At 50.8% G+C, this 121192-nt stretch overlaps 46 protein-coding genes across 46 annotated transcripts; 24 read left to right on the forward strand and 22 right to left on the reverse strand.

Moving 5' to 3' along the window:
• Nucleotides 1-1472: 1472 nt before the first annotated feature.
• Nucleotides 1473-2210, reverse strand: BJX68DRAFT_200622 (uncharacterized protein). The gene has a single exon (XM_071037552.1). The coding sequence runs from the start codon at nt 2060-2062 to the stop codon at nt 1505-1507; it is 558 nt and encodes a 185-aa protein (XP_070893360.1). The 5' UTR covers nt 2063-2210; the 3' UTR covers nt 1473-1504.
• A 2337-nt stretch (nt 2211-4547) lies between these two features.
• On the forward strand, nt 4548-7339 carry BJX68DRAFT_200648 (uncharacterized protein). Its single transcript, XM_071037554.1, has 4 exons — nt 4548-5689; nt 5740-6577; nt 6637-6992; nt 7048-7339. Exons 1-4 carry the CDS (start codon nt 4721-4723, stop codon nt 7093-7095), a joined length of 2211 nt encoding a protein of 736 aa, XP_070893361.1. The 5' UTR covers nt 4548-4720; the 3' UTR covers nt 7096-7339.
• A 1966-nt stretch (nt 7340-9305) lies between these two features.
• On the forward strand, nt 9306-11161 carry BJX68DRAFT_279463 (putative MFS transporter; the record flags this gene model as incomplete). Its single annotated transcript, XM_071048743.1, has 7 exons — nt 9306-9563; nt 9615-9717; nt 9767-9930; nt 9992-10152; nt 10209-10440; nt 10494-10941; nt 10995-11161. The coding sequence occupies 7 exons, from the start codon at nt 9306-9308 to the stop codon at nt 11159-11161; spliced, it is 1533 nt and encodes a 510-aa protein (XP_070893362.1).
• Nucleotides 11162-11377: 216 nt separating this feature from the next.
• BJX68DRAFT_272252 (glycoside hydrolase family 35 protein) lies at nt 11378-14738 on the reverse strand (the record flags this gene model as incomplete). The annotated part of the gene is made up of 6 exons (XM_071047159.1): nt 11378-12212; nt 12280-12367; nt 12418-12489; nt 12542-12835; nt 12892-13888; nt 13938-14738. The coding sequence occupies 6 exons, from the start codon at nt 14736-14738 to the stop codon at nt 11378-11380; spliced, it is 3087 nt and encodes a 1028-aa protein (XP_070893363.1).
• Nucleotides 14739-15491: 753 nt separating this feature from the next.
• Nucleotides 15492-17524, reverse strand: BJX68DRAFT_200850 (elongation of very long chain fatty acids protein). Its single transcript, XM_071037556.1, has 2 exons — nt 16555-17524; nt 15492-16502 (listed from the first exon to the last, which is right to left on the reverse strand). The coding sequence occupies exons 1-2, from the start codon at nt 17341-17343 to the stop codon at nt 15687-15689; spliced, it is 1605 nt and encodes a 534-aa protein (XP_070893364.1). The 5' UTR covers nt 17344-17524; the 3' UTR covers nt 15492-15686.
• Nucleotides 17525-18187: 663 nt separating this feature from the next.
• On the reverse strand, nt 18188-19670 carry BJX68DRAFT_248105 (uncharacterized protein). Its single transcript, XM_071041865.1, has 2 exons — nt 19527-19670; nt 18188-19469 (listed from the first exon to the last, which is right to left on the reverse strand). Exons 1-2 carry the CDS (start codon nt 19626-19628, stop codon nt 18357-18359), a joined length of 1215 nt encoding a protein of 404 aa, XP_070893365.1. The 5' UTR covers nt 19629-19670; the 3' UTR covers nt 18188-18356.
• A 2313-nt stretch (nt 19671-21983) lies between these two features.
• Nucleotides 21984-22874, forward strand: BJX68DRAFT_272255 (uncharacterized protein; the record flags this gene model as incomplete). The annotated part of the gene is made up of 1 exon (XM_071047160.1): nt 21984-22874. The coding sequence occupies one exon, from the start codon at nt 21984-21986 to the stop codon at nt 22872-22874; it is 891 nt and encodes a 296-aa protein (XP_070893366.1).
• An 82-nt stretch (nt 22875-22956) lies between these two features.
• BJX68DRAFT_200884 (pseudouridine synthase PUS7) lies at nt 22957-25351 on the reverse strand. The gene is made up of 2 exons (XM_071037557.1): nt 25115-25351; nt 22957-25062 (listed from the first exon to the last, which is right to left on the reverse strand). Exons 1-2 carry the CDS (start codon nt 25321-25323, stop codon nt 23040-23042), a joined length of 2232 nt encoding a protein of 743 aa, XP_070893367.1. The 5' UTR covers nt 25324-25351; the 3' UTR covers nt 22957-23039.
• Nucleotides 25352-25812: 461 nt separating this feature from the next.
• BJX68DRAFT_258959 (DUF2293 domain-containing protein) lies at nt 25813-26795 on the reverse strand (the record flags this gene model as incomplete). The annotated part of the gene is made up of 3 exons (XM_071043623.1): nt 25813-26262; nt 26316-26438; nt 26520-26795. The coding sequence occupies 3 exons, from the start codon at nt 26793-26795 to the stop codon at nt 25813-25815; spliced, it is 849 nt and encodes a 282-aa protein (XP_070893368.1).
• A 2825-nt stretch (nt 26796-29620) lies between these two features.
• Nucleotides 29621-31938, forward strand: BJX68DRAFT_272257 (PHD finger domain protein; the record flags this gene model as incomplete). The annotated part of the gene is made up of 2 exons (XM_071047161.1): nt 29621-31698; nt 31752-31938. The coding sequence occupies 2 exons, from the start codon at nt 29621-29623 to the stop codon at nt 31936-31938; spliced, it is 2265 nt and encodes a 754-aa protein (XP_070893369.1).
• A 379-nt stretch (nt 31939-32317) lies between these two features.
• Nucleotides 32318-33517, forward strand: BJX68DRAFT_200903 (GNAT family N-acetyltransferase). The gene has a single exon (XM_071037559.1). The coding sequence runs from the start codon at nt 32580-32582 to the stop codon at nt 33231-33233; it is 654 nt and encodes a 217-aa protein (XP_070893370.1). The 5' UTR covers nt 32318-32579; the 3' UTR covers nt 33234-33517.
• Nucleotides 33518-36271, reverse strand: BJX68DRAFT_200902 (putative protein kinase (Lkh1)). The gene is made up of 6 exons (XM_071037558.1): nt 35249-36271; nt 35115-35193; nt 34718-35065; nt 34189-34651; nt 34054-34141; nt 33518-33999 (listed from the first exon to the last, which is right to left on the reverse strand). The coding sequence occupies exons 1-6, from the start codon at nt 36083-36085 to the stop codon at nt 33802-33804; spliced, it is 2013 nt and encodes a 670-aa protein (XP_070893371.1). The 5' UTR covers nt 36086-36271; the 3' UTR covers nt 33518-33801.
• A 1504-nt stretch (nt 36272-37775) lies between these two features.
• On the reverse strand, nt 37776-40186 carry BJX68DRAFT_248118 (uncharacterized protein). The gene is made up of 2 exons (XM_071041866.1): nt 38855-40186; nt 37776-38795 (listed from the first exon to the last, which is right to left on the reverse strand). The coding sequence occupies exons 1-2, from the start codon at nt 39933-39935 to the stop codon at nt 38143-38145; spliced, it is 1734 nt and encodes a 577-aa protein (XP_070893372.1). The 5' UTR covers nt 39936-40186; the 3' UTR covers nt 37776-38142.
• Nucleotides 40187-40548: 362 nt separating this feature from the next.
• ysh1 (cleavage polyadenylation factor subunit YSH1) lies at nt 40549-43601 on the forward strand (the record flags this gene model as incomplete). Its single annotated transcript, XM_071047163.1, has 5 exons — nt 40549-40701; nt 40759-41021; nt 41167-42310; nt 42364-43012; nt 43066-43601. The coding sequence occupies 5 exons, from the start codon at nt 40549-40551 to the stop codon at nt 43599-43601; spliced, it is 2745 nt and encodes a 914-aa protein (XP_070893373.1).
• A 44-nt stretch (nt 43602-43645) lies between these two features.
• On the reverse strand, nt 43646-45467 carry BJX68DRAFT_200985 (aminotransferase, class III). The gene is made up of 5 exons (XM_071037560.1): nt 45311-45467; nt 44936-45241; nt 44526-44872; nt 44009-44461; nt 43646-43941 (listed from the first exon to the last, which is right to left on the reverse strand). The coding sequence occupies exons 1-5, from the start codon at nt 45336-45338 to the stop codon at nt 43690-43692; spliced, it is 1386 nt and encodes a 461-aa protein (XP_070893374.1). The 5' UTR covers nt 45339-45467; the 3' UTR covers nt 43646-43689.
• A 461-nt stretch (nt 45468-45928) lies between these two features.
• BJX68DRAFT_248124 (NmrA-like family protein) lies at nt 45929-47994 on the forward strand. Its single transcript, XM_071041867.1, has 2 exons — nt 45929-47446; nt 47508-47994. The coding sequence occupies exon 1, from the start codon at nt 46398-46400 to the stop codon at nt 47418-47420; it is 1023 nt and encodes a 340-aa protein (XP_070893375.1). The 5' UTR covers nt 45929-46397; the 3' UTR covers nt 47421-47446; nt 47508-47994.
• A 30-nt stretch (nt 47995-48024) lies between these two features.
• Nucleotides 48025-50539, forward strand: BJX68DRAFT_248126 (allantoate permease family MFS transporter). The gene is made up of 7 exons (XM_071041868.1): nt 48025-48681; nt 48740-48784; nt 48846-49037; nt 49148-49293; nt 49344-49403; nt 49457-49711; nt 49761-50539. Exons 1-7 carry the CDS (start codon nt 48486-48488, stop codon nt 50355-50357), a joined length of 1491 nt encoding a protein of 496 aa, XP_070893376.1. The 5' UTR covers nt 48025-48485; the 3' UTR covers nt 50358-50539.
• Nucleotides 50540-50691: 152 nt separating this feature from the next.
• Nucleotides 50692-51827, forward strand: BJX68DRAFT_248128 (dual specificity protein phosphatase family protein). Its single transcript, XM_071041869.1, has one exon. It carries the CDS (start codon nt 50753-50755, stop codon nt 51692-51694), a length of 942 nt encoding a protein of 313 aa, XP_070893377.1. The 5' UTR covers nt 50692-50752; the 3' UTR covers nt 51695-51827.
• A 362-nt stretch (nt 51828-52189) lies between these two features.
• On the forward strand, nt 52190-54098 carry BJX68DRAFT_272266 (uncharacterized protein; the record flags this gene model as incomplete). Its single annotated transcript, XM_071047164.1, has 2 exons — nt 52190-52651; nt 52713-54098. 2 exons carry the CDS (start codon nt 52190-52192, stop codon nt 54096-54098), a joined length of 1848 nt encoding a protein of 615 aa, XP_070893378.1.
• Nucleotides 54099-54172: 74 nt separating this feature from the next.
• Nucleotides 54173-59377, reverse strand: BJX68DRAFT_248130 (uncharacterized protein). The gene is made up of 7 exons (XM_071041870.1): nt 59025-59377; nt 58312-58931; nt 58142-58260; nt 57723-58090; nt 57570-57656; nt 56588-57518; nt 54173-56525 (listed from the first exon to the last, which is right to left on the reverse strand). Exons 2-7 carry the CDS (start codon nt 58765-58767, stop codon nt 54428-54430), a joined length of 4059 nt encoding a protein of 1352 aa, XP_070893379.1. The 5' UTR covers nt 58768-58931; nt 59025-59377; the 3' UTR covers nt 54173-54427.
• Nucleotides 59378-59807: 430 nt separating this feature from the next.
• Nucleotides 59808-61128, forward strand: BJX68DRAFT_248132 (basic secretory family protein). Its single transcript, XM_071041871.1, has one exon. It carries the CDS (start codon nt 59975-59977, stop codon nt 60875-60877), a length of 903 nt encoding a protein of 300 aa, XP_070893380.1. The 5' UTR covers nt 59808-59974; the 3' UTR covers nt 60878-61128.
• Nucleotides 61124-62872, reverse strand: BJX68DRAFT_248133 (mitochondrial 54S ribosomal protein mL44). The gene has a single exon (XM_071041872.1). It carries the CDS (start codon nt 62736-62738, stop codon nt 61515-61517), a length of 1224 nt encoding a protein of 407 aa, XP_070893381.1. The 5' UTR covers nt 62739-62872; the 3' UTR covers nt 61124-61514.
• Nucleotides 62873-63063: 191 nt separating this feature from the next.
• BJX68DRAFT_272270 (uncharacterized protein) lies at nt 63064-63331 on the forward strand (the record flags this gene model as incomplete). Its single annotated transcript, XM_071047165.1, has 2 exons — nt 63064-63086; nt 63148-63331. The coding sequence occupies 2 exons, from the start codon at nt 63064-63066 to the stop codon at nt 63329-63331; spliced, it is 207 nt and encodes a 68-aa protein (XP_070893382.1).
• Nucleotides 63332-63473: 142 nt separating this feature from the next.
• BJX68DRAFT_201096 (ribokinase family protein) lies at nt 63474-65064 on the reverse strand. Its single transcript, XM_071037561.1, has 3 exons — nt 64816-65064; nt 64487-64747; nt 63474-64424 (listed from the first exon to the last, which is right to left on the reverse strand). Exons 1-3 carry the CDS (start codon nt 64886-64888, stop codon nt 63574-63576), a joined length of 1185 nt encoding a protein of 394 aa, XP_070893383.1. The 5' UTR covers nt 64889-65064; the 3' UTR covers nt 63474-63573.
• A 127-nt stretch (nt 65065-65191) lies between these two features.
• On the forward strand, nt 65192-67367 carry capA (adenylate cyclase-binding protein). The gene is made up of 3 exons (XM_071041873.1): nt 65192-65426; nt 65529-66138; nt 66193-67367. Exons 2-3 carry the CDS (start codon nt 65912-65914, stop codon nt 67166-67168), a joined length of 1203 nt encoding a protein of 400 aa, XP_070893384.1. The 5' UTR covers nt 65192-65426; nt 65529-65911; the 3' UTR covers nt 67169-67367.
• A 562-nt stretch (nt 67368-67929) lies between these two features.
• Nucleotides 67930-70169, reverse strand: BJX68DRAFT_258973 (uncharacterized protein; the record flags this gene model as incomplete). Its single annotated transcript, XM_071043624.1, has 2 exons — nt 67930-69777; nt 69894-70169. 2 exons carry the CDS (start codon nt 70167-70169, stop codon nt 67930-67932), a joined length of 2124 nt encoding a protein of 707 aa, XP_070893385.1.
• A 1062-nt stretch (nt 70170-71231) lies between these two features.
• BJX68DRAFT_248147 (uncharacterized protein) lies at nt 71232-72349 on the forward strand. The gene is made up of 2 exons (XM_071041874.1): nt 71232-71660; nt 71726-72349. Exons 1-2 carry the CDS (start codon nt 71522-71524, stop codon nt 72211-72213), a joined length of 627 nt encoding a protein of 208 aa, XP_070893386.1. The 5' UTR covers nt 71232-71521; the 3' UTR covers nt 72214-72349.
• Nucleotides 72350-72367: 18 nt separating this feature from the next.
• Nucleotides 72368-75495, reverse strand: BJX68DRAFT_272275 (exocyst subunit SEC5; the record flags this gene model as incomplete). Its single annotated transcript, XM_071047166.1, has 2 exons — nt 72368-73093; nt 73144-75495. 2 exons carry the CDS (start codon nt 75493-75495, stop codon nt 72368-72370), a joined length of 3078 nt encoding a protein of 1025 aa, XP_070893387.1.
• A 240-nt stretch (nt 75496-75735) lies between these two features.
• Nucleotides 75736-77617, forward strand: BJX68DRAFT_201110 (isocitrate dehydrogenase (NAD(+)) IDH2). The gene is made up of 6 exons (XM_071037562.1): nt 75736-76005; nt 76070-76135; nt 76269-76355; nt 76416-76538; nt 76601-77320; nt 77378-77617. The coding sequence occupies exons 1-6, from the start codon at nt 75916-75918 to the stop codon at nt 77447-77449; spliced, it is 1158 nt and encodes a 385-aa protein (XP_070893388.1). The 5' UTR covers nt 75736-75915; the 3' UTR covers nt 77450-77617.
• A 202-nt stretch (nt 77618-77819) lies between these two features.
• Nucleotides 77820-78866, reverse strand: BJX68DRAFT_258976 (uncharacterized protein; the record flags this gene model as incomplete). The annotated part of the gene is made up of 4 exons (XM_071043625.1): nt 77820-78157; nt 78228-78417; nt 78479-78624; nt 78686-78866. The coding sequence occupies 4 exons, from the start codon at nt 78864-78866 to the stop codon at nt 77820-77822; spliced, it is 855 nt and encodes a 284-aa protein (XP_070893389.1).
• A 191-nt stretch (nt 78867-79057) lies between these two features.
• BJX68DRAFT_248154 (tubulin gamma complex associated family protein) lies at nt 79058-81983 on the forward strand (the record flags this gene model as incomplete). Its single annotated transcript, XM_071041875.1, has 2 exons — nt 79058-79242; nt 79291-81983. Exons 1-2 carry the CDS (start codon nt 79116-79118, stop codon nt 81978-81980), a joined length of 2817 nt encoding a protein of 938 aa, XP_070893390.1. The 5' UTR covers nt 79058-79115.
• Nucleotides 81984-82121: 138 nt separating this feature from the next.
• Nucleotides 82122-85058, reverse strand: niaD (nitrate reductase NiaD; the record flags this gene model as incomplete). The annotated part of the gene is made up of 7 exons (XM_071043626.1): nt 82122-83026; nt 83080-83703; nt 83752-83975; nt 84028-84263; nt 84319-84577; nt 84633-84732; nt 84782-85058. The coding sequence occupies 7 exons, from the start codon at nt 85056-85058 to the stop codon at nt 82122-82124; spliced, it is 2625 nt and encodes an 874-aa protein (XP_070893391.1).
• A 724-nt stretch (nt 85059-85782) lies between these two features.
• niiA (nitrite reductase niiA) lies at nt 85783-90004 on the forward strand. The gene is made up of 8 exons (XM_071041876.1): nt 85783-86378; nt 86428-86578; nt 86636-87175; nt 87224-87306; nt 87362-87886; nt 87941-88143; nt 88196-88668; nt 88727-90004. Exons 1-8 carry the CDS (start codon nt 86197-86199, stop codon nt 89882-89884), a joined length of 3315 nt encoding a protein of 1104 aa, XP_070893392.1. The 5' UTR covers nt 85783-86196; the 3' UTR covers nt 89885-90004.
• Nucleotides 90005-91222: 1218 nt separating this feature from the next.
• BJX68DRAFT_201434 (MFS transporter) lies at nt 91223-93306 on the forward strand. The gene is made up of 5 exons (XM_071037563.1): nt 91223-91533; nt 91592-91671; nt 91722-91997; nt 92053-92870; nt 92922-93306. Exons 1-5 carry the CDS (start codon nt 91366-91368, stop codon nt 93101-93103), a joined length of 1524 nt encoding a protein of 507 aa, XP_070893393.1. The 5' UTR covers nt 91223-91365; the 3' UTR covers nt 93104-93306.
• Nucleotides 93307-93587: 281 nt separating this feature from the next.
• On the forward strand, nt 93588-94146 carry BJX68DRAFT_272282 (L-rhamnose mutarotase; the record flags this gene model as incomplete). Its single annotated transcript, XM_071047167.1, has 3 exons — nt 93588-93708; nt 93833-93969; nt 94063-94146. The coding sequence occupies 3 exons, from the start codon at nt 93588-93590 to the stop codon at nt 94144-94146; spliced, it is 342 nt and encodes a 113-aa protein (XP_070893394.1).
• A 222-nt stretch (nt 94147-94368) lies between these two features.
• On the reverse strand, nt 94369-95966 carry BJX68DRAFT_279488 (uncharacterized protein; the record flags this gene model as incomplete). Its single annotated transcript, XM_071048744.1, has 3 exons — nt 94369-95003; nt 95056-95116; nt 95169-95966. The coding sequence occupies 3 exons, from the start codon at nt 95964-95966 to the stop codon at nt 94546-94548; spliced, it is 1317 nt and encodes a 438-aa protein (XP_070893395.1). The 3' UTR covers nt 94369-94545.
• A 259-nt stretch (nt 95967-96225) lies between these two features.
• Nucleotides 96226-97494, reverse strand: BJX68DRAFT_248191 (kinetochore subunit FTA4 family protein). Its single transcript, XM_071041877.1, has 4 exons — nt 97153-97494; nt 96862-97030; nt 96747-96809; nt 96226-96694 (listed from the first exon to the last, which is right to left on the reverse strand). The coding sequence occupies exons 1-4, from the start codon at nt 97316-97318 to the stop codon at nt 96391-96393; spliced, it is 702 nt and encodes a 233-aa protein (XP_070893396.1). The 5' UTR covers nt 97319-97494; the 3' UTR covers nt 96226-96390.
• A 283-nt stretch (nt 97495-97777) lies between these two features.
• Nucleotides 97778-100047, forward strand: BJX68DRAFT_272285 (60S ribosomal uL18 domain-containing protein; the record flags this gene model as incomplete). Its single annotated transcript, XM_071047168.1, has 4 exons — nt 97778-97831; nt 97890-98576; nt 99087-99127; nt 99186-100047. The coding sequence occupies 4 exons, from the start codon at nt 97778-97780 to the stop codon at nt 100045-100047; spliced, it is 1644 nt and encodes a 547-aa protein (XP_070893397.1).
• Nucleotides 100048-100514: 467 nt separating this feature from the next.
• Nucleotides 100515-101772, forward strand: BJX68DRAFT_248197 (uncharacterized protein). The gene is made up of 2 exons (XM_071041878.1): nt 100515-101633; nt 101716-101772. Exon 1 carries the CDS (start codon nt 100553-100555, stop codon nt 101120-101122), a length of 570 nt encoding a protein of 189 aa, XP_070893398.1. The 5' UTR covers nt 100515-100552; the 3' UTR covers nt 101123-101633; nt 101716-101772.
• Nucleotides 101773-101789: 17 nt separating this feature from the next.
• BJX68DRAFT_248198 (putative cell wall biogenesis protein Mhp1) lies at nt 101790-106611 on the forward strand. Its single transcript, XM_071041879.1, has 5 exons — nt 101790-102485; nt 102672-105304; nt 105338-105375; nt 105406-105477; nt 105527-106611. Exons 1-5 carry the CDS (start codon nt 102462-102464, stop codon nt 106198-106200), a joined length of 3441 nt encoding a protein of 1146 aa, XP_070893399.1. The 5' UTR covers nt 101790-102461; the 3' UTR covers nt 106201-106611.
• A 29-nt stretch (nt 106612-106640) lies between these two features.
• On the forward strand, nt 106641-109396 carry BJX68DRAFT_201701 (ATP-binding cassette long-chain fatty acid transporter PXA2). The gene is made up of 4 exons (XM_071037564.1): nt 106641-107273; nt 107348-107984; nt 108041-108938; nt 109009-109396. The coding sequence occupies exons 1-4, from the start codon at nt 106764-106766 to the stop codon at nt 109085-109087; spliced, it is 2124 nt and encodes a 707-aa protein (XP_070893400.1). The 5' UTR covers nt 106641-106763; the 3' UTR covers nt 109088-109396.
• A 10-nt stretch (nt 109397-109406) lies between these two features.
• On the reverse strand, nt 109407-112174 carry glpV (glycogen phosphorylase). Its single transcript, XM_071041880.1, has 5 exons — nt 112116-112174; nt 111963-112066; nt 111832-111909; nt 110016-111781; nt 109407-109962 (listed from the first exon to the last, which is right to left on the reverse strand). The coding sequence occupies exons 3-5, from the start codon at nt 111887-111889 to the stop codon at nt 109555-109557; spliced, it is 2232 nt and encodes a 743-aa protein (XP_070893401.1). The 5' UTR covers nt 111890-111909; nt 111963-112066; nt 112116-112174; the 3' UTR covers nt 109407-109554.
• BJX68DRAFT_201734 (uncharacterized protein) lies at nt 112144-112711 on the reverse strand. The gene is made up of 3 exons (XM_071037565.1): nt 112416-112711; nt 112230-112336; nt 112144-112177 (listed from the first exon to the last, which is right to left on the reverse strand). Exons 1-2 carry the CDS (start codon nt 112586-112588, stop codon nt 112276-112278), a joined length of 234 nt encoding a protein of 77 aa, XP_070893402.1. The 5' UTR covers nt 112589-112711; the 3' UTR covers nt 112144-112177; nt 112230-112275.
• Nucleotides 112712-114091: 1380 nt separating this feature from the next.
• Nucleotides 114092-115823, reverse strand: gpaB (guanine nucleotide-binding protein subunit alpha gpaB). Its single transcript, XM_071037566.1, has 6 exons — nt 115423-115823; nt 114987-115332; nt 114805-114933; nt 114623-114752; nt 114333-114571; nt 114092-114272 (listed from the first exon to the last, which is right to left on the reverse strand). The coding sequence occupies exons 1-6, from the start codon at nt 115547-115549 to the stop codon at nt 114173-114175; spliced, it is 1071 nt and encodes a 356-aa protein (XP_070893403.1). The 5' UTR covers nt 115550-115823; the 3' UTR covers nt 114092-114172.
• A 1280-nt stretch (nt 115824-117103) lies between these two features.
• On the reverse strand, nt 117104-118407 carry BJX68DRAFT_248223 (uncharacterized protein). Its single transcript, XM_071041881.1, has 3 exons — nt 118203-118407; nt 118085-118146; nt 117104-118020 (listed from the first exon to the last, which is right to left on the reverse strand). Exons 1-3 carry the CDS (start codon nt 118368-118370, stop codon nt 117843-117845), a joined length of 408 nt encoding a protein of 135 aa, XP_070893404.1. The 5' UTR covers nt 118371-118407; the 3' UTR covers nt 117104-117842.
• An 830-nt stretch (nt 118408-119237) lies between these two features.
• Nucleotides 119238-120859, forward strand: sakA (mitogen-activated protein kinase HOG1; the record flags this gene model as incomplete). The annotated part of the gene is made up of 9 exons (XM_071043627.1): nt 119238-119293; nt 119357-119404; nt 119525-119654; nt 119713-119756; nt 119813-119912; nt 119972-120328; nt 120391-120469; nt 120518-120701; nt 120760-120859. 9 exons carry the CDS (start codon nt 119238-119240, stop codon nt 120857-120859), a joined length of 1098 nt encoding a protein of 365 aa, XP_070893405.1.
• Nucleotides 120860-121192: the final 333 nt, after the last annotated feature.

The following is a 121192-nucleotide window of genomic DNA, read 5'->3' on the forward strand; positions in this document are numbered from 1 at the left end:
TGGGTGATCGGATGACCCGGGATGATCGGACGACCCGGGAATTACGTTAGCACAAATTCAAGCGCTATCGGCGGCCCGCAATATACGCTCGTAGATAGATGGATGAGCAACTGGCAACTCGATGTTGCTTATTGTCCTTTGGTTTGTGTCCGTGCCTTGCTGCGATGACCTAATATTCATGCATCTTGCGTCGAATCTGGGCGTCGCATGCACTGACCGGGGCTGAGGAGGCGTCGAGTGCCCTGATGGACAAGGGACGCGGTGCATAGTGCACACGACGCAGATGGCTGGCTGGGCGCTTAGAGTGGCTTTTCAGCTGGAGGGCACACAGATTCGATCAGCTGAATAATTTTTGCAAAAATTCGAGATTGCAGAATATTTGTATCATGCCGATTTTCCGAGAACTTGTCTGACGGCCGAGTCGAACCGGAGCATATATCCGTATGTTTCTGCACGTTGCATAACTTCGAGTTGATAATTTGTCTCCTTGGCGTTTCCCCGGACAATTTATACTCCAGTTGTTCTTGTCGGTCTAACTCGGAGTCACCATTGATTGAATCGCACCAAGTCCATGTCTCGAGCCCCTTGGCTGCTGCAAATACCCTGCCGTGGTGGAAATCTTCCAGGAGGGGTCAGATGCGTTATTGGTGGACTGGTCGATCACCATTGAGGTACAGCGTCGGTGAGTGGTCAATTGTTGTCGTCTGTCGCAGCCAGTGCAATCTTCGTCTAACGAGATGGGAGGAGCGGTCTCATTTTGTGGGGTAAGCAGTCCTTTGTCCCCCTTGAGGCTTGGTTGTGTTTTCAATCATGGTTCGAGGTCTGCACTGGATCCTGTCCAAGGTCTGATAGGAAGGTCGCCGATAAAACTGCGAAGCCAGGACAAGCTTTGAGCCACGGTTGGATACGTATTGATATCAGTCCATAGCCTAGTGCCTACACCGTATGATCAGTCCAGCTTCAAGAGCAAGGCAACATACGCGAAAGCCGACTCGATTACTATTCTCCCACAGTAGAATTCCGCCATTGCGACCGTGCGGGATATCCATGTCGTACTAGTAGTACTTCCGATCGATTACGGTCGACCTTTCCACAGGTAAATCCTGCAGCTGTCCAACAGAAGCACCTCGACTTTGTCGGCTCATGCCTCAAGGGTCCGGTAAAAACGATTCATGAGTGGGACCAGAGGCGATACCGAAAGCCACCATCATGGAAGCCCACTGCACGGTGACGCGGAAGATTTGAAAAATGCTGAAACGGCGACGTTGCTTTGTCGATCACGCGGGAACTCCTTACATAGATCTGCAGGCGCTAGTCTTGGAGTTCCGAGTCCTGGATAATCTATGGATCTTGAGAATTTTGACTCGATGCATTCATCTGATGCTCCCATGTCTGATCGTGCTAAATCGTGGCTATGGCTACTACTACTACTACTACTAGTATTACCTGGTAAAAGCATTGTCTTGCGGTCTTGCGTCTTAATAGCTTGGTCGATAGAAGTATATCATAAACTTTGTGGCTTTTCTGGTAGTGACTGGGCGCATATATATATATCTCGAACCCCCCACTTTGGTTCTATATATATTTGCGACAAACTGTAAGGTCTATTGCCATTATTAGGTAGGTAGTCAACGACGTACGAGGCGACAATCCAAATCGTAACTAGATGATTGCTTACCCTACAGCATAGTGGCTTATTCTGGCGGTCAAGCATGCAGGATCGTGATCCATCAAAGCAAAAGTCGGCTAGTTGAGTCAAGTGCCATGTTATTATCCCAGTGAGTGATGAATGCAGCTCATGAGCTACATTTTCTTGCTCTTTTGCATGGAAATTTCCTGCATAACAAAAAGTAAGAATTGTCGCGATTACCTGAAGGCAAGCCGTTTTGTCGTTGATTCCGAGGACCCCTCCGCGCTGCTTGCCCTTACTCTCATCAAGTGGTACGGCCACACAGCCGGGTGGACCTTGAGATGTAGCAGTTTGTAACAAGAGGTCCGTCCCCGCCGGGTTGGAACACAGATTGCGGGTGATCTGGTTGATGACTATGATTAGGTTACCCATCGTGGAACGGCCAGTCCCATGGAACCAGCTTGCGGGAATTTCCCAGGGGTGACAAGATCTTTGGAATACGCCATGACTTCAGAACCATAGTTGCGAGGACGCTCAACCAGGGCAGAGCATTCATTTCTTCCGACCACTCTCGGTGTCGCAGGAGTTCGCCCTTCTATCAAGCCGGAGAAGGAGATTAGATAGAGGAGACTGTAGGGTATCGTAGGAGTTCTCCCACAAGGATGCCCTACTGAAGCGAGTCATGAGATTTTGCAAAACTTATACGCTCTTTACTAAGATCTCAAACTCAAAAGTCTTGTTTGGTATTATATTGGTGATTGAGTTCTCTTGACCCGTTCAACAGCCTCGCCGTTTCCCTCGGTGAGGTTGCGAAGAGAGAATACAGCACTTGTTTAGTGTCCCAGTCTTTTAAGGTCTGGGCTTGAGCCTTTTGGCTACAAGGCGGCTGAGCAGCTAGTTCGAGACGCATATCCGGACGGTTCTTCCGTTCGAGAGCCTCTCGAAGCTCTTCAACAATCATCATACGAAATTTCGCAATCACTTGAGGAACTGACGTCTGATCTGGATCTACCATGACTCCGCGTTGAATACCCGCCAACCGAGATTGCTGGCAGGGATGGGGACCACGGGGCTGCCAACTTTTGCACCCTTCCAGAATCCAGGCGTCTTCTTCTTCCCGTGCAGCATTCTTGCCCTCCCCCCTCTTTTACCGTATTCAGGATGGAACCTTTGAAAAGCAAGAACGGAAGGGAAAAAATAGAAAAAGGAGGCGGTTTATGGCTGTACTATTGGCTGGCTTGATCGTCGTTATTACGGGTTACAGCCTTGATACCTCAAGTTCCCCACAGAGAATGGGACTGACAACCTCTTAGTGCCGGAGTGGCGATCCAGATGTTCGACTCCGGAGTACTCCTTGTACGAGTCATACACCGTTTACAGGTGAAGTAGTTCGTAGTCGTAGAACTTTTTCAGTGCGGTCAGCCTGCTCGATCTGTCAGCGGCCCTGAACCATTTTTTGACCAAAGTCAATTAGGGATGAACTCTGGAACCATGAATATGACGGGGAACCTCTGAGGGCAGAGGCTAAGAATAAGCCTACCAGTAACCAGCCATCGAGGACCCGAAGTTACCGTACAGCGCCCCAAGATCATGTCTTACCCCTTTCGAGCTTTGATAACGCTGGTTGGCTGCTGAGCAACAGGCAGATTCAGGAGAATTAATCTGGGTTTAATCTATGCTCAAGAAGAGCCATGAGCGGAATGAAGGAAGGAAGAATAGATACTATGAATGAAACCTTGCGGCCTCCTCATAATATCGTTAGAGATAGCTGCGATCTTTGCGGAAGAAACCCGGGGAAAGTCGTTGTTGACAAGATAATCTCCTGTTGGTAGGTGACGACTCTCAGCTGTTTCTGGTATGACTTGCAGCTGCACGAAGAGTCATCGCCATCTGGATCCCGCCGCTCTCTTATTTTTGCTGATTATGAGGAATTTCGCATGCTTTTCAAAGCCGCTAATCGATCTGCTTCCCCCTCGTGGGCGCTCGACCTGCACCAGGAAACCTTCCCTCCCTCCTTCTGGATTCCCTTCTCCTTTTCTTGAAAATCCGTTAAAGTTGTATAACTCGCACAATAACATAACAAGTTCCTGTAAATCGTCACCGATCGCAGAATCCAAACGAGGATAGGACCGTTGTGCTGGGCGTGGTCGTTCCCTTTGCGCGTTCAGAAACAGAGGAAAATCCCGCCCGTCAGTCGTCTCCGCCTGTCAGTCCCTCCCCTTAGTGAGAATAGCAGCGTCCCATCATTCCAGTCCTCCTCAATCCCACTGGCATTATCTCCTCCTCCTCTTCCCTTTCCTCCCACCCTCCACCTTTTTCTCGACTTCTTCTCTTTTTCGCCCTTCTCCTCCATTCTTTCCAGTCCGCCGGAACGGCGCGTCTTCTGCTTGATTCAGAAGTTCCGTGTCTTCCAAGGGATCTGGTCACCGTTTCCTTTCCTTTCTCTCCTCCTTATCTCCTGCGGCTTCTCCGTTAGTTGTCATCTTCATCTTTGAATCTCCTCTGTTCTTCTTCTTCTACTTTCTTGTTTCTCTACATATGGCTCGACCGCTCTAGTCAGCATCTGCCCGCCCCCCTGACCCTTGTGTTCCTTACATCGCACTCGCATCGCTGGCTCCTCCCTCGTCCCTCCTCGGTCCTCGTTCGATCCAAGCCTTTCGTTTCTTCCCTCTTACTCTCGACAGCATTCGCTTTTTTCTGCATCGGTCTGAGCGCTTTTTTCTTAATCGTTTGTACCAGTATAATTGAGCTACCGGCATTCGTTATACCAGGTATGTTTCCTTGACCGACGAAGCAATTCCCCTCCCTACCTCCTCTCCCCGTGCCTGAATGATGCTCCAACTCTTGAGGCTTTCTTTCGAACCCGGTTACCTTGGTCGTACAATGCCAACTGACAAATACGTGGTACAGATTCTCCCCCCTGTTCCTCCCCAACCATTTCCCCTCGCTCTCGAACTTGCCCTCGGACAGTATACACTGCTTGGTCAACAGCACTGCAGGGTTGCTCTCACTTCACGAGGGAGCCCTCTCGAAAGACGTCGTTGCCACGCGTCCAATTCGATAAATCGCTGATCAGTGGAGGATAACAACATGGCAGCGTTGGTACAAACAATTCCCCAGCAAAGCAGCGCGGTTCCGGTGCTCCAAACTCGTCCTTCTTCCTCTTCGGGCGCCTTTACAACATCTCAGTCTCTACAGCAATCGAATTCGCGAAATCAAGCAGCCATGTCTTGGAACACATATAATGCGGCAGGCAACTCGGGGGGGTATAGGCAAGGTCATCAGGTTGTGGCCCCCTACGCCTTCACCACCACCCCCAACCTCTCCAATTCATCAAACGCGCAAAACCGCCAGTCATGGTCTCCTAGCTTGAGGCCTGAGCATCGAACTTCTTCCGCCCCTTCAGCACCCCAAGTCTCCGCGAATGCTGCCCACGTCGGAGTCAGTGCATCACGACCCGTTCATCACATTGCAGCTGGTTCTGTATCTACTTCATCTTCCAACTCCTCTATCCAGTCATACATGTCCAAGGACGACACGGCAATCCCTTCTCGAAAGCTTCGTACTGACCCTTCTGTTCGCCCATTATCTACCGCCAATCTTCCTTCTCCCACACCACCCTTTATGAACATATCCTCACCTACCGTTTCCCGCCCCTCGCCTGATCGTTATCGGCGTGGTAACCGCCGCTCAGATTCTCCCTCAACTGCCATCCCTGGATCAGCACCTGGTTTCGAGGAAAGTCCAGGCCCACTAGGGGTTAGAAGCCTGGTACCTGAAAACAACTCACATAGTGTCGGCCATACGAGAGCTCCTAGTGCGGACGATGTAGCACGCTCAGAAAAGCCACAGCCGGAACTGGCCAAGAGATATCGACGGAGGAGTTGGGGAAATATTGACAATACTGGTCTCATCAATCTTCAGCTTCATCTACCTGCTTCATCGCCAATTCCTATGCCCAAGGGAACGGACTATTTTGATCAGGATCGGCCCAGGTCGGCCCAATCACAAAAGGAAGTCGCGGGAAGCATTCATTCTGCCCGCTCTTCTACATCATCTGTAAAGTGCCATGAGACCATCATTCATGCTCTTGCTGACATTTCACATAGGTCCATGATCCTTCTGTCCCTCCCAAAACCGTTCCAAAATCCGACGATATCAAGCGCATCCCGAAACCATCCCCCTTGTCCCAACCTGTGTCTGCAGACTCTACTTCACCAGCGACAGCACAGCCGAATCCTCAAAATCAGCAACCCAAGCCGGCAATGAGCCCTGCCTCGCAGCGGCTAGCGGAGCTCACAAAAAACGATGCACATCGGCCAGGAAAGTCGCGACTGCGAAGGGCATTTTCATTCGGGAGTGCTTCTGAACTACTCAAGGCCTCACAAAACAACCATCGCAAGGACGGACTCTCCGTGGACAAGTCTCGCAGGGAACTGCTCAAGGAGGAACTGGGTGCTGAACAGGCCGCCATTGCTGAACAACAGGAAGCTAGCGGCTTAGGTGAAAGCATATACTCTCACCACCAGGGTCGATTTTTCAACAGCTCCACGGACAATCTATCCATCTCTTCGACGGCGTCTTCCGCCTCGATCATGCTTCGAAAGATGGGCAAGGGTATGAAGCGATCCACTCGGTCTCTTGTCGGACTATTCAGACCCAAGTCTGCTATCATCTCCCCCGTGGATGAAATGACAGCGGAGCCGATGGCACCTCAGCTTTCTGTGGTAAATATTGAAGCAGAAAGAAAGAGTGTTGCAGCAAATGCCGACCCACAGGATGTTCCCCACGGCGGCACAGTTTTCCCAAAAATGGAATCGACTGTTCCACCCGCCTCGACTCAGGATGATGACTTGACCGAAGCTGCCCAATCGCGTAAGAGCATTGTTGGCGGAGACAGAGAGCGCGCGGAGGTTCTTGCGGCCGTCAGAAAAGGCATCCTCAAGAGTAAGTTTCATCCCAGGGCGTCTCTATAAAACAAGCTTGCTAAACCGTACCCTGTACAGAAACCAACTCCGAGAGCACATTTTCTACTCCGCCAAAGCCAGCTTCTCAAAACGAGAACGGTACTGATTCGCCTAATTCAAGCGCACCAAGCACTCCCGAGGACCAGCCGCGAACCGGGTATCGACGCTCTGATGTGGTCAAAATTGCTGGAGAGGACGAGCTATCCGACACCAAGAATGTGTCTCTGGGACCGCAATCGGTGTCCTCGAAATCTCTCGTCTTTAGCCCGCGAATCCAGTTTCATGAGACGTGGCCCAGCGGCGAATATGATCGACGGGGAGATATTGCGACTTGCAACCGACTTACTCCACTTCTCGCTCAGCAAATAAAAGAAGAGCTGAACACCTTCAAGATGGTTGGTCTCCAGCGCATTCTTTTCCTGGACATCTACTGACCTCTTTTACGTATAGGAGATGGAGGTTCACGAAACCTCGAAAATCTATACACACTTCCTCTGAATGCAGCATACAAAACGGCGTTCTCTCTTTCCCTTGATTTCTCGTGTGTCATTTAATCTCCGGACGGGCGATTGGATCTATGAAAGGTGTGGTATCCACGCCTGGCGTCTTGTAGACCTGGTTTATCTCTCTAGAGCAACTCTTTTTTTGGTTGCACGGTCGATTCCGATTTTGATGTCTTGACCAGCGCCGTTGTCTGGTCTCATCAAACACCTCTTCCAAACACTGCGGATCATGATAGTTGACCCCGTTGGTCTATTATACACGTGTTTCGAATCAGAATCCCTGGTATGGGAAGGGCTTTTCTTTTGTGCATGCATCCCAATTAATGCGGACCCAGCAAAGGCAGTATTAAAGAGAAAATGGAGTGGTCGATTGTTGTCGTGTGTCGCGACCACTTCAGATTGTTCGGCGTTGATCTACCTCGCGCTCAGGATTTTGGGTACTGATCTATTCTTTTTATCCTGACCCCGGATCCAGTCACGTTTATGGATTCTGTCTTACACTTTTCCGACACTTTGTTCGATTCATCCAGTCTTTTAATCATGTCTTTGGCAAGCGTGAAACTGGCAGCACCCATTGATCATTTGTCTTACATCTTCATGTTTTTCATTCTCCTTACCATCATCAAACTCGCACTAGCCACTCTTCATCGTGTGTTCGCGTTCTGGAAATCGATGCACTGGCGCATCTCATGCAGTTTGACATCTGTTTTTAACTGGGCCTAATTACAGCATACTCAGGGCTTTCTTATTGTCATTTCTTTTGCACTATTTCTTACCTGGGCATCCGAACCGTGTATTCGCGTCTTGCGATTTCTCATACGCACGCTGTCTCTTTTCTTCCATAGCTGTTGCTGGTACTGTATTGACTGGATGGCATGTGAACCGAATTCATCTACATTTCAACGCCTTCTACCGCGGTTGATTGGTTAACTCGACTTCGTAGGCTGTACTCAGCAACGTCAGAGGTATAGAGTCGGGCATTGTTCCCTAGCTGGAGAATTGGCCATGGCCACGAAAAGTCGTGGATGTGCGTCAAGATAGCACGACACATTGCCTTGACAAATTCGCGAGGCTGCTAGACTTGGTGGTGACTCAAGGAAGAAGGTCCATCAGATTACACGAGTGATATCGCCCTAAGATAAGTTTGTCCCTCAGTTCAATTGGAAATGTAGGTGAATATTGTTTTCCGCAGAGTTGAATCCAGGCAGGTGGCGACGATAATATCTCGTGAGAGTCGAACCGAGGTTGGTGTTTGGACAGTTGGTAGCAGTTGACAAGGCCTCAGTGATGATGTGAACTTACAAAGGAGAAGTAGCGGGATGATCTATCCTGAAACAACACCATCGTGCAAACAGGTATTGAGAAAAGATGAAATCATTAGCTGGATACATTGAGCAAGGTATACTCGGAGTTGCACCGAGATAAGGCCCAAGCTGGACTTTGGCATATCAGCCAAAAGGTCAGGAAAACTGGAAGTGATCTTCGGGGACTGGAAACTCGGCTAAAAAGGACAGGCCTTGGCGCAGCGAAGCATTGCTTGGGGAGCTTATTCTGCATTGATTTCTTGGTATTCACCTGGACGCTTGACCTCGGGTTTGGCACTTTCCATCATTGTGTCTTCCTCCTTTGCTTTGGGTATCCAGCCTTGCTTCAGATATTCTCGCAACGTACTGTCCTCTTCAGCTTTCTCATCATCCGCTCATTCCCCCCACACATTGCTCCCATGATTTGGTGACCCCCACGCCATTATCCATCCCTCTCCACAAACAACCTTGTCGAACCCACCTCCGGCTTCCTCTCAATTCTGATTGCTCGGTGTTTGTCCGGGGCACCAGGGTTCCGTTATTTCCCCTCCTCACCCCAGGCCGACGCCCCCGCTGCCGACTTTGCTATTGGCAGGGTTTTCTCCGTCTTCCTCTGACCGGCAAGAGTGAACATATCAATTTCCCCCGGGCTCCACCACCCCGGGATCGCGGTCTCTGTACGACGCTGCAACGTAGCATCCGCGGACAGGATTATCCCTCCAGAAATGGTAGACAGCGGAGGATCCGCGAGACAAGTGACAAATCCTGCGGTTAACATGATGGCTCGGAGTTCCTCCTCACAGTCTCTTTTACTTCCCAGGTTCCCTCTCTTTTTCTCCTTACACTCCTCCCGTTCCATCTTTTCTTCTTCCGTTACCCTTCTCATCATCCTCATAGAAATATGTCTCCCCGGCATTCGATATCTCATGACCCCGAAGGGGACATTGACAAGAGCCATGTCGACAATGTCGAAGTCGTTCAAGAGACCGCCAACTCAAACAGGCCTAACCCTAGAAAGGAGGCACCTGCGTACGTTGCAGGCTTGACGCCGGAAGAGCGTGAACAGGCAGAGAGAGCCCTCGTCCGCAAAATCGACATCCGGCTGCTGCCAATGACCATTATCATGTACATCCTCAATTATCTCGACCGGAACAATATTGTGAGTGGCACTTTGAATGGAAAACAGGCCGCCTCACTCATACCCTCCTAGGCTGCGGCTCGACTTGCTGGTCTTGAAAAGGACCTGGGCTTGGTGGGAGTACAATACCAGACCTGCGTGAGCATTCTGTTTGTTGGATACCTCTTGATGCAGAGTAAGGACCGCATTGCCAAACTTGTTCTTGGCCGCTGACACTAGGCTAGTCCCCTCCAACCTGTTGTTGAACAAGTTTGGCAAACCTTCTCTTTACCTTCCCTTCGCCATGATACTCTGGGGTATAATCTCTACCTGCACCGCCGCTGCTCAAAACTATGCTGGACTCGTGGTGATCCGATTCTTCCTGGGTTTTGTGGAAGCTGCATACTTTGTACGTTGTCCTTCATCTTCGGGGCGCGTGATCTTTCTGACACTTTTCGCCTATCTTGTAGCCCGGATGCCTTTACTTCCTCAGTGCTTGGTATACTAGAAAGGAACTGGGGTTCCGTACTGCGGCTCTCTACTCCGGATCGTTGATCTCGGGTGCCTTTTCCGGCTTGATCGCCGCCGGTATTACGGGAAATATGGATGGAAAGCTTGGGCTTCGAGCATGGTAGGTGCTGAGCGAGACGTTGTGGCAAAATATTGGCCATTTTCTGATGTTCCTAGGCGCTGGCTGTTTATCATCGAAGGAGCTATTACTATCGTGATTGCCCTTATCGCCATCTTCGTCCTGCCCAATTTTCCACGAACGACTACTTGGCTTTCAGAGGAGGAGAAGCAGCTGGCTACATGGCGACTGGAAGAGGATATTGGTGAGGATGACTGGGTCGACAGCGAGCAGCAATCCTTCCTACATGGAGCCGTGCTGGCTTTCAGCGACATAAAGACCTGGATTTTGGTATATCTCCTTTCAGAAAACCCCGTAATACCCGTTAACGCTTTCTGCTACAGATGCTACTAATCCTCTGCATCGTCTCCTCGGCCTCCGTGACAAACTTCTTCCCAACCGTCGTTGAAACACTCAACTACGGCAAAATCGAGACCCTTCTCCTCACCGCACCTCCTTATGTTCTCGCTGTCATAACTGCCTTCGCCAACGCCTGGCACGCTGACCGTACAGGCGAGCGTTACTTCCACATCACATTACCCTTGTACCTCGCCGTTGCAGCGTTCATCATCGCCGCAACAACCACTAGCGTTGGCCCACGCTACCTGTCCATGATGCTGATGGTCCCTTCGATATACACTGGCTACGTCGTCGCGTTAGGCTGGATTTCAAACACGCTTCCCCGTCCTGCTTCGAAGCGTGCTGCTGCTCTCGCTGGAATTAACTGCGTGAGTAACGCCAGCAGTATCTATGCTAGTTACATGTATCCGGATAGCGATAAGCCGAGATTTGGTGCGTATTAGCTCCATGCGAGAAGGCTTGAGATTTTGCTGACAAAGGTGTAGTCACTGCCATGTCCGTCAACTGTGCCACCGCATTTGTGGCTATCCTCTCTGCTACCGCGCTGCGAATTATTCTCGTCCGATTGAACAAGAAGCTTGATCGTGGTGAGGGTATCAGTGGCGGTGTACCAGGCCAGGCCTCTGCTAGAGGATTCCGCTTCTTGGTCTGATACTCCTGGGCTAGGACTCCGTGTTATAACTATATTTTGGGAGGATATGAGCTCTTATATCCACTTGATATTGGATATGTCCCCCGCATGATATACAAAACAGATCCAACAATGGACTATACATAAGCTGTATATAATCGGTATGACAGAACTAGTCCCGATCATCGCCGTATTTCCACCTCACGACACTGTTGACACTCTCTGGAAAGACTATGATCAGGCAAAAGATAGCCGTTCCTCTTCCCACTCGGGTCTTAAGCCACCCACATCCAGGTTCGCAACATCAAGGGAACTATCAACAACATAGTTAACCCTCCAATCCAACTCCAAACTTGCGCCCGCCTCCGTCTGCGCCCAAACCGCGACTCCAATCGTGTTCTCGCCATTGTAGTCGAGAATCCCCGGCGGAACAGGGTACACAATCTGATTACCCACGTAAGGATTAAACCGACCGTACTGGTAACCGTTCACGAAAAGCTGCGCACGGAAAGCCCTCGTATTCCCACCAGTGCTGCTGCTGCTACTGCTGCTGCTGTTGCCAACAGACGAGGCAGAGAAAACAAAGGAGATGGACACGTCTACCCCCTGCGGGATATCGAGCGGCGGAATCACGGTGCGGAAGAACTTGACCGTTGCACCGGTAAAGCTGAGGGAGTTGTTGGCCGCTGGCCAATCGTCGTCATCGAAGCCCGGGAGATGCCAGCCGACGCGCTCGGCGAAGAGGCCGTCTTCGTTATAGACGCCGCGCACGGGGTCGAGGTCTGATTCTCCGCCTGCGGTGCCGGCGACGCGCCAATGCGTAAACTCTGGCGCTTCGGTGTCGGATTCGGTGTTGAGGGGAAGAAGGCGAGCCTCGAGGATTCCGCGCGGGTTGAGGACGCCCGTTGTTTGGTCGTGGCCTGTGTCGTCATGGATGACTAGGAGGACGTTGGGGGTCCCATCTGTGTTTAGGGTATCGTCTGGGAATGCGAGGGTGCCGTTTGCCTGGTTGGTTGATGCGTCACCCAGGTAGGAGTCGAGGAAGTGGCCATTTAGATAGGCAGACCAGCCGCTGAATCAAAGATTAATATCAGTATGGGCTCGGGTTAGGGCTAGATTTGCAGATAGGCTCAACGTACAATGCGGCGCCACCTTGGATGTTGAGGAAGACGCCAGAGGCGGAGCTGTTGAAGTATCCGCGCCAAAGGCGTACGCCGTTGTGGAATCCTAATAGACGGGTTAGTGTGAGAGGTAGGTGGATATTCGTGATAACAAACCATATTCATCGGCGTATAGAACGGGGAGTGTGGCCGGCTTATGAGGGTTGGGAGTTGCCATATGGTCGGCGTCTGTACCTCTGTTAATTCTATGTCGCCTTAAATCGGCAGCCGATCAACTCACCAACCCATGCTGCACCAGAGTCGTCGTAGGCTGGGAGTCGCTCTGGCAGACTGTCGCTGACTTTCCACCCATCCAGAGCAGGTAGTTCAATGGAGGGCGGGCTCGCGAGACTGGCTTTGAGGCTGCCGTACCGTGTCTTGGTTACCTTGATCCTTCTTCCGTTCCATGTGATCTTGTTCACTTTCTTAGGAGCAAAGACCTCTATGGTTGTCTTGCCGTTTGAATCTCCTCGCAGAGCCAACGTAGATCCGGAGAGTTTGGCAGATCGAACTAGGTAAGGGCCACTAACGAAGACTGCTCGCACGATTAGCTCACGCCCAGTCAAAAATCAGGAAATAACGAAAACTTACCACTCTCGGTCTCAGGAACAAGCGGATCATCAGTCAATGCCGGAGCCCAAAAGGTATATGCCGAAGGTCTATCAAGCAAAAGGACTCGCACACCGTTATCAAGCTGTACAATGCTTAGACCTTCAGCTTGAGTGAAGCTGACAGTCAAAGATTCTTTGCTTCGGTGGAACTCGATCGGAGAACAGCCGGAGCATGTCGTGGCGGATCCCCTTTTCGCACCCTTGATCGCAAATTCTCCAGATTCACCGGCGGGAACCCAAAGCACAAGAGTCGGCTTTTTATCAAAGACTGCATATGTCAAGACCTCTGCCGTGGAGTATAAGAGTGTTTCGCGGCCTAGTCGGAAATCAGTCACGATAATCTTGGATTGGTGGCCATTGAGTCTGATGGCGCCTCCATGTTTAGGGATAGTAAGAGCTCCCTCGGACGTATCGACATGCAGCTTGAACGACTCATCCGTTCCTAGAGTGGTGTCTAGGTGATTTGTCACGTAAAAGGCAGCGTTGGTTTCTGGGTTTCGCAACTCGGTCGCACTGATGGCGGCATTAGTGGTATACTGTGTTCCATTATCGATCCGGTCGGTCATTGTTAGATCCTTGGCGCAACGAGTGAACAAGGCGAGCAGCTTCGTCTCATAATACTTGGATCCAATCGACCGGTCCTCTGAGATGGGAGCAGAGTAATCATAACTGGTGGCAGTAACTGGCGCCGCGAGCCCGCCCCAGTTGGTGCCTCCGTACATCATGTATAGACTCATGGCGGTAACTCGCTGAGCGATGTTCCACCTGTAGAACAAATTGGCAAAGTCCGCACCAGTATCCTCTGTGCATCCCCCTTCGGGGCCATCCCAAGGGTTGTAGGATCCGCCTTGAAACTCGGGCATGAAGAAAGGCATACTCGGTTGCACCTCCTGGAAATAGTCATAGTATTGCAGCACTCGGTATGGGACGTATTCTCCGTTTGTGCCGGTGCAGACGCTGACATCGCAACTCCAGCACTGGTCCAGTTAGTCACGCTCAGACACATTTTCAAGATGGTAGACTTACAGAAGGGTACGAATCAAGCCCGACCACATCAAGGTTACCTCCAGCATCCGACCAGTCGCTGCCCCATGACTTTGTCCTCATATTGGGGTCGTTCCCAGTCAAGGGCACGGTGATTCCATGCTCCCGAGCCGCTGCTTCCAACAACTCCATATAGGCAACCGCTGTCTGGTTAGGGTTTCTGTCGACCGGATCGCCAATCCATTGCTGCCCGTATTCGTTTTCGATCTGATAGCAAAAAGTGTTGTGGCCGTCCGTGATCTGATATCTACTGGTAATCTCAGACACTCCAGCGAGATATGGCTCCCATGCGGCGGTATAACGCGGGTCATCATTCCGTGTCGAGCCGTAAGCTCCGGTTGTCAGCCACAGAGGAAATCCTCCTGCACTGGCTTCTGCGTTGACGTACGGACCGGGACGAACAATGATATACATCCCAAGCTCCTTTGCTAGCTCGTAAATCGACGTGATGTCACGAGCCCCACTTGAGAAATCAACCGTCTGGTTGTTAGGCGCGTGGTAAGCCCAGCTGGAGTAAAACGCGAAGCCGGTGAATCCGATTGCTTTGATCTTCTCCAAAACATCTCGCCATAGTGCTGGGACAGGGATACGCCAATAGTGGAACTCTCCCGAGAACAGAAAGAATCGCTGGCCGTGGACATAGAAACTATAATGGTCCCACTGGACGACCTTGTTCAATCCATTGTCATGGATGGGCCATTCAGACACGGAATTGTTCTGTGCGACTGTCAGGGCTCGAAAGCTCCCCAGAAAGAAGAGGAGAAAGTGGAAGATGCGTATCATGGTTCGGCCTTTGGCGTGGAGTATGGACGGCCTATTGCTGACAACATATTTTTGGCAATGCCAGGTACCGTGGGCCGAATTTATGCCTCGCCGGGACGAGGGCAAGAATAGGCATCATACAAGTTCGGACACGCCAAGTCCCCGCGGGCCTAGAATACATTGAAGATCGTCATTCCCAAGATGCGTTGTGGAGTCGAAACTCAGCTCACACTGTACCTGTGGACCTGTCCATTGTGGACTGGACGATGGGAATGGGGTAGAGGATGTAGATTTTCCTCCATTCAATCAACACGCCGGGTTGTTTTCTCCCGTCGACCGAGCTGGAACAAGGGTGGGATCGTCGAGGTTGGATGAATTGGGAGATTGTCCGACGGAGAAGAAGAGGGGTTGAAGCGGGAGTTTACTCAAAGCGGACTGGACAATCGCCTGACTATCAAGACAATCGATATTGACTGGAGCACAACTTGTGATTTGATTGAGTTCTAAGGTCCCTGTTGTTCTATTTAAAAAATGCACCCCTTCTATCCCTCCGGTTGATGTGCCATCCTGGTTCGGCATGCCAAAACTCCTGCAAATATGTACATGAAAGAACAACCAACCGCAAAAAAGATAGAAATACGAGACTCGCTTTTATACAGAGCTAAAATGGCTCGGGGAGGAAAATAGAGGGATCAGTCACGTAGCGACGTTCTGCATATCGCTGACATGACGGGCCGGGCCGGCTCTGGTCTTGTGTGTTTTTCTCATCGAACTCCATAGTGACTCGAGCTCTCAGGAGGCCTGAACGCGGAGAGACGATAAAAAAAAGCGGGTACTTGAAGTCCCCAGGGATAAGAATAGTGAATGGAAGGCATGCCAGTCTTGAAACTCGTAACATTCCAGAACATTCATAAGTGAATCAGTCTATTCGTGGTGTTTGCAAATTTAATCGTTCCGAATAGTCAATGTTTAGTCAGTACTGCCCAGAACGCCGTAGGGATTGGACGTCTTGACCTCGGCCGTATTGCTGAGCGATGGCGTTTCCTCCTTCGTGGTCATTTTGGCGCCCTTTCCAGCGGGAACGGTGGCGAAGCCCTTGTCGGACTCGCCTTCAACAGCGCGCGACTTTTTGGCGGCGCTTGAACGGGTTCGAATGGGCGAGTTTTCGGCGGTTGTCTGCATGGACTCACGGTTTCGCTTGGCCTTCTTTCCCGCAGCCTCATCCTCGGTTGTCTCGCTGGTTTCTCCGCTCATTTCGGCGGCCTTTTGAATCTCACGGCTGACTCCCTTGAGCGCATCGAGACCTGCTTTCTCAGCTGCGTGGATGTGTGTGGCCTGGGATGGCTCCTTGCGGTACAAGTAGGAGCGAACGAAGAAGCGCGCGAAGAGATAAGTCAGAGGCAAAAGATATGCAACGTTGAGCCAGATGGCAAATCCCTGGCCGGAAGTGTCGATGCAAGTAACCATAGGACCCGGCCGTACTACCTCTCGGGGAGCACCTAGAAGGGTCTCTCCGACATGGCCAACGTTCTCGGCGATGCCTTCCGCACCTGCTGCGCGGAACGCGACTTGCTTAAGCCAGGAAAGTCCCGTTGCCGCGGTGGCAGTTGCTGTAGCCGGGGTCGTAGGGATGGAGCGGACAGGAGGAAGAGTATAGTTGACGAACAAGTAAGAGGCTGCCATTGACGATCCGATGATGAATTGGGTGATTTGCATGCTAGTCAGTGACCGTTTGACGATAGTAGGAACGTGCACATGGAGAGCGGTCAATGTATAGTATGTGTACTAGCATTGTCAGTAAGAAGGTACTCAAGCGGAAATCCAATTGTTGACATACCATGAGCGCATGAATACCAGAGTTCACCAGAGTAAAGATCCAGATCGGAGGCGCGACATAGCGAATACCAGCCCACATGCACATCATAGCACCCGCGTGGTGGTAAGTCTGCAGAGTCGAGCTCTTCTTGCCCTTGGCCAGGATGATCGCGGTGTCGAGCACTTCGTAGAACTTGGACAGGTAGAAAATCCAGCCGAGGAAGGCCAGACCTTCGTTCCACAGACGACCGACATCCGAAGGATCTGGGACGCCACCCTCAGCCAGTCGATATTCTGGGTTCTGAATGGACCATCGGTTCACTGTCGAATCATAGATAGCTGCATTCCCGTACCCTCGTGGACCGTTGCACTTGCACAGCGCATCCACGACGCCCACGAGGCCATTGTCTTCCCAAGCCGGCCAGGTGTTGCGAAATGCGCGGACCATACCCGCAAAAGTCCACATGGAGTAGATGGCCAAGAAAACATTGTGTAGGATGACGAAGAGCTTGAATGCTCTGCTGTGGGCGAACGCGTAGGGCCTGTAACCGCGACTCTTGTTCACGCGGTTGAGAACGACGACGGTGACAGCGTAGACGCTGGCAATGGTGATCGGAACGCGCACATCGAGAACCTTGTTATAGAGATTGGTGGGGATGTTGAACGGCTGGTACCATGTCGGCTCGTCGAGCTGGGGCGCAGGAACTGTCAACGGGAGCTCGTCCGGAGGAAATTTCAACAAGGATGCGGGGGGTAGGCCGAGGCGTACAACGGCCGGGCCCGACCCTGTATCCAGAGCGAGATCGTACATGGCACAAATTGAGAGGATTTGGCTGAGATAAGAAAGAAAAAAAAACACCCTCCCGGAGGAGAAGCGAAGGAGATAAAAACGTTCCAGGGATTGTCCTGCGCGGAAGGAAAACAGATACAAGTAGATGAAAAAAAGCCCAGGGGCCCAAAGCAACTTCCTCAGTGCAACCTTCTCCTAAAAAGCAATTGGAGACAGGATTGCCAATATTTAAGACAGCAACCAGAGCTTGGAGACTTGTCGATGAAATAATTCTGATCACTGTCACTCGCTGCGATTGATTTTGTGGTGGAGCCTCGATTGCATTTTGTTGGGACAGAATCAGGATGCAACACTGAGACCTCGGTCCCAACAATGCAGTGTCAATGCGCAACCCAGCTTGTGAGTCTTGTGAATCTTGTGAATCCTCACTTCCGTTCGCCCTCGAAGAACACTTTCCAACTGGGCATTTACGAAAACATCCGAGTATCATTCCACCCCTCAACGGGTTGCTTTTCTTCATATTGACTTTCTCTGACGTATCTATGACCTCTCACGCGAGAAGCTGCCGCTTTGAAGCCGACCAACGGGGTGCGCCGTGTGAATGATCTCCGCGCGATTCTTGCGTGGGAGGCGTCGCTGCGTCAAGCCTGCATACATCGTAATCCACGAACTCATTCTCAGGCCCTGATTGTGCTCAGTATGAGGTTTCACTGTTGTATTTTTGTGTCCGTTACCAAATCCGGGGAAGCTATGAAGCTCCGTTCCAGCTAGTAGCCCTACCTTTCACGTGCCACCCCTTCTTCATATATGAGTGTGTATATATGTAATGGGTAACTGAGGCTCTAATAACCAACGTAAAGTGACTCTTCCAACTTGATCATTCGCTGATAATCAACGCGTCTGTCAGGCTATATATAAGTTCCAATATGTACGTAGAATCCAACATAGATACACGCTCCAACTCCGAAGTACGGCGCAAAATCAACCATAAATTTATAGAGACGAACATGAACTTCCAATGAGTCTAGAACTTCTCAGCGGGGTTTAGTGCCGAGGGGAAGTGGAGGCGGCGCTGGTGATCCTGCGCTGACCGGCGTCGACCGTAACTCGGCCTTCTTCTGAGGTGGTGGGGGTGGAGGCGCCTTTCTTCGCGCCAACGACTCGGTGTCAGTGCTGGATGTTGTCGTTGAACGGCTTAGGTTTGGATGCGGAGGAACCGGAGGTGCCTGTTCCGCATTTTCTGATTTGCTTTCCAAGGCGCTATTGATGCGATTTGTGATTCCATACTTCTGGTTGAGTCCACTGAGTTTCTGCTTCCCAGCCTCAATTTGATCGTTGTGTTTGGAGCGAAAGTCGTTATAGGCCGACCTTGCATTTGAGACGTTTGCAGTAGAAGAAGCAGGTGGTTGCTCGCCCTGCCGGAGATGCGGCGACGGGGCGGGAGGAGTGTTGGGTGAGGAGTTGGTTCTCAACTGCGAGAAGCGGCTCTGGAGTTCGTTGACGGGTGCCTGGCCGATATAGCCTGTTGTTGATGGCGAGGCCGGATTCGAGGGCTTGTTGCCGATCCCCAGTGCGGGTACCGATACGCCAGCCTGAGAAAGTCGCGAAGCAGCGGCTTGGTTCAGATATCCATCTGCTGCTGCCCGTGGCTGCTCTGCTGGCGGACTGGGAGTGTACGCCGGCGGAGGAGAAGGGGAATAGGATGCTGTTGGCGTGGAGGTGTTTGTTCGGGGGGGAACGCGGGGTGGAACGTTTGGTTTCGGCCTAGGGCTCGCTGGGACTGATTCTGATGATCCCGTAGCTACTCGTCGCACAGGAGGCGGCGGGAGGTTGCTGGTATCGATACCTGTTCGATTTGCACGATAAGGTACTGGAGGCCGTTTGGCCGCTTCCTCTGCTTTCCTCTTTTCCTCTTCTTCTTCCTCCTGCCTCTGTCTGTTCTGCTGGTTGATTTTCTCCTGGCTCAACGGCGCGCCCCATCCGCTGCGATCCGGGGTGGTCTCGTTGGGGAGTGCCCCTGCGCCGTGGTATTTGATGTGTTTTGGTGGGGGACCGAATGATGATGGATCTTTAAGTGAAGCAAGCGGCCTGGAAACGTGATTCTCTCTGTCGTCGTCTTTTTCCTTTCCCTTTCCCATCCATCCTGCCTGGTTGCGAAAAGGTGGTCAGTGGGAGAGTCGTGTGCGACAAGTGAGACGACTCACCACCTGATTGACACCTTTGAAATCATTCCGCCAGCCCTCTTTCTTGCCATCCCGGCCTTTCGGATGCCATCCATCTTTCATAATCCCTTTAAACCCACTCATAGCGCATATATGGTGAGATTCTTCGCAAGTTGTCGATCAACAGCAAGCCAGAGAGTCGTAAGAAGCTGACGAATGTCATCATTTCCCCGCAAGAGCGGACTACCCGGAATAGGATTAGCGTGCTATAATCACGTGGAATTTTTTTTTAGTATCAATCTTTTGGCAAACCCGTGGACTAAACTTCCAACCACCTTTTGAATTGTCTTTGAAGTACGTGGACGGTGGAAGACGAGACGTGGCCTCCTTGGGCGCCAAACTATGTAACTACAATACCCAACGAGAGGACTCGAGAGTATATCCATTTGGTCGACAAATTGCGCATTCTCACTCCGCACTCGATGGTGATTGTCTCTTCCCCGAACCTGAAGCCTATACTCCGTAGGAAGGTTGATTGCATGAAAAAAGAAAGGCACAACAGATGAAGCAGCCGTTTTCAGGAGTGGTAACCCTACATCTACATGCCATTGGACCCCATGACTAGATAAGCAAGCGCCAGCTGCAAGTCGTTCTGGTTGCTGTCAAGATTTGAGCTGAGATTACTCCTGCTCAAGCTCAGAAGCTCCAACGCGATCGACAATCCGATGCTAGAAGAGCTAACAGGCAGCGGAAATTCATAACAATCACGCTCTTGACAAACCGTGTGGATAGGACTTTTCAATTTGAGGGAGAATGACAGGTCAACTTTTCAACTGCAAAGAAAGAACACAAATTCTGACTACATTATTACACTGACTTCCCTTAGCACTGCGGTCTTCTCTTTGAGATCGCACTGTCAAGATTATAAAAGACCGGGAACGTTTATCCCTGTCGCATGGCCATCACCCGGGAAATAGGTCGATATCTTTTGAGCCAGGATCGGACTATAATGAGCCAGTCTTTGTTGTGGTGATCTTCTGCGCTTTAGGCCCTAATCACCGAGGTGTGGTGTGGTGAGGGCACTATCAAACTAGGTACATCAGGGACGCGGCCTCGAAGTCTGTCTGATTGATTCGGAGGTGGTTGAGCGAAAGATCTGTGGGCAGAGAGAGTACAGTAGGTTGACCTCAACGTCCGTGTGTACGCCATCTTATCTCGCCTTGTTATGTAGAGGCGAAGCTGAAAGCAAGATGAATGCGAAGCGAGGCAAAGCTTCCAATCAAACAATCTTTGATTTTATGTCTGTTAGTCAATGCTATCTCCTGCCGAATATTGCTACCCACTGATTCTGCAACACCGAGCAGATAGACTACAAACTTTCCTTGAGCCGGACTGAGTCTTACGTTGCCATACTCGTACATAGTACGGAGTAGGCGCTCAACCCACTTGGTGGGGACACTATTCTTGAATGGGACTGACAGCCCCATGCGCGGCCGGCCTGAGGCCTCCACAGCCCACGCCAAGGACAAACTCAATGAGGCTCTTTGTTCCAGCCCGCTGAACCATCAATTGGATAGCTACCGATGAAACAGCATTATTCGAGTATTCTTCTTGTGCAAAGACTACTCTCGAGTCAGCAGCAAAGCGACGTGTTTCTATTGTTGATTATCCCAACGATGTGACTTTCAGTTTCGCCCCCAACAGCGATGATCCGAACTGCCACGCAACAAGCAAGGCTGTGTGAGCCTGTTCGAGCCAAAGCCGACCATCCAAATGCATACTAGATCCCTTCACAAATGGACGAGACAACCTTGAGAACTACATACGTACGCGCTGCGGGTCAATTAGCGTTTAGCACTGCCCCGCTGGCGTTGTTGAAACAAAGCGGATTTTTTTGGCGATGGCAACACCACTTGTTTCAAACTCGCATGCCGGCGCCTACTGACACTACGACCGGGATGGAGAGACAAGGAAGAAGAAAAAATCGAGTCATCCGCCAAAGCAAGAAAGAAAAAGAGGAGAAAGAAACGTCTTACTGCCGCAGGTTTGGTGGTGCAGCCCCTCTTTGAGCTGATGATGGCGCTTTCGTGTTTTTTTTTTTTCAGCCGTGCCCACCTCCGTAGGAATTAGCATCGCTTTATACTAAGGCTATCCTCGTTGGAGCCGCTGCGCCATGTCAGCGATGCTTCGTCTTTTTCCTTTCTCATGAGGCTGGCGCTCTTCTTCTCTTTTCTCTTCTTCCTCTCTTCCTTGACCTTTTCCTTCTTGTGCGACGCATTTTCCACTCCAGCGTTTTCGGACCGCTTAGCATAAGTGGCTGTTGAATCGCCCGAATACGAGAAGGGATCAGCCTACCTGGTACAAATACTATTATTGGACCCTACCGCTCTCGCATGAAAGAGCGGACGTCAGCACACCTGAGAGGAATTTGGGGGGAAAAGAGCCGCTCTCTGGCAACTGCGAGCTGAATATACCTCGGACCACCCTCGACCTGGAAACATGACATCCGGAGACTTTACTGACCTTGTGGACTTTCTCGACCAAGTTGTTGGAGGATCAGACGATTATGGTAACACCGCAACAACGACTTCATCAGAGAATGTTCCTACCGCCATTGGGGGCGATGAAAATAACCCAGATGGCGGGGCATCAACGGCAAACGAGCTCTCTACAGATACCTTTTGGGACGGCTCGGATGAGACATTAGCAACAGTACCGGCTGCGACTGCAACATCAACGGAGGGAACCGACTTCACCACACCAACCACCTTAACCTCGCAAACTACGACAACAGCCGCCACCTCAGTCTCTGCCAATCACACTCAAAGCGACAATGATAACGACGATGGAGGCGGTGGTGGAATGAGCAACAGTACTAAGATTGCCATTGCCGTCCCCGTTGCCATCGTCGGCGCCGCCATCATCGCTGCCATCCTCTTCTTCCTGCTCCGTCGCCGACGTCGACAACGCAACCTTGAGTCCCAACCCGTCATCACAACACGGCAAATGGACAATTCCTCTTCCGTCTTCCTCCCACAGCAACAGCCTCAGATCCAACCAGTTCCTGTTCCCGCTGCAGCACCAATCACTCGTCGTCCAGTACCAGAAGGTCCATACGTCGAGCCAGTCGAACCTGCAACTGCCGAAACCAACATCATCGCCGCAGGTGCGGCTCGGGATCTGGAATGGAGAACGTCGGAAGAACGCGGTGGACGACCTCGTTCGCCATTTGATCACCCGCGCGACAATGACGATAATCTGTCTATTGTGTCTGGGATGAGTGATCGGGAGGCGATGATGAGAGCTAGGGGTCCGAGGGACGACGATGTGTCGTCTGTGTCGAGTTTCGAGGATGAGCCACGACCGAGTACTACAAATCGAGGGGGCTAATTCTTCGTTAGTTTATATAAGTTGATGATGGTGCTTTTATGATGTTTAATGTTTGTCATATCTTGGATACTCCATTTAGTTTGAAAATGGAAGAGAGCGTATGTGGTGTCGGATATAGCTCTTATAACTTACTATAAGATTGTATCAGATTGTATATACAGGGTCTTACCGACCGCCTCCAAAATCAGGTTGATAAGCCTTTACCCTCCCCTTCATCAACTCTCTCAGTGCCATGGTAGCATACTGGCTCGAACCGAGTTGGAACTTGAGCACAACAGCGATTTTGTCCGCTGCAGCAGCTTCACCCTCCTCTTTCACATCGGTGTTCTTTGGCTTGGCAGATAATGCCTCCAAATCCGTCTGCACAAACTGCTCATCATCGCGGGAGTACAGTTTGACATCGACCGAATAATCCGCGCCCATCCGGCTCAGAATCTTCCGGTAGCTCCCGCTCAGACTCGCGTCTTTCCACTTGCGACGCATATTGAAAGGGTCGAGACCGCCGCCGCGCGCACTACCCATGAACGTCTTGTAAAAGTCTGTCATTTGATTGGCGGGGTAGATGACGTCGAAGCCGGGGAGGGGCAGAACGATGTCGAAAATGGTGTATTTGCCGCTGGTGGCTTCGTCGGCGGTCAGGGCTCGCGCGCGCATAAAGGTGTCTTCGGCGGCGTAGGCGCTGTCCCCCTCCTGTGGGGCAATGATGACCTCGCCGTCTGCGTCGACGGTTACTGCGCCTGTGCCGGCGCCTGCTGCGCCTGCTTCTGTTGTCGTGGTTGAGGGGGCAGAGCCGTCCTTGTCGCGGTGCTCGTGAACGAGGACGAGGTCACCCTCTACAGCGCGATCGCCGTATAAGCGCCAGCGCTCGCCGACAGCCAGATTCCAAACGAGTGATTGGTAAGCGTGGACGTACATGAGTCGGAGGTTACGCGGAATGGTCTGCAGGGCACCGAGGTGGTCGTTTCTGGAACGGCCGAGGTGGCGGATGATATTGGACTCTGCGGAGAACTTGCGAGGCATTTTGTCTAGCGCGGCGCTGACTTGGCCGGTTGTTTGGAAGATGTGAATCGCCTGCGCGCGTGCCTTGTCTTCGGAGCTGATGTTTACTGTTGAGGCTTCGCCGGCTTGCGCGGCGGCGAGGACATGAGGGCTGTAGTCGAGGATGGCATCACAGGCGCCCTTGTAGTCGTCTTGGAGGATCTTGACACCGACCATGTCGGTGCGGGTTGTGAAACTCCCAAAGCGCTGGAGACCGTAGTAGTTGAAGTAGCCTCGTTGGTAGAGGTTTTTGAGTGATAAGCTTGCGAGCTCCGTAGCCTTTGCTACGGCGGCTTCACGGTTCTGGATGTCAATGCCTGGAATCTCACAATCGCGCAACGTAACAACAAACTCGTTACCGTTGAGGTCTCCGAGCTCGAGGCCATGGCGCCGGTACTCGAAATCTCCAACTACAGCGTTGCGAAGGGTCCGGTTGAGCTTCGCCAGGCGATCAGCGTGCACGCGGAGTGCGCACGCTCGTTGCACCGTCACTCCACGCCTGTCTTTTGTGCCGGCGAACTGCAAGCTCTTCGGGTTCATCTTGAGCTGACGGGCGATGAATGAGATGACCTCCATAGTGTCCTTGTTCTCCTTGTAGATGGTGAAATGCAGATACGGTCCTCCCAGCTCATCCCAGTTGACGCGCGTTCGGCCGCCTTCCTTTGAGCCGCCACGTCCAGCATTCTGGTTACCGCGCTTGTTCCGGTTCGAGGAAGCCGAGATGACCATCGTCCCTTCACTGTCTGTCGAGGACTCGAGTTGCGAGCTGAAAATCCGTCGGATCGCCTGGTGGATCTGAATCCGGTGGTCACGATCATTGACGACAACAGTGGGTAATCTGCCCAAGTCGCTGGGCTTGGACTTGGGATTCAACATTGCCCTTTTGTGCAGCGACAAGATCTTTTCAACGTTTGGCGCGCCGAAGAAAGACTCGAGCAGTGACTTGTCCTCATCGGAGAGTTGAAGCTCCACAGGGGCCGGCGATTCCTCCACTGGAGTTTCTGGCTCGTTTTGTTTCTCCTCTGATTTCTCCTCCGGTTTCTTCTCCACAGGCGCAGAGTTATCTCCATCTTCCCTCGGAACGGCGGTGCTTTGCAAATGCAAAACTTTCCCGGACGGTAGGATCTCGTTGACAAGGAAATCAGTGTATCTGGGAAACGGCACTCAGCGACATCATTAGAACCTCTCCGGTATAGTATTACCGTTTCTTCAGAATTCCCACAAAGCCCTCATTTTCTGCGCTGACAAACTCGGTGATTCCAACTTCAATCTCTCGCGACAACTGGTCGTCCGCTGCAGGTTGTGGAGCGACTGCTGCGATAGTCGCGGGAAGTGCGACATCGGCCGTGTCAGCGACATTTTCGGTTTTTAGACGCTTTTGCGGCGGTTCAATGAGATCGGAGATATCCATGACGACAAGTATCAGAGTTGTGGTTGTCGACTCTGGAGAAGTTGAAGCTCGTCCGCGGAGCTTCAGGAAAAACTCCGAGACCTAGTGGGGTTAGCCCTAAGTCTATTTTGGGAAGTATATCTACAACGGGGGAACAATGAAGATCGGAGGAATTAAAGACTGCAGGCAAACTAGCAATGATTTGGATTGAAAGAGTTACAGGAACACAAAGTAATTTCAAAAATATAGTACTTCCCAGATCCAGCACTGTTGAAATGATAATAAACGTACTAATTTACCATTGAGAATGTTGAAGATAATGGTGCATCATCAGCCGTAGCTCGTAGTTGACGTTAATCTATGCCTAGTAGTCTATTCATGTAAAAGTACAGTTCAGTATCTCATATCGTTGAGGAGCTCAAGGCAACCAAAGACCTCTCGTCAGGCTGTGCAGGGCTCTCCAAGTACTCTCATCACGGAGCGGTGAATATCGTTAACAAATAAAATTTGTTATGAATCCTTCGACCGCAGAGAAAGTTTGGCTGGCTTTGTGGTTCTCCCTTCCCATGCTGCTCGAATAGACTGCACCGTGTCCCATACCGCTTTCCGAGCATCTTCTCGTCTCGTGCCTGCACGAAGTAAGCCCTCGTATGGTGTATGCATGTGTCGAATGTGCGCTTCCACGGCGAGAATAGCCTTGTGCTCGTCCGAGGTTGTTGATATCCGCCCGACGCGGCCAGAGCCCTTGAGAAAGGCATGGTCGAGGACAGTCTCCAAGTCCTCAACGGGCATCAATGGGAAGCGGATGCAGAGGATTTGTCGTGCCCGAGTCAGCTCCTTTTCATCGCGGGCCTTGACAGCAATAGCGCGGGACTCAGCCGTTTCTTCGGCGGCCTGCAAGACTGCAGTATGAACATCTGAAGGGATACGGATTCCAATAACCTTCTTCCCTGTATTGTCCTATGGAAAGAGTCAATCGCATGCTTCCCGATCAAGGTAAGGATTATACTCACATAAACCTTGTAGACCAGCCGGTGAGACTCTTTTGTCTTACTTCGACAGTTTCTGGTAACATAAATGTTTCCGCTGGGTACAAACACATAGTTGTCCGGCAACGGTTCTCGCTGAAGACAGTTCTGTTGATTTTTTGGTTACTAAGAGACATTCTTGGATCATGCGAGGGGAACGAAGCAAGGGATTGATGGCTGAACCCGCACCTTCTCAAAGGGCTCTGAAGACGGCCACTGCGAGGCAATGTTGTATTTCACGATGCGCGGACTGACTTTGTTCTTGCTGGCTTTGTGATTCATGAAGGCTCTCGCGCTACTCGGGTTTGCAAGGTCCTTCCCTTTGGCCCGTATCCTTGTCTTCTTGTGGGCTAGAACTGTCCGTGGCGACCTCGGGGAAGAGCGCTTGTCAATACGGTGTCTCCTTGAGCGAGGATGGACTCGTCGGGCTTTTTTCCGAGCCGGTCTCGGTGGGGTGGGTGCCATGTTGAATATGTCGGGGTGTGTTATCCGAAGAGCTAGGGAAAGACTGTGTAGATCAAATGCAGACATGGGAGGCAGAAGAAGAATAGCTTTTATTTAAGTGAGTAATAATTCTGGACAATGAGTGCTGTGCATACATCGGGTACAAATAAACAGCGCTTTGTTAGGTTCACTGGTCGAAGGCAGCAAGTAGCAAATCAGCGCAATGGAAGGACAGCAGCAGAGGAAACCACGACCATCCTGAAAGAACGAGGGTGCTTTGTCGGCTTCTTGCTATTTTTGCGTCGAAAACTATTCTTCTTTCACCCCGCGAGCGAGGACGATGTGGCCTGTTGGTGTTTTGTTCTTTGAATGCTCGGAGTATGTATGGGTCTTGAAGTTTGAACTGTGGAGGCTCTGGAGGGGTAGAGCCGGAGTGGCCGTGTGGCTCGCTCAGCAACTGTGGCACAGCCATTGACTTCTGTCCTCGAGATCCAGGCCAGATTCGGGTGATAAGAAAGAGTCAAGACAAAGACTGGATTTGCTCAGGAGAGGCTGTTGGGAATTTGATTCTGAAGTCTGGATTTTTGGAGCCCAACAAAGGGCTTCGTAGCAAACACTTCCGAACAGTTACACGCCGAGGCCTGCCTTCGGGCTGTGGCTGGCTTAACATTGACAGGGGTCGACTTGCACACACTACATGTGCATTAGATCAAGCAGTCGACGGGGATGCTCCGCAGCTACTGCTCCTGAGGGGCTTGTATGAAAATAAAGCGGTTCTGAGACCCTAAAAACTCCTCCATAACAGAGCCCTGAGCCAAATCTCGAAGTGCTGTCGCAATTTGCAAGCATCTTTGCTACTCCGCTCTTGGTGGCGGGGTTCCCGGAGGAGAAATTTAATGTGACTGTGGACTCATGCTGACGACCGAGCTTTGCGTGCTTGCAATCTCAGGGGAAACGAGGGTCGGTGATTGCTGGAAGTCCAGGCCAAGTAATATGAAAAGTACATCGTCTAAACTGCAAGTGGAAATGGAGAGTGTGCGCCGCCTTGAATTGAAGGATGGCCGATGGAGACGAACCACTAGCGGAGGCCGCCCTGTCTGACTTGGTCAGATCGGAGAGCACTCTGGAAGCCGATCGATGGATCGTTGAATTCGTTGTCCAGAAATCTGGAGATATCTGCTAGATAGTCTGGAGAAATGCAATAATGCGGCACCTGCATCCGTTTTCTGTCACGACCCCAGCAATTGAAGCATCCAGCAGGTAACGGGGCCAATGTCGTCATTGTCTGGACGGAAGCTGGGTCATTAAAATTACCCCAAAACCCAAGAGGTGCTTGAGGCTGAGGCTGGAGCTGAAAGAGGATCCAAATTCAGAGACTAACTCGATAGAACATAGCCTGAGGTGGGATCGTGATTGAGGGTCGGTCGGACGAGAGCGGCCTGGGAACAGAGTTTCCTGAAGCAGTCCGGATCGACGTGGGTCGTCGTTGCAAGGAGTCTCGATCTAGGGATGACGATGTCTTTCATGACAGAGCGGGTAGTAAACAGGAGTTGTCATGAGAGACGGATAGTAGTATATTCGTTGATAAAGGTGCAAGATACCCCTTTCGACGGCTGCAGGCAGTGTGGCCCAGGGACGGCGTCAGCAGCAGTTGTTGGTGATGGAGAGTCGATCCACGGAAAACCACCGCTGTTCCTTGTTCTGGGAACCAATAATTGGACTCAAACATGCCTCAAGGGGCTATATGCGTCGGCATTATTATTCTTGCTTGACCTATCCCGCTCCTCGCCTTTGGTGGACGTGGATGAGTCTGGCTCATCACTCATGTGTCAGTGTGCACTTGCTGTGACCGGGGTACTCCTCAGCTCATAGTTAGCTGTCTTCTCCGGAAAGGAGGAAAGGACATTTTGTACGATGTACAGTATCTCGTCGTTCATCTTGAGATTAGGCACCATACTAGTACTCCACCAGGCAGCTCTAGGCAGGGCACAGTCTCTCGGCCTGAAGACCTTGATATATCCTGGTCTAAGTCAAGTTGTACTTCACAAGTGTCTTTCTTGATTCTTCTTTTCTCAACCTTGAAAAGTCTCGCTCCAGTAGTGGATCTGCGGATGCAAAGCCAGAAAAAAACGTCAAATTATTACCAAATTTTACAAACAGAGGAAAACGAAAACAAAATTCTCCACGCAACTTCAGCTTCTTCTCCTTCTCTCTTGCAATTCTTCTCTTTTTCTCCGACGCTCTTCCTCTTCGTTCTCCGCCGTGAGAAGATCTACCAGGGCGGCACCAGAAGCATTCCAGTCCACTCCTCGCTCCCTTTGTCCAGGAACCTTCCTCCTCCGCCAGCCTCGACCGATCCCTCGATCTTCCGCCCCCTCCTTAGCCCTTCCCTACCATTATCGTCTTCGCTCATCATCGGTCTACAATGAACTGAATTCTTCCTCAATTCCTTGTTAACCAATCTGGCCCTTCAAGCTCGTCCTCGCCGTTCAGTCGCTTATCCTCAATGACCCTGTGGAGGCGTAGATTCATCGGCCTAGTCGTCTCTCCTACCGAATCGCCCCTCTAGCATTCTTGGTGGCTCCGGGACATCTAGACGACTCTTGCGGCCTACCAGAGGGTTGCCTGGCAGCTGGACTTGAATGTTGCGAGGATTTACACCGTTGCTGACATGAGTTGGGATCAGCCTATCCACAGGTATGTTTGTCAAGCTCATACCTATCGGACTGCAATTCCCGGAGGAGTTACCTCGACCAACCCACCTTTATCTGCTCCTGCAGCTTTTTTTTTTCTGTCCCTCTATTCTCCAAGATTTCTTGAAAGTATAGTCGGCTAGGATGATGCTAATGGAGCCCTCTGTTCTCTTTAGCTTCAGCTATCCAAACGGTGAACCTCAGACCCCGACGAGGACTCCTCCTACAACCTTCTTCGGTGACGCCGCTTTTCAGACTCCGAAACTCGAATCAAGTTTTTTCGACCCCCGTGTCACATGGGACACCTCCGATCCATATGCCTCCAGCCCTGAGTTCCTCCGGACTCCTCAGAGATTCGGTTTAAATACCCCTCGCCTGCCAGATCAAAAGCCGGCCCCGGATTCTGCAGCCTCTGATTCACAAAATGGAAAGCCATTGGACCCTCAGATTGAGACTGTCAGGAAACGTCGCTCGTCGAAGCTCCAGGGATCGGGTGAGGATGGCTCTCGAACTGTCGAGTCGACCAAGTCTGCTGCCTCTATGCAGACCCCTCCGCCGAGTAGCGCTTCGAGAACCAAGGTCACAGAGTTTGGGGATTTAAGCAAATCAGGCCGTCGGCAGTCTTCATCTAATGCAGTAGGAGGGCATTTGGAGACCCCAAGTCGGGTCATGGGAGCATCCCCTCGCTTATTCGGAGGCCTTCAGTCTTCTCCGGACCCGTTTCAGCTTGGAACTATAGATCCGTCAGCATCACCTTTCTTCCCGCAGCAGAGGCTGTTCTGGGATCATAGCCTGGACCAACACACGCGGGATTTTGGTGTGTCTGGAAATGAGCACGGGCTGTTTGTTGACTCTACAAAGACAGATGTCTTCCATGCCAATACTACAACGAATCCACCCCAAGAATCTCTCCATATCCCCCAATTACCGCAAATTGAAGGAAGTCTGGACCTTCCAGAGTTCAATAGCACCATCTATGGCCTTGCCTCTGGCGCTGCAACCGACGCTGCTCTCTTTCCCGCTCCCTTTTCCACCTCGCCCCGACTTGCCATTCCCAAAGCGGACGACCCCGCACTCTTCTTAAGCTCCCCTGCCCGTCGATTTGGGGGCCCTCAGCCTACACCAGAGAAACGGCTCTTCTCAAAGCAACAACGCCAACCATACCATCACCAGACCGAAGAGTTCAAGCGAGAAGAATTGCGGCGTGCGCAAGGATTCAACTCTCATCTTTCCGAGTATGAAGAGGAAGATGATGAGTACACTCCTCGACAGTCAAGACCTACATTGACTCGTAGTCTCACTCATAGTGCTGTGACAGCACCTCGTCCTGGATCCGGTGGAACGTTGTCTTCTGCCAGCGGTATTCGGAAAAGCCCGTCAAAAGGCCGCTCATCCCCGATTAAGTCCCTCCGTGCTCCGCTACCTAGGTCAAACTCGGTGGCCAGTGGATTTCCAAGACGGTCTCAATCGGTGGTTCTCAAGATTGGCAAAGATGGTCGAGCAAAGACCGAAATGCAGCCGGTTCTTGAAGCGTCAACCAGTTTGACGGACCCTATCAACGGCATGGACTTGGATGGTTCCGGAACGGAGAGCGAGTACGATTCCGCGGAATTCCCTGACTACCCAACCGCTAGCAGCCGCAACCCTTCCTTTGCCTTTTCGGAAGCCGGTAGACCTACGATTGCCCGCAGCGACTCTGGCTCTCGGCCTCCTTCGATGGGCTCTTACACCTCCTCACAGTCAGGCCGTGTCTCTCCCTGGGCTACCGCTCCTCGCGGCCCATCCAGGAGGCCGCAGTTGAAAGCTACCCTAGATGATTGGAAGAGAACACCAAAGAGACAGTCTGCGATCCTCCACTCGGATCTGTCATACAGCAGCGCCGCTTCCATTCCTGGCAGTATTGCCGATACAACAGAGGAGGACACGGGAGATGCCCAGCATGCGCTTCGTAAGGTTTTGCGGGACAAGGGGCGAATACCCCGATCTCAGACCGTTGCAAGCTTTGGGTCACGATCCAATCGCTCGCTGCAGACTCTGGCACAGCTACAATCGTCGCCCCCTCGTTTCGGTGCAGAGCTCGACGGTGACTCTCGGGAGCCGAATACGTCCCCCACGACAGTCACAGACCCAGATCTGGCGACACCCAGCACTGACAGATACAGCAATCCGAGCAATGGCACCAGATGCATCTGCAATTCTATGGATAACGGCGGCCATCTAATGATCCAATGGTAAGTGTCTTTTCTTGTTCAACCATTTTTTCTCATACTGACAAGAGTTGCAGCGAATCCTGCAGCCACTGGTTACATACCAAATGCGTCGGCCTGGAACGGTCCAATCTCCCATCCGTCTACGTCTGTGTCTTTTGCGCACAAACCCCTACTCGGAAGAATAGAATCCGTGTACCTGTCAGCGGCGTCGGCCACGCGCCCACCTCGCCGCTGGCGCATAAATCCTATCGATTTCGATAATATACGTGTACCTTTACGATAGAGTTCTGCTTCGACTCGCGTCGGCACTCGTCATACTGAACGCTTATTCTTTGCATCCATCTATCTAATGAGCGACTCTATGGACAGAGTACTCGTCTTTCATTACCCTGCTGGGTCTCCTTTGTTTCATGTGCAACATGTTAGACATACCCATACCCCATTTCTTTTGAGGCATCATACAATGTTTGCAGTCATAGTGGTGGCCATGTATTTCACCACGCTGTGTTGTCCACAGTATTTCCTACTAACTGTTCTAGTAATAGTCAGCCAAGGCTGGATAGTTGTATCTATGTCTGACAGAATGAATAAATCAGAAGAGTACCGAGCTTCATATATGGAGTTCGCAAGATAAAGTCTTTATAAGTCCTCCAATGGCTTCGTTTTGCAGAAGCCTAGATAAATTCTTCATGATTAAGAAAATGTTCAGCCGGTCGAGTCATTTGTTGTGGATCAAGATGTCTCTCGAGGTGACTCACGCTTAGCAAATCTCTGGACCATAAATACGACCATGAAGCCTCCAATTTTCCAGCCAAGAGTATATATCTATTCAATTGACCAAACTGCAAACAAGACTGGTCCTCACAAAATTCTTCCACGAAAGGATAAACTCCCGAGTCAACATGACATCCACAACCCCAACAACCCCATCAAAACGACAATATGCCACACCAGCCTTCCAAACAACCCGGCTGACATTTACACCCCTCGCTCAAACCGACGCGACAGCTCTACACGAGCTCCGCAGCGCACCGGAATGCATGAAATGGAGTCGCCAGGGCCGCCCCGACGCCTCCGTCGCAGAAACCCAGAAGTGGCTTGACGGGTTTCTAGCGGAAGTTACAGCTGAAGCTGAAGCTGATACTACTCGGTCAGAGTCGGTGGACTCGAAATTGGATCCTCGGAAAGATGTGGTCTTTGCAGTGAGGGAGGTCTCCCATGTCGAGTCTGGGGCAGCGGAAGATAGGATTGTTGCGCAGGCTGGTTTCAGAAAGGCGAAATCCGAGGTTACGGGCGTCGAGCGGTTTGAGATTGGGTATATGTTTGTTCCCGGGGTTTGGGGGAAAGGGTACGCGAGTGAGGCTGTTAAAGGGATGGTGCGATGGTGGTTTGATCTTTATTCTGGAGGAGAAGAACTAGAGGGGGTCTATTCGATTGTTGCAAAGACGAATCCGGCGAGCTTGAGGGTCATGGAGAAATGTGGTTTTCGGTTTGTTGCGGAGGGAGTGGATGATCATGGAGAGGAAGTTGTTGAGTTTTGTATAAACAATGAGTAAATGTATAGTTTGTGAATGCGAAGAACAAGGGTATATATATATACATGATACTGCTTACAACAGTCAGCCATGACAGGTATGCAGAGAACAAACAAAAAAAATAAGCCTGGATCGCATCACTGCTGAAGTAGAAGATAGATATCACGAAAGCGCAGTAAACATGCCCACGATCCCATAAATCCAGATCAACCCGATGCCATATAACCGAATAGTAACCCTATAGTCCTCCCCGTCCAGTAAAGATAAGGACTAGACCCTCTAGACCTGAATGAGTGTTTGTTTGGTCTCGGGCTCGAACTGCGGCAACCCCAAATCCAGAGCCCGAGACTATCCAGTAGCCCGTACATTCGGTCAGAGATAAGCAGTATTGTGTCCCACGTCCGTACGATTATCCAAAAAATGCCATCGTAAATGTAAGCTGTACCCATACACAATAAACTGTGCCGGTATCCGTGAGTACCGGCGAATGTATCCAATGCAAAATAGCAATAAAGTCAAAGTCTCATAACAACGCCTTTTGACAAGTCGATCAACGCCGGCAAAGAAGTGAGGGGTGAAAGTAGAGCGCTTAGCGTTGTTGACCGTTGCGCTGCAACTGTTGTCCGATTCGCAAAGCTTCTGTCCCATCATCCGTGAGACTCTCCTTGAACCACGGGTGCTTCAACGCATCTTTAGCGGTGATACGCTGCTTCGGATCATAGACAAAGATGCGCTGCAAGAGATCGAGGAATAATCGGTAAAACTTGGTATTTGTCGGCATGAATTCCTGAGGGATAGTTAGAATTAACCGTTGGTTGTAATCAGTGTGGGCCGCGCATACCGTTAGCTTCTTCATAGCCTTGACATATTTTCGCGAGGCACGGGTGGTTTCCTCGTTAGGATACTCGAGTTTATTGCGGAGGAAGTATCTGGAAAGTCAGCAGTGATAATCGATGTTGCGGCTCAAGACACTTACTTGGCGGCTTGGTTCTGGTTCCCGTTCCTCCCACCTGACATGACTTGACGGACCAACTTGGGATCGATCTTCTCTCCGATGACGGCCTCCATCATTGCAAGGTGTTCGAGGTTGTCGTGAGTCTGGAAGAGGGCATCTCCGGTAAAGAACTCGACCAGTATACAGCCAATACTCCAGATGTCGCATGGGAAGCTCCAACCAAGATTTAGGATGATCTCCGGCGCTCTGTAATGCCGTGTGGAGACAACAGACGAATGATATTCATCATCAAATGTTGCCGACCCAAAGTCAATGAGGCGAATCTCGCTGTCAAGCAAAACACGTCTTTGACGTGCATTCCGAGAAATAACAGCAGATGAGGACGGGATTGTGCGGTTGTAGGTGAATGTTTGGTATTGGCTTTTGACAAGGAGGATGTTTTCGGGTTTCAAGTCAGTGTGAATGAGGTTAAGGTCATGGAGGACTACAAATAAGAGTTAGCTCGACGTGTTACCCCGATTTATGGTTAGCCTTGATATATTGAACTTACAGGCCACGCTAGTGAAGAGTTGTCGGGCAAAGTTCTGAATCTGGGAGCTGGGAAACGGGACAAACCCGTTGCCTTTGAGAAAATCAAAGACGCTTTGGCCTAACAGATCCGTGACAATGCATATATGATTTCGAAAATCGAAGCAGTCCCTGAGATGGATGCATTTGTTTCGGTTGTGCTTGTCATTGTGGGCCAGGGTAGAGAGCACTCGAAGCTCAATCCGAGAGGCATCACGGTACTTTTGAATCGAGCGGATGATTTTGACGGCGCAGCGAGTTTTGCGTTGTTTGTCATAGGCTTCAACGACCTTGCCGAATGTTCCTTGCCCGAGAAGCCTCGAGATAGTGTCTGAAATAGTCAGTATATACAAGAACGAATGATGCGAACAGCCACTCACATCGATCTGTTAAGGGGGTATTAGGAGTGACGATGTAGTGACCATCATCGTCATCAAACTTTTCGCCCCGATTTGCGTACTGTGCAAATTAGTACAAGAACGCAAAGATATAATAAAGGCACGTCAACACTTACAGAACGAATGACAGGAACAGGCACATCCTTGGCCTTGACAGGGGGATTGGGGGGAGGAATGTAGCTCAGAAAGGCATCAGTTGCTGTCTCCTGCTCCCGCTTCTTCTGCTCATCTCGGACGGACTTTCTGGTCGTCACTCGTTTTCGCTTCTGGCCAACGTTGGCCTCTTCATAATAGGCACCGTTGCTGGCACCGGAACTTCCCTGTGAGAGAGAAGTGGGGGCAGTGGTATGTAGTGAGGCCGTCCGGTCTGTCGAAAGAGATCCGGCAGATGATTCTTCGCCATATTGTTGTGGATTTATAGAAAAGGACGGGCGATCGTAGTACCCTAGATCGTAGGCTGTTTCAATGCCGGTGCGCCGTCTCTTACCCGCAGGCTGTGGCATACTGCCATTAGGAGCTGCAGCGGAGGAATTTGTCGCGAAAGCATGTGAGACGGCAGCAGAATGGTCAGTCGGAGGAGGAGTATCATCAATGACGATTACTTCTTGGGGTATCCCATTTTTATAGAACTCGCCCCAGTCCGGCTTTTTCCGTCTCCCTGTTTGAGTCGAGATTCCCGTGCTAGCGGGTTTCGGAGGCGGCTGCGGCATAGTTGTGGTGCTTGTAGGCGTTGAAGCGGCGGCGGATATTTGTGGAGAATGGGTAAAAGGTAGAGGAGCGGTCGATGAGGGGACGGTATAAGGGTAGACCGGCGGGTTGAGGTGCGGAGCGGTGGTAGAGGACGTGGTCGGATACGCTGATGGATTCGGGAGGTATGGCTGATGATGAGGGAATCCGTAATGCTGCTGGTGATGCGAAGGATGTGTCGCGGTGGCAGTGGAGGGCGTAGACATGATGATTGAAGGAAACCAACCGTTCGTGCGAGCGGCGGATCGTCGGAAGGAGGAGGAGGGTGTGGAAGAGCGAGGAGAGTCGTTCAGCGTCACTGGTGGTCAACCGTTGCCCTCAACGAACACGGGGGCCCCTCGACACGCCAGACTGGAGAGCCGGGGTTTTCTCGCGATGATGCTCGGATCACAGGGTGGGAAGACTCTGACAGGAAAGCAGAGGGGACGAGGGTACTGCTAGGACGCAGCAGGCTAAAGTAGACAGAGCAGACGTGACGAGAAAGAAGGAAGAAAGATGAGAGAGGCGTGGGGATTCACTCGATGGCGAGGCGGTCGGTCGGGGCAAGAAACAGTGCGCGCGGTTCGTAAGAATGTCCTCTACATAGTATTTCCGGAGCCTAATTTTTCCCCTGAAGTAGTGCGTTGGATTGGGAAATAAAGAAATTCGCCAGCAAAAAAAAAAATCAAAAATCGAAAATCAGAAATTACACCGCGTGGTTGTTTTGAATGGGCGTTTAAAGTGAAATAGCTGGAGCCCGCGAGGCGAGACGGGATCGCTACAATAATCCGGCACTGGGACGCTGAGCAAGACAAGAATAGCCGTGGGAACGTTCGCCTGGCATCCACTGGAGCCATAAAGGACTTTAATCATAAGGGACAGAATGTCATGGTGACAGATAGAGATACCTCGTGGAGGGAGGGCTCATCCTACGAGGAATGTTTTTGATATTGTTCCAGTCTCTTCCCATTCCCCCCATTCTTAGTTCTGGTCATATTTGCGGCCTTGCGATCGCCAGGAATAATAATACCTGAGCACTACATACTCATTAAACTCCCGTATTGGCCATTACGGAACCACCCAAAAAGATAGGTATCCATTTCTGTGATCAAAACTAGAATCGGAATCACAATATGCCTTGGTGTACCCCGGAGAACATCCGCAGGGCCTCGTCGCTACCAATCGCACGAGCAAACGCATTTATTGGAGTAAGCCGGCTTAACAGGAAAGGGCAGGCAGACTGTAAGAGAGACAAGATATCCACCAGAGCCCTTCGAGGCGTGCCGGAGCCTTCGCTATGACTCCTTGTCAGAAACACGCCCCATCTATGGAAACGATGAGAGGCGATCAAAGCACCAACGCTTTAGGTGCATTCCGCGTGCTGAAGAGAGGCCGTACGGCGTATCTATGTCATGCGTTTTCGAATTTGTTGCACGCTGCGACTGCGAAGAAGCGGTTGCTATGATTTGTAGAAACGGCCCTAAGTCTGGCGAGTCTGGGCGCCGGCGCCGTTGCAAAGAATGGAATGATTGGAGATTGAATTGACACGCAGTGGGAACCGCCTCCGCCTTTTTGTCCTCGCCTCCTCTGACATCATCCCTCGCGCTGTTTCTGTTTGCAGCGTGTCGACTTTTGTGGTAAGTAGAACCTTTTCACGATTCTCCAATTGGCTTGGCCACGCGGATCATCTCTAGTGGATTCGATACTCGAGAGTTGAGAGACACACACGCAACGACTGCTGTGCCTTGCAGAGTTTCAAGGCCTTCGCGTCCGCCGTCTGGTTCGTTTTGGTGTACGTCAGAACCCTAACCCGATGTGGGCAAGTGTCCTGCTCCAGACATGATCATCTCAGACAGGCTACGATCTCGATTCTCATACTCCTGCTAGTATCAAAATACGGTCTACATCCAAGCGCACATTGGAATAGTTTCATTTTCCTTACATTATCAAGTGACGGGGTTCGAGTAAGGTGGGCAGCACATCTGAAAAGATGAGATCCTTGCCGAGCCCAATGCAAATTAAACGATAAAATGGGGAAAGTGGGAGAAATAGCCTATCGAGGCAAGCATTCAAAAACCGCCCACACTGATCAGTAAGAAGATGTCAACGGCGAATAAAAATTAGAGACACATAGACTAGAAACCCGAATGATATACCGCAACGCCCCCAATAAAACCACGGTCCTGCGCAGTGCTCATGCGGAACGAAGAAAGATGATTTCGTGAAAAGGAGTATATTGAGAAAATCTCCAAGAGGACAATGACCGAGCGGAAAACTGCCGCTATCAGTCTGCTTTGTCTTCCTTCAAGTCTTTCGAATACGCCTTTTGAATATGCCTGGATGCTCTTCCATCAAGCTCGAGCATAAACAGAATATCTCGGACCTGTATTCCAGCCCCATTTTCCTTGTCCTCCCGCCATGCTCCCAGTTGCTTACTCGGCACAGTAGCAGGCTCTCCGGGTCGTGGTGTTTTGTCTGTACTGACAGCCGCTGGCGTAGGGGGATTATTGATGCGCGTTGGTGTGGAGAAACCACTTCCGGCTGCTGGGCCACGGTTGAGCCAGGAGTATGTCTTCTTTTTTCCAAACATTCCTCCCGACATCATAGTTTGGGTTGCCATTCGTGCTGTTTCCACCGATTGCTGATGTTGCTGCGCTTCGTTCGCTTTTGCATCCATGAGTTTCTTGGCTTCTTTCTTGGATATCCCTTTCTTATCAATGCTGGGAGCTCTTTCGCCGATCGGCGTCGAAGCGCCGGAACCAGGTATATCCGCTGAATCAGGTCTAACTACTGATCCGCCTTCGCCTAGAATGGCTTCTGCGCTGCGTTTCGCCCGCTTTGCTGCTCTAGCCTCCTCGTATGAGGCATCCTTATCTACCAGGAGACGGCATTTATCTGAAAGAGATCTGGTCGTTGACTGAACGTCGGCATGAGATCCTGAGATATTGTCAGTCTACTCTTTCGTATTTTGCTGAAAAGAGGAGCAGGGGAGTTACTTTTGAGGGAAGGTGTTTGAGGTCCATCCCGGTGACCATTCACGTTGTTACCACCTGTCGACGCGAGATCCTTCCAATCAATCGGCACCAATCCATGTGAGTGAGCCCGCCTGCTTTGTGCGAGAGTAGAAGAATAATCGATCACTGTCCGGAGCCTCTCCTCACATGATATGGATAATAAGTTCAGTATATCCACGAGAGGTGCCCCTTCTTGATTGAGGATCGTCTGGCCGGTACGGACAACGGACGAACCATCAGGCCCAGTAACTTCTATAGGCTGTGGACGGCCTGGGACTGGATGAAAGAGGCCTTCCGTAGGTATCCGTACTCCTAGATCAAAGCCGCGTTTCTGCAGTCTCTGTTCCAATACCTTGGTCAACAGGAACGGTTCCTGTAGATGGTATTGTGCACGCCTGGCCGCCTCCGTGTCTTCGCGGGTCGGCTCATTGGGATCTCGAAAAGGGGCGGGGGGTTGTGTGGAGGGCTCGGTGTAAAAGGACTCTTGTGTGCCTGAGGGCTTGTATTGTGAGGGCTCACTAAAACTCTGTGTCGCGGAGACTGTTCCGGTAGTTGAAGCCTGGGAGGCAAAAGAGGTATTGAGAGGAGGGAGTTGCTGTTGCTGTTGTTGCTGCTGCTGCTGTGGAGGAAGCGGCTGTTGAGGACGGGTTGGCTGTTGTGCTTGAACGCCCGGGCCAGAATAACTACTTGTGAGAAAGGCTTCCTCTTCCCTCACATCGATACCGGATGACGCCAACACATCTGTGAGTTCGGCTGCATCTGTGGCTTTTTCAACTGGCCGAGACGGGGGACCCATTGTGCCAGGAGGTGGTGGGGGTACCGGCGTCTGTGTTATCCCATTTGTATTTGTTCCGTTCACTGGGAGAGGTTGGCTTTGTGGGAGTTGTAAGGTTCCGAAGCTCGGTGAGGCATAAGGTGACTGTGAGGATTGAGGGAGAGGGGAGAGCCGTTGTCGCTTGTTCGGCGGTGGAACACTTCCATTGATGGGAGACGGAGCGGGCGAGGGAGAAGAGCCTGGAGGTGAAAAGGATTGGGAGAACTGCTGAGGTTGCGTTTGCGCCATGTTGCTGGCTTTGGCCTCCGGCCCTGGGTGAAGTTTATACGTAGTAACGCGATGGTATTTCCTCAGTTACCAAGATATGCTTTTGCGCGTGAGTTGAAGGAGTGATGCGGACTGCTGGAAACCGCCGCCGCCGCCACCTGTGACCATCTCAAGACATCGGATCCAACATTTAATCGCGATAAGCCGCCAGCAGAGACATAAAAGGAAATGGGAAGCCGTGGGTGCGGTGGAAAAATTGGCGTGAATCGGGATACTGCGCGTACGGAAAGGGAGCTCTGCCTTGACGAGGTTTTGCTCCCGCGACGAAAGTCCGCTGGCGGTAAGTCACGTGATGGCTATGTGAGATCAATCTGCCCAATCTGCCTGCCTTCTCCTGGAACGAAACCTTCGTCAACCATCTTGCCCCTACGCGGCGAACTCTCTACTTTAATATTTTTTTTGTTTGATTTGAGCGAGAGCTTCAGTGGTTTGCTATAAGCTTGGTTTGAGCGCATGCCATGGCTTACCAAGTGAACGCTAATTGAAACCCTTCGATTAACTGTGTTTTGCGCGGTTCTTGTTTGATTGTTCTCCGAAGACTACTCAAGCTTCTAGCGGACAAACACATCTCAACATGGCTACAAAGCGAAAGGCTTCGGCGCTGAATGCCCTTGGCGAGGATGAACCGGTCGACCCGTCGGATGAGCTCGCCTTTTACTGTTTAGGTGGTGGTAACGAAGTCGGCCGGTCATGTCATATCATTCAGTACAAAGGGAAAACAGTCATGGTGCGTTTGCGTCTTTTAATTCTTTGATGGGGCCAGATTCTGACTCGAAATTAATAGCTTGATGCTGGTATGCACCCTGCGAAAGAAGGCTTCTCTGCGCTCCCTTTCTTCGACGAGTTCGACCTGAGCACGGTAGATATTCTTCTGATCAGCCAGTACGTCGGACACCTAGTTTCCTTGCTGCTCTTCTTCCTTCTCGCCGAGATGCTGTCATGCCCAATACTACATCGTTGCTTCGTGGGCGATGGCTTCATTGAACCATTGGATCTCAGTAGTGGAATGACTTCCGGCAAACAATTCTCCCAGTTCATCCCCGTCATGTATACAAGAAGCGCAATACAATTCAATTCATCTTGTGTCCCGTGTGCCGAATTACCTGTATTGCGTATTATCCTTAGTCATGAATTTCGTCCACCTTTTGTCATATCGATAGTTGGCTGATGGAATACATTCGTTGCTTTGCAGCTTCCACGTCGACCATTCATCCGCGCTCCCCTATGTCCTCAGCAAAACCAACTTCAAAGGCCGTGTATTCATGACGCATGCAACAAAGGCTATCTACAAATGGTTAATCCAAGACAATGTGCGAGTGAACAATACAGCGTCGTCGTCGGACCAGCGGACCACACTATATACAGAGCAGGATCACTTGTCTACACTTCCGATGATCGAGACGATTGACTTCAATACCACACACACAATCAACAGCATTCGCATTACACCCTTCCCCGCTGGCCACGTGCTTGGAGCTGCAATGTTCCTGGTGTCAATCGCGGGCTTGAATATTCTTTTCACAGGCGACTATTCCCGCGAGGAGGATCGCCACCTTATTCCGGCTGAGGTTCCCCGAGGAGTGAAAATCGACGTTCTCATAACCGAATCCACTTTTGGAATTTCTTCTAACCCTCCTCGACTGGAGCGCGAAGCGGCTCTCATGAAGTCAATCACTGGCATCTTGAACCGCGGAGGCCGAGTATTGATGCCTGTATTTGCCCTCGGCCGCGCGCAGGAGCTCCTCCTTATTCTGGACGAATATTGGGAGACACATCCTGAATTGCAAAAAATCCCCATCTACTACATCGGAAACACAGCGCGAAGATGCATGGTGGTATATCAGACATATATCGGAGCAATGAACGACAACATCAAACGGCTCTTCCGCCAACGAATGGCAGAGGCAGAAGCCAGCGGCGACAAGAGTATCAGTGCGGGACCGTGGGACTTTAGGTTCGTCCGGAGTCTACGTAGTCTCGAACGGTTTGATGATGTGGGAGGATGCGTCATTCTGGCGTCGCCGGGTATGCTACAAACTGGTACAAGTAGAGAGCTATTGGAACGATGGGCTCCCAACGAGCGCAACGGCGTTGTAATGACAGGTTACAGCGTGGAAGGCACAATGGCTAAACAGCTTCTCAATGAACCTGATCAAATCCCAGCTGTCATGTCGAGAGCAGCCACCGGAATGGGCAGGACCCGCATGGGTGGTAATGATGAAGAGCAGAAAATCATGATTCCCAGACGATGCACTGTCGATGAAATCTCCTTTGCAGCTCACGTTGATGGAGTCGAAAACCGGAATTTTATCGAAGAGGTTTCGGCTCCTGTTGTGGTACGTATTAATCCCCTATTGTCTTCGCTCAACCTACGACTAATACTTCACAGATTCTGGTCCACGGTGAGAAACATCAGATGATGCGTCTCAAATCTAAACTGCTCAGTCTCAATGCAGACAAAACCGTCAAAGTCAAGGTCTACACCCCCGCCAACTGCGAGGAAGTCCGGATCCCTTTCAGAAAAGACAAAATTGCCAAGGTCGTGGGTAAACTAGCGCAAATGACAATCCCTACGGAGCAAGAGGAAGGGCCGCTCATGGCCGGAGTTCTGGTTCAAAACGGCTTCGATCTGTCATTAATGGCACCAGATGATCTCCGCGAATACGCTGGTCTTGCGACCACGACCATTACCTGCAGACAGCACATCACCCTAAGCTCTGCAAGTATGGATTTGATAAAATGGGCTCTAGAGGGTACATTTGGTGCCATTGAAGAGATCGGCAACGACACAAAGGAAGAGGACCGAGAAGCCGAGATCAACGGATCAAAACAGCATGTGAAGGTGGAAGCTGCAGATGAGGAGATTCCTATGGAAAAGCCGCAGACATACCTTGTCCTGGGCTGCGTCATAGTCCGATATCACCCTCGTACACGCGAGGTAGAGCTGCAGTGGGAAGGAAACATGATGAATGACGGAGTGGCCGATGCCGTCATGGCCGTTCTCCTCACCGTGGAAAGCAGCCCGGCGTCCGTGAAACGTATGTTATTCTTGTATTATGCATCGTCGCGCCTGCTAATGTTAAACTCACAGAATCTGCTAAGCACAATCACAAGCACCACCATCACCACGATGACGGGCTAGACCTGATCAACCCACACGCCGCTCAGGATGCCGAAGAACGATTCGCCCGCCTCCTAATGATGCTAGAAGCGCAATTCGGCTCTGACATTGCGCCTATCGAGCGGCCACGACTTCCTTCAACGGAGGACCGCCAGACAGCAACGAACGGCACCGCCAAGTCTGACTCCAAGGCCGCCTCCTCCGAAACCAAGGATCTCCGTGATGATGCGACGATTGCAAAACTTGAAGCGGCTGAACTCGCCCGTCTTCAAGCCATTGGTATCCCCGTCCCTGGCATCGAGATCAAAGTAGATAAGCATGTTGCGAGGGTATGGCTGGAGGATCTGGAGGTCGAATGTGTCAATGCAGTCTTAAGGGACCGAGTAAGGGTAGTGATTGAGCGCGCTGTTGAGACTGTTGCGAGTATGTGGTCTCTGAATTCTTCGACTACTGCTACAAACGGGGATGTAGTCTCCAAGGGGCTGGAAGCCGAAGCTAAAGCTTAGTTCTGGAATATGTATAATAAGAGCGAATCTAGTCCAATAATCTCCGACATAGTCCGTAGAACATAATTCATTAACCTTACCTGAATCCTCATCCTACTCGAGCAAACACTTCATTAACGACTTTCCTCGTCGTCTCGACAATAATGTCAATCTCCTCCTTGGTAACATTATACGGGGGTGCCAGAATGACATGATCACCCCTAATTCCGTCAGCAGTCCCTGATGAAGCATACAGCGATATCGCATGTTCAGGCTTGAGCCCGGTCTCCTGGATAAGAAGCGCCACTGTAGTCTCAGTGCTGAATGGCTCTTTGGTCGTTTTATCCTTGACAAACTCGATCTAGATTGATTCCAGTCAGTAAGCATCTTCCTATAGTCATACGAAGCTTGAAATGGAAACAACTCACACCCCAAAACAATCCCTTGCCCCTTATGTCTCCAACGTATGGATGGTCTCCCAGGGTCTCCCTCAGTTTCTTTTCCAAATACCCACCCATACTCCGGACATTCTCCAACAGACTCTCCTCTTTGATGACCTTTTGCACCGCCAACGCGGCGGCACACGAGACCGGATGACCCTGATACGTTTGTCCATGTCGGAATGAACCGGTACCTTTGTCGATAGCTTGCACGATCTTATCCGAGATCAGAAGCCCCGACACAGGAGCATATCCACCCCCAAGGGCCTTCCCAATTGTCTGCAAATCCGGCACAATACCTTCTTGCTCCCAGGCGTGAAGGCTACCGCAGCGACCCATGCCGCTCATAACCTCGTCGAGGATAAACAGGGCTCCGTATTTCTCGCAGACTGATTTCATCGCAGGGAAGTATCCGGGGACCGCGGGGACGCAACCTAAAGCCTATTTTCGAGGAAGTCATGGTTAGCAAAAGAAATCAAAGAACGAGAGGGAGAAGGGACTATACGGCTCCGACAACAGGTTCCGCAATGAACGCGCACACCGTATCCGGTCCAACATGTTGAAACTCAGCGTCAAGCTCGTCGGCAAGACGCGTGACATAATCTGCGTCGGATTCGCCGTCTTTCTTGCCCCGGTAAGCGTAGCATGGCGAGACGTGTGATGTGTTTGTTGAGAGAAGAGGCTCAAATGGCTCTCGTCGGATGACATGACCGCCTGCCCCTAGAGCACCCAGTGTGATACCGTGGTAGGAGGGCTTGCGGGCGATGAATCGCGTTCGTTGCGGTTGGGGTGTTGGCAATTCGAGGAAATATTGTCGGGAGAGCTTCAATGCGGCTTCGACCGCTTCGGAGCCTGAAATATCATGATTAGCACGCAAGTTTCAACACTTCAAAGTGGACGAAAGGAGGGTCATACCAGAGCTAACAACATACAACTTGGAAAATTTCCCGCCCGTCGAATCAACAAGAAATCGAGCAAGCTCTTCAGACACGTCTGTTCCAAAGAATGCAGTGTGACAGTACGAAATTTTCTGCAACTGATCGGTGATGGCCTGATTGACCTTCTCGTTGCCATGACCTAGACAGGAAACCGCAGCACCCCCCGTTGAATCCAAAAACTTGGTGCCGTCTTCGAGGAAAAGATAACTACCTTTTCCCCCAACTGCCTTTTTGGGGACAAAGCTGGTATGTCGATGGAGGACAGCACTTGCCATCGGGGAGTCTGTGCTTGTCGTGTTAGACAGAAAGGTGGAAGTTGGAGAAGGCGGGGTTGTCGTGGCTCTGTACGTACCTGACTTGTCTGCAACCTGGGCGCTCATCTTGCAGGTTTCCACGAAAAGATACTATCCGGCGGACAAGAACCAGTAATGCGATATAATGTGAGTTGGGCGCTCGTTTGAATGAAAGCGAGCCCCTTTTATAATAATCCTACCAGTGGGCAACATCCGCCGACTCGCAGAGTCACATTGCATGTCGCAAGTGGAGAAACTCTCTTTCGGTATGCCGATACAAAGAAACCGAGAATGTGGTTGGTCGAATGCGCCGGGGAGCCGATTGTTGCTGTTGGGGTCCCCGCATCGGCCAACCTGTTATCGTCGAATGAAGATTGCTCGAGTTCATGCGGGGGGCTTCAATCACTCGCATAAGATACGAAACAACTCACAATGGCGTTGTAAATGTGCTTGCTAGCTCATAGCGGGTGGTAAGCATAGCAGTTAGCTGCCCTCATAGAATGGCTGGGTTACTTGTATAGCAAGAGACTAAGGAAGCATTACTTGGTTATTTTTAAGCATTTGCTACGGAGCAGTTTTTGATATCCTTTATGATATTGTGTGGAGAGAAATTCCGCGATTTTTTCTACCAGGTACAAATGATCAATGGGAAGAAGAGCGTATCGCAGGGAGCGGTCGGCGAATCCTCGCAATATAGGCATTATTGATTAGACTATCGGCGCTCAAAGAAAGACTTGAGCGTCGTGGAGGGCGGGCGTTGAGGATACGACGGCGCGGGATCACGCATAATAAATTCCCGACCGACAGTTCGACATCATGGCCGGTGGCCGTCAAGGCGGATCTGAGAGCTTCTCCATTATTCATCAAGCTGTGCTCTAGACCCTTTCTCCACAATGAATTCGGAGCCAAAGAGGAACTCAATTCTCAATGGAGATTACAAATAAGCATTGTGAACCGGTGCCTCAGAGCGCCCGATCCCCGATAATGGCTTACAAATGACCTCGTATTTCGAGTGTGTCGAGATTGTACAAGGGCGCCAATACGATGCTCAACACGAAGGTTCGGTGGTCGGCAGGCGACTTCCCCGATCAGCGTCATGTATGGGGGAAATTGGCGGACGTGGCTAAGGTATAAAGTGAAGGTCAGATGAACCGTGGTATTTCCCGTCCATCTTCAACACATCCTATTCTGATCAAGCCGTCCAGCACAAGCCACGTCACAATGAGCCTTAGAAAGGTGTTGGTCTTCGGCCCAACTGGGGGAGTTGGCTCGATCGTTGCTCGCACAGCTCATTCTCTTGGAGCCAAAGTCTTTCTCGCAATGCGCGATACCTCAAAGTCCATCCCCGGTCTAAGTCCTACCGAAGAACAAAAGTCCAACCTTTATGAAAGAGTCCAAGCCGACCTCAGCCAGCCAGACTCCATCCGCGCTACGGTATCCAAGACAGGCGCAACACACGCCTTCATTTATGCCACTCTCGGGGCATCTCCGGACCATATGCGGTCCACCGCCGAGGCACTCAAGGCAGGGGGTGTCAAGCGTGTGGTCCTTCTGAGCAGCTTCGCTGTACAAGGCGATATTCGGACAGTTCAGCCAAGCAACTATATCGGTTACGAGCACGCTCAGGTTGAGATATCGCTAGAGGATGTTTTTGGGCCGCAGGGATACGTGGCGGTACGGCCATCCTTCTTCGCGAGCAATTCCCTTTGGTGGCAGAGGCAGATTATAGAAGACAAGGAGGTGAAATGGGCCTTTCCAGACCTCAAGTTCGACTACATCACCCCGGAAGACATCGGCGCAGTCTGTGGGACGATTCTCGCTGGGACAATTGAGGGTGAGCATGAAAGCCCCATTTTCCTACTCGGAGCAGAGGAGGATTTGACCGTGGCCGGTGCTATCGAGGCGATTGCAAATGCAATTAAACAGCCGGTGAAAGTGACAAAAGTCAGCCCGGACGAGCATCTGCAGACTTTGATTTCCAAAAGCGGTCTGCCAGAGCCAATGGCCAAGGTCCTGACATCGAACTTTGCGGGATTGAATGAAAGGCAGGCAAATGTCAATGAGCCACTTGACCCGGAACTCAAGGCAAACGTTGAAAGGATTCTTAAGAGACCAACGATGAGATTCGCTGAATGGGCGGAGCGCAACAAGGACAAGTTCGAGGCTTGAGCTTTAGGCATTTGTTTCGCGTCTTCCTATGTGGTGTGTATGTAAGCTCAGGTTGTCTTTTTATTTCTTCGCTTTTAAGTATCCTACCAGGAGTTGATCAACGAGTACTTTCTCATTCGCGTGTTCTACCTCTTGCATTGAAGGATCCCAAGCTTCTTCAGAGGAAAACCCCACACAAGACCCGTTCAGTTAGGCTTTTTCTTCTTCTCAGACCATCCACAAATGATCCATATTTCGTTTCATCAGCCTCGTTGATGTGTTCCACACCTACGGCCCCTCAGTCCGTGGGAGGATGTTGCTCTTCGCTTTCAAGGTTTCCCCTGAATAAACGGGGAGCGCTTCGGCATGGAAGGGGGTTCGTGCCCTGAGAGGTCGGACCCCAGGCAATTGGTTGCGTCAGTCAGCGTCGTGAATGCTCATCTTGATGGGAGAAAGCGATACGAAAGTACGCTGAACCTTGGGAATGTCTTGGTGAGTCTGGGCAGATGAAGACGTTGTAGTTCCAAGAAAGAAAACGAGGGGAGGCTTGTTGTGTTTAAGCCTAATACGGAATGCCACCATTCCTTATTTGCTTTCTCGGCCGGGAAATTGCGCTGTTTGATAGGGCCCGTGAACAAGCTATTCTGCTCTAGACTTGAACAAGAAAAGCACGGGAGAAGTGGCTCGATCTCGTCATCGCGGAGCCCATATTGCTCATCAACAAAAGTCACACAGCCAACCGAGGGATTCGTTTTGATATGACATAGTCAACAACCATTGGCTTTGACGCCTGAAAGATGTTTCGCTGCCATGTGGGATCGGCTGTCCTAACGAGCGTCGTGATCCAGACCCCCACGACAAGAACCTCTGGGATTCGCAGCCGTCATCGCGCAAACGGTAGCTGCGATGATGTGCTTCCTGCCATGCGCGCTGCCTCGAGCGCCGTTGACAGCTTTAAATAAGCCAGCCGGAAACTGTGCGCCAGGATAGGATGTCGCAAAATTCTCCTCCTGCACGAGTCTTCGTTGTCTCCTTCTGGAATATCACGCTTATCGCAAGTTGAGATCACTGTGCCTTTAGCGAACCATGGCGGACCAGAAAGAAGTCCAGGGGTCGGATCTCGATGCTTCTCGCGAGAAGTATGACAGCTCCCCGGCGGAAAGCACTGTTGCAGACGAATTTGCCGATATCAACGAGAAAGCCCTACTTCGGAGGCTCGATTATAAGCTGCTGCCACCGCTAACGATATTATACCTTTTGTCATTCCTCGATCGGAGTAACGGTACAAGTCTATGAGCTCTCGACTTGGCGATTTCCATGCTAATATATACGATTGTTAGTCGGCAATGCGCGTCTGGAAGGCCTGACTGATGATGTTGGCATGAGTACGAACCACCTTCATTGTCGCATGTTATACGTTGATACTGACGCCGTGGATCTGTATAGCCGGAAATCAATACCTTACTGGGTTGACCTTGTACTTCATTGGTTACGTTGTGTTCGAGGTCCCTTGCAATATTATATTGAAGAAGACCACGCCCCGAATGTGGCTTCCGACGCTTACTCTGATTTGGGGTATTGTTGCCACACTTCTTGGTGTCGTCCAAAACTATGCCGGATACCTTACCTCGCGAACAGGTAAGTCCAAGCTTACTCAGATTATATAGACACTGCTAACGTAGCTCCGATGCTCCTCCATCTTCTCGGGTCTCTGATCCTTGAAGCTGGAAGCATCTGTCCCATTGCAGCCCTTGGTATTGCGGAAAGTGGTCTCTTTCCTGGAGTCGTCTTCTATTTGTCTATGTGGTATAAGCGAAATGAACAGCATTACCGTGTTGCATTGTTTTTCAGTGCTGCTTCGCTTGCTGGTGCTTTCGGTGGCATTCTTGCTTGGGTATGTTTTCAAACGGTATACTCACTACACAGTTCCTGACTGCCTGCTAGGGTATCGCACATATGCGAGGGGTTGGCGGCTACGCCGGCTGGCGATGGATCTTTATCTTGGTAGGATTTGGATATAAATTCCGCATCCTAAACTGCGTACTGACTGAATACAGGAAGGTCTGCTGACTGTGGTAATGGCTCTTGTTGCTTATTTCTGGGTTTACAATTATCCAGCAACCGCAGAATTCTTGTCAGACAAGGAGCGAAGGTTCATCACCTTTCGCCTAAAGCATGATAATGATGCGACGCGTGAAGAGAAATTTACTTGGTCGGCTGTGCTCGACGCTGTCAGAGACCCCAAGGTCTGGTTGTATGGGCTTGGATTCCATACAATGTCCCTCCCCTTATATACGCTCTCTCTATTCCTGGTAAGTTCCTTGCTGATTGCATTGATTAGTCTTCTAACCCGAAAAATAGCCAACCATCATCAAGGAACTCGGCTACAGTGCAGCCAAGGCCCAGTTGCTCACTGTACCTCCCTACGCACTCGGATTCGTTACGACGATTACTGTTGCGATTCTTTCCGAGCGTACTAGGCGACGAGCACCTTTCATTATGGGCTCTTCGGCATTTGCCATTATTGGTTATATTATTCTCCTTGCAGGCCGTAAACCCGGCGTTTCGTATACGGGAACCTTTTTCTGCTGTGCTGGCATCTATCCTGCTGTTGCGATCGTCCTCTCGTGGCCCGCCAACAATGTTTCGGGCCAAACGAAGCGAGCCATCGCTAATGCGATGCAGATTTCCATTGGCAACCTTGGTGCTGTCCTTGGGACACAATTGTATCGGACGGAAACCAGCCCCCGCTACTTTCTCGGCCACGGGTTCGCATTGGGTTATCTTGCGGCTAATATCGTGGTTGTGTTCATTCTGTGGCAAGTCCTCAACCGAGAAAACGCTAAAAAGGCTGAGACTAGGGAGCGTGAAGGTCTTCAAGCACTGATGGGTGATATTGGCGATGCAGAGGGCGACTTCCAAGGAGACAAGGATCCGCGCTGGATCTTTCAGACCTGATCGGTTTTTGTTGATTAGGGTATAAAGAAGATGACTGTTTATTTAGTGTCTTGCTTGTATGGTTGATGAGAGTTAAAAGGGTTTAGTGAAGATGTTGAACACAGCTCTAATTATCCAGACTGGACCTATGAATAGTAACTAGCGGTTGGCTGATTTTTCAAGACTCTTTTCTACGTTCTTTCGGATATTATCTTTGTCGGTTTCTGGTCAAGGCAGCAAAGGGCGTTATCAAAGGCCCTCAGGTAACCATTCCGAAAAGGGAAAGGCTGGGCTCGGGTGTCTCCTCGTTTTAATGAGAGTGAAGTAAACTCGCAATTTGCTTTCTACCTCCGCAAGTCCACAGCCACAACTCCTTCTCATCAGATCTCAAATCTTCCTCCCAAAGTCTATCTACGATGGGTTCTGCATTTCCCTCTTCAGAGGTCCCCATGTCAGGGCAGGCCGGCTCCCACTATATTCCCACACATCAGTACACGCAGAGGCTTGCAACAGTCAACTACCCTGACGTTCAATACAATGGCTATGGCTTCAACGCTTCAGAACGTCCCAGTTTTGGCACTCATCGCTTTCCCGAAGGTGAATTCGTCAGTCCCGGCTTTTTCCAGCACCTCGATCCGAAGATTTTCACTCTTCCACAAGCGGAGGTCGACTGGACATACAGTTTGCGCCGGGAGGCGCAACGGATCCTTCCGTTTCTGTATCTCGGACCGTGGAGCTGTCTCTCGAACAAGCAGTGGCTCAGAGATGAAGGTTTCACTCTTCTGTTTGGTGTTCGAGACGAGCGGCTGGCAAAATTACGACTTGTCTCAGGACACAAAGCCGCCGCAGATCTGGGTATCGAGTCGGACTCTTTCGATGTCTCCAGTAGTCAGGACGTCATCGCTAGATTGCCGCAAGCTATACGACGCATCAACGATCATATCTATCCTTCAATAGATTCGGTGTCCGGACAGCCCATTCCCAAAAAGGTTCTCGTATTCTGCGAAACCGGAAACGGGCTGTCTGCCTCGGTCGTGGTGGCGTATCTGATGGTTATGCTCAACATGGAGTTGGGCCACGCTCTCAACTTCCTTCACTCGCAGCGGTTCTGTATCGACATGGAGGATGGGTTGAGGCCTCTGTTGAGCGCTTTTGAAGGAATTTTGGTGGCCAAGAGTGATGTTGAGAATGCGAGAAAGTCTGTCTTTGCGCACTCGAGTTTAGCTGCTCCGACGATGACACTATCAAAGAAACGAAGCTTTGCCGACCAAGTGGAAAACGAACCCCCAGAGTATGAGAGTATGGAGGCGGAATTCTCTGCAGATAGGAAGCCTTTGGCACCATTCCAGGATCGCTAGGCATTGCGTTTACCGTGTTTTTCATGGCCTTTCCCTTCTTTGTATCTTAGTTCTCGTCTACCATAATCAGCCAGGCAACTGCAGGTTCAGGCGTCTAGGCATTTGAGCTTAATGAATATCCGCATAATGAGGGCATTTCGCGAGGCTTGGGTTTTCAAAACAGGTAGCTCCATTCAATTACCAACAATTTGCGCAAGTAAAAGATTGACCAACACTGGACCTTCCACAACACCTTTCCCCAAACATTGATTTGCTTTTCCAAATCCTACCTACAGCCATCTCTACTCTTGAAGGGCGCCTCGCTGTTGCCCATACACTCCTTATGCCCCTGTCAATGGCAGTATAGGCACACAGTCATTACAGACACCAAACGCCCTATCTTTGTATCCTCTCCAGCACTCTCATTCTCTTCTGTTTCTCTCCAAGTATCCTTATCATGACTCTTTGACTTATTCCTGATCCAGCAAGCAAAAAGGCGAGACCCAATCGAGCATTATGAGGCTTCGTGAAACCGTCCGTCTCCCTGAACGCCTTCACCAAGACCATGTCTGCCTCCCGCTCTCTCAAAAGCCATTGCGAAAGCCGAAGAATGACCCAAAGCCACGCTTCTCTGAATTTAACCCGAATCTTCCCCCTGCTGCATTTCCGACGCTCAATAGCCCACGGGCCGAAGACAACGAGAGAAACCAGACCAACGATGACCGGACAACTGCGAGAAAGAGCTTAGAAGCCATATGCCAATTGACAAATCCTGGAGACCAGAAGGATGCTGCCGCGAGGGACGAGCTCGAGGATATGCCTATGAATGTACTGGAGAACCATATGGCGAGCAATGGAGAGATGAACCCGATCTATGTGAGCAATATGGCCAAGATGGCGGCTGTGGGTCAGGAATTGTCTGCTGCGGATGGCATGGAAGATAGTGATGCGGATGAGGCTATGGCTGGGTCATCTGAGGTAAGTCAAGATCCGCGTCTTGAGACGTCTGTCTAAGGTATCCTGTTACTAAGGCCTCCAGTCTTCCACGGCAGACAGCCGAAGCCCAACCTGGGCCGACCTCTCTCGCCGAATGCAAACGGAAATCTTCAGCAATTTGCTCGAGCGTCACACCTGGTCCAAGGTCAACCATATGCTCGGTCTAACAGAAGAAGAGTGCGAGACCAATGAGGACCTCCTTTGCCGCCGTTCCCAACAGATCAGATTCGAAGACGCCGAGTTGAGCGCAATGAGAGCTAAGCAGCTCAAGGACTTACTGAAGCTGGATAACAGTGCCCAGAGCCGAGACTACCCGTACCTACTCCTGTTCCGCAAGGCATCTCGTCAGACGTTCTCCATTGTGAGGCGAGCCATGGAGACGGGCTTTGACTTTCTTTGTTGCGAGGGGACCGAACTCACTGCTGCAAGAAAGTTTCTACGTGCCCGTGGGATAGACGCCAAGTTTGCCGGTGATTGGGGAAATGATATTGTCCTTGTTCAAGCTGATGAGGAAGAAGGATCGGTCCATGAGGCGATTGAGCTCAGCTCTAGCCCTATCTTACTCTCCGAGGACGCAGAGCTATCTACTGCGCAAGACAAGCCAACTATTACGCTGCCCAATGTGCAAGGGGCCTTGCTACGCTGGTTCGGAAGCTCAGCTGAAGGAGCGAAAGTGACTTATGCCCGGTCTAACGGTGATCCCAATTCCACCAAGCAATTTCTAACTCTCTGTTTCAAGAACCCGGTCGGATATGATAACATCCATGGCCGAAAACGAAAGAGGGAAGACCAAGGACAGCCTCAACGGGACGAAACTCTCTCCGCTCCAGCAACGAGCTTCTACCTCAGACCCCCTCCTCTGCATCACTACGTCTCTGCGAGTGTTGGCGAAAGGCTCGCGCGGCTGCACGGGGCCACCCACAGAGCGAATTCAGCTTCGTGCTTCCCTCTAACAGAAAACAACACCAACCGTCTGAACCCAGAGCCGGGATCCTCTCCCCAAGAGCCATCGTCTTTCTTCCTAGAGGTGATCAGCGAGATAATAACAGCGAGAAATGGAAATACTACATACACGCCGGAACACCGAGCAAGACTCCCGGAAAGTAGCACCGCCAACTACGGTTCTGAATTCATGGGCCTGGTCAAAACTCCAGTCTTCATCGGTCTATCGCCGTCGCCAGCGCCCTCGAGAGCTGACTCGGATGAATTATTCGAGTTCTCGAATCTCGGCTCGCCAGAGACGGATGCTACGAGTCCAGAGACTTCAACAACTGCAAGTGTTTCCATGAGTCTGGCAGAATGTGAGACCTTCCCATCCAGGTCTGGGTCATCTGGCGTGTATGATGGTAGTTGGCTGGATGAAGGAGACAATGTGATCCCTGGGGACGAGATGGTACTTCTTTCAACTGAGCTTAAATCAGCATGTTAGTTAGCATTCTTACCCTAGTCGTATGGTTTCATCAAGAGAACTACTGAGTAAAATACCGATTGAACCTTTGAAGGAGTTTATTAAGAATAAGTTAAAATATTGATACATGGAAACGTTGTCCGTTTCTAATAGAGGCAAAAAAACTGAAGAAAAGCAGTACTTTTACAAACAAAACCAAGAGAGCAAAACCAAGAGACAATCACAGAAACAAAGCAAAAGAGCATCCATGGCCGTCACGCTAATAATAACACATGAACCAAAAAAAAAACCTTTCTTTTCCAAAAACTGTAACTCCGCTCGATGACCCAAAAAATCCTCATGATCGTTTATCAAGGTGTAACATAGCGTTTTCTGGAGGTGTAATAGAGAATCAAACTGCGAGCATGCTCCGGAGGCATCTTTAAAAGCCCCCAAAGACGCTCGTCGTCATTCAGGTACATGCGCAGCTGACCACACGTTGCGACACACTCCCGTCTAACCTCTTGGATGGACAAGGCACGACCTGCAAGTCCGGCAACATGCTCCACGGTGCCATAAGAAATGTCGGACCAGGCAGGCGGCTCCTGTTTCTTGAGTGCAGCACTTTTCCGAGCAGCATTTACCCGGACGAGGATGTCCACCAACACTTCCAGTCCCTTCTGCAACGACCTAAATTCAACATCATGGCTCTGGCGTTCCGTATCAAGTACATCGACAACAGCATCGAGGGTAGACGAGGGATCGCACACAGCAACAATGTCGCGAAGTAGATGCTGAAGGCCTTCGACAACCGTGGGCGCTATCTCAAATTCCCGGAGAGCGCGAAGTAATGCAACCACCGTGAACGGGTAGTGGACCGGGAAGTATAGGTTCGCATGATCAAACATGTACCGAAGCGTCACGATAACCTGCAGCTTCAGGTCCCACGCCGTTCCAAACTCTTTCTTTGCGTCTTCCAACGGGATCGGTGACTGCAACTCGTCAATCAGAGCCAAGAGCATAAAGTCAAACTGCTCCTCGTCGGTAAAGAGCGCATCGTGGAACTCAATCAGCCCCTGTATCTTTCGATACCCAGTAATATCCATCTCCCTCGCCCGAATTCGTTCAATTCCTTTGGCAAGCATCTCGCGGGCCTGGTCAGGATCTTGCGATCGGGGACTGATGTTCCTTCGCCGAGAGGTCTCAGCCCTCACCAACCGATTACTGATTTTGCGTAGGCCGGGGATCACATTATCCAGAATTCTGTCCAGATCCACCATTGACATGTCCGATGCTCCCGAGACCGCGGAGACTCCCGAAACCGACCTGTCCGCAACTCGCGGGGACAGCAAATCTTCAATGCTAATATCACCAGCCGCAATCGGCGCCTTGTGAGCTCCACTCGGCTTGTGACCCGTCTTCGGTAATTCAGGTGAGAAGCTGTTCGATGGAACTCTGCTCGATGAAATTCTGCTCGACGACACCCGACGGGCCTCGACGGTGATCGTTGGAATCTGGGGCAGGAGACTCTCTTCATCCTTCTCAAGCACGCGCATGCCTGGCCCAAACTCAAGTGAGATCTTTCTTCTCGGTACACTATGCTCGCCATTATGAACCTGCTCGTCGCTGATTGCGGGGGCCTCGACCTCCATTGAAATCCGTCTCGGTCCGGGCTTCACCTCCTTCTGCTCATCGTTGATTGGGTGGGCTGCAACCTCAATCGCATCTTCGGCAGGTTCCTCTTCATCCATCTTCTTCTTCTCGTCGCTAAGCGGGTGTATTGGTACCTCGATTGAAAGCACTCTTGGCTTCGGCGTATCCTCTTCATCCTGCTTCTTTTCGTTGCTGTTGGTACGGGCCTTGGGGATGTGTAGAGACCCGAATGGCTGATCTGCACTGTTTGCATCGAAGTCAAACTTTGGGGCCCTTATCTTCGTCGGACTTGCGTCCTGCAAAGGGTCACTCTTCTGCCGTGGACGAGTTGCTCCGAGCTGTCTCGTCAAGGGCGACAGGTTGGCTACCTGGGTTCGAGTCGGGCTCGCTGGTGGAATCGAATGAAAATCGGTAGCAGTAGCCGGGCGGGCTACATCAAGATGAGCTGGTCGTTGCCTGGAGGCCCCTCCCGGTCGCATAGGTGCGGCCGTCAGAGATGAGGTGTTAGTGCCCCTCGGAACAGCCCGCGTGGTAGTGGTAGTTGGTGGTTTGCGGTGACGATCAACCGACATTGCATCAGGCCGAGCAGTATGCTGGGCCCTAGGGGAAGAAGTCAAGCTCTTGGTCGGAGCAGCAAGGTTTGCCTTCTTTCCCTCAGCAATCGCCGCTTTCGGGGCCGAGCGACCCGTAGTGGCAGATGTGCTAAAAAGTCCTGTCTTCGAGGACGCCGAATTCGATGCAAATGGATCAGTGTTCGGATTGGAAGGATCCTTCTCCAGCAAGGTGCGAGATTTAGTGTCTAGGTCGGAAAGGATGCTAAGAGTCTGTTAGCCAAGTCTGGATGAGAATTGGGGGTAGTGGGATCAAGTTCGACTCACCGATTGGCACGCTTTGGCCAAACGCCATAGAAGGCCCAGAAGGTAGAACGCATTGCCTCTCTAACGCCAGGGTTGGCGTCGACAAGGCTCTTTCGAATACAAGTCTCGATATTGTTGACGCCTTCGACCGAGACTTTGTGTTCGGATTGTTGAGTGATGATGATTTTTATCCAGCTTGCACCATATAGACGCAAGTTGACGTTCTTCTCCTGGGCGGCTGTCGTGATGTGACTCAACAGACGCGAATTGCGAGTCAAGTTTTTGATCATGACTTCGACGGTAGTGTTTCCAATTGAACCGACCAGCTTCTTCATACTCATGCAAAGCTTCATCAAGTTTTGCATGAAAATGTCGATCATGGGGTCGAGCCGAGGGCCCAACACCCGAGCAAGATCTTCCACCATAAAACAACCCATTGTGATCATACTAGTTCTAAGGGAAAGGACTACTTTGAAGATGTTATCAAGCCAAGCCTTGATGGCCGCAATGAAGGCTTGAGGGAAGTCGCGCGGTGCATTTCCGACCGTGACTCGGCGTAGCGTTAGGAGACCGCGAAAACGATGCATCCAATTGTCCTCCGTCTCTCTGCCCTGGAAAGGAGGCGCTATCTCACGCAGGACGCTGTCAAGGTCGCGAGTCGATGCAACATCGCGCGGAGTGATTCTGTAAGGTGCGACCTCACACTTTTCGAGCTGCCTCTTCGTCGGTTCCTGGTAACCGTCTTTTGAAGCCGAGTCCTCGAAGTCCTTCTGTGAAGTCGACTCGCCGAAATTTTCATCCTCTTCAGTCTGCTGAAGGATCAGCTTTGGTGTGGACTGAGCAGAAGGGCGGTCAACAGAAGCACCTGCCCCCTTGGGTGCTCTGAATTGGCCATCCTTCAAAGGGCTCTGGTTGGGCCTTATCGGTATAGGCTTTATCAACAAAGGTGGAGCTGGTGCATGGTTAGCTTTGTCAAACGTAGATCTGGAAGGCATAAGCTCACTCTCACACTCAAGCTCAGTATCCTCCTGTGTATGCATGCTGACCGTAGTCATGCTATTGGCAGATGGTAGCTGACGCAACGCATCGCCCCGAGAAGGAGGTCGGTTGTGAAGAGCATCGCCTCGAGAGGGAGGTCGATTGTGAAGAGCATCGCCTCGAGAGGGAGGTCGATTGTGAAGAGCATCGCCTCGAGAGGGAGGTCGATTGTGAAGAGCATCGCCTCGAGAAGGAGGTCGATTGTGAAGAGCATCGCCTCGAGAAGGAGGTCGATTGTGTAAAGCATCGCCTCGAGAAGGAGGTCGATTGTGTAAAGCATCGCCTCGAGAAGGAGGGCGATTATGAAGAGCGTCGCCTCGAGAGGGAGGTCGAACGTAAAGTGCATCACCTCGAGAAGGTGGTCGACTGACATAATTCTCCGGCTCAAGCCCAATAGCTTTGAGAAGAGGATCCGCAATCGACTTTCTAACGTTATTAGATTGCATTTGTAGCATCAAATCAGTCTTAGCAACTGCTGGTGCATTCCTGTTCAGTGGTTAGGGGCAAGTTCCAGAGTAGCGAACCAATGGAACTTACTCGAAGAGTGTCAAAATTGTAGTTTTCGCCTGGTCACGAACTGTGGAGTCGGCATTCTCAAGGCACGCAACGATGTCAGGGACGTATTGCCGGAAGAGAATAACGTGCGTATGGTGCATCTGTTTTCAAAGAGTCAGACCATGGTCGAATGCGAAATCAAGAAGACTTACAGTGTCGAGCCAGATCATAGCTGACTGCTTCGACTTGGGGTTCTTGCTCTTTAGAGCAGCGCCCAATACGCATTCTTCGACATCGGCATTGGAGGCGGGCCACAGTTCGGTAAACGCCTGGGCAGCCTGAGCCCTAATACGCTCCTTACTGTCACCGAGACGCTCGATCAAATGAGGGTAAAGGACCCTGGCGTGCATTGAAACGAGATCATGCTGTCCTTGGATGAACAGGCGTTTCAAGCAGTGACCGAGTGTGGAGAAACCTGCGGCGAGCAGAGCATAATGAGGCGAGGCTATCGACAACCGTAAACTCTCGAAAATGGGTGGGACTGCCCCCTCTGGAACGTTCTTCTGCTTGATGTCCGATTTCAAACCAAGTATGTGGGTAACCTTGGCATCAATCGACAGGTTGCTGTTCGTCAGAACTGCCACCAGCTCTGCGGCTTTTGGTTCCATCTCGTGCCAGTATCGGAGGATCACAGGCTGTGAGACGACGAGTACCGCATACGTAGCGCAAAAGTGGAGGGCAAAGACGAAAATGGCAATTAGAAGATTCCGTAAGTGGGAAGTGAATAGCGCGGTGATTATGAAGGCATAAAATGCCAAAGTCTCTGAAGATGCTTCCATTTTGGTGTAATGTTAGCATATGCAGATTGATTTGTAGAGGTGATGAGGAAGAAAAGAGGGAGGGGGGAGAAGGGAAGAAGACATACCGGGCGAAGAGAACTATTACAGCAGTCGCAGGTCAGTATAGCATGGTCAAGAAGGAAAACGCGTCGCGAAAGGAAGTAACGAGGGCGATGGTGGTGGTGAAAGTTGGGAAGTGACGACGAAAACGCAAGTTGGGAAGGAGCGGAGGGGACAATTTCCGATAAGCGAAACAGACGCAGCGATAAGCCCCTGCTGCTGGCACGGAGCACTCCCGGCGGCTCCACGCAGATCGATTGATTAATACGAGTACATATATGGCATTGGCAGCACTCGATTGAGGATCGATCATGGGCAGGGAAAGCAAAGACCTTTAATTGAGGGGGTATTAAGGAATAATTTCCGTGTTGTTGTCCTGTAGACTATGTTTGTTTACCCGCAACCTACCTAGGTTGGGAGCTCCCCGTCTCTTCAGGCTCGTCCCGCGATTGGCCCACTTTGGGCGCTCGACATTGTATATCGACTGCGAATCCAAGGAGGCCTGGAATAGGAGCAGCGAAGTTGAGTATGAGTGTGAGATTGTAAGAGTGATTGGTACTGCAGGCCTGCTGGCCCATCTGTATTTCTTGGTGACGTTTAGCGAATTCGCAAAAATCTTCCAGTGATCAAGATATATATTTGAGCATCACCATTAAGCGCGTACAGAACAACTACTACCAACTTGAAGGATGTACTATTCAGTACTTGTCTTTTACGTAGCGGCCCTACTCGTTATAAAGACACTCGTCGTAGGTTCAGTATTGACCCATAGTCCACGATTATTGATTGATTCAGGATGTTGAATATGGGGCCCCGTGCGCTTACATGCCCTGCTAAAGGTTTAGTCCCATATCGCGAGCTCATCCCCCGCATCCCCGCTCAGGCTATGAGGAACTATTGACAGATCGTGAGGTTTTCAAGTTCTAAAATGACTTGGTGATTGCATCTTTTGTTTTACCACAGTTGATAAGCAGCCATGGCGACACCTTCACCTATCCCAGATGTCAGCTCCAAAAAAAGGTCTCCAGACAAGCATGTGGTTCCGCACCCCGCGCCCAAGTTCCGCCTGCAAATTCACGATTTGCGCCATTCTTCCTCCCAGTTTTTCATCTCATTGATTCCAGATCTTGCGTCCACACTTGAAACTGCGTTGACTGCCATTATTCGGAACCTCTACACCTCCGCCGTCCCAGGGAAACAGAAGCACGCACCGACTTTCGAGCCTTGCCTTCCACCTACTCGCTCTGTCACGATCCTCCTCCGCGATATTGGCGGCGTCGCATACACAACAGGCAACGAGCTTGACAATGACCACAAAGAGATACACATCTCTCTCCAGTACATACATCATTGTCGCTCAAAAGCTGATCCTCTAGCCGAGCTAACAGGCGTTATAACCCACGAGCTTGTCCACTGCTTTCAGTATGCTGCCCCGCGTGCGTCTCCCGACGGCAAACCAGATGATTCTACCCCTCGGGCGCCGGGTGGTCTAATTGAAGGGGTTGCGGATTTTGTCCGTCTGAAGGCGGGACTGGAGCCGCCGCACTGGAGCCGACCAACCTCTGCCAAGGAAAGACCAGAGAAATGGGATTCGGGCTATCAACATACGGCATACTTCTTGGCGTGGCTGGAGGATGTTCGGGTTGGACAGGGCGCGGTGGGCTTGTTGAACGATCAACTGTGCCGAGTTGGATACGTCGGAGAGGGCAAGCCAAAGGATAAGAAGCACGATACCGGAAGTGAAAGGAAAGTCGGCTTTTGGAAGGGGTTATTTGGGGCTGAAATCGATGAACTTTGGGAAGAGTATGGTAGCTGGCTCGATACTCCTGCCGGCAACCAAGGGAATTGGGAGGATGAGATCGTCAACCCACCTGCATAGATTCCTGAGATTAGCAGTTGAGACAGACGCGAATTTAGACACGACCACCATGCTGAACAGGCCATCTTAGGCAACAGTGCATTTATTGAGCCGATTACAGAAGACGATCGTTTGTCACAACGCAAGCAAGTCTTTACACTTTGTTTGTTAATGGATAGTCTACCAGCCGCACGTAAACACCGGCAGACACTGCACCTCAGCCATTGCCCGGCTTTTGAGCAGTAAAAATCGCATCTTGCTCAATTCGAATGAATCGTTTTGGAAGGAAATTGTCTGTTGCGGGGCTATATTGCGCACGAGGTGGTTTATGTGAAGGTTATAGGTTGGTCTGCTGGCAACTACCAAGACAACAGCAGACAGTATCAACATGATCTATGTACTAGGAGTAACTCATAGAAATCTCTTTGCTAAAACAGGCTTGCTACAAGGGCCATTCCCATAACCAAAACACAACAAAAGATTAAAAAGGGAATAAAGAGACAAAAGACACCAGAAAAGAGGATGAATTTCCCATACTATACAAGTTCGATCTTTAGCTGTTAAGACATGGTATACACGACGACTCTTGCCAAGTCTCCTCGTCAACAGCACGCTGTGTGAAATGAAAATTGAGGTTTATCTCTCACCGCTCGTGTGTCTATACAATCACCTCGCCCAAATCCACATAAACCGGCTTCCAAGGCGCCGCGCCTTCCTCCTCCATTGCGCTAGGTACCCGGACTTCTAGCGGGCTATAGAGGTACCAACCCTTCAGTGCTGCTACCGACGCCCTTGCCCGAGCCTCGGATAAACTGGCTCCAGTGCCCTCACCCAGTTTATCTTGACCGGAGAAGATGCCGACAACGAAGACGGGAGTTCTGCTCCTGCGGCCAGTTTCGCTAATAATCTTGGCGACTGGCTCATCGTAGTTTTCACGTGCGCAAAGTCGAGTGAGATCACGAGCTGGCTGCTGAAAGTTGAACATCTTGGAAATATCGAGTTGTCGGGAGAGGAAGTGCTGTTCAAAGAAGCGCTTTGCAGCGGGTCTGCCGGCATGGAGGTAGATAGCACCCATCACTGCCCGAACAAAGGTCGCGCTGGCTGCCTCAGGAGTGGCGGGCGCGGGACTCTTGTCGTTCATCAAAAAGGGCTCGTCCGACAGTTCGGCAGGAGGACTGGCTGCCATCTCAGGATCGCCAAACTCGTTATCATAAACGACACTGGAAGTAATCGATCTCCTCCATGTTGTTTGGTCTTCGTTCGGTCTTGTTGTGCCGATGAGAGGCTCTGCGTCGGGTTTGGTGCCAGGGGCGAGTCGCTTGTATTGAAGGAGACCAGGGTCTACCTCGCCGCCGGGGGCGGCAGCATGCTCTACTCCCCACTCCCTTGACATGGCGAGGAGTGTCTTGGGTCCGACGTAAGCGTACATTGCGGCGAATATCACAGTCAAGGGCAGTCGAGGGTATGTGCAAATGAGGTGTTCGGACGCGTAGTTGCTCAGGAGGTCATTGCCGAGTACAGAGAGCGATTGATTGTTGAATTGCGCATTGGGGTCCGCAGATGCATCTACTAAGCAGCGTGCTAGAGTTTCGAGAGGTAATCGCGATGGCAGGTATAATCGTGCATGGAGTGCCGCAAGTTTTGCCGACTCGCGTGCGGCCTCGACTGGCGGAGAGGGAAGTTGGCGTTTTGTGAATTTGGGGACGTCGGAGGTTGCGGTTGGCGGACGCGATTCTTTTCCGAGTAACTGATCATGTGAAGGATATGAACTGGTCGACTGAAGCCGGGTTCCTGAGTAGAGATGTCGGTGCAATCGCCCGCCGGTTCGGGCTCGCGACGATAGGGCCGAACTGCTCCATCGTTGGAGCTGCAGCCTCTTCATCTGGAGATTGTGTGGGACCCGAAGAAGAAAGGCACGAGTCAAGGTAAAAGAAGCAATTGTTAGGCCGGGAAAGCAAGAACTGGAGTTCTAGTTCACTGCGGTATAGTCCAAACTTTCGGGACACTCGAGAAAAGTTGCTCAGCGGAAGTCACGGGATCTCGGAGTCGTGTGAGAAAAAAGGACAAATGGCGCTAAGCCGTATCTGCTCAGAATCACGTGAGTACCATGAACGACCGTCCATTCGGAATCAATGCATTAGCATCACTTTCGAGCAAGCCATTGTCGAAATTCAATCCCAAAACCACGATAACCCTCAGCAGTCAAAATGGGCGGAGGTGGAAAGATTCCGTATGCCGACTTCTACCTTTACAACCATCAATGGGTTCGATGCTAACCATTGCCGCTCTAGGTACCCCAAGGAAGTGTGGTCTCCCGCCGGAGGCTGGTACGCCCGGCCCGCCAACTGGAAAGCCAACACAGCCATCATCGGTGCTGCGATGGTCGGAATTATCGCTGCAGTATGGAGTCTTAGCGCTGAGCGCGAATACCGGGATAAGATGCCAGAGCCGGACAGGTTCTTCCCTAGCCGATAGTCAGTCTGCTCGATACCCACCTTTACGGGGGGTCTTTGCTTAGGTAGTCTGTGCCGCTTTGTACTGATTCTTTTTGTCGCAGCTGGAGCAAACAAATTATCGAACACGAGAGACAACAAGCTACCAAGAACGAATCATAAAGAAAGAAAAGAGACCCCTATGGAAGGACGAGATGGTATGGGGAGGCTTTCATGTTCTATAATACTGCGGGCTGTACGACAATAAAGGGCGTTTTCAATCGGTCAGTTCATTTGCAAGTGTTTTCGAGGAGATTCTTCGAGTGTTCGATACAATCCCTGTGTGTACAGACGGACCCGTTCCGTGAATTCAGTTTCGTTCCAAAGTTCCTTCCCCTCCCCAGAAGTAGACTGGCGAGGAACGCCAATTTGCTCCACGACGAAGCTTGCAGCGACGGTGGCAAGGATAAGAGCCATTGGAACCGAGCTCTGCTCTCCCTGAGCTGTCGTCGTTGCATTGCGCCAATTCGCGGATGTTCCGAGCACCGAGTCAATGACCGTAGCAGCGTCTCTACCTTTGCTTATCATTCCCTGGGCTAGAGCGCCTAAATAGGAATTACCAGCACCGGTTGGATCAACAACTGCGGATTCACCTGAGGCAACCGGTTGATGATAAGCGGGCAGCCAGAGCCTCTGGCCTCTCGAGTATGAGTAGCTACCATCTTTCCCAGCCCTAATAATCAGGTGTCCCTCACCATGAAGCCCAATTCCCGAGACTAAGATCTTCTCCGCTATCCGCTTCCCGAATTCACTCTCCTCACTCCAGGATGGTCGACCAAACATCATTCCCAACTCTAGGTCGTTGGGGCTCACAATATCGACCTCACGACATGCCTCTAGGAACTTTTGCTGCTCCTCTGGCGTGCACATATCAGGTACAGGCTCCCATACAAACACAGGCCGACCGGAAGAGGGCGTTCCTGCACTTTCCAACTCTTCACGGCGTCGCAAAATATCTCGTACTATCGAGATACACCGGGCCGAGGAACAAACCATATGAAATGTTTTTGATAATACCTGGGAATCGGAGAGCATATATGGCTCCAAACGTAACTTAGGCGTCAGGTATTTGAAAGCTAGTTCTGTTATCAACTGGCGCAAAAGAGAAACCAACCCAGTGATGTTGGGGAGAACAAACCTCGTTTTTCATTGGGTCCATAACCATTCCATGCCCTAGTTGTGAGTCTTCCGGGGTCTTCTCTAAAAGTGCAATCCGTATCCCAAGCTTTGAGTTCGTTCAAGACCTCTGGTGGGAAGTCGGAGCCAACATCAACGATCCAGCTGACGGAACGCGAATATTCTTTGCCAGCTACCATGCGCGCGCCAATGACTGCAAATGAAGCTGCGCCACCAAGCACGTTCTTCACACTTGGCCGAGAGCCTTCGAAATCGATATCATCTACAGAACAAGACCACTCCATAGGTAAGCAATGCGTTGCAATGTCCTGGCAGCCAAACAGAACATACCAAGGATGAACATGCCCAGAGTGCAGAACTCGACATTGGACCTCTTTGTGCCAGCTGTGGCGTCTCCCGACATCTTCAAGTAGATGACGTGAATGATTCTTGGGATCAATGAAGTTAACGAACCCAATTGCCGTTAGCTGAGGGCCTCATCCAGCGGGGCTCCTCAAATGTTCTTATCGGCTGCAGATTAATCGGCGATGCAAGGAACATTACCGTCCATTACAGAGATACGTCATGCGCCCATACTGGAAGTCGTAGCTCAAGCTCCATGGGATGTACGATACGGTAAGCCCCAGCGCAGGTGGGGTCTCGTGCCTCAGGCAGAAGCTCAGGAGCATCGTCAGTGATCACCGCAGCCGACACCGTAGCAACTACTCGCAACATCCATCGTCTAACGCTCCTCAATTGCTGTCAGCTCGTCACGGCACCACTTCGTCTCAGCCATCTGAGCTATATAATATCTGCGTTCAGTCCTTGTGATACGGTGTACTCTCGACAAGGATTCCCCTGCGTCGTCCTCCTCCGTTGTCTGCTGCCTCCTTGCTCCCTCAGGGACCCGACAAGATGGCGGCCACCAGCCATATGCACAATCTGACCACCCTTATCAAGCGGTAAGTCACTAGCTCATTCGGACTCTTGTACATTGAATGGAACACTTGTGTTTTCCTTGGCGCACTGCGCTTTCATTCTATGGCTAATACAAGCAAGTACAGGCTGGAAGCCGCAACCTCCCGCCTGGAAGACATGGCCATGGGGTTAGACGAGCACAACGCCCAGAAAGCTCCCGATAGCGCAGCCGCGCTAGAGCCGGAGCCCTCTAAGGAACCTACACCGACTGCACCCGCTGCCCCTGCACCTGCTCCTCTTCCGCCGCAGATCGAAGACTTTGATAAATTGATCGACAAAGACGTCAAGCCTTTCGTTGAGCTGGGAAGGAAGATTGGGGGACTGGTTGAAGAGCAGGTAGGAAGACACTGGAGTTTCGGTACCTGGTTGAATGTGCTGCTCATGCATCGTATAGGCCAACGCCGTTCTACAAGCGTTTAAGGCAGAGCGCACTTACCTCTACGTTTCTACAAAGGCGAAGAAACCAGATATGCAGCCTCCCGAGCTTATGGCCGAGCTCCACACTGCTTCCGATACCATCAACAACATCCGCGAGTCCAACAGGGCGTCGCCCCTTTTCAACCATCTCAGCGCTATTGCTGAAGGCATTGTCACTTTGGGTTGGTTCTTCGAACCGAAGCCTGCCGATTTCGTTGGCGATATGCTCGGAGGCATCCAATACTATGGTAACAAGGTCCTGAAGGAATACAAAGACAAGTATGTGCTGCAACAAATTGGGACGGGTTGTGCAGGAGATACTGACATGCACAGGGATCGCACGCATTACGACTACATCCAAGCCTACTATCAGATCTTCAAATCGCTCGCCTCTTACCTCCGGACCCATTACCCAAAGGGCTTGACGTGGAATGATAAAGATGGAATCGATGCGCAGGAAGCGCTTGAACAAGTGAAAGGCGGCTCTGGTTCTGGTTCCAACAACGCAGCGGCCTCTCCCCCGCCTCCTCCAGTGCCAACCCTGAATGTCCCTGGAGGCGCACCCCCACCACCCCCGCCTCCCCCACCTCCTCCTATGATCCCCGATCAGAGCCCGAGCTCCTCCTCAGACATGTCCGCTGTATTCGCTCAGCTCAACCAAGGAGACGCCGTCACGTCAGGTCTCCGCAAGGTCGACAAGTCTGAGATGACACACAAAAACCCAAGCCTCCGAGCTAGCTCAACCGTGCCTGGAAGCGCTGGCGCCCGTTCCAAGTCCCCTGCTCCAAGCAAGAAGCCTAAGCCGGAGAGCATGCGCATCCGGAAACCGCCCCGCAAGGATCTCGAGGGCACGAAGTGGTTCGTCGAAAACTTTGATAACCCTGGAGACGTTGTTGAGATCCCCGCCAAACAAAACCAGTCCATCCTCATCTCCCGCTGTAACAAGACGATCCTCAAGGTGTCCAGCAAGGCAAATGCAATCGCCATCGATAACTGCCAGGGTCTCTCCATCATCATCGACTCACTGGTTAGCTCCCTTGACGTCGTCAAGTGCTCCAAGTTTGCCCTTCAGATTGATGGTGTCGCTCCCACTCTTCTGCTAGACCAGGTCGACGGTGCTACCATCTATCTGTCACAGCAGAGTCTAGAAACCGAGATCTTCTCGAGCAAGTCTACAGCCGTGAATGTCATGCTGCCTCCAAAGGAAGGTACCGACGAGGACACTAAGGAGTGCCCTATCCCCGAGCAGATTAAGACCTCTATCAAAGATGGCGTCCTCGTCAACGAGATTGTCGAACACGTAGGTTAGAGAGAGTCTGCATTTTCTCTAGCATTCATGTATCTAGTGTGGGTGTAAATGGATTGCATTGGTTCGGAAGCCAATCGCCACGGGCCACTCACAGCATTACCTGCATATAGAAGGACGTACTATATACAAAACTCTGCTTACTCTTTTTTTAGCTTACATTTTCGAACCCATAAGCACAAAGTATAGGACAAGTCAATTCCAGAAGAAGGTTGTATTTTTGTTTATACTATGTTTCTTGAACTGGGAAACGTATACAAATCTTGAGAGCTTATACCTGTTATCGGCAAAGTGGAAGAACCCTCAATACTATATCCAAAACCAACTCCTTCGCGCCAGTATTGTTCAAGAGAAGAAGCGATAAGTAGAACTAGTAAAAACTTCGGAAACGTCCGATGACTTGAGGATTGTAGGTAGGTGGGAGTGCCAGCTCCACGCCTCGAACGACACGCTGCGCAATGGGGTATAATATCAAGAGAAAATGGACCCGTGCGCCTGTTCCTAAGGACCGTGCCTTGATTTGGTATGACTGCAAGAGGTAAGGCGAAGAAAATATACAATAAGAGTCTGCATCTTAAGGAGTCTGTTAGTCCGACCAGATACAAGAAGTATTTTGCGTGTAGCTCCCACATTTATTACAAACCGTATAGAGAAAAATCTGAGAAGGGCGGGGAGAGGAGAGAAGTTAAGCGGTTTAGGTTCGCAGGGAAAGGTGACAGAGGAGCCTGAAGAAGACGACTTCGCTAGGCAAATCATCGAGGCCTTCAAGAGCCCTTGAGTTTCTGGACATCTAGACCTCGGAGTTTTCTGGCTAGGAGGCTGTCACCTTCAGGACTTCCAGCCGACCCCAAGTGCTGGCCTCCGTAACCTGCTTCCCCTCTGTTGAGCTTATTGTAACGCTCAGGTGCCGGAGAGCGTAATATGGGTGCCACTGAGGTTTCCAGTCCAACAATATCACTTCGAATGGATGGAATGGGCTGGAATGGATGAACTTTTGCGCGGTGGTTGGCATGCGGATGAGGAGATGAGTCCTGTGGTACAATCTCCGCATTGAATCTTGGGGCGGCGCGCAGTAGGTTAGTCTCACGGGTAACTTTGTACGGCGAATAACGAGGTTCAGGGTGCTGTATCTCATTCCGAAGCTTCTCTTTCCCGTCGGGTACGCGATTAGCGAAAACAACACGGATGCTTGAGTGGAGGTAGTAGCGGCCTTTTGATGGGCAGCAAATGTTCAAGTGGATGAGATAGCGGAGCACAGGTTTGTCTTTGGGATCTTCGGAATTGGTCAAAGACGCTTCAGGACGATCAGTGCCGTAATTTGACCTAGCGGACAAAGGCATATCTAGTATCGGACCAGCCGAATAACTTCTTTGTCGAATGAAGGTTTTAGAACCAGGTTCCATGTCACTCAGATCGTAGGGAACAAGGAATAATTTCACCGCTGTCTTGTTGGGATTCTTTATCATGACCTGTAGCTGACCTTGTTGAGGTATTCTGTAAGAGCCACCTGGTGGCGATTTTGGCGACTCTGCCCTCCTGTGTCTTTTCTCCCGTCTTCGCAGAGCTTCCTGGTCGTTGGTTTTGATATGCTCTTCAGTGTTTCGACCGTTTCGAGTGTCACCCGGGCTTTGATGACGTCTCCGGCGTCGACTGCGGGAGGTGTCCCTTGGCAGCGAATTCTCGAGGTCGATTGTCCCCACGTAAGGACTAGGACTATCATCTGAGATTGTGCGGCCGTTGCCAGATGTTGGGTAGCTGTAGAAGACGGCAGGAAATGGGATAGTCACATGGGGCGGGCATTTGAGACTCGATTTGCACTTGCTTTTGCCCAACACACCAATCTGCGCGGTAAAGTCCAGTGGCTTGGACGGGCAAGTCGACATCCTTCCCCGAAGGATCGACTCCTCATATGAGCCGACCATTGGAGCATGAGACCTATGGGATACTTCGGAAGAAAGCGACGGCCTTCTAGACCTTGGAGAACGAGATTGCAGTGATGATGCGTGTTGAAGACTGTATGACGATGCCAAAGACCGACGATGAGACAATGACCAACCCATTGATTGAGTCGCCTCAAGTTGCGCAGCAAACGGTTGTAGATCTCGAAATGTGTCCGGCGGGAGCGTCCGCCGGCGATTAGCTCTGTCAAGAAGAGCAGGTGCCTCAGTCGAGTCTACCCGAGGGGAGAAATCCAGATCGGTATTGTTTGCTTGATGAACCAAAGGGCTCGTCGGCGCCTTCAAGACATAACTTGAAGAGAAAGACCCCAATGACGGCGCCGGCGATTTATTTGCCTCATTCACATGGGCTTCCAAAGCTTGCACTGGCGCGGTCTGCGTCCGCGGTGAGAAAGAGGGACCGGTAAACCAGGGTGTGGTGGGCGAAGAGGCGAGAAGAGATATTGGAAATTTGCTACTACGGCTCGGTATAGGCGACTGGGGTATTTGCTGCTGACCTTCGAGCTGGGAGGTTCCCTCTCGAAAATCGCCTGAGTGTAGTGCCGAGCGTGGGCGCTCAATTTCGGCTGGGGATGCGAGTTCTAGATTATGGCTTCGAAAACCTTCTTGCAAGAGAGTGTTCTCTGCATCGTGCCCATTTGCGCCAGGAGACTCCTCGTAGGGAAACGGTTTGTGGTGGCCGGCACCATGGTTTCCGAGCTATAGAAAAAGATATGTTAGTGGGTGCAACAGATAAGGACACGGTATGGGTGGAACTTAGACTGAAATACCAAGTAGTGATCGGGCCATTTCGAGGCTTCTGAGGTTTTTATATAATGAATCAATTGTTCTCGATCCTGCGCATGCAACCTCGTCGGAGTGAAATTCTCCCTAGAACGCTGACGGAAGGAAGCATCAGTTTGATCCAATGGATTCGTATCATGATTGACTTCATGATAATCTATCCAGCAGCACGAGTCATGTCGGCGCACATCCTGGGTCGACTGTTGCTCGTTGGACCAAAGATCATAGAATTGCCGACTATCAGGGTCTCGGAATATAGGCATTGTCACGAGGAGATAAGGAAGTCGTATTCGTTCAAGCTCCCTTCAAACATCGCCACAAAAGAGCCATGAATCAGAAGAAAACGTGGGTAGTCGTTGGATAAGTCACTGAAAACCCGATAAATATTGTCGGCGGGTGGATTGACTTTAAAGATACCTCCGGTGGCGGCAAGTAACGATCAGTACGGGGGAAAAGGCGATGGGAACTGGGTGTTGGACAGGTCAAGGCAAGTGAGGCAAGGATCGGAACAGGATACAAGCAACGAATTTTTGAGAAACTCGTCCACCGGGGACAGTTATAGGAAGAATGGTGAGGAGAAATAAATGGCGTGCCGCGTGAATGACATGGGGACCGACTGGGAGTCATCGATCGTCTTCCCCACTCGCCATCCCTCACTTGACCATTATAGAACTAATCCGACCAAAGCGTCCCAAACAGTGCCATCATTCTTGTGTCATTCACTATCCCGTGTGTACTAGTAGTACTCCAAAGTGCTGTACAAGCATCTGACATGCCATCCGTTTGTGCCTCGATGCTTTACCGCTGTTTCCGAATAAGTATGTTGGATATATTTGGGTGCCGTTGGGCTGGTGACACATAATACTACGCCGAAGTCCAATGACAAAATCACGCATTGTCTTCCCCATCGCTTGTGCCGAATTTCGCTGACAATCCTGGACCCGGAACCCAGCGATTTGAACCGCTAGCCATTTGCAAAGTGCCATTATTGGTAGATGGTTTGACGTGTGAGGAATCGAGTCAGTTGATCAGGTACTCTGAGGGCTTCTCTTCGACACTGTGGTCTTCGAGAGTACTTGGCAGTACTTCGTGACTTCAGGTTTCTGTGCTCTTTATGATTATGCTTTCTCCAAAAGGCTCAAACCTTTAACGTGCAGCGCGTGTGTGCTCTTCATTCTCCGCAGCCATGTGGTTGATTATCTGGGTAGAAACAATCAGCGTCTGGTTGAGCATTGCAAAACTCTTGACTTCCGAAAAGTGCCGTCTCACTCAGCACCACCTAAAGCTACTCCATAGCGGATGATTTACTAATTCTCGCTGGAGTAAATACTCCCAAGCACTGTAACCAGTTGTAGAGTACTTTCCATGTTTCTCCTCGCTCACTCAGCCTGACCTGGTGATACCTCTACAACGTTGTAGGGGTAAGTAGTTTGAGCTATACCAGATGAAGTATAGTCTACTGGCGACTAAGCCTCATTGGGTGGGCGTTCTTGATTGCCCGCAGAAATTCTTCTTATCGCAACCTGATTTCTGAGCTCTGTCTGTTCGCAAATTTACTCTCACAAAGCATTTCGCAAGTCCTCACGCCCAACACGTCCAGATAGAATTTGTCAGGATGGCACCTAAACGCCCGAGAGAAGCCGATGGCACCACCTCCAATCCGAAACACCAATCCGAAACCCAAGCCAGCAAGAAGAGAAAAGGCTTCTCCGTCGGCCCAGCAAACCTACCCGACGGCACTTATCGTCGCAAAGGTACAGACCAGATCATGCCCGCCCTATGTATTAGCTTTATTTCATCCAGCGCTAACCATAAACAGCTCAAAAAATCAAAGCCGACCTAATCCAAAAAGCCAAGGTCAAAAAGGCCTACGCCAAAGTAAAAGCCGCTGAACTTGCCGCTCCCAAACCGAAGCAGTTCTATCTCCGACGTGCGGAAGAGGAGGGCGAGAGGGAAAATGTAGACAAGCAGGATGCGGAGCCCGCAAGTTTGGAACTTCACCCCGATCGACAGGCCATGTTGGACACCCGTGATCCAGGACCTGAGCAGGGAGGAAATCGGGCGAATGACACTGGCCGGGGTCGGGGTCGGAAACAGAAGCGGTCAGCGTTCGCGAAGGAGTTGGAAATCGCAGAGAAGAGGAAACAGGCTGCTGAGAAGAGGAGGCAAGAGCGTGAGGCTAGACAAAGGGATAGGGAGGCTATGGCTAGGGCCAAGCGCCCTGATCAACATGGGAAGAGGAGGTTAGGGAGAGAAAGCACGGTCTTGCTGAGCCGGGTTCAGAGGTTGGTTGGGGAGACTGCGTAGGAAGAGGGGACAAAAGTGTTTTATGTCAACGTTTGATACCCGCCTATAATGGTTAATGTTCTTTCTACTACTTGTTATCTTGCACGGCTTGGCCATGAAGCATTCTGGACGTTCATAGCATCATTACTAATATGATATATGGATTCATAGTCGCTCACGTCGACTTTTGCGAGGTGGCGCTTCTTGCTTTTCTAAAGCATGCAAATTCCCCCTTTGTCCTCTCTCTCAGCCTCTTCAGGATACCTCTCATCTCTCCCAGTTCGGACTGGAGGCGGGCTCGAGCCTCATGTGTCGTTCGACGATCTAGTTCCACATAAATCTGGCTTTGAATAGCGGAGGCTTCGTCTGAAGAATACTGGGACATGGTCTGAGCGATAAACTCGGTGTCAAGTGTAGCTTGTATCAAGGAGTTGAGCGAGTATGTAGCTCGTAAATTGAAAGCATTCAAGAGCGCCGTGGACACTTGGGTCAATAGATAAGTCAGGATAATCGAAAGTAGTGGTGACTGCCCCGCCACGGAGGATCGACTGGCTCCCGAGGATGATGTTGAAGGAATGGTAGTTGAGATCTCCGTGTGTACAAGAACAAGAGTGAGCATTGCGTTGTATACATACGGCCGGACCTGATCGGGGCGGGCATCCGATGGTTCCCACACTGGCGATGTGACGCCTTCGGAGATGATCTTTTCCAGATTATCAATGGTAGGCTTTGTGTAGGACTGGAACAGTCGTTGGTCGACCTGATCAAGCACTTGCCGAAGGGTTTTGGCTTCGTCGGTAAGCGTCACAGAAAACGCAGTCTCAAAGTTTGCAACAAGTTGCGGAACAAGGTCTGCTTGAAAGGCCTTGATATTTGAAAGAGTAAGGAGTATTCGGACATTCTGCAGGGTGGGTTAATTGGAACTAGAAGCCAAAGCGCCAATGGACTTACCTTGTTATCAGAATCGACAGCATCTGCAGCGAGGAGCGACGTTACTTGTTCATTCTTGTTCTGTACTGACGTAGACGAAGCAACATGCCATTCATCCGTCTCTTCACGGACTGTGGGATGTTCGGCATTTTCGACGAGGCCGCCAAGAGCCGTCTCTATACCGGCAATGAACTCGCGGCGCACCATCTGGAGGAGTTTGGTTGGTGGTTGCGTGACAACGGCCACCGTACCTGGCTTTGCCATCGCCTCGGAGATGTAGAGAATCTTCTGCATTCCACCTAGCATAGCGTTCTCAAAGTTGACGAAGAGCCCAGGCATCTTTGTTAGGTCCCGCCGTTTCGAGTCTCGTGTCCAATCTTCCAGCAATCTACAGACCTCCGCATCCTTTCCCCACGCTGAACAGGCGATTCGGACGGAGCGCTCCCGTATGACGCTCACAAGGGCCTTGAGAAGCTCACGGGTGTTTCCATTGCTAGCGACGGGCCCGAGGGTAGCCATCTCGCCAGCTGCAGCGCCAATGATGACGAGGAATTGGCCAAGGTAGTGGACTCCACTCAGGGAATTGGAAAATGGAGGCCAAAAAGCGTAGGCTTCCCATAGTTCACCACGTTTTGGTGTGGGGAAGGGCATATTCCTGGGATCGAGTTTGAACCGCGACTCCGTTGGAGTCACTCCCAAAGTGATCGGACTACTAGGGCTGGGTGGGGAGATAGGCGAGGTAAGAAGAGAAACATCGTCCACCGGTGGTTCAGCAAACAGGGACAAGATGCTCTCGCGGATCAAGTTGACCAATTCGACAAGACCTTTTTGCAGGTCCCTCACATCGCTGGATGATAAGTTGTGATGTTTTCGGCTTTCCCCTTCGAAACCCGCCGGGAGGAGTTTTTGCTTGCTCCCATCGATAAAAGACTCCGCCACATCCCAAAAGTCCAATACTTCGCCAAGGATGCCTCCTTGTGATGATAACAACTTGTTCAAGTATGTATGGACGCATTCCCAAAGCTCTATAACTTGGTCCGTATCTAGCATCTGTGATGGGCTGGTTGAGCTGTCCTGTGGTGTCCGACGCAAGTATGAAGCCACCTCTTGAGGTGTCGGCTCGGCCCCACTTGCAAGACGTCGTCTTAGAATCTCTATCTCAACCTTGCAGCGTTCACAGAAAGCTGTAATCTTTGTCTTGAGGTAATCGTAGCGACTGACAAGCCACACCCAAATGGGGTTGTCATTGACACCCAACTCCAATAAAGCGCCGATTAGTTCCATATACTCCTCGACAGGGCCAGACGTTGTTATCCTTGTCGCCGTGCTGGGGGCTTCGCTCAGACGTCTCCAAAGATCACGCTTGAACGCTTGGATTTGCTGGTCAACATCGATCCACATTCTTCCCAAAGCCAATATAACGTGCGTTTCTTCGTCGGTCAATGGCCGATTCTTACTTGCTGCAGCGTCGGCAATACTCTTACCGTTCTGAGTAAGAGCCCTAGCGGTCCTGTATTGTTCAAAAACAGAGTCATAGTCCCTTTGCTTGATTGACTTGGAGAGGAGCCCACCTATCTCGTAGACCTCCCGGTGTTTCTCCATACTGCCAAGCACCGACTTGAGCATTTGCTCTCTTTCGCGGCCACCTAGAGCGGGGCCCCAGACTTCTTCGGCTTTCACAGACGCTTCCGTCAAAGGCACCCGGATGCCTTTCACACCATAGTCACTCTCCTTCAATAACGCATTCTTTCTGAACCCGGAGTCCGATATGCTCTGTTTAGCACCGGATATGCTCCGGAGGTGGCTTGCCGACCTGCGGTGAGCCACCAGTTCCTGTTCCCTTCCCTGGTTTCGCATCTCCGTGTACACGCTGTCAATCGTTGCCTTGGCACGGACGAACCGCTCAAAGTTGGCCTCAACAAGGACCTTTAATGAGGCGGACTTTTGGTCAATGGACCGTGAAAGGAAATTGAGGCCATCAAGAAGTGATTCGATGGATGCATCCGAGTGGACCTGCGAGAGGAAGAGGGCAGGCGAGAACCCGGTTGAGGAGAGTAGGAATCGATTTCGTAAACGGCTGTCTTCGTCGACGGGTAGCCCGCGTCTCTTGAGATAATTGAGAACGCTGTCACTCGACCCTAGCGGATCAGGCTCGTCGACTTTGACGAGATTCTCCCGGCTGCTTCCCTTTATCGATCCAATGTTGAGGCCCTTGCGACTGTTGCTTCGGTCGAGGACAATGTAGCCGGATTTCGAGCCACGGCGCTGAAGGGCCTGCTCCTCCTCCTCATCGTCTTCGTCCAACTCCGCAGGCCATTCTTCCGGGTATGCCGATGGTAGATTGTAGAAGTGCGCGATGTCAGCGTCGGTCATTCTGGCGACCAGGCCTGAGCTCCACCGAGGGGATCGGAACAGGGGATTGACGGCGACCGGGAGCACGAGGGGGCGGGAATCGAAAGTGACGAAGTCGGAGTGTGGAGAAGCGAGCTGGATGATATGGCCTTAGTCAAGAAGGGGAAATAATAAACCGGAATGATGCTAGCTGGCGGCTTGGGGGTTATCTGATGAGACCGAAGACCCCAAGTGGACCAGACACGCCAAAGACGGCGTATATCCCGGTCGGATCGGCTGCAGCGGTACCGATCGAAACTTCAATCAGCCTTTCTCCCTCTTCCCGCACAAGCAGTCCCGCCGCCTTCTTCTCTCTTCTCTCTCCTCAGTCCTCGATACGTCCCCCAGTCTCCTCTCTTTTCAGCCCTTCTGTTTGTCGCTGATCCTGGGATCTCGGTCACAATGATTGCTGCCAGGAACTTTGTTGCTCCCGCCCGCCAATGCCTGCGGACAACACGTGTGGCTCCCAGCCTCGCATCTTCTCGCCTGCAGGTAAGAAACAGCGCCTATTGTCTACTCGGCTTCAATCTTCACCAATGCGCTGACCCTTTTCCAGTTCCGTGCCTACTCCGCCGCTGCCGATGAGCGAGTTGCCAAGTTCAAGGGACAGAAGGGTTCCGATGTATGTTGCGCTATTTTGCTGTTTTCTTTTTTCGCTCCCTTAGTCCGAAGACATCCGCCGATAATCGCAACAATGATGTTACAAGCAAATTACATCTCGACTCGACTTGCCACTAACTTATTATATTTATTAGGGGAAATACACCGTGACTTTGATCGAGGGTGATGGTATTGGCCCCGAGATTGCTCAGTCGGTCAAGGATATCTTCTCCGCTGCGAATGTAACGCTTCCTTCGCGATCATCATAGCTACGAAACATCATCATACTAAGTCTGTTTTAGGCGCCCATCAAGTGGGAGCCCGTCGATGTCACCCCTATCTTGAAGGACGGAAAGACCGCGATCCCCGATGATGCCATTGAGAGTGTCCGAAAGAACTACGTCGCGCTCAAGGGACCCCTCGCCGTATGTCCCTTCCTGACAATGTACGACCGTCGCAAAGCGCAAAACTAAAACAACTCTTCTAGACACCCGTTGGAAAGGGTCACGTTTCTCTGAACCTTACCCTTCGCCGTACCTTCAACCTCTTCGCCAACCTCCGCCCTTGCCGCTCGGTCGCAGGCTACAAGACCCCATACGACAATGTCGACACCGTCCTGATCCGTGAGAACACCGAAGGTGAATACTCTGGAATTGAGCACGTTGTCGTCGATGGTGTCGTCCAAAGCATCAAGCTCATCACCCGTGAGGCTTCCGAGAGAGTCCTGCGCTTCGCCTTCCAGTACGCCCGCTCCATCAACAAGAAGAAGGTCCGTGTCGTGCACAAGGCCACCATTATGAAGATGTCCGACGGTCTCTTCTTGAACACTGCCCGTGAGGTCGCCAAGGACTTCCCTGATGTCGAGTTCGACGCTGAGCTGCTGGACAACTCTTGCCTGAAAATCACCACCGACCCTACCCCCTACAACGACAAGGTTCTCGTCATGCCTAACCTGTACGGTGACATCCTTTCCGACATGTGCGCTGGTCTGATCGGTGGTCTCGGTTTGACCCCCTCTGGTAACATTGGTGACGAGTGCTCCATCTTTGAGGCTGTCCACGGTTCCGCTCCCGACATTGCTGGCAAGGGTCTTGCCAACCCCACTGCTCTGCTCCTTAGCAGTATCATGATGCTGCAGCACATGGGCCTCACTGAGCACGCCTCCCGCATCCAGACAGCTATCTTCGACACTCTCGCTGAGGGCAAGGTAAGCTTTCAGAAACCCCTGAGCTTAATGGTGTCAGGAAACTAACGAACACAATAGGCTCTCACTGGCGACTTGGGTGGTAAGGCCAAGACCCACGAGTATGCTGATGCTATCATCAAGCGTCTGTAAGGGATTCGGTTCATTCCCTGTACTATATCCCTCTCTTGTTTCCTTTTTAGCCCATGAATGAATTAGACTAAATGCAGTGATCTACTATATGTATTGGAATGTGTCTAGATTATCTATCAATGTTTTATCGAACAGTATTCATCTGCTATGCTGATTTGAGCATGTGCGGTAAATTGGGATCATCCAAATAGCTTCTAGATGGAATCGCATATCTTGAGGATCCCTTCGATGAGACAATTCAATTCATAGCTATCATACAGGGCCAGATAGTGTAACAGTACGACCCACAAAAACGCCTGTACTCCGTACCCAAAGTCTCAAGGTATCAAACGTGAATCGAAAAGAGCATAGGCCTTCTCTTTAAATCATATCAATTCCCACGCCGTCGGCCCCTCCTTGTGACGCCGCCTCCCCTTTTGCTTCCCCGTTTACCCCGAGATGTCCGGGCGCGCGTACTCCGGCCGGTTGGTGAGTCTCCCGTATCGTCTTCTCCCTCGTCTTCCTCGCTATCTTCTTTTCCGACATCACTATCCTCATCACTTTCCTCGTTCTCCTCTTCCGAATCTGCATCTTCGTCCTCCGATTCAGAGCTCTCCTGGCGGGGTTCAACCTCTACTTGAAGGCGTGAAGACCGTGTACCTCGCCCTGCTGAACGACCGCCACGACCTGGTTTCCTTACTCGTGAGGGAGCTGGCGAAGATCGAGGTTCTGCAATAGCGCAAGGAGTCAGCCGAGCTCTCAACGGTCCCAAGCATTACTGAGCATAAGGAAAACGCACCATCTGTATCTGCCACAGTACTTCCCCTCCGCGACTCCGCCTGGCCACTAGGAACAGGGGACGGAGACCCTTCCATCGCCAATCTTCGCTCGAACATCATGTCGCCATATTCGTCTTCAGGCAGTTCGAATGGACAATACACCTCTTTCCCGTCCACATCATCCGAGGTCTCCGTTATGAGCGAATCTTCCTATAATTCATTCGATCATGAGAATGAGCGACAGTCCCAGAGCTAAGGGTGCATCACATACCCTCTCATCAAGCGCTGGCAGATTGTATAGATTACCCAACTTTTTCCAGATCCCCGGTATTCGTGTATGCTCTGCGTCAGACGGCGCATAGCCTTGACTCTTCATGAACTCCGAGATTGCGACCATTCGGAAATGTTTATGCATGCCTGAGTGAGATCCGCAGTTAGTATAAATTAGACAGCTTCGATACTCCTCGAGTGAACGGACCAACAGGCTTCCATTTAATGATTCCTTTTAGCAGGGCCGTTTCCTGCTCGTCAGTCCATGGATCCGAGACTAGGTCATAGCTGGGGGTGCGCTGAGCAGCACCGTCACCAGCCGGCGTGTTGGCATGGGATTGCGGATTCTCCGCCTGTGTGGCGAGCTTGGCCTTCTTCCTTGGAGGCATTGTATATCATCAATGGACAATGCCCGGAAAGACATCATTCCACTCAATGGAGCAGCTGCTCTGGGTCCGCGAACGAGAGCGGTGGGAGGCCAAGCGGGCGGGAGTCCGAAATAAGTTAAGCCTTTAATGGCTAGCGCCGCGTGATCTCGCGATCGCCCACGCGTCGTGAAGATCGATAAGCGTCTGGAGTCGTGGAACTCATCATCCCCAGGCATTGATGCGACACTGGCTCGTCATGAGTCGCTGACAATGGACCATGAAGATTATGGCTCAGATCCGTTTACGAGCGACGGGCTGTGGCGGATATCCAAGTTTACTTTGGATTCCCTCCAGCCGAACGAGCCTTTACCTTGGAACGAGAACTTGAACCTACCTGGTACGTTTGAACTCTCGGCTGGACGCTCAAAGCTTATTTTTTTTATAGTACTCTCAGAAGACATCTTCAAGAACCCCTTAGACCTGTTTGATGTTGATCAATCCAAATTGCACGGGCTAAATATTTTTGGGACCGAACCTTCGGAGCCAAGTCTGTCCACGGAGTCAGTAACAGATACATCAAGTGACACTCAACTCGAGAATTGCAGTGATGCGCATGAGTCGGACGCCGAAGTAGAGGAATTATGGGTGGCTGACGCAGCAGCGCCCCCTGACAAGTCATTAACCTCATGGGAGAAGTATCACACCCGTGGGTACACTGAGCCTCGTTCGGCATACTTTAGCGAGTCTGGATTAAAAGGATTTGATGCGGCGCTAGACCATCATAGCAAGCAAACGTCAACCGGAAAGACGAAATCTGTTGTGCGAAATGATATCTTCTTCCAGTCGCTGTTCCGGCTTGGATTAGGATGGAGCTCTATGCTCTTCCGGTACAACGACCGACAACAAAAGTTTGAAAAAGTCATCAAGGACTTGCGTATCTCCGGGGTTAGTGCTCTTGCACTGAACGGACTGATGGATGAGATTCTCCAATGCGGGACGAATATGCAACGAATCCGGGCTTTCATCGACAGAGTACCTTTCAAATCGGCGGAGCCGTCTGTACTGTCTGCATTTTCCACGACTGCATCCGCGATCATATACACACTCGAAAAGCAGTTACTCAGTTGCGCCAAGCACATTAACTCTGCTCTGCAGGTCAGGGCCTTATTCCAGCAATGCGGTGAGCTAGTAGGCGCTCTGTCAAATATGGTAGGCATCGTGGAGAGAGCAGGATCAGAAGCCCAAGTCATCTCCTCTGTTTTCAAGCTAGCTGCTCATTATTCCCATAGCCACGGTCAGATGGAGGATCTTTTTCGGGAGATTGTCTTCCGAGTTGCTGGACCTTGGCTGGACTATGTAGAATCCTGGATAGGCTTTCGTCCAGAGACGGCCGCCTCGGTGGAGCGGCTTGCAAGTGGGAAAAGTTTTGTTTACCTCGAAAAGCCAGAAGAGAGAGGAAGACTCCAGTCACAGGAACGACTGGACTACGTCTACCTCCCGGACCAAATGCCGTCTTTCGTTCCACCAGACCAGGCGCAATTGATATTTGAAAGTGGAAGAAGCCTACGACTACTCAAACGCTCCCATCCAAATCATCCCCTTGCAAGACGGGCCACGGAAATTCCGAGCCTTAGTGGTGCGGGAACTTGGGCTGAGCTGGAAAGAATACAAACAAAGGCGCGTGACTACGAGAATAGACTTCGGGCAGAGATTCGCAAGTACAACAGCGGAGGAATATATGAAGAGCAAGGGACAACTATGGGTGCGCCTCGATCTGAAGACCTACCAGACGCCTTTGATCTGTTTGATATTGACGATGCTCGCAATGTGACCGGATTACTCGCAAGCCAGTCCCTGGAAAAAGGAAAACTTGGACAGTTGATGGTCGATTATGAGGATTCCACCAGAGAGCGACGTGGAACCAATTTCGCTCCAGAGGTCACGTCGTCGCTTTACCTCTCACTTGCTCCTCTGCTTTCGTCACAAGCCTTATTGATTGACTATTCCTGCCTTCATCTGCTTTTCAAGGAGCATAAATTGAGAGACCATTTGACTTTGCAATGGCGGTTCCAGCTTCTTGGTGACGGGTACTTTACGTCCCGCCTCTCTCACTCTCTCTTCGACCCTGAGATGGAAAGCAGCGAGCGAAAGACTGGCGTCGTACGAAGCGGCGTACATACAGGTCTACGCCTCGGAAGTCGAGATACCTGGCCTCCAGCGAGCTCAGAGCTGCGCTTGGTGTTGATGGGCGTTCTCAACGAGTGTTATGGTGTTGAGTATGCGGATGGCTCTGGTAATCCAGAGTTTGAAAATGAAAAGGAGCTTCCCGGAGGCCTAAGCTTCTCCGTTCGCGAGTTGACAGAGGAAGAGATCGCCAAGTGCAAGAATCCAAACGCTATTGAAGCACTCGACTTCCTCCGCCTCCAATACAAACCCTCAAACGTTCTCGAAGCCATTATCACTCAGCACTCTTTGTACAAGTATGACCGACTTTTCAAACAACTACTTCGGCTCCTTCGGATGGTCTCAGTCGTAAAGGGGCTTATTCGAGACTCTACCGCCAGGACTTCACTTTCAGGAGATACCCGAAACATCTTGCAAAAGTTCCGGATTGATTGTCAACATTTTCTTCTTTCATTGAGCGACTATTGCTTCCAGCTCGGCATCGGCTCGACCTGGCAGCGATTCCAGGATACTCTCTCTAAGGTCGAAACCTGTCTGGACCGCGGTGACATTGACGGCACAATTGAAGCAGCCCATTCGATCTCAAGACTAAGAGCTTACCATGAAGAAACTTTGGACCAAATGCTCTTTGCGCTATTTCTCAGCAAACGGCACGCCGAGGTTGCCAAATTGATTGATGACATATTCGATGTGATCCTCAAGTTTGCTCCACTGTCGCGGATGGACGGGATGCATGGCGTGCGCCATGAGAGCGAGGCTGTGATCAAGCGCTTATACGTCGTCTTCAGAAAACAAATGTCTGCGCTCGTTGGGTATCTACGCAGACTTGATGGAGCGAAGTCTGACCCTCGGAGCAGGGGTAGGTCTGGGATGACTCCTGCGTCCAGAGAAGCGCCCACCAACGTGTTTGACCATCTTCTGGTGCGACTGGACATGAGGAAATATTACTAGACTGTCAGGAAGATAACCTCTTTGATGTTGCTCTATAGAACTACAAAAGCACATCTCTATCGACATAACATCATATACCCTGTACACAGAAATAACCAACGCCTGTTGCCAAACCCGCTCAAGAAGAAAAGATGATCATGTCTAGAAATAATGAAGGTTGGACTCGGCCCACCCCAAGGAAAGAAGAATCTTCTTCGAAGCCTCTTCCATGGCCTCGGGCCCACATACCAAGACCATAGTCTGGTCATTTGGAGTACCCGCGTACTGTTTGATGAGCTCCGCATCTATACGTCCCCTACGACCAGTCCAGTTCTCGGGACCCTTGGTCAAAGTGTGGACAATGCTGCACTTTCCTCCCTTCTCGTCCAGTTTCTCAAAAGCATCGAGTTCCGCACGGCAGAGAATATCCTCTTCCTGTCGGTTCCCATCAAGCAGCACGCACCTCGTCGAATCTTCCTCATCCTGCATAACGGCCCGCAGAACCTGGAAAACAGGCGTGATTCCCGTGCCGCCACAGATCATCACAAACTCCTGAACCGTGCGCTCCTTGCCACTCACGAGGACTCTACCGTTACCCAGGTACTCGAATCGCCCTGTCGGGCCCTTGCACTCAATCACAGAGTCCAGAGGCAGTTGATCAATAGCGGTCGTCATCTTCCCACCTGGGCACGTGGGAGAATCGAAATAGATTTTGATGAGGATATCGACTGTGCCGCGTTGATCTGTCTCGGAAATTGGTGTGTATGAGCGGATGATGGTTTCTTTGGTCTTTGGGTCAGGGATCTTGATCATGAGGTGCTGGCCTGTGGGGAGACCGAGGGATTGGTCTGGGTGTTCGAGCGCAAGGGTGAAGATGCGCGTGTCCCAAGAGATTGTTGTCTTCTTGACTAGGGTGGCTTTTGTCCAGGACTTGGATGTTAGGAAGACCTCTCGTGGGGTAGTGGGTGCGGTGTCGGTCGTGTCGCCTTTTTGGAGGGCTTCGAGGGAAGCCTTGTCGAGGGTGCCGATGTGGTAGTCTGGCATCATCTTTTTGGCGGTTTCACTGTCTGCTGAATGTCAGAGGTTTTTACAGTTTGAGAAGCATGTGTAAAAGACTTACGGATGGCAAGAAACTCCTCAGAAGCGTCCGTTCCCGCAGCCGATATGATACTTTGTGCTCCACCAGGGTGTCCTTCAAGGAACGCTGTGCCGTCGTATACTTCCCCGTTCATAACGAACCAAGGCTGCTCGTCCGTCGAGTTCTCCTTGAACTCCTGCAAACTGATCATCCTGTTCACGCCATCCTTCTTCATGTTGATCTCCTGCACAGGCTCAGGCTCAACAGGCTCCTCGCCTTCCTGTCTCTCCCCCCAGTTTCCATTCGTCAGGTCACCTCCTGCAGCCTTGATCCGCTCCATCCAGCCACCCGGACCAGTGGGGTCAGTCGGATGCTCAAACAACAGCTTCCCATTCTCCTTGGTGATTGTCACGCGGAACCAAGGGTTGTTCATCATGCCCAGGACGGACCAGTACATGTCCTTTGGTTGGAGACTTAGGGCTTCGTCCATGGCGCGAACGAGGATGGCGTCGCTGTTTTCGAGGTCGGACGTGGGTATGTCGACGCACCAGAAGGACCAGCAGAAGCAGGTTTCTCGCCAGGCCATGTCGACGCGGCCGCCGTAAAGGGTGCCCTCAAAATCACGGTACTTGTCTTCAGCATATTCAATGTTTGCGAGACGCCAGGCTGGACTTTATTAGCAAAGAACGTGGTAGTGAACTTGGCTAAACTTACATTTGCCCTTGTCTAGGGAAATCTCAACACGGGTAATTCGTCGTCCACCACCGGCATAAGCGTACCCTTTTGCGGTGTATATAGGCCCTGACGAGGCAAGATCGAGGACCTCTTTGTGCTGGGGGTATGCTGCGGCAGAGTTGACATTGAGGTCGTAGATGGCGTATCGTTCGTCCCGCCACCATGAAGGGTCCTGTGAGGACATATCCGGGGTGACCATTGTACTAATTAGGTTAGTAAGACACCTTTGCTAAGGAGGGATACGTCAAGGCATACGGCAATACTCGGTTATCGTAGATATGGTACCAATTGTCACTTGGAGCTTCGGTAACGATGAGCTTCTTCAGCCACTTGACACTGCGGCCTCCAATCTGACCAGGAACAACAGCCCTCAGCGGACGGCCGTGGTCCGGCCTAAGATCCTCGCCATTCATCTTGTGGGCTAGCATGATACCCCTGTTAGGGTCCATCACCCAGTTTAGTTTGACGGACGTCCCGTAGTAACCGTTCGGCTATGGAGAGAGTTAACCCGAGCACTACCGGTTGGTGGGGTAGAATGCCATATACCAACTTATCCGCTCCCTCCATGCATACGTACTTTGCCTTTCGTAACGGCTTAGCACTCTTGATAATGTCCGCCATCATAGGGCCGGTAAAAAGGGCGGTTGACAGGCCAGCTGGACCCCATGAGAAACCTTTTGATTTCCGGACGGTGTTCTGCTCTTTTCGTCTGTTTCCAGCACATACTAATGTAATGGGAGCAGTGATTTGGTCATAGTTTTGGAGAATTTGCTTAAAGCTTAGGGTTATTGGCTTCTCAACGAGCCTGCATGCTGATTGTTAGAAAGGGTTCTATTGAACGAAGGGAAGGGGGGTCGAACCCTTCAATACTGATTTCCCAGTTGGGAATATCCTCGTCTCTGACATGTGGCACTGGTCCATGGTTTCGAACGTAGAATAGCTCCGGCGATGTTAAGAAGCCTGTAAAAGTATAAGATACTGTATTCCTGCACAAGTGGATGATGCGTACCCTCTTGGAAAAGTGGTGTAAGCGGCGCCTCGACATTGAAAGGATGAACACCAGTTAATCTGATAAGTCGAGGGTCTCGCGGGACATGGCTATCGGGTGTGCCTTGGTCTATTTGAAGGATCTCGGTTGGTTTCTTGGAAAGGGGAGGTAGAGGAATATCTGATGTGTCGGGTGATGTGATCTCCTGCTCTTGGACTTTGATCTGGGTGGATTTGAGGGCTCGGGCCTTTGAGGAAGGAGCCTTTACTGTTCTGATTTGCGTTACAGTGGCTGACATGTTGTGAGTAGTCGGATATGAAAGAGTGTCTTGAAGTCGTATAGAACAGAGATGAAATCGGAATGGATCGAGGGCTCAGCGGCACTACTATATCAACTTCGCGGCTTAGCGTCAGGAAGGAGAGCAATGATGCAAACAGTAAGAATAGAAGAACCATTAACTGCGGTCGGACTAACGGGATTTGAAAGACTATCCCCTCGCAGCCTCGGAGAAGCAGGATTAAAAATGACAATTATCGAAAACAACTAACCTAGTACGAGGGTAGCAAGACCAGGCTCCCAGGAGTGGAATGGAACGGCCCACCTCCCATCTCCGCGGGACCGCAACGGAGACGCGACGTCAAGCATAAGCAAATCCCGACGAGCTAACCGCTGACTCGTGCAAAAAGGGCTGCTCGATCACTGTATCCGGTGGCAAAGCTACCCAGTAGGTTAACCTGGGCTAATCAACTCTGCCTGCTCAAGTCGAGTTCCAAATGAAAGGGCTCTCCTAAGCCCTGAAACAATCTTGTCATGATTAATAGCGATTATTCAAAGTCAGATCTAGTAAGGCCCCACCTTCAGATGGGCTCATTATGACTTTGCACTGTTTCTCAGTGAATAGTGAGGTAGGGCTCGATTTGTGATGTTGACGGATGCACCTGAAGCAGCCAATCAGGAATGTGGATTTTCTTATCTTTTGCTGTGGAGACCGCGGCAGATCATGGCTTTGCTGGAATCAATCAGCGTGCAGGGCCTGACATGTCGATTTCCGCGGACCTGATGGAAAGCTGGAAAGTGAGCGTTTACCACACTGACTCAACCTTATCGTCCAGTTTGTAAGTTCCCGACTGTTCCCACGGCCATTATCGTGGATCGCTCGAGCCACACACCCCCAGGCGCTGCATCTGGACTCTTCTGACAACCGTCAATTGCGAGATCGCTGATTCGCGTGGAGGCAACCAGGTAATTGGCCCATTCGATTATCTCATGCTCCCGAAAGCCACGGAGAAACTGGTCCCCAAGATGTTGGTGTCTTGTCGTGCCACAAACGGCTTTGCCCACATGGAGATATATGAGGCAGGGAAAGTCGCCGGCCGCCGTTCCCCTGGGATGTTCTCTTTTTCAGATTCCCCGGCTTTTCTTCCATCTCCAACACCATGCCACTGTTGGACGGTTCGCGGACCGGTGACGCTGTCGCTGTCACTGCCAGCGTTCACAATGGTATTCCAGTGATTGATGGGATTGACCCCACTACAGAGAATGGGCGACACAATGAGGACCCCAACAGACGCCAGAAGATTGTGGTAGTCGGATTGGGAATGGTTGCAGTCGCTTTTATGTGTGTTGCGGCCTGCAAGTTGCAATTGCTCTGCTAACAGAATCTATAGTGAGAAGCTTATCAAACTCGACTCAGAACGACGCAAGTATGATATTGTCGTTATTGGAGAAGAGCCGCACATTGCCTACAACCGTGTTGGCTTATCATCCTTTTTTGAACACCGCAAGATCGAAGACTTGTACCTCAATCCTAAAGAATGGGTAAGGACTTTGCAATTTGCAGTATAGGGTGCGGAGCTAACTGCACCTCTCTAACAGTACGGCTCATTCAAAGATCGATCCTTCGATTATTACCTCAACACTCGGGTAACCGATGTCTTTCCCCAACACAAAACCGTCAAGACCTCGACCGGTGACATGATCTCTTACGACACCCTTGTTCTCGCCACTGGTTCCGATGCTGTCCTTCCAACTAGCACACCCGGTTATGATGCCAAGGGTATCTTTGTATACCGTACAATCGACGACCTCGAGCGTCTCATGGAGTTCGCTGCTGCTCACAAGGGCTCAACCGGTGTCACAGTGGGAGGAGGACTGCTTGGCTTGGAAGCTGCCAAGGCCATGACAGATCTTGAAGACTTTGGCAGCGTGAAGCTCATTGATCGCAACAAGTGGGTCCTGGCTAGGCAACTTGATGGCGATGCTGGGTCTCTTGTGACGAAGAAGATCAGGGACCTTGGCCTGGAGGTTCTCCACGAGAAACGTGTGGCCAAGATCCATACCGACGATGACAACAATGTCACGGGCCTCCTCTTTGAGGATGGGCAGGAGATCGATTGCTCTTGCATCTGCTTTGCTGTATGAATAATTTGGAATGTTTTCGGGCAATATGCTAATATAGTGCAGATCGGAATTCGGCCACGAGATGAGTTAGGTGCAAGCGCAGGAATTCAGTGCGCCAAACGTGGCGGCTTCGTTATCAGCGAAAGGTATTATCCTCCCGAGTCTATTTATATGTTTTGATCCCTAACATTCTTTCTACAGCTTACAAACGTCCGTTGACGATATATACGCCATCGGTGAATGTGCCAGCTGGGACAACCAAACCTTTGGTATCATCGCCCCCGGCATCGAAATGGCCGACGTCCTTTCATTCAACCTCACGAACCCCGACAAGGAACCCAAGAAGTTCAACCGACCAGACCTGAGCACGAAACTCAAGTTATTAGGTGTCGATGTTGCCAGCTTTGGTGATTTCTTCGCCGATAGAGATGGGCCCAAATTTCTCCCAGGTCAACGTCCGTCCGCGCCAGATGCCGAGGGAGAGTCCATAGTTGAGAAAGAGCCTCCTGTCAAGGCATTGACGTATAGGGATCCATTTGGCGGTGTTTACAAGAAGTATCTGTTCACCATGGATGGGAAATACCTTCTCGGCGGTATGATGATCGGTGACACAAAGGACTATGTCAAGTTGAACCAGATGGTCAAGACACAAAAGCCGCTTGAAGTGCCACCCTCCGAATTTATCCTGGGTGCTCAGAGCGGAGGGGAAGAGAACGCAGATGATCTGTGAGTCTTCCTACAGTCGATACTACTCCTTTACAAACTGACCGATCCATAAAGTGATGACGACGCCCAGATTTGCTCGTGCCACAATGTGACAAAGGGTGACGTGGTCGAGGGCGTCAAGAGCGGCACTTGCAAGACCATAGCAGATGTCAAATTGTGCACTAAGGCAGGCACTGGTTGCGGCGGATGCATGCCTCTCGTGCAGTCTATCTTCAACAAGACCATGCTGGACATGGGTCAGGAAGTTTCGAACCATTGTACGTTTGCTCCACAAAAATTCATCCCTATAACGGTGCTTATTCGTGACAGTGTGTATCCATATCCCATACTCCCGTGCCGATCTCTACAATGTCATTGCAATCAAACAACTACGGACCTTTGACGAGGTGATGAAAGCTGTTGGAAAATGCGCCGATTCCCTCGGATGCGAAATTTGCAAACCCGCCATTGGATCAATCCTTGCGAGTCTCTTCAACCCTCACATCATGGACAAGGAATATCATGAGTTACAAGACACCAACGACAGATTCCTTGCGAACATCCAACGGAACGGTACATTTTCCGTCGTCCCTCGTGTTCCTGGAGGTGAAATCACCGCAGACAAGTTGATCGCCATTGGCCAAGTAGCGAAGAAGTACGACCTTTACTGCAAGATCACAGGTGGTCAACGTATCGATATGTTTGGCGCCAAAAAGCAGGATCTTCTCGACATTTGGACCGCTCTCGTTGATGCGGGTATGGAGAGTGGTCATGCCTACGCCAAGTCGCTTCGAACCATAAAGGTGAGACTCCGAGCTCCGCTTAAATTCAACTGAACTACACACTAACAAAAGACTAAAGAGCTGCGTTGGAACTACTTGGTGCCGATTCGGCGTCGGAGACAGTGTCGGAATGGCCATTCGGTTAGAACAAAGATACAAGAGTATCCGAGCCCCTCATAAATTCAAGGGTGCTGTTTCTGGCTGTGTGCGAGAGTGCGCTGAAGCGCAAAACAAAGACTTTGGTCTTATTGCTACCGAAAAAGGATTCAATATCTTTGTTGGTGGAAATGGAGGTGCCAAACCACGGCATTGCGATCTGCTCGCCAAGGACGTACCACCGGAGGAAGTCATTCCCATTCTTGACAGATACGTTATCTTCTACATCCGGACCGCAGACAAGCTTCAACGGACAGCACGATGGCTCGAGAACCTACCGGGTGGCATCGATTATCTTCGAGAAGTCATCCTTAACGACAAGCTCGGGATCGCAGCGGAAATGGAGCAGCAAATGCAGGAGCTGGTCGACAGCTACTTTTGCGAATGGACGGAGACGGTCAAGAACCCCAAGCGCCGCAAGTACTTTCAACAATTCGCCAACACCGATGAGACACTCGAGACGGTCGAAATCGTCAAGGAACGTGACCAAGCACGTCCGACATACTGGCCCAAGGATGGGGCAAGCGAAGACTTCAAGGGACACCAGTGGTCCGAGCTTTCGTGGCAGCCCGTCATCAAGTCCGACTACTTCTCCGACGGCCCACCTGCAATTTCGTCCGCAAACATCAAACGTGGAGACACGCAATTAGCGATCTTCAAGATCAAGGGCAAGTACTACGCCACGCAACAGATGTGCCCCCATAAACGGGCGTTTGTTCTGTCCGACGGGTTGATCGGTGACGATGACGCCGGAAAGTACTGGGTATCATGCCCATACCACAAGCGCAACTTTGAGCTCAACGGTGAACAGGCGGGTCGTTGCTCAAATGACGAGGCAATGAACATTGCCACATTCCCAGTCGAGGAGCGGGACGACGGTTGGATCTACATGAAGCTCCCCCCGGTAGAGGAACTCGACGCTGTCCTGGGTACAGAGAAGTGGAAGGTTAAGAAGGGTGAAGCCGCCGATCCATTCGAGGCGTATGACAACAAATACAAGGGGATGAAGGGCAAGAGAGCAGGCGAGAAGGGCCTCGAGCGTGTCAAAACAGCCCGTCCTGCAAACTCGATAGACTGGTAGGGGACTAGAGTGCATGGCTATTGGTTTCGGTTGTTTCAATGGCGTTTTCTCATGGGTGGCTGTTCTATAGCGCATTATACCTAGATATGGTGTTGAATCACATTTCCTGTTAAGATAACTGTCCTTTCTCTATATGTAAACAATGTACTGGGATTGGGTAGGCACTTTAAGCATATCTCTAACAAGCCGCCCAGGCCACCTTTATTCTACTTTGCGATCCCACTTGGGTCGATCATAGTCTATGGAGATGCTTCTGATGCCTCAGGCCATCACAGGGCTTGCTCTGCTCACGTTAGCATGAGTGTGATTGGTTCAGAGTGTTATCTATCAAACCTCAGACAGACCCGCCATCCGGCTTACCCTGCTCCATGATCCATCCTTCGCCGATAACAGTCCCTCCTTCGGAGCACAAAACGCCCCGTTTCTCCTCAGAGATCTCCGCGGAGTCAAGCTTGCATACTCTGGTTCTCGTCCAGATTTCGCCTCCGTCATCAACAGGATGGAGCACCCAAGACCAGGGGTCAGAGGTCCGAGGAGCGTTCAGGGCAGTAATGAACGAGTCCTTCTTCCGAGGAGAATGTGGCAGTTTGTCGAACTCAACTTGGAACTGACCCTTTTTTGACGTCAGTGCATTTTCTGCAACCGTTGCAGCTTTGCTTTTTGTGCCGTTCGTCAGTCTTTATGGAGGAGTCGAGACCAGAACCTCGGGGTTCGATAGCACGGCCGCGGAGTCTGTGCAGCAAAATACTAGGCGTTATCGGGAACCCAAACTCTGTTTTCGAGACCAGGTTCCGGCCAGTGGGTCTGACTGGGCCGTATACTTTCCCTTATCTCTATGCCTGATAGTGGTTGATCTCAGCCACATCACGGCCTGGTCTCCTGGCATCCGCTGCCTTGGGGGTAAATGGAGAACATCTCTGCTATTTCCACGGGCCGACGTTGCCTTAAACCCAGAGTGTGGATGTGGATCGACGGCATCAGGCTGACGGTTGAAGAGAGCCTTCCCTGTTTAGTGGATTAATCTCTATTGTGTGGCTTTCTCGTTACGAAAATCGAGGAGACATCAATCGGATTGCCATTTCTAATCACCAGCCGGACCCCTGATTGCTCTTCCGGGACCAAACCGTCCTTGACGTTATTCTGATATTCCGGGGAGATACATGACACTCTCTTTTCCGTCAGAAAGTGATCCATGCCTGAATCATGATTATGTCTGTTGGTTATATAGCAGGCTCGTCGTTCGTAAATTCATATCAGACATCAAGTTTAATAGCCAAGCAACTCCAGGAATCCTTCTGATACCCTTCTCTCGAACCACAGTTCCCTTTCGTTCAGTTCTTGTTGTTCTATTGGATTATCATCCCATATCCTAGCGCTAGAGATACTATACGGCAAGATCCGTCTCTCGACAGCTCAAGCTTGGCCATCATCAGGACCCTTATCGACCGAATAGTATTTGACGCCGAGGCCGTGTGGTGAAGATGGGCTTCCTCAAATCTTTGATAGCCTCTCCAGAGGTCAACCCTACCAACCGCAAAGCACTCTCCATCCCGCTCCTAAACCCTTTTGATACCTATGGGCGGGTCTTTTTCTTTTCATGGTTCGGGTTCATGCTTGCATTCCTCTCGTGGTATGCCTTTCCTCCACTAGTAAGTGCTATAACCTTGTTCTACTATCATCAGGGCCGCTCTAACAGCCCCTCCACAGTTGACTGTTACTATCCGCGAGGACTTGCACATGTCTCAGACACAAATCGCAAACTCCAACATCATTGCCCTACTAGCCACGTAGGTAGTTCCATACATGGTCCAACAACAGCCCTAACTAACAATACCAGATTACTGGTCCGGTTTATTTGTGGTCCACTATGCGATCGTTTTGGTCCACGTCTGGTCTTCATTGGCTTGCTACTCGTCGGCTCTATTCCTACCGCCATGTCTGGCCTGGTTACCTCTCCTGAAGGTCTCATTGCCTTGAGGTTCTTCATTGGGATCCTCGGTGGCACTTTTGTTCCTTGCCAAGTCTGGTGCACTGGGTTCTTTGACAAGAAGGTCGTGGGGACAGCCAACTCTTTGGCCGCCGGTTTAGGAAATGCTGGTGGCGGTATAACCTAGTGAGTACCCTTCTCTCACATCTAGATGGTCAAGAGTCTAACCCTGCCTGTTCAGCTTTGTTATGCCTGCCATCTACGACTCTCTCGTCAAAGATCAAGGCCTTGCCCCACACAAGGCGTGGCGAGTTGCCTACATCGTCCCGTTTATTCTGATTGTTGTTGCCGCCCTGGGTATGCTGTTTACATGTGAGGACACGCCTACAGGAAAATGGTCAGAACGTCATATCTGGACCAAGGACCCAAACCAGTCTCAAGGCAACATTGTCGATCTCAGCTCTGGCAACCAGTCCGCACGACCCTCCGGACCGCCCTCGATCATCGCCAACGTCGTGGCAGATGTGGAGAAGAAGGGCACCCAAACCCCAATGGAGGCCTCCGATGGTGTCCAGGTCATGGGCCAGCTCGATACCCTCCGAACCGACGCTGTCGCTGCCCCTTCGCGCAAGGAAGCCATGAATGTGGTTCTCAGCTTGGCGAGCCTGGCTGTTGCCATCCCCTATGCCTGCTCCTTTGGGGCTGAGCTGGCTATCAACTCCATCCTTGGTGACTACTACGATAAGAACTTTCCATACATGGGACAGACCCAGACAGGCAGATGGGCTGCTATGTTTGGTTTCCTCAATGTTATCTGCCGCCCTGCCGGTGGCTTCCTCGCTGATGTTCTCTACCACTACACCAAGACGACATGGTCAAAGAAGATCCTTCTCTCCTTCCTCGGAGTTGTCATGGGAGCCTTCATGCTTGCCATGGGCCTCTCGGATCCAAAGTCCGAGGCCACCATGTTTGGACTCACTGCCGGGCTTGCCTTCTTTCTCGAGGCCGGCAACGGCGTTATCTTCGCCCTTGTGCCTCATGTCCACCCATTCGCAAATGGTACGCTCTTCTTCTTTCATATGAATCAATCAAAATACTAATTCATACTAGGCATCGTGTCCGGCATGGTTGGAGGCTTCGGGAACCTGGGCGGCATCATCTTCGCCATCATCTTCCGCTACAGCCACCACGACTACGCGCGCGGTATCTGGATTCTTGGTGCAATCTCCATCGGAGCTCACCTCGCAGTTGCATGGATCAGACCCGTGCCGAAGAACCAGATGCGCGAGTAGTTGGATGATGAGTTGGATAATGAGATGGATCGATTACTTCAACTCCGATTTGGTTTTCTTTTCCCACTTTTTCTTTCTGTTTTAGCGACTTGATACCAACTAGACTGAGCGTGATACTTGCATTGGATAGATATAGATTGTCATAGATACAATAAACATTCAAGACTTAATTCCCTCCTATTGACAGAAAATCAGATCTGCAGGCTTTTATACAGCACAATCATTGCACAGCAGGAGAACCCTCCGGATCCTGCACGACATTGGAGGAAATAACCCCCCACAACCCCATTAAATCCACCCCGCTTCGGGCTATTACGCCCCGAACTGAGGGGCTCATACTACTTACGCTTGCGAAGTGCTTGTCGCCTCACTCACAGCAACCACGTCTTCAATTTAAGTCTCCAGATAGAGACTTACAGAGCGAATCCCAATTGACTGCCCGACACACCTGTCAAGAAAAACAACAAAGAAAAAAGAACTGAAAATGCGCCGCATCGCCCAGATCGTCCACCTCAAGCCCTCCGCCCTCGCAGCGTACAAGGAATGCCACGCAAGCGTCTGGCCCGAGGTCCTGCAGCAGATTAAAGAGTGCAATATTCGAGACTGTACGTGCCCGACATCCTTCCCTTGCATTCCCTCTCGATTCGAACTATCAGGGTTGCATACTTACCGTCTACCTACCGTGACTCGGCTGCTAACGTTTTGGGCTTGCCGGCTCGGTGATTCTAGACTCCATATTCTACGACAATGACCGCACGCTGTTCGCGACGTTCAAGTATATCGGGGACGACTATGAGGGTGATATGGAGAAGATGCGGGCAAATCCGAAGGTGCGGGAGTGGTGGGCTATGACAGATGGGATGCAGGTATGAATCTTTTATCCCTTTCGGTTCCCGGAATAATCGCCGGGGGTCTATCATCGAAGCGTGCCGGTGTACGGTGCTAATTGAACTCGCCAGGAGAGCCCTGTCCCTGGGGCAGTGGGTAGCGCAGAGGGACCGGGGTGGTGGAAGGTGCTCGAGGAAGTGTTCTATACGGATTGAGAGTGTGGATCATGATTCATGTACAAAGCAGTGTTTTTTTTTATAAAGGTGTTGCAAATGTTCGATGACTGGTCGTTTTGACTGCTAGTGCAGGAGACTGCCAGGTCAAACTAACTTAGCCAGCAAGGTCCTGTCCAGACAGAATGTTTGGACTTGGAAGCCCAGTATGACCGGCACATCGAGAGTCAACCAGACAATCACGTCGGCAACCGGGCCGCTCAGCCAGTAATGCAAGAGAGACTAGAGTACACACATGTCATGCAAAGATGGGTATCCTTCACCAGCGAAATCCGAGTGCTAAAAAACAGTAAAGAGTACCCAAAACGCCGGGCCCGCACAATGTAGAAATTCTGCATCGAAAGATCATCGTAGCTCGTAAAACATCGCCGGGGTAGCTCTTCACTCAGAGCCTCCCGGCACATGTTTCAAAATCTCCCATCCGTATTCCTCCTCTGGCTTCTCAGGTTCCATGCCGAGGGCGTTGCGGTAGGCGCGAACCTCGTTCTGTAGCCCTGCGACGATACGGGTAGGCAGCTCTTCTTCCTCGCAGCGGAGACGGTAAGCGGTGCGAATCATCTCAGCACACTTCATCGTCTGCGCATGCCAATGGTCACGGTCAAGGCGGCTTTCCAAATGGGAATCGCGCTCTGCCTGAAGCAGGTTGTTGTAATGGCGCTTCTGAGACAGGTAGTTCATTTTATTGTTGTGACAGTAGTTGCGGATCTGCTCCACCATGGTCCCAACCGCCGCCTCGTATTCACCGATCAGCTTGGTATTCTCGACCTGTTCGTTTCTGAGGATCTCCACTGAGCGTTTCTCCTTGGCAAGGGCGCGCTCGAGTTCAGCGATGCGAGCACCTAGGTCGGTCAGCACATTGTCAATCGATAGATGCGGGTTTCATAAACTCACTAGTAATTTCTCCATTTACCTGCTGAATGCTTGGACTGGTTCCCTCGGAAGAAGAACGCTTCTACCATCGTCAGCGTAGTCCAGGAAGAAAGACATAAAAAGGTAAGCCATACCATGATCTCCTCCGCGCTGGAAACTATACTTTTGGTCATCTCACGGTTGTTTTTCAGCACCTCGCTCAACTCAAGCACCATGTCGAAAAGGTGACGCAAATCCATCTGGTGTCCAGCATTCATCGGTACTCCGCCATTCATCCCAGCCATACCAGCACCATTGACTTGAGGAGGTGGAGTAGCGATCGGGGAGGGAATAGGCTGGCGGGGAACACCAGGCATGTTGGAGGGTCCGGCAGCCGAGTTGTCTGTGTAATTCGAGAACATGCCTGCGGATCCAGCGTTACTTCCGCTGTTGTTCAGAGACATGGTGGCGGTGTCAAAAGCACGGTTCAAATCCTCCAATTGGGACTCGAATTCCTTGGTGTTTGGTCTGAGCGCGGCTTCGTCGTCGAGCCCAAATCCGGTGGGTTCAACACCCAGGACCTCCTTTCTGAACTTCTCAAGGTCACGGTGGGATACGTGGGTGGAGCGGCGACGGTGCCCACGCACAAACGGTGCTTTAGGAGCACAGGGAGGAGTAGGCGCAGCGATGGTGCCGGATGGGACAGAATCTTCGCTTTTAGAAAGAGTTGGTATCTGAGGAAGAGCCCTCGGTGCTGACAGGAAAGCCCGAGAGGAGGGCTTCGCCGGTTGCGTGTTGTGTTGTTGTTCAGCAAGTAGTTGTAGCTGGGGTTGAGGAGTATCTCCCAGCAGTTCACCAAAGCAGTCAAGCGCCGGGGATTCGGAGGTGAATTCCCGAGCCCCAGCCTCAAAAAAGCCACAGGCTGGGGCCGTGACCTGGCATAGATTATCCATGATTTTGAGAGAGGGCAGTTCACAAAAAAAGGGGAGATTCTGTCAGAGAAATAATGGTGAGCATATCATTTGAGTGCAATAAGAGTTTTGAAATAGAAAGAAAGATTATTTGGTGTTACTTTTTCTCTTTTCTCTTCTCACAATCCCGTCACTGGCACCTGCTGCGGCCAGTGCAGCTGCAGTCAGTTCCCAGTCCTACAGTTTCCCCCTTGCAATAAAATAGACAATAGCCCAAAAAAAAAAAAAAAAAACTTAGCGACCGAAGAATAGTACGGGTGAGCGGCTTAACTTCTACTGTTACTTTCAGAGCAGTCTGTGTGACTACACGCAAGAACTAGAGACCAACCAGAAATCGCTGCTTATGTAGATTCGCAGGTATTTCATACTTAGTGTCATTGGGAACCACAGTCTCCGCGCTGTGTATCTAATCCGTCTCAAGAAGCGCCGTAAGCTTCTGATCGGATCCCATCACAATCGCAGCTTCGCCCCCATTGTCGCCCTTCTGCCTATGCGCGATTCGACCACTGACCCGCGCAACCAGCATCCTCATTTTTTCCAACTCGCGAACTAATTCTGCGTCCCTTGTGACGAGGTTGGGCTGGACATTGTTCTGCGGTTCGCTGAATGGCTCCAGGAGACGCTGTAACTGGCGTAGCTGTTCTAGGCGCCGTTGTCGCTGTTGCCGCAGGTTATCGAGGCTAGCAAGGCGTTCTCGCAAGTGCTTGTACCTGTACAACGATGAGTCGGGTACAGCGGAAATTCGCCGCATAGGAGACGAACCTAAGCTGATCTCCTTCACTTGCAGACTGGTCGTAGAGCTCTCCTGGAAGCTGAGTAATGTTTCTATCACGCGTCAGACTACAACCCGATTATAGAGTATGCGACGGAGTCTCACAGGTGGCTGGACAGGTCAACGGTTCTATCGATGCTCCCTTCCAGCGAGATCGTCTCCCGCGTAGCCTGGCTCACGGAGGACCAGTATAGACTTGCTATCTGTTGTGCCACATGCTGGATCGCCTGAGACGAGTAAATGATGCGATTGTGTTGTTTCAAGGCCGCGTTCACTGTCGTAGAGGGGGTTGGTCAGCAGGGCGAGGCATGGACTATAGAGCTGCCGGACGTCGATGTAGCTCATATGCATAGAGGTCTTTTGGTGCAGCAAGGACGGAGACATTATTGCGCTTACATTTCTGTAGCACATCGCCAACCACCTTATCACTCAGGGCCTCCTCTGCTGGTTCGGCGGCATAGCTTCTCCAATCCTCTGGGGCCTCGAGGGCTTCCGATAGGATGCGAACTTGCGTTCGGATAAATGATGACTTCAATTCGGGAATCGACCGAGAGGATTCCATGGCCCCATACTGACCGCAGTGGGATGCCAATGAAAGTGTCTTGGTCCAACTATTTGTGCCAGTCGCGTCGGCCGCTATCGATAACAGGCTTCACGTGACTCGTCGGCAGATGGAGCATGGTCCTATTCCAAACAAGGTCATGCATCGTCAGATTGCGGTAGATAATCGACTTGAAATCCTCCATGGAGGCAGATAGAGAGGATACCTTCATAATTGAAGTTGACACATACCAGGAGGACTATTTTGCTGCGTGGTTGTCTTCCTCGGCCTTGAACCACTACATAGCGTCCAACTCCGATATATACCTCGGCAACCGCATCCTTCAAAGCCTCATTACTCCGCAAAACAAAGTGAGTGCAACATACACAGTCGTTTTAGATGAGCAACAATTTGCTTTACCTGCAAGCGGAAGATCTCATTCACACCCACCACATACCTTGACATATATATATATGTATCATGGCAGAAAACCAACGGCCAGTTGGGCTCCTCTTTGATATCGGAGGGGTTTGTGTAAGTCTACAAGCCATATCCGTGAAATGAAAACGAGGATCGCGCTGACTCTATCCAGGTTGTGTCGCCTTTTCAAGCTATCCTTGATTACGAAATCGCGCAAAACATACCCCCAGGATGGGTAAACTTCAGCATCTCCCGCACCTCTCCTCATGGTAGCTGGCACAGGCTGGAGCGGGGAGATATCAAGATGGATGCGAACTTCTTCGCCGAGTTCAATAGAGATCTACGGGACCCCGAGCTATGGAAGCAGTTCAACGAGAGTCTTCAAAAGAAGAATCCGGCCAAAGAATTCGCGTCAAACCCACCCCTGCCTGAGATAGACGCAGAGTGGCTGTTCTGGGAGATGATGAGAATATCTAGAACACCCGATCGCTTCATGTGGCCTGCGCTCAAGAAGTTGAAGGAGTCTGGCAAGTTTATTTTGGGAGCACTGTCAAATACAGTCATCTTTCCGGACGGGCACCAGTATAATGATGATATTCTCGGGCGCAAGGCATTGTTCGACTTTTTCATCTCATCTGCGCACACTGGTCTTCGGAAACCAGATCCGAAGATATATCAGGTTGCGCTGGAGGAGATGAATGCGGCCGCCAAAAGAAAAGGACTGAAACCTGTGCGCGCGTCCGATGTGGTTTTCCTGGACGACATTGGCCAGAATCTTAAACCAGCGAAGGCCATTGGGATGAGGACGATCAAGGTCAACCTTGGGCACATAGAAGATGCAGTCAAGGAGCTGGAAAAGGTCACTGGGCTTGGTCTCTTGGATGAACAAGACAAGGCCAAACTATAGACGAGCGATTGGCATTTATATTACCGGTATATCTTGAATAGAGAACCATTTCTCAATCTTAGCCCTTCATAGTCTTTTGTTGTCGTCGTGTACATAATAAAGTGGTCTGGCGGATATTATGCTGAGCCAAACTTTGGGGTTGCCGCATGCTCGTCGCCGACCACACTGAAGTTGCGGGATGCAGCCACGCTAAGCGAAGCCCGTCCACAAATTCATCCCACGAAATTCCTCCATCTCTTTCTCTGTAGCTAACGTCGACAACTCGGTTCTCATCCGCCCAATCCGTCAAAATGGTGAGTGTATACTGCCATACTTGAGAATGGCGAGCACATCGCATTGTTTCCATCCTCTCTTTTTCTTCGGCACCATGGGTTTTTCTCGTGGCATCCGGGTCTTTGCAAGATGCTTCGGAGTGGGATATTTCTGAAGCGCAAATTGCTGACTCGAGTGTTTGTCCGGTAGGCCCCTTACCAGAAGACTGTTAAGTCCAGCGCGTACTACAGGTAAGACTTCGTTTGCAGCCCTTGAACTTGTAGAAATTAATGCTAACACCATCTCCAGCCGCTACCAGACCAAGTACCGCCGTCGCAGAGAGGGAAAGACCGACTACTATGCTCGTAAGCGCCTCATCACCCAGGCCAAGAACAAGTACAACGCTCCCAAGTACCGCCTGGTCGTCCGCTTCACCAACCGCGACATCGTTACCCAGATCGTCTACTCTGAGATCACCGGTGACAAGGTCTTCGCCAGCGCCTACTCCCACGAGCTCAAGCGTTATGGCATCACCAACGGTCTGACCAACTGGGCTGCCGCCTACGCCACCGGTCTCCTCCTTGCCCGCCGTACTCTCAAGAAGCTCGGACTCGACGAGGACTTCACCGGTGTTGAGGAGGCCGATGGTGAGTTCACCCTCACCGAGGCTGCCGAGACCGATGAGGGCTCCCGCCGCCCCTTCAAGGCCTTCCTCGATGTTGGTCTTGCCCGTACCTCGACTGGTGCCCGTGTCTTCGGTGCCATGAAGGGTGCTTCCGACGGTGGTATCTTCGTCCCCCACTCCGAGAACCGCTTCCCCGGTTACGACATCGAAGCCGAGGAGCTCGACGCTGAGACTCTCCGCAACTACATCTTCGGTGGCCACGTCGCTGAGTACATGGAGGGTCTTGCCGATGACGACGAGGAGCGCTTCCGTGGTCAGTTCCACAAGTACACCGAGAACGAGATCGACGCTGGTGAGCTCGAGGAGCTCTACGCCGAGGCCCACAAGGCTATCCGTGAGGACCCCTTCAAGAAGGATGAGGATGAGGGCTCCAAGAAGACCAAGGAGGAGTGGAAGGCTGAGAGCAAGAAGTACAAGAAGGCTAAACTTACCCGCGAGGAGCGCAAGGCTCGCGTTGAGGCTAAGATCCGCGAGCTTGCTGCTTAAATGGTTTATCACTTGAGGCGGATTGATCGTGCTTGAACCATAACTGAGTGCGATAGTCGAAAAAAAAGTTCACTTTGCCGACAATATACAGTGGGCATCCGGTTTCTTGCCAACTCGCGTTTTTCTTCAAGATATCCTGTAGTTGATGATTTTCACGACGACATTTGTTTTATGGCTAGGGCTGTTTTATCGGAGCATATTGGGTGCAAGCAATGGGAATGGATTCTTAGTTCTTCAAGACTCAAAGCTCCTAAAATCGGCCTTGCAGTAGCCCGTGTAAGATTGGAAACTGTCCAGCACCCAATGGAAGTGTGCCTGCCACTGTCTTGCAGCCCTAGATCCTTTCGTCAACCATCTCCAACCAGTTTCGCCACCCCCGCTATGCCGAATTTGCACTACTACCCTCTTCATTAGCTGATGTGTGTCCAAGTACTTTCCTTGGTTTTTACGGACGCAAAGAATGTTAGAGAAAGATATTCCCTCGTAGGTCCAGTGTGCGTGTTCAATGATTTTTCTGCTTCCGTGGCTAATGCCGCTGCAGCCGACGGAATATGTTACCATATGGGGTATCTTCTCTCGTGCTGGAAGAATGGATTGTGGATTACGGATCCATGAGGTTAAACCCTGGAGGATCACCATGAGAGGATACCTGCCTGCGGGTCCAGCTGAGCTGCAGTCGTCCCTCGTCTCCATTGTTCCTTATTTGAGACCTCCCTTTACTCTTGAAAAGTCGAAGTTGCTTTCGATAATGTTGGTAGATAACTTGTGTCAATGCGCCCACATGATTGGGATACCTCACGAAGGACGATACGCCATTCCAGAACTAGATCAGCAGGTCAAAGCGGATGGCCATTCTGGGGGATGTTCATTCCCTCAGGTGACTTTTGCGTTGCCTCTCGACTCCACGACCTGGGATTGTAATAGTACTAGTTGTATCAAACCAATACAATACACCGGCGAGTCTATAGAGAAGTTGAGAGAAAAAAAACCGATGAACCTTGCAGCAATCGCCCTCGCATGCATCTGGCACTGTCCGTCGACCAACGGATGCTGTCCATCGAGGCATTCTGTGTAACATATATGAAAATCATATAACCAGCCAGGTTTTGGCAGTTTGCTCTGGAACACTTCTTACAGCACATAGAGCAACGCACAGGCCACATTGCAACCTGCAAGTTGCAGTTCTCAGGCTGATTTTAGGCTTAGGTTACCAAGAGTCTGGAGATCTTAAACTACTAATACCAGGACTCTGTGTGTGTGATGCATTTGGCATTCTGAGACAGGATTATCCCGCACCGGCAATCGGGGAGCTGAAAAAACGAAGAGAGCGGTGATATCTTTGGGCTTAGTGAGAATGCATTTGGCGTCGATTCGTGTAATATACCAGTGCTAAGTGGCGGAGTCCTGGCTGAATATTCTTCAAGTCCCGTAGGAGAATAGAATACCGTGTAGAGATTGGAAAAGTCCAAGGGGGCATTTTGTAAACCTCATTATGTTTGGTTGTTCGGTCTGCGATAGAAAGACATTCGATTCCGAAGTCCGGAGAAGTCGAGAAGACTCCGCTCAGATTTTCAACGGTATGCGGTCTTGGCAGGGTGTGTCAACGATTAAACTCCAGCATCGGAGACTAGCGGAAATCCGCGAAATAAGATCCTTCTAGAGACTTACTTCTGGAAATCAGAATTAATCAGCTTACAGTAGTACTTGGTACTCAGCACTAGTAGTAGTAAGACATGATCAAACGTCAACTTGAAGCCGAAAATTGATCGAGATTCTGTTCTTCAAGAAGCTTATTGCTGGTAAAAACATACTAGTAATTACCGTACCATACCACAAACCATCCGGGCTGCCATTTTGTAATGGATGCCCTGCTGGGTCGCAGGGACCCGGAGCACCGTGACGGAGAGGAGAGAGAATGCCAGTACCGCTCTTGCCGTGGTTGATGGGAGACATCCACATTTGTCCTTCGCTACTTTTTTAAACCAAGGCCGGCGACTAATCCTTTGAGCGCTTCATCGTTTTTTCCCAACGTTGACCTTCACATTACCGCCTCTATATTCATTTTCCTCTTCGCACTTTCTCCTTCCTCCTATGTGTGCCCATTTCCCCTCGTTGCTCTAACGTCATACTATGCTGCCCGCATCGCTCCGCCGCATTGCCAGAATGGACCTTTGCAACCGCCAATACTCCTAGACTTGGGCAAATCGCTATTGTATCCCTTGAATGAAGAAGTTGCGATACATCTGGTAGAGTGTTGCGGCCGCTAGAGACCTCCCGGTGTTGCTGAACGGACCGACTTATACGGACCGAGGGTTATGCGTTTCAGCTTCAAGCAACCAGAGGCTTGACCGGACTGGCGCTATTCTAACTATCTCGTTTGAACCGCTCAATTTACGATCAACAGCAAACTCAAAATGGAGGGCGTCGAGACTGTGGATGTTAGCTGGCTTCATCATTCTCAAAAAGGTGCCGTCCGGTCGTTGTTATCCCTCTACTAGTGTGTGAGGGTTTTCTAACGTCATCTGAATGCAGACAACAACCTCTCCCGTTGTAGGTCCGTCTCATCCTTGTCATGCGATAAACCCGTGAACGATGTCGAAACGGCAGCGGAACAGCATCATAAGAATGACAAATCCCGCGACAAAAAATCGCTTCCGTCACCGCAAACCACATCCGCTCCTCCCGTACCGGTCAAGGTAGAGGCTCATGGCACTACCTCTCGATCCGAAAAAGAACATAGGAACGGCGATGGTGTGACCGGAGATGCCACGCCAACACTGGCTCCCAAGAGCGCGCCGAAGCCGATTATAGGAAGGCGAGGCTCATGGATATCAAGCATCAGCTCCAAGTTCTCGTCTGGTTCCACTCCTCCTTCACAAGCTCACGTGAGGCCTCAAGCACCTCCAAAAGCAAGCTCCCCCGCTTCGAAACTTGACATGCATAATCCGTTTGGTGCGGCGTATTCGCCAAAAGACAAGGAAGACGAGAAAAAGGACGAAAATACTCCGTTGACTTCCACTTCGCCTCGCGGCCCTTCGTTCTTACAAAGTGCTTTCAGGAAGCTTTCCTCATCAAATTCCGGAGGAGGGAAACCAGCACCTTGTAACGGTGTCGTTTGTGAGCGTCGCGTGCTGAACATCGACCGAGAACGCGATAGGTGTAAGGTTCCGGATTTGAACCCAGCAAAGTTACACCGGGTCGCCTTTTGTGTTGATGTGGAGATAGCAGGTATATCCCGCAAAGACTCTGACGCAGAGAGCCCGCCCACAAGCACCAGCACAGGCACAACACGAAAGAACGTTCCCGATGTCAATGGACATAAGCTGAAGCGATCTAATTCAAGGTCTAAAAGCAAAGATGAGGCTGAGCCGCTGAAACAAGCGCAACATGCGTCATCAGAGAAAGATATTCAAGACGTCCAACCCCAAGGAAATGGCACGCCGCCGAAGAGTATCCCTCAAGAGGCATCGCCGAACAACGATGCGAGACCCAGTGGTGATGTCAAAGAACCCACAAGGAAGCAAGAGAAAAAAAAACGTTCGGAAGAAGAGAGACGGGAACGGAAGGAGAGAAAACGGAGATTAGCAGAGGCAAATGGTACCATTCCTCTGCAGCTGACGGCTGACGATCCCGAGAGCGACCCTAAAGCGGCTGGTACTCGATCTGTCGCTCAGAGCCATCCTACCACTGACCCAATTCGAATCTATCGTCGTTGCTGCCAACTGCGTGAAACACCCGTACTGAAACGCATAGTTGACGAAATATCCTCACCTTCCTCGACGCTGGCAGAATCTCCTGGAACCGTTGCTGTGCTGGACCTCACTAATTTTCCCATGACCTCCGAGGATATCGCTACATTCAGCGACTGGTTGGCCGTCGTACCGGTACGAAAGCTGATCCTTGAAAAGTGTGCCTTAACCGACGATTCCGTTCGTTCCATCCTCTCCGGCTTACTGTCTACGAAAACGGTTGAGCATATGAGGCGCAGGCGTGGGAGAACCAAAAAACCCAACTCTGAGGCACCGGAGAAATCAGAAAGGTTCAGTGTTGTGGAGAGGCTATCCTTGAAGGATAATCCCAAGATTGGTGCTGAAGGATGGCGCCATATCAGTCTTTTTATACATCTCTCCAAGTCGCTTAAAGCCATTGATCTCACGGGGATTCCGCTTCCGAAGAAGTCTATTTCTCTGAATGATCCTGGCAGTATGCCACCCAAGGGTTCCGCTCATACTGTGGATGTTGCTACCATATTTGCGAATTCTCTTTCGAAACGTTTTGGAGGTGACCACCTCGAAGAGTTACTACTCAACCAGTGCAAGCCTACGATGGAGGATGTGATGAAGATTTGCGATGCTGCCACAGCTGTCGGCTTAAGGAGGCTAGGCCTGGCCAATAACGAATTGACTCGAGCGGGCATGGAACACGTTGTTCATTATCTCGAGTCTGGCAAATGCGAGGGCTTGGATCTTGGTGGAAACCCCATTGGAGCCGATTTGGACTTGATGGCCGATGCTATTGAGGGTGACCTTCCGCTCTGCGCACTCAGTCTGGCGGATTGCTCTCTGACTCCCTCTACCCTATATCCACTGCTCCAAGCGTTTACGCGCCTGCCTGACCTTCGCTTTATCGATGTCTCACACAACCCAGCGTTGTTCTCGACACAACCAGATGCGTTGTCAACCTTTAGGCGTTTCCTTCCGAAACTGCCTTTCCTGAAGCGCATTCATCTGGCTGATGTGAATCTTTCTTCTGAACATATGATTGCACTCGCCGAGATTCTACCGGAATGTCCGAGTTTGAGTCATTTGAATATACTAGAGAACCCGGCGCTCATCGCCCTTGCTTCCGCAAAGGATCCAGAAACGCAGGAGGAAGCGTGCGCTGTTTATGCATCCCTGCTGGCTGCAGTGCGTGTCTCACGGACAATCATTGCAGTGGACATTGAAGACCCGAGCGCTGAAAACAATGAAGTTGTCAAAGCCCTGGCGTCTCAGATTGTGGCTTATTGTCTCCATAACCTCGAGGGAGGCGCTCTCGAGGCAGAGCTCTCGGAGAACCTGGACCCGTCCCTGCCACGGACAGCCGTACCGATTCCTGACATTCTTCAGCATATCGTCGGCCATGGTGCAGCTGAAGAAGGAGGTGAAGAAGATGGCGATCCTGCTCCTGATGAGGACTACGTCATAGGTGGCACTGGCGTCGTCAAAGCTCTTGGGGTATGTCTCGGTAACCTTGACCAGCATATCCCTGGGGACGCGTCCGGTCCTGCTAGTGGCACAACGACGCCTAGGCATCGCAAATCTAGGTCTTATACGGCCAAACGACCACGTGATATGTCCAAGAATCTTTTGGAATCAGCTCGGAATATACGTACGCGAATCGAGTCTGCTCTTGTGCGCGAGGATCGTGCTGGCAACGATGCCAATTACAGTATGTCTTCCAACTTTACCATCTGTGTAATACTAATAAGTCTCTGTAGGACGTCTTCAATTCCTTGATTTCACACTGCAGAAAATGATTCAGCGGTTTGAGGATGAATACCCTGAAACCCGAATCATCCAACCTCAACCTATCAACCTCAACCAAGAAACTAGCTCGCAAAACTCCGGGGACGATGACCATCTTGCTAGCAGTTTCACCAATGCCCAGTCAACAGGTATCAACAACCACGATAACGACATCGCAGTCGATGATGAGGAGGGTGACCATTATGCTATCCGACTGTCGCGGGCTAGTTCTATTACCTCACTGCACTCACGCGCAATGACCTCTGAAGAAGGCCATGTCCATCGCCTCGGTCAAAACATTCGCCGTGACTTCTTGCACCCTCTGGATCAAACTCAAGAAGGAGATTCGATGAACACGGTGGACGAGTCTCATATCGCAGCTCTGCGTGAGAGACTAGATCGCCTGCATGAGGCACAAACCCGCTCCCATTTTGAAAGTGTAGGAGCAGACAAGGCTTTCCATGAACTGGGCTCAACGGTTGAGGAACTGTGGGCGATTCAAAAACAGGACTCGGAAGCCTTTGAACGGTTCAAGCAAAGTCAAATCGCGGCACAGATCAATAGTGGCAGAAGGACGCCCTCGATGTCGGACAGCAAGATGACCAGAGCACACAATTCTGGTTCTGAGCCGCCATCGGCACCATAAGCCGACAATCCTCTTTGTCGACATCTATACTTGCATTTACTCTCGATGCTCAGTGCATTGTTAATTCTCTATACTATACCCACTCGGTACATGTCTTTCGCTTCGTTTGTGACAATTAGCGTGTACGTAATTGCCATATTGTGCTTACTCTTGTTGCTTCATCTCTTGTACCTCTAGCGTGTTGTCATTGTACGCGTACAGTCTGTATGTTGTATGCCATAGGAATGATGGCGCTTGCTTAATCTTTGAACCAACGCAAAGAATGGGTACCGAATAAATGTCCAGTCGTGCTGGTTTTCTGATAAGTGACATCATTGTAGCGCGGAGTGGGCGACTTCGACCTTAGTCATGCATCCTCGGTTCCCCAGAAACCGCAAGTTGGGGAAGAATCACATGCCAATTCCGCTGTCCGCGTGGTCGCTGTCGTCGACTTTCAACTTCTCGTTTACACCAAACTTCCGCCCTCATTCCGTCAGACCAGGATCATCAACGGACATGTTGGCTTACGTTGACTCTGGATAAACTCACTTTTGTCCCTCCTGCGAGCGGCCGTTTCTGTCGCTATGGCTGCGCAATCGAAGCTGCTCCCGCCCGAACGCTCTGTGCGGCAGCTCTTCTCTAGTCTGGCATCAGTTTACCTCCGTCATCGTACCAACATCTCGCGCACAGTCTACCTAGCTCTCTTTGCGGCCCTCGCAAAGCGCATCCATAATGCCATCTCCGAGCAAAAAGCGGCCTCCCAGCACCAGGTGGACTTGCGGAGGAAACCAGGGACAAGCAGTCTAGGGGACGGACCCGACAAACCACGAAAGAAGGTCGGGGTAAATCGCGAATTTTTCAGAAATCTTTCCCGACTGTTGAAGATCGTGATACCGAGTTGGCGGAGCAAGGAACTACGACTACTCGTCAGTCATAGTGTATTTCTGGTTCTGCGGACGTTGCTCAGTCTGTATGTGGCCGAGCTTGATGGGCGACTCGTCAGTAACTTGGTTCGCGGAAAAGGAAAGGACTTCTTGCTAGGGTTGGTGTGGTGGATGATTGTTGCAGTGCCTGCAACATTTACGAATTCTATGGTGAGTACCTTAGACCACTTGTGGAATTATTTCCAACGGTGTTGATTGACTAACGTGACCTAATTCTGCAATAGCTGTCCTATCACCAATGCAAGCTCGCACTTAGCTACCGAAAGCGTCTTACCGATCACATTCACGAAAAGTATCTGTCGAATATGACCTTCTATGCAATCTCCGCCCTGGACGACCGGGTCAAGAATCCCGACCAGCTCATCACCGTGGATGTTTCTCGCTTCTCCGACAGCCTTGCAGAGCTATATTCCAACCTTGCTAAACCGATCCTAGACATGGTTATATACAACTACTCCCTGTCAAAGAGCGTTGGTGGAGAAGGCCTGTTCATAATGAGCCTTTTGGTTCAATTATCTGCTAATGTCATGCGCGCATTGACGCCACCATTCGGCAAATACGTCGCAGATGAGGCCCGACTGGAAGGAGAGTTTAGGTTCCTTCATTCGAGGTTAATCGACTATAGCGAGGAGATCGCCCTGTATCACGGCCATGAGGCGGAGAAGGACACGCTGGATAAAGGCTATTTTACACTAATCAAGCATGTGAATCGCATTTTACGGAGACGCTTATACCACGGATTCATGGAGGACTTTGTCATCAAATATTTCTGGGGTGCTTTGGGGTTGATTTTGTGCAGTGTGCCGGTGTTTTTCAGAATACCCGGTCAAGTCACCCAAACCATGGGTGACCGAACGGAAAGTGAGTGCGCCTTGTACGGTGTCAGGGCTTGATTTAGAACTGACTTTGAAAAATAGGCTTCGTGACGAATAGGAGGATGCTGCTTTCGTCTTCAGATGCTTTTGGCCGTCTAATGTTCTCTTACAAGGAGATCTCGGAACTAGCGGGCTATACGTCTCGTGTCTCATCTCTATTAGACGTTATGGATGACTTATTGGCGGGGCGTTTCGAGAAGAAGTTGGTCTCTTCAGCTTCGACAGAGGAAAATGCTGCCGTTTTGTCCGGCCGTGGAGTCATTGAGGAAAGCGATGCGATCGAGTTTACCGATGTCCCCATTGTCTCGCCCAATGGAGATGTCCTCGTCCGAAAACTGACGTTCACCGTACACCCCGGTGACCACTTGCTTATTGTTGGCCCCAACGGCTGTGGTAAATCCTCATTATTCAGAATTTTGGGTGGCCTATGGCCCGTATACGGCGGCCGTGTGAAGAAGCCTCGCTTCGATGAGATCTTTTACATTCCCCAGCGGCCCTATCTCTCCCGCGGAAGCTTGCGTCAGCAAGTAATATACCCCGATGGGGTCCGGGAAATGCGCGCCAAGGGAGTTACCGACGAAGACTTATACGAAATCCTTTCTATCGTCGAGATTGCCTCGGTTGTAAACCGGCCAGGCGGCTGGGACGCAGAAGAGGAATGGCGAGACGTCCTCTCCATCGGTCTCCAACAGCGGATAGCAATGGCCAGGCTCTTCTACCACCGGCCAAAGTTCGCTATTCTGGATGAGTGCACGTCCTCTGTGACGCTTGAGATCGAACGCGTCATGTACGAGACCGCGAAAAAACTAGGCACAACGCTAATGACCGTCTCACATCGACGAAGTCTATGGAAATACCACAAGATGATCCTCCAGTTCGACGGACAGGGCGGATACATCTTCACCGGGCTGGATTGGGAGAAGAGAATGAAATTGGAAGAGTATGCGCGCCCCGCTTCCCGGGTTTTTTTTTTTCTTCTTTCTGGATAGTACTAACATATCTTTCAATAGTGAAAAGGAAGAGCTCGACCTCCATCTCCGAGCTGTTCCTGAACTGCAGAAGCGCATGGCGGAATTGACATCTGCATAGAATCGCAGTATACCCATATGCGGTTGGGTAATGTGTACCTTGAGAATTTATAGCGAGATATCTGTGGCATGGGTGTTGGGTATTAGAAGCGTACGAACTAATTAGCAAATGCATCAACAAACCCAACCCCTCAAAAGATCGCATACCCAGTCGTCATTCCTCGCAGTCTTCGCACTGCCCTACTAGACGTGACGGCCGCTTGGTGTACAGCACAGAGACTGGGAAGGACACAACAGCATATAACACAACCCTAGGCTACGCACGAGGGTCTTTTGATCTTGATAGCTAATGATATGCTGTAGCCTATGCCATGCAGATATGTGAAGAATGGTGTGGTATTTGTATTACCTAGGCAACATAACCCTATAAAATAAACAAGGACAACTTCATCACATAATAGCTTGAGCTATGACTGACACACAAATCCATAGAACATGGGTTCGTCGACAACATGCATCAACAACGCCTCAGTCTGTTACAGCCAGTGGCTCCACGTTCCAGATGCTATCCGCATACTCATTGATCACTCGATCGGTTGAGAAGAACCCCATCCTTGCAACACTAGTGATGCTCTTTGAGATCCACTCATGCTGGTCTTTGAAGGCCTTGTCGATTATATCCTGGGTCGCAATGTATGAACTAAAGTCATCTGAGACAAGGTAATAGTCCCCATGCTCGGCAATGGAGGCAAGCAGCGCAGAAAAGTGGGACGGATCCCCGAATGTGCCAGCGCGGATGGCGTCAAAGACGCGGGCCAGGTCAGGGTCTAATTTGAAGCCGCCGTAGAAGTGTTTGTGCCGGATCTCTTCGACATCTTCGGCAAGATTACCGAAGAGAAAGATGTTTTGTTCGCCGATCTCGCGGGTTATCTCGATCTATTGCATTATTAGCGTTGATAAACCATGGTCAAGGGGATAGTCAAGCGTACGTTTGCTCCATCACAGGTGCCAATAATGAGGCCTCCATTGAGGACAAACTTCATGTTGCTAGTCCCACTTGCCTCTGTGCCAGCTGTGGAGATGTGTTCGCTGATATCAGACGCGGGGCAGATGATCTCTGCCTTGCTAACGTTGTAGTCCTCCACAAAGATGACTTTGAGTAGGTCGCCTACATCCTTGTCATTGTTAACAACGGACGATACTTCGTTGATGAGGTGGATGATTGTCTTGGCCATCCAGTAACCTGGTGCTGCTTTGCCTCCAAAGATGGACACTCGCGGCTGGACATTCTTTCTCTCCTCGGCGGATAGGGACTTGATCTTGAGATACCGGTGGATGACGCCGAATATGTTAAGTTGCTGGCGCTTATACTCGTGGATGCGCTTAACCTGGACGTCAAAGAGCGAATTTGGGTTCACACTATAGCCCGTGGCCTCCTTGATGTGTTTGGCAAGGCGAAGCTTGTTAGACGTTTTGATTTCGGCCCATTCCTGTTGAAACTCTTTGTCATCTGCGTAGCGCTCAAGCTGATCTAACAAAGTCAAGTCTGTGAGGAAATCGTAGCCTCCAATCTTGGAGGCAATCAGATCAGATAATCTAGGGTTGGCTTGGTGAAGCCAGCGGCGAGGAGTGACGCCGTTGGTGACGTTGGTGAACTTGTCAGGGCCATATATCGTTACAAAATCTCTAAAGATGGTAGTCTGGATCAGATCCGAATGTAGTTCTGCCACACCGTTGACTTTGTGAGAGCCAATGACTGCAATATGAGCCATTCGGACCATCTTGGGATGGGACTCCTCGATGATGGACACTCGCGAAAGAATATCTCTATCCTTGGGAAGTTTCTTCTCAACCGTCTGCAGGAAGTAGAGATTGATATCAAAGATGATTTGCATATGCCGCGGGAGGAGGTTTTGCATCAGAGGAACCGACCACTTCTCCAGTGCCTCTGGTAAAACAGTGTGGTTGGTATATCCAAATGTGTTGGTGACGATATTCCAGGCCTCGTCCCATTCCAACCCTTCCTGGTCAATGAGGATACGCTGAAGTTCGACAATCGCCAGTGTTGGGTGAGTGTCATTGAGCTGAATGGCAACCTGGTCCGGGAACTCGCTCCATGCTCGGTTTGTCTTTTTGAACCGCCTCACAATGTCAAACAGAGAGGCAGCGCACCAAAAGTATTGCTGCTTTAACCGTAGCTCTTTGCCTCTGTCCAAATTGTCATTGGGGTAGAGAACCGCCGAAATGGTTTCCGCGCGCTGCTGGTCTGCCACTGCACTTTCATATTCGCCGGCATTGAATTTCTGGAAATCAAACTCACCACTTGCGGCTTTGCTCGACCAGAGGCGGAGATTGTTTGTCGTTCGAGTACCGTAACCTGGAACTGGAACGTCATAGGCTACAGCCTGCACGGTCTCACCATCCTGCCAGGAGTGGACGGTCTTGCCATTTACATCCTCATACGACTTTACCCAGCCGTAGAATTGAATGTTGACCGTGATCTCGTGGCGGGGAAACTCCCAGGGGTTGAAATCCAACCAATAATCGGGAATCTCAACCTGGTAACCGTCCACGATCTCCTGTTTGAAGATTCCATAACGGTAACGCAGCCCATAGCCCCAGGCAGGGTAGTTGAGGGTTGCAAGGCTGTCAAGGAGGCAAGCGGCTAGGCGTCCTAGACCGCCGTTACCGAGAGCGGCGTCATGCTCCTGGTTGATGACATCTTCAACGCGAAAGCCTAGGTCATTTAGACCATCTTGAGCGGAGATCAGCGATTATCTTCATAGGAAATGGACTTTGGCACACCTCGCGCAACATCTTTCATGCCTACGTTGAGCATTGCGTTATCCAGAGCTCTGCCCATGAGGAATTCGAGAGAAAGATCTGGTAATATGATCAGTTCCATAAGTCGAAATCTCCAACCGCTCCAGACATACAATAGACCCTTTTCTGGTCGTTGAGAGTCTGTCTCTGCTGGGTTTTGTTCCATTCGATGATCAAACGGTCTCGAAATGCCAGAGCGGTCCCAGAGTATGCAGCCCTAAGGTCTGGTCAAGACTGCAAAACCGCTTTAAGAAGAGTAGACATACAATTCATCACAGTTGTACAGCGATCGAGCTAGTGTGGTTTCGACATGTCGCACCAATTCGTGCTACTGTCATCAGCGAAAGGTCTACAAGCTTGAGGGAAGATATAGAATATACTTCAAACTCATCTTTGTTTGTGAAACCATAGGCAGACTATACTGGATTAGTTTCGCCCGCAAGTCTCGATCCTGTTTGTTGCACTCATTCTTACATGCTTCTTCCATCTAAATGGACAAAATATGTTAGCTCACCAACGAAGCTTTTGTGTCCACCACGGGAGGAAAAGGAAGAAGGGCCACTCACGCCTCCCTCAACGCTTCAGGAATACTGGCTTCGACACTCTTGATCTCGGCTCTCCCAAAACCAGTGTAGTTACGCTTGTGTTTCGGACGGCTGAACCCCGGACCAATTGGGCCTTGGAGGCTCGAGACCGGGGCACCTACGGAGGGCCTCCTTTCATGGCGACTCTCAGACATGATAGCGGCAGCTGAGCAGTAGTGCACTACAATTGGGGGATTGGTGGATTAGCCGATCGCTGACGCTAGGATCGTAGCAGACAAAGGAATTCGACGCAAAGGTTTGGTGTGGTAAGACCACTAAGCAACACAATTGCGGCAAAGGACTCCAGAGGAACTGAGGGGCTGAGACAGAGGAAAGACACGAGTAAATAAGAGGGGTGGCGATGAGGAGAGAGTTGAGACGGATGGGAAGGAGGAGGAGCTATGGCCTGGTCTTTGTACCCCGTGACGAGGATGCTGGGATCAAAGCATGGCAGCACCTCAGCACGGGGACGTGGGCTGCAGCGCAACTCGATAATCTCTCAGAGAAGACTACAATCCAGACTTGTTTTTGCAAAGGCTCGAGGAGCTAACTGGGGGTCTAGACTTTTGCTCCACTGTGGAGGATCAGCCGTCAGCTGTCAGGTGCCCAAAGAGATGTGGGTTTACTACGGATCATTCGGATACTACCTGCGTTATCTGTTCTTTAAACAGCTCTGAGTACCAGGGTGCTAATCGTGCTATACGAACCAGAGGAGGACAGTTGGTATTGATGCCCCTCTCTATGACGCAACCACCCTATATGTGTTGTTACTAATCTCACGGTACCCAGCCAACGACTAGTAACTATATGGTTCGATCTCAAACCCCTCTCTCCAATCCGACTGGACAAGAATATCCGCAGCCAAGGGTATTGTAAGTTGATAAATTCTGACACAACAAGCCGAGAAATATGTCATTCCATTTCCGAGTCGAGCAAGCGGAACGGGCTCAATTAGGGCATTGAGGCTGGCACTAGAACAGATTACTGCTCTCAGACGCAGATGGTCATATTATTGGCATGAAGGGTATGTATAATAGCCGTACTGTAGGAATTTCAACCTATATCCAGAGCAATTCCTGTGCCGAGCGCGGCACGATACAGGGACACTGACAACGCAAGGTAGAGCTGATAATAAAGCCAAACTAATAGGGAAATTGAATCTCAGGGTACATGAGACAAGGATATCAGAAGCCCCGCACGCATGATAGATATATGCAAAATATGCGTTGGGATCTGCAACTTTTCAGAATCAAAATAATAGGCTCATGTATCCCAAAAACAATCGAGACTTGATAGGTCGAAGAAAGGGGAACCCGGATAGAAAATCATGTCAATCAATAAGTGATGCTGACAAACAGCATTAAGCACGCGTCTGCCCAGTCAGGGTATGAGAAATGTGTGAGAATTGGAAGAAGGTGAGCAAAATAAAAAATATAAAAATAAACACCATGCTAGAATTGCCAGTCAATGAAATTCCAACCCAGCGCCGAGAACAAAAAAAAAAACGAAGACGGTTGGTTGAAGAACGCAATTTGCATGCCGGTACGCCAAAAACTCTCCGCCAAGAATACACGTGAGAAGGGGAATAAAGCAGGTAGGAAAGATAATGGGAAGCGAAAGTCAAAAAGCCATTAAAGGAAGAGGCTGAATGGAGGCCAAGGGTCAGGAACAGGTTTGTGTCGGGTAATGTTTAGTCGTATGGAAGCCCGGGCCTGCCCGTCAACCAATTATTCAGTTGTTCATAGAATTCCCGAGTCTTTCAGGGCATTCTGTAGGATAGTCTCTTTCACTGCGGCGAACACTAAACGAATATTCGTGGTGTCGGTGGCTTGTGTCAGGCTTTTAAAGCGTCAGATATTAGGACAAGCACTTGAATCACATAGTGAGGATATTCCTTACTGGGGATATAGGTTTAGATGTGCTCTGTTGACCTGATTGAACCGCCAAAGGAGATACTTTGCGGCTCGATTCACATCATTACCACCTGAATAGTCTGGGAAGTAATTGTGCAATGGCGAGCGCGGTAGCTTTTGTCGAAAGAGGTCCACTTTGTTCAAGAAGAGGATTATGCTTGTTCGCATGAACCACCTAGAATTTACCACAGAGTCAAATAGTACCAAACTCTCCATCATTCGGTTCTACCAGTACTGAGTCAGTTTGAGGCAGAGATACGAATGTGGGTGACGTACCTGGTTCCCTTCCTCTAGCAGCACTTGGTCGTATTCGCTTAGAGCCACGCAGAAGATGATGGACGTGACATTTTCGAAACAATGTATCCATTTTTTCCGCTCGCTGCGCTGGCCGCCAACATCGAACATGCTATTACCGTGGTCAGAGAAAGACTTGAACATTTGTAAGAAAGAAATCGTACTGAATGCTCAGCTGTCCCATGGTGAAACGCGTCTCGTAGATACCCGTTGTCTTGGTTCTTGCGCGCAGCACATCATTAACGTTTGGTATATAATCCGGTGCTGTTATGCGCTTGGCCTCCTCGAAAAAACTATGACCTTATTTAGTACAATGCTTGCTGACTCGTAATCGCGAGATCCTTACTAAGGCGCCGAATCCATCAGATAGAACTCATTTTGCCGTTCTAATGCTGTTGATGTGCATGGGTCATTCCAGATGTATGTTATCGCATCTCCAACCGAGGGATCCAAGGGTATATTAGGATCCGGATCGATGTTGTAGTCGGTGAGGAATTCGATATAGTCCCGGACTTTTTGGCTTGAAGGCTCCAGAGAGAATTGGTGGTAGGCGCCAATGAGGGCCTTTGCGCATTCGAGGAGATTCTTGTATACTGTCAAACGATATAGAGCCAGCTCCTCGACAGTGTATCCGTTCTGATGAATGATCTTCATTTGTTTGACAATCGTCGATTTCCCACTTTCTCCGGAACCTAAGCAGCGCGCAACTCGTTAGCTCAAAACCTGGAAAGGGCCTACAGGCGCCTGTAGACAGGAACGCAGTAGCAGCAGTAGCAGCATACCGAGTAGCAAAATCTTGCATTCTCGCCGTAACCGCCTAGAGTCCTCTTCTAGTTTTCGGTCGATTGCCTGGCTTCTCTTCTTTTGCTCCGCATCCCCTGTAGACTCCGAGCTAAAACAGGAACCCATTTTCACAACTTGTCGCCGTTGCTAGGTTATCGAGTAAAGCGGCGAACAAGAGCAGAACCGCAAGGCTCCCGCAGGGAAGTTCTTGGGCGATGGATCGCCCCTATAAGCTATGAGAGCGAGTGTCGGCGCGATGGAGGGGCAAAGAGCGACTGGTCTGGAGTAATGATAGCTTCGCAGTTATTTGACGATGGCCGACGAGGGACCGAGACCAGGGAGTAGAAGTCAGGAAGAGGACCACGGGGAAGATGAGGGATCGGGCAAAAGGCCTGAGCAACGACTGCAGGCTTCCGGGTACGGAGATGACGGGTTGTGGCGCGGTTGATCGAAACTAGGGAGACGAGTCGACGACGAAGAGGAGTTGTAAGCAGCAGAGTCCGACTAGACAAGATACGTCTCACTTGGGAGAACCGATTGGAGTGAGGGGCGACAGGATAGAAACTGCGGAGCAAAGACGTGAGAGAGCGACGAGCGGACGCTAAAAAGGGTAGCAGAGTCGATCGGGGGATGATGTGGGAGAGTTGGATGGGGGCGCGGATCTCCAAAGAATAGTCAGATAATGTAAGCAGCAGCAACTGGAGAGGTTTGACACCGTTTTAAGACCCAGGCAACGAGACACCACGGGGGATATGCAAGTAATCCTAAACAATTAATTAGGCTCTATTGTTGACACGTTGTGTGAGAGACATGATATTAATTATGGCTGATATTGGAAGTCTAACTGTCTGAGAGGACGTGTGGAACTAATCCAGGTGGGTGACAGGTAATTAGCAGCGGGTGACAGGACGAGCGAGCCCTGACGTCGTCCGCTTGTGATTACAGCATTGCTATTATTATTTGTTCGTCTTTTGGGCCCTGGAAAGTCTCGGTTTGTAGGTTGCTCTTCTTATTAAAGATGTGTCAGTGTCGAGAGTTTGGCTGAGTGGTGCATGTCCATTTTCGTCATCTTGGCCATCTCCATCATGAGGGTGGAGTTGAGCTGAACAGAGGATCCTCTCCTGTACGTAACTACTCCGGAGTAAGGTAAGTTCACAGCTCCTCCATAATTATCCATCTCGATCGTAGGGGCAAAATGTGGGAATGTGGACCGGTAAAGTTAGCCGCAAATAGACGGCCGAGCTATCAAATGAACTTGCAAGACGGCTACATCGTAGATAGATCTCAGGGAAGACACCGATTCATGGAGAGCATAGTAGACGACAAGATAAGTAATAATAAAGGCTTTGAAGGTGTCGAAGCCCTTTGAGACTCTGATAGCTGCTCCGCACAGTTACCTTTCTTCGCTACACTCTGTCTGCCGATTGATGCGTGCTATATATAGGGGAGCGGTACTCGAACTTATACTTGACAACTCGCATTTTCACACCCCGAACTTGGGGAGATGAAAACGAGCTGTTGGGGTAATAATGGCCAGTTTAAAGTATCTGCCTTCGACTGCGATGAGTTCAATAATCCAAGTCTGAAATCGAACCAACCAACTTCTTCCATTTTGGCACTCAATCTTGAGCTTTCTTTTGCAGAAGCACGTGATGTAAGTAAGTCACATGATGGCTTCGTTCAGGACATTGCAAGGTCAAGAAGAGAATAAGACACAACTTTTTATTTGTGCCACTCGTCCCGCAAGAATTGATCAGGTGTCTCGCTCAGTGTCATTCTCACGGCGTCCAGCCAGCGCACTCTAGGACTCGCAGCATTGCCAATACTGGTGTTCTGCTCAATGATTTGCAGCACAATGAGACTGGGCTTCGGTCTCTATGGTGTTGCGCCTGACTGACTACTGGGGGTGGGGGCCTTGCCGGGAAAGCAAGTTGTCTCGGAAGTTCCCCTCGCCTTAAGATCTCGCCGCAATGGTAAGTCAACTGCTTCATGCAGTTTTCTTTACTTTGGCTCGAAGACGCCAAACGAAGCCAGAACAAGACGCTACGCCTCCAATTCAAAAGGACCACTGTTTGTTGATACTCGGTAACTTTTCGAGTTTGCCCAGGATCGTCCTGAAGAACATAGTTCGCACCATTTCCCCACGAGATCATCCTCTTGCGGCTTGTCAATCCAAGAACCAGTTTCCAGCATGGACAAAGGGGTCTTGAAAGTCAAACTGCAAGCAAAGCAACTCGTTTGCAGAGTCTTGCCTAAAGTAGCTGTCTGTCAAGGTTATACACATGGCCCCGGCGTTGCCTCGTCGTTTAACCATACTCTATGCACCTCGATATGCAGCATCGTCCATCCCAGGCTTAATGCTTCATCCTGGAGAACATGTAGGCACACTTGCTGCCTTCACAACCGTTGAGACTGCCGGCTACACCATCAGGCCTTTGGTTATGTCTCCCTTGAAGCGGTGGTAGGCAGGGTAAGCTGCTGTGCAGAGACACAAGACAAGTACTAGGAACGGACCCCGAGCCGGGATCTTACGAGGCACTCCCCTTGAACATGATATAGAAAGAAGATACTGGGCGGTCAGTCCATCGTAACACAAGGTCTGTGATTCGAATCTGAGGGAGAACCTGCTAAATTTATGCCTGATCGTGACACAAATGGTAGACCGCCGATTGAATTTTGATTGAACCCTTGAAGCACAAGGGCCAACTCGTCGGCATTTTTAGGTCGGTGCTGTGTCCCATGACATTCCCCCTATACGGAGTACTTATACACGAAATAGATCGGGCGGTGAGAGGTATACATCTGGGCAGGACAATCTTGGATTGCAGGGCAGGAAAGCTAATACTACGATGGAGACCGTATGCTTATTTATGCGATCCTTAAGGCTGTTTCTTTTTTCGCTTCTGCCAACTACTAAGGTACTAGAGTAAACAGTGCTTTCTGTCATCCTCCTAAAGAAAAGTGTGATTATTCCTGAAAAGAGGGTCCTGGCTGGACTGCGGAGATCTATGACGACATCACTGGGGCCCAGCGAAATCCCCTCCCTGACCGGCAGGCCTCGTCGCCCGCCTCGAGGACTAGAACCTATCACCATTCCGATCGCCCAGCACCTAAGGAACTGCTCGCAATCACCTTGAAGTACATGAAAACTTTGTAGTACGATACTCTAGTATTAATGAAATATCAGTTCTTTATTTTGTCGGCGGGGTTAACCCCCAGCGACTCAGAGGAAGCAACGCCTAGAACTGCAACATCAGAGTGAGCCCTGGAGGGCTGTTTGAGGGATGAACAGCTTGTTAACTAACGGTTAGTCAGCGGTTATTGGATCAACCAAATCAAGCCGCAGAAATCTTCCGGCCAATGCGTGTCGAGATCTAGAAAGGAGGCTGCGCGGACAGGTTTAGTCGCCAGTTGTTGGCGCTGGCAGACGGGCTGTTGTCCCTTTCTCGAATGTCTGCTTTCTTGTCGCGCACGTCATCGGTTTCTTCTGCTGTTTCTCTTCGGAAACTTGATAGCTGCGGACTAAACTCCTTCGGTGGGAGAACGTCCTTTCCAAGTTCCCCCCACACACATTATCATCCATTGGACGCGCCACCACCGCTCTGGCTCCCCTCGTCATTTCATCACCTCCGAGAAAACAGCATCCTCAAATTCCTTCCATTTACCTTGCTCTTGTCCTTTTGCTCTTCCTCCTCTCCGCTCTTTGATTCCATCCTCTATCGACTCCGCCAGCAGGACCGTCAAGTCCTAGAGTCATTTGCCGACAACCCCGAGGTCCTTATTGCGCCGGTGTCACGCTCGCTCTTGATCCAAAATGGCCGAATTCGTACGTGCCCAGATTTTTGGCACGACCTTTGAGATCACCAGCCGGTATGCTTCCCTTTTCTTGCGAGAGGAGAAAGAGAGCTCGATTGTAACATGATGAATTTGCAGGTACACAGATTTGCAACCCGTGGGAATGGGTGCTTTCGGACTGGTCTGGTATGGCTTTAACCCCTCCATCCCCTCCATCCCCTCCATCCCTCTGTCGCCGCATCGCCCACTATAGCTTTTTCTGGCTACCAAAAACTCCATGCTGATACATCATCCTGATAATTAAAGCTCTGCGAGGGATCAATTGACTGCACAGCCGGTTGCGGTCAAGAAAATCATGAAGCCTTTCAGCACCCCAGTGCTTTCCAAGCGGACATATCGCGAACTGAAGCTTTTGAAACATTTACGGCACGAGAACGTCAGTCAGCGCATGATTCAATGTGTCGCTTTATCGCTATAGTGCTAATTGCGAGCAGATCATCAGCTTGAGTGATATTTTCATTTCCCCTCTCGAGGACATGTACGCCGCACCGCTGCCCACACTCTTCAACTATTCATGCTGACTCCTTATTGCAGCTACTTTGTCACAGAGCTTCTCGGCACCGATCTGCACAGACTTCTTACTTCCAGGCCACTGGAGAAACAGTTTATCCAGTATTTCTTATACCAGATTCTGGTGCGTGCCAACAAGACCCTTGGCGCTTTCGCGATCGCAGCCCGACTAATACAATATAGCGGGGGTTGAAATATGTCCACTCCGCTGGAGTTGTCCACCGTGACTTGAAGCCCAGTAACATTCTCATCAATGAGAATTGCGATCTCAAGATTTGCGACTTCGGACTTGCCCGTATCCAGGATCCCCAGATGACAGGATATGTTTCGACTAGGTATTACCGTGCGCCGGAAATCATGCTCACGTGGCAGAAATATGATGTGGAGGTGGACATCTGGAGCGCCGCATGTATCTTTGCCGAGATGCTAGAGGGAAAGCCTCTGTTCCCCGGAAAGGACCATGTCAACCAGTTTTCCATCATTACGGAGCTTCTTGGCACGCCTCCAGACGATGTGATTCAGACCATCTGCAGCGAGAATGTATGCATAAAAAACCAGACTTTTAATACGTGAAACGCTCGTTAACCACGACTTTACAACAGACCCTACGATTCGTCAAATCACTACCGAAGCGCGAGCGCCAACCCCTGGCCACCAAGTTTAGAAATGCAGATGCGGACGGTATGTGCCCTACAGATTGGTTGGCGAGATCGAAACTAATGGATGTAGCTGTTGATCTCCTTGAGCGCATGCTCGTCTTTGACCCGAAGAAGCGAATTCGCGCCGACCAAGCGCTTGCGCATGAATATCTTGCCCCGTACCATGATCCGACTGATGAACCGGAGGCGGAGGAGAAGTTCGATTGGTCGTTTAATGATGCTGACCTGCCCGTGGACACCTGGAAGATCATGATGTGAGTCTTATCTTCTTTCAGCTTCAACCTCCGTGGTCTTTACTGACTCTGGCTACAGGTACTCTGAGATCCTGGACTTCCACAATATTGACCAAGGTGGTGATGTGAACCCAGCCCTTGTTGGAAGTGTCGCAGACGGCCAGCAAACCTTCCAATGAAGCTCAATCGCGTGGATGCAGCGCAGGCAGCAGTACGAGCACGATGTTGTGGGCTTATTCTCCTTTCCTCTTTTTCCTGGCATGTAGACTGGGCGTGAGACTTGTGTTATGTTATATCTACGAACGTTTATTCCTTATTCCTACATCTTCAACTCAATCACTCTATATATCTTCCTCACTATCTTCTGCTTTTGTGACTTCTCAGTTATACACACCTATTATCACTGAGGTTCCTTTTCTTGGAAGCGCTGTAACAGGGCCTTTTTTTTTTTTTTTTTTTTTTTTTTTTTTTTTTTAAATTTCAGGTGGCTTGCGCGATGCTGTTATATAATC

This window comes from Aspergillus pseudodeflectus, assembly GCF_044049435.1.
Source record: "Aspergillus pseudodeflectus strain CBS 756.74 chromosome Unknown BJX68scaffold_77, whole genome shotgun sequence".
Lineage (NCBI taxonomy): Eukaryota > Fungi > Ascomycota > Eurotiomycetes > Eurotiales > Aspergillaceae > Aspergillus > Aspergillus pseudodeflectus.

What these genes read in the sequence shown, in the direction of transcription:
- BJX68DRAFT_201096 (XM_071037561.1), bottom strand. Translation starts at nt 64,888, where the DNA reads ATGTCGGGAGACGCCACAGCTGGCACAAAGAGGTCCAATGTCGAGTTC. An exon ending in TCTGGGCATGTTCATCCTTG is followed by an intron (nt 64,748 to 64,815) that starts GTATGTTCTGTT and finishes CTTGTTCTGTAG; the next exon opens with ATGATATCGATTTCGAAGGC. An exon ending in TGGACCCAATGAAAAACGAG is followed by an intron (nt 64,425 to 64,486) that starts GTTTGTTCTCCC and finishes TAACAGAACTAG; the next exon opens with CTTTCAAATACCTGACGCCT.
- BJX68DRAFT_248191 (XM_071041877.1), bottom strand. Translation starts at nt 97,318, where the DNA reads ATGGAATCCTCTCGGTCGATTCCCGAATTGAAGTCATCATTTATCCGA. An exon ending in TGGCGATGTGCTACAGAAAT is followed by an intron (nt 97,031 to 97,152) that starts GTAAGCGCAATA and finishes CCTCTACGACAG; the next exon opens with TGAACGCGGCCTTGAAACAA. An exon ending in AGTGAAGGAGATCAGCTTAG is followed by an intron (nt 96,695 to 96,746) that starts GTTCGTCTCCTA and finishes ATCGTTGTACAG; the next exon opens with GTACAAGCACTTGCGAGAAC.
- BJX68DRAFT_200648 (XM_071037554.1), top strand. Translation starts at nt 4,721, where the DNA reads ATGGCAGCGTTGGTACAAACAATTCCCCAGCAAAGCAGCGCGGTTCCG. An exon ending in CCCGCTCTTCTACATCATCT is followed by an intron (nt 5,690 to 5,739) that starts GTAAAGTGCCAT and finishes CATTTCACATAG; the next exon opens with GTCCATGATCCTTCTGTCCC. An exon ending in AGCTGAACACCTTCAAGATG is followed by an intron (nt 6,993 to 7,047) that starts GTTGGTCTCCAG and finishes TTTTACGTATAG; the next exon opens with GAGATGGAGGTTCACGAAAC.
- BJX68DRAFT_201701 (XM_071037564.1), top strand. Translation starts at nt 106,764, where the DNA reads ATGGCTGCGCAATCGAAGCTGCTCCCGCCCGAACGCTCTGTGCGGCAG. An exon ending in CAACATTTACGAATTCTATG is followed by an intron (nt 107,274 to 107,347) that starts GTGAGTACCTTA and finishes ATTCTGCAATAG; the next exon opens with CTGTCCTATCACCAATGCAA. An exon ending in CATGGGTGACCGAACGGAAA is followed by an intron (nt 107,985 to 108,040) that starts GTGAGTGCGCCT and finishes TTTGAAAAATAG; the next exon opens with GCTTCGTGACGAATAGGAGG.
- BJX68DRAFT_201434 (XM_071037563.1), top strand. Translation starts at nt 91,366, where the DNA reads ATGGGCTTCCTCAAATCTTTGATAGCCTCTCCAGAGGTCAACCCTACC. An exon ending in GGTATGCCTTTCCTCCACTA is followed by an intron (nt 91,534 to 91,591) that starts GTAAGTGCTATA and finishes GCCCCTCCACAG; the next exon opens with TTGACTGTTACTATCCGCGA. An exon ending in GCTGGTGGCGGTATAACCTA is followed by an intron (nt 91,998 to 92,052) that starts GTGAGTACCCTT and finishes CTGCCTGTTCAG; the next exon opens with CTTTGTTATGCCTGCCATCT.
- BJX68DRAFT_248126 (XM_071041868.1), top strand. Translation starts at nt 48,486, where the DNA reads ATGGCGGACCAGAAAGAAGTCCAGGGGTCGGATCTCGATGCTTCTCGC. An exon ending in GACTGATGATGTTGGCATGA is followed by an intron (nt 48,785 to 48,845) that starts GTACGAACCACC and finishes GGATCTGTATAG; the next exon opens with CCGGAAATCAATACCTTACT. An exon ending in TCGGTGGCATTCTTGCTTGG is followed by an intron (nt 49,294 to 49,343) that starts GTATGTTTTCAA and finishes ACTGCCTGCTAG; the next exon opens with GGTATCGCACATATGCGAGG.
- BJX68DRAFT_200884 (XM_071037557.1), bottom strand. Translation starts at nt 25,323, where the DNA reads ATGGATATCTCCGATCTCATTGAACCGCCGCAAAAGCGTCTAAAAACC. An exon ending in GTGGGAATTCTGAAGAAACG is followed by an intron (nt 25,063 to 25,114) that starts GTAATACTATAC and finishes GCCGTTTCCCAG; the next exon opens with ATACACTGATTTCCTTGTCA.
- BJX68DRAFT_248198 (XM_071041879.1), top strand. Translation starts at nt 102,462, where the DNA reads ATGGAGGGCGTCGAGACTGTGGAT. An exon ending in AGGGCGTCGAGACTGTGGAT is followed by an intron (nt 102,486 to 102,671) that starts GTTAGCTGGCTT and finishes CAGCATCATAAG; the next exon opens with AATGACAAATCCCGCGACAA. An exon ending in TGGCAACGATGCCAATTACA is followed by an intron (nt 105,478 to 105,526) that starts GTATGTCTTCCA and finishes AAGTCTCTGTAG; the next exon opens with GACGTCTTCAATTCCTTGAT.
- BJX68DRAFT_200985 (XM_071037560.1), bottom strand. Translation starts at nt 45,338, where the DNA reads ATGAGCGCCCAGGTTGCAGACAAGTCAG. An exon ending in GTTGTATGTTGTTAGCTCTG is followed by an intron (nt 44,873 to 44,935) that starts GTATGACCCTCC and finishes ATGATATTTCAG; the next exon opens with GCTCCGAAGCGGTCGAAGCC. An exon ending in CGGAACCTGTTGTCGGAGCC is followed by an intron (nt 44,462 to 44,525) that starts GTATAGTCCCTT and finishes CCTCGAAAATAG; the next exon opens with GCTTTAGGTTGCGTCCCCGC.
- BJX68DRAFT_248223 (XM_071041881.1), bottom strand. Translation starts at nt 118,370, where the DNA reads ATGACAGAAAGCACTGTTTACTCTAGTACCTTAGTAGTTGGCAGAAGC. An exon ending in TATACCTCTCACCGCCCGAT is followed by an intron (nt 118,147 to 118,202) that starts CTATTTCGTGTA and finishes CACAGCACCGAC; the next exon opens with CTAAAAATGCCGACGAGTTG. An exon ending in ATCAAAATTCAATCGGCGGT is followed by an intron (nt 118,021 to 118,084) that starts CTACCATTTGTG and finishes CGAATCACAGAC; the next exon opens with CTTGTGTTACGATGGACTGA.
- BJX68DRAFT_248197 (XM_071041878.1), top strand. Translation starts at nt 100,553, where the DNA reads ATGATTTTTCTGCTTCCGTGGCTAATGCCGCTGCAGCCGACGGAATAT.
- BJX68DRAFT_201110 (XM_071037562.1), top strand. Translation starts at nt 75,916, where the DNA reads ATGATTGCTGCCAGGAACTTTGTTGCTCCCGCCCGCCAATGCCTGCGG. An exon ending in AGGGACAGAAGGGTTCCGAT is followed by an intron (nt 76,136 to 76,268) that starts GTATGTTGCGCT and finishes TATATTTATTAG; the next exon opens with GGGAAATACACCGTGACTTT. An exon ending in CGCTCAAGGGACCCCTCGCC is followed by an intron (nt 76,539 to 76,600) that starts GTATGTCCCTTC and finishes CAACTCTTCTAG; the next exon opens with ACACCCGTTGGAAAGGGTCA.
- BJX68DRAFT_248124 (XM_071041867.1), top strand. Translation starts at nt 46,398, where the DNA reads ATGAACCGTGGTATTTCCCGTCCATCTTCAACACATCCTATTCTGATC.
- BJX68DRAFT_248132 (XM_071041871.1), top strand. Translation starts at nt 59,975, where the DNA reads ATGGCGACACCTTCACCTATCCCAGATGTCAGCTCCAAAAAAAGGTCT.
- gpaB (XM_071037566.1), bottom strand. Translation starts at nt 115,549, where the DNA reads ATGGGTTCCTGTTTTAGCTCGGAGTCTACAGGGGATGCGGAGCAAAAG. An exon ending in ATGCAAGATTTTGCTACTCG is followed by an intron (nt 115,333 to 115,422) that starts GTATGCTGCTAC and finishes CGCGCTGCTTAG; the next exon opens with GTTCCGGAGAAAGTGGGAAA. An exon ending in TGCTAGAGGAAGGGAACCAG is followed by an intron (nt 114,572 to 114,622) that starts GTACGTCACCCA and finishes CAGTACTGGTAG; the next exon opens with AACCGAATGATGGAGAGTTT.
- BJX68DRAFT_248128 (XM_071041869.1), top strand. Translation starts at nt 50,753, where the DNA reads ATGGGTTCTGCATTTCCCTCTTCAGAGGTCCCCATGTCAGGGCAGGCC.
- BJX68DRAFT_200902 (XM_071037558.1), bottom strand. Translation starts at nt 36,085, where the DNA reads ATGTCTACGCCCTCCACTGCCACCGCGACACATCCTTCGCATCACCAG. An exon ending in AACCAGAACCAAGCCGCCAA is followed by an intron (nt 34,142 to 34,188) that starts GTAAGTGTCTTG and finishes CTGACTTTCCAG; the next exon opens with ATACTTCCTCCGCAATAAAC. An exon ending in AGGCTATGAAGAAGCTAACG is followed by an intron (nt 34,000 to 34,053) that starts GTATGCGCGGCC and finishes ACTATCCCTCAG; the next exon opens with GAATTCATGCCGACAAATAC.
- BJX68DRAFT_248133 (XM_071041872.1), bottom strand. Translation starts at nt 62,738, where the DNA reads ATGAAGAGGCTGCAGCTCCAACGATGGAGCAGTTCGGCCCTATCGTCG.
- capA (XM_071041873.1), top strand. Translation starts at nt 65,912, where the DNA reads ATGCAGCCTCCCGAGCTTATGGCCGAGCTCCACACTGCTTCCGATACC. An exon ending in CTGAAGGAATACAAAGACAA is followed by an intron (nt 66,139 to 66,192) that starts GTATGTGCTGCA and finishes TGACATGCACAG; the next exon opens with GGATCGCACGCATTACGACT.
- BJX68DRAFT_200850 (XM_071037556.1), bottom strand. Translation starts at nt 17,343, where the DNA reads ATGTACGATCTCGCTCTGGATACAGGGTCGGGCCCGGCCGTTGTACGC. An exon ending in CTGGTATTCATGCGCTCATG is followed by an intron (nt 16,503 to 16,554) that starts GTATGTCAACAA and finishes TGACAATGCTAG; the next exon opens with TACACATACTATACATTGAC.
- BJX68DRAFT_200903 (XM_071037559.1), top strand. Translation starts at nt 32,580, where the DNA reads ATGACATCCACAACCCCAACAACCCCATCAAAACGACAATATGCCACA.
- niiA (XM_071041876.1), top strand. Translation starts at nt 86,197, where the DNA reads ATGCCACTGTTGGACGGTTCGCGGACCGGTGACGCTGTCGCTGTCACT. An exon ending in GGCTTCGTTATCAGCGAAAG is followed by an intron (nt 87,307 to 87,361) that starts GTATTATCCTCC and finishes TTCTTTCTACAG; the next exon opens with CTTACAAACGTCCGTTGACG. An exon ending in AGTCGCTTCGAACCATAAAG is followed by an intron (nt 88,669 to 88,726) that starts GTGAGACTCCGA and finishes AAAAGACTAAAG; the next exon opens with AGCTGCGTTGGAACTACTTG.
- BJX68DRAFT_248118 (XM_071041866.1), bottom strand. Translation starts at nt 39,935, where the DNA reads ATGGCGCAAACGCAACCTCAGCAGTTCTCCCAATCCTTTTCACCTCCA. An exon ending in TCAAACACCTTCCCTCAAAA is followed by an intron (nt 38,796 to 38,854) that starts GTAACTCCCCTG and finishes ACAATATCTCAG; the next exon opens with GATCTCATGCCGACGTTCAG.
- BJX68DRAFT_248105 (XM_071041865.1), bottom strand. Translation starts at nt 19,628, where the DNA reads ATGAGTGGGTTTAAAGGGATTATGAAAGATGGATGGCATCCGAAAGGC. An exon ending in TCAAAGGTGTCAATCAGGTG is followed by an intron (nt 19,470 to 19,526) that starts GTGAGTCGTCTC and finishes TTTCGCAACCAG; the next exon opens with GCAGGATGGATGGGAAAGGG.
- BJX68DRAFT_248147 (XM_071041874.1), top strand. Translation starts at nt 71,522, where the DNA reads ATGGCACCTAAACGCCCGAGAGAAGCCGATGGCACCACCTCCAATCCG. An exon ending in CGGCACTTATCGTCGCAAAG is followed by an intron (nt 71,661 to 71,725) that starts GTACAGACCAGA and finishes AACCATAAACAG; the next exon opens with CTCAAAAAATCAAAGCCGAC.
- BJX68DRAFT_201734 (XM_071037565.1), bottom strand. Translation starts at nt 112,588, where the DNA reads ATGTCTGAGAGTCGCCATGAAAGGAGGCCCTCCGTAGGTGCCCCGGTC. An exon ending in CCTGAAGCGTTGAGGGAGGC is followed by an intron (nt 112,337 to 112,415) that starts GTGAGTGGCCCT and finishes TTGTCCATTTAG; the next exon opens with ATGGAAGAAGCATGTAAGAA.
- BJX68DRAFT_200622 (XM_071037552.1), bottom strand. Translation starts at nt 2,062, where the DNA reads ATGGGTAACCTAATCATAGTCATCAACCAGATCACCCGCAATCTGTGT.
- glpV (XM_071041880.1), bottom strand. Translation starts at nt 111,889, where the DNA reads ATGGGCAGAGCTCTGGATAACGCAATGCTCAACGTAGGCATGAAAGAT. An exon ending in CATGAAAGATGTTGCGCGAG is followed by an intron (nt 111,782 to 111,831) that starts GTGTGCCAAAGT and finishes TCTCCGCTCAAG; the next exon opens with ATGGTCTAAATGACCTAGGC. An exon ending in GCACCTGTGATGGAGCAAAC is followed by an intron (nt 109,963 to 110,015) that starts GTACGCTTGACT and finishes ATAATGCAATAG; the next exon opens with ATCGAGATAACCCGCGAGAT.
- BJX68DRAFT_248130 (XM_071041870.1), bottom strand. Translation starts at nt 58,767, where the DNA reads ATGGAACCAAAAGCCGCAGAGCTGGTGGCAGTTCTGACGAACAGCAAC. An exon ending in ACAATTTTGACACTCTTCGA is followed by an intron (nt 58,091 to 58,141) that starts GTAAGTTCCATT and finishes ACCACTGAACAG; the next exon opens with GAATGCACCAGCAGTTGCTA. An exon ending in TGGCCAAAGCGTGCCAATCG is followed by an intron (nt 56,526 to 56,587) that starts GTGAGTCGAACT and finishes ACAGACTCTTAG; the next exon opens with CATCCTTTCCGACCTAGACA.